Source organism: Mauremys mutica, chromosome 5 (genome assembly GCF_020497125.1).
Source record: "Mauremys mutica isolate MM-2020 ecotype Southern chromosome 5, ASM2049712v1, whole genome shotgun sequence".
Taxonomy (NCBI): domain Eukaryota; kingdom Metazoa; phylum Chordata; order Testudines; family Geoemydidae; genus Mauremys; species Mauremys mutica.
The window spans coordinates 1,970,878-2,115,056 of record NC_059076.1 but is presented as its reverse complement, the minus strand read 5'-3'; the positions used below and the strand labels follow the sequence as shown (position 1 = coordinate 2,115,056).

The window sequence follows — 144,179 nt, the reverse complement described above, 5'->3', positions numbered from 1 at the left end:
TAAGCTGCTCTTCACTGAGCACCTGAGGCTTCTCTTTTAATATTAGTTTTCCATAGAGGAGTTTACCTGTAAAAGTATCATTACTTTGTCAATTAGTCTCTTCAGCCTCCTATGCTCCTCTTCTCATGCACTCTGAGGAAGGTACTTCCAGTCCTTGTTCACAAGCCAGTGCAATTTCCCATAGGTGGATTCAAAGATCTCCAGGTGCTCCCTTATTGTTTCCTTCAGTAACAAAAGTTAAAAAGAAAAAATATTGTTATGCTGGAAGGTGTTAATGACTGCTGGTAAATAGGTCTTTGATCTATAGACATGCACAGGCCTGATTCAAGCTGGTTCGTGTGCTAAGTACCTTACTTTCAGAGTAAATGGAAGGCACAATAATGCCCCTCTATATAATAGGATAGCTCAAAACTATAGAAGACACCACCGAAGGCAATAGACCTCATGGCAAGGCCTAATCAAAAGCTAAGCTATGTGGTTTGAGGGGAAGAAGGATTGTTTGGCAAGCTCTGTGTGAGAGACAGGCAGAAAGTCAACAGAAAGCCAGGAAATGGGAGAAGCATTTGTGAGGGAGGTGTGGAAAGGCAGCAAAGTACAGAGCTCATTGGGGCACAGGACTGGCTGGAGAGAGGGGCTTGAGAATGAGCAAGAGAACAGCAGGATGTTGTTTGTTTCTACTGTGTTCAGGGAAATAAGATTGTGTCCATTCTTTGTAAATAAACAGGATTTCCCCAAAGAAACACCTGATTCATATAATCCATTTCTCCTCCAAATGGGAACAACCCAGTAAATCCTGAATACTGGCAAAGTGCTCAGAGGCACTGAACTGGGAAGAGGAGCCATACTCATTCTCTTTTTAACATGGGCATAGGTTGGGCAGCAGGATGCTGTGTTGTCCCCCCAAACTGCAAGCTTCAGGAAGGTGCAGAGTGGACTAGCAAGGCTGTGCTTTGCAGTGGGAGATCTGATAAGGCGATCATCTCCCCCACTGTGAAGTGCAGCCCCTGCCAGTGGCACTAGCCTCTTCACTGTGAGGCCCTGAGGTGGGCCTTAGCCCCCCACCTTGCCATGAGGCCAGGTCCTTCTCAGTGCTAAGAGCCATCCAGGGAACCCAAGCTGCAGAATGTTATCTGCTTTTCATTCATAGGGTTAGGTGTGGTGAGGGGCATATGCAGACATAGTTGATCACTGTAACTCAGCAAAGCTCACTGGGACATGTCTGGGAAAGTGTCTCCCAAGCACATGGTGGAGAATATAAAATAAGGAACATAAGTTGCACCATGTCTTGGCCTCTCTCCTCCCCTGCCTACACTGGAAGCAACAAGAATGCCAAGAAGAGGAAGATCATCTGAGGAGAATGGTCCAGGATTAAGCAGAAGCCTGTGCATTAAGAACTGTAATATCCAATGGGGTAAGCAAATTGCTGATCTAAATACTGCCTAGTGTAATAAGTTTAAGATTTAGATTATGCTCTTATCTTTTATTTTCTTTAGTAACTATTTCTGACCTTTTATGCCTACCACTTATAATAACTTAAAATCTATCCTTCTGTAGTTAATAAATATGTTTATTATGTTACCTAAACCAGTGTGTTTTACTTGAAGTGCTGGGGAAACCTCAGCTCAGGTACAAAAGCTGGTGATTGTCCTCTCCACAATGGCTTATAAACTTACACTGGTCAGGCTTCTGACCAGGGCAAGACAGTATAGCTCAGGGGTGCTAGGCTGGGGAGCTGGAAGGAACTGACTGGATCCTCCCTATTGTTAGTTCTGAGTGGCTTGCAGAAACCTTCATGTAACTCAACTGGGTGTGTCCCTGTCTGCAAATGGCTGTGTAAGTGCAGTACCTGCCAGAGGTTTGCAGCTTGCCACAGCATCACAGATAGAGGGCTCAGCAGTACCTCTGTTCCAGGCTGCACTCTGGGAAAACCTGTCACAGTGGTGGAGTGAGCAGGGTGAAAGGTACAGCTGCTTGTTCTGAGTGAGATTTGCACTTCATACAGTGGTGTAAAGATTTTAAGTGAGGTGGCTGAGAACAGTCAAAGAGAAGCAACGAAGAATCCTGTGGCACCTTATAGACTAACAGATGTTTTGCAGCATGAGCTTTCGTGGGTGAATACCCACTTCTTGAGATGCAAGTGGTTGCCACCACTTGCATCCGACGAAGTGGGTATTCACCCACGAAAGCTCATGCTGCAAAACATCTGTTAGTCTATAAGGTGCCACAGGATTCTTTGTTGCTTTTACAGATCCAGACTAACATGGCTACCCCTCTGATACTAGTCAAAGAGAAGGTTACCAGTTTGTAATTTTCTGTTTGCTTTTTCCGGGAAAGGGAAGTAGGGACAGAAAAGCAGCAAGATGAGTGAAAAAAGTGAAGCAATTGCAAAGTTGGAGCTGTTTAGATTCCAGGTAACATAAAAAGAGTAAGAGCACCAATGAATCTTGGAGCTAAAGCAGATGGAGGCTGCTAGAAAGGAGGCTGCATACAGAAGGGCTGTGGAAGTGCAGGCTGCAGAGAGGAAGGAGCACACAGATGAGCCTTAGAACTAAAGCAGATGGAGGCAGAAGCACAAGCTGAGGAAACTGAGGAAAGAGAGAGCAGAGACACCAATTGAACCTGGTAGAAAAGCAAAGCCAGAACCCCCCCCCCACACACAAACACCCCACTCATTTCCACCACTCTAAAAATCCACAATGGGGACCACCTATGTCCTGCATACAATGAAGCAGATGATATTACTAAATGTCTTACTACCTTTGAATGGCTGTATGCAATGCATGAAATCCCTGATGCCAAGAAAGTTCCTACCCTGATTGTGAAGTTAACTGATAAAGCTCAAAACGTATTCAATGAAATGTTGATTGGGGATGCTTTAGACAACTGTAAATTTAAAAATACTTTTTTGCAAAGGTTTCACATTACCCCAATACATATAGGGTGAAATTTAGAAATCTTGAGAGGTGCTGGTGTGAGTAATAATGAATAGATGTTTGACCTTGTTGCCCAAGAACAGTTCTCAAATATATGTAAAGACGATGTAAAGCAATGATTGTGGGATAAAAATGTGAAGACTGTGGAAGAGATGACTTCTCAGGCTGATGCCTTTGCAAAGACCTGGGTGTTTATTGTGAACAAACCACAAAAAGAGGGATTTAAACCTGCTGGGAAGCAGCGTTCCCATTTTACCCTTGGGAAGAAAGAGGGTGGCTGGGGGTCTGGGCATTCACTTCCCCAGAGCCATTCCTCTTATCCCCATCCCAAATACCCTGTGAAAACAGAAGAACCCAAAAGGTGCTATCACTGTAATTCCACTGATCACTGGAGGAATAAATGCCCTGTGCTAGGAAGAAGCAGACAGCCAGTAGCTTATATTAGTTCTACTGTCCTCAACACAGAAACCTCTCAGGCTATTGAGACTTCTTATATTGGTTTTGTGGGATTAGCCTCTGCAAAGCCAGATATGGGGCACATTAAGGGTTTCTGGATTAATGGCAGGGAATACCATGGGTGAGAAGATATAGGTGCCGATATTTCTGTGATCAAGCAAGTCTAATTCAGGAAGGTGACATAAATGCCAGGGCAGATGGCAAAGCTTTTATTAGCTGGAGATTACAGGATTCTTGTGTCTTTGGCAAAAGTGCACATAGAAACTGGGGGGTTAGAATGTTTATTGACGATTACACAATAATCGATAACCCCATTGGATGATAATGGCAATAGACGATAACCCCATTGACACATTAATTGGCAATGCTTTTTTCCATTTAGCTCAGGCTCCACAGCAAGGACTATTATGTTAGAACCCCAGAGGGAAAGGGTAAAGGCCCAGGAACTGCTGAAGGAATGGGAGAAAGTCTCCTTTATTCCCCTCTGGGAATCACCCCAGGCTGGTGAGACACACAAAACAGCTATGGAAGAGCTGCTGGGAGAAGGTGAATCTGAACATGAACAGACGCCTTTAGCCCAAAAAGCATAAATCATAACCATCTAGAGAAAAGGGGCTGGGTGTGAGGAACATAGGGTAACCCCAAGAAGGGAGCAGGATTTTTGCAGTTATACAGTCTTGGGGTTGGGAGACAGCTCCACAAAGGGCCAGTCAACATGCACCTTTATCTCGCCAGGCCCTAAGGTACCAAAGTCCCAGAAATATGATTAGATCAAGAATGTAGGCAGAAAGGAACACTGGAGGTAAAGGAAAGCCAGTCAGTGCCAGTGTAAAGGCTCAGGAGGGAGTTAAATGACACAATGGGTAATGAACAAACCAACCTCAAAACCAGACTGTCCAAACAGAAGGGATGGTATGAAAAAAATACTTGGAAACAGCTAACTGTGATAAAAATGGAATTAATGTTAAATCTTGTGATAAGGATTCTGTTACATATGTTGAACCTTATGATAAGATACATTATGCATGCTTTTTGGGAAAAGCCTTTGGACATGCTAGGAATGATAACTGGAAAAACCTGTAATGTTAAGAAACCTTATGATAACACCTGCTGCTCAGCGATTACCTGTAAACAGACTTAAAACCTGTCACAGCAGAGAAATCCTAATGAATGTGTTTTGCTATGTGAAAGGGGAAACTGAGGCACACTGCCTCATGGCTTTGATGGCTGAATGCCAAAATAACACTAACACACACTGCCTTTGAGTTAGTCAGTGACTAACCCTCTTGCAGTGAATTAAGGGTGTGTGTGTGACACACTGTACCTCATAATAGCACCCTGTAACCCCCATATTCATAATTCATATAGGGTTGTGATATTTCACACAAAGCATGCCATGTAATGTATCACAGGAAAGGTCATGATCTACTGAAGCCCATTGCTCTGTCTGTTGTAAGCCAGAGTTCTCTCTCTGCCCACCCCCAGCATGTTTCTGGCTCGCTCAGCCCCTGTCCCCAGCACCAGGGGCAGCTGCGGGCCACCCCCAACCCAGACCCTGCTGCCAGGTACAGGGACTGAGTAAAGTGGAGCCCTCCCCTACCCCTTCAGCATGCTCAACCCCTGTCCCTGGCTACCGTGCCTTGGAAGGGAGTGGGCAGTCGCTGTCTCTCAGCCAGCTCCCTAAGGCAGAAGTGACTCCATGTCACTCCTCACCCAGCTGCCAGGGAGAGTGGCCAAACATGATGGGGAGAAGTGCAGGGAGAGAAGGACAGAACTCCTATTCCCTCCCCACCCCTGGCAGGCCAATCGGGGAGGAGGGGACAGGGACTTGACCTCCAGCTCCCCCCCCACACACACATCACTTCTGGCCAGGGCCGGCTCCAGGTACCAGCTTATCAAGCAGGTGCTTGGAGCGGCAACTCCGGAGAGGGGTGGCACTTTCACGTTTTCGGCGGCAATTCGGTGGAGGGTCCCTCACTCCCGCTCAGAGCGAAGGACCTCCCGCTAAATTGCCGCAGATCGCGATCACGGCTTTTTTTTTTTTTTTGGCTGCTTGGGGCGGCAAAACCCCTGGAGCCGGCCCTGCTTCTGGCCCTCCCCCAATATTCCATGTGGCATCAGGAACAGTAAGGCCACCCACAGCTTCACATGCATTGACCACATGCATGAGAGCCACGGTTAGTGTATGTGTAGCCACAATGGACTGAAATGGACATGAATTTTCTTTCCCCTTAAGAATCATAGAACTTAAGATCAGAAGGGACCATTATGATCATCTAGTTTGACCTCCCGCAAAATGCAGGCCACAAAAAAAACCCTTGTTAAGTTCTGATCCATTAATGTATTTCAGAAGGTTTTATTGTCCTTGTTTTTTTTTATTCCATGCTGGATTTTTGCACTCCTTTTGGTACACAGTAAAAATCTGTTTTCTTTTTTTATTCATCTTGATTATTTGGCAATCTATGCTGCAGAATATCTAGTGGTACTGAAAACACCAACTTCTTGTCATTGTACAGGGTGACAGAACTTATAGGATCAGTGACAAACACAGTGTAATAATTATACATGTACAGCAAACAATGCAAAATTAATACTTGCATTAACAGAAAGTGTTGTATCCAAAAATGTGTAAGTATTACACAATTCATAATAGTCCCCAATACTTCAGAGCCAGATAGAGTTCAGTCCACCATACCACATTACTGTGGTTGACTGTTAAAGTGCTCTTTCAAGGCCTTCCTCACCTGCATAGATCCGCACTGAGCTCTTCTAATAGCCCTGGTGTATGGCTGTTCAAACTCTACAGACAGCTGTTCCACCTCTGCCCTCCACCCTGGTGGCAGCCTTTGCCTCACAGATATTACACAGCAGACAGCTATAACCACTGAGATATTTTTCTCACTGAAAAAAATCTTGTGAATAAACCATGGCAGTACCACTTCAAGCTACTGAAAGCACGTTCAACTGTCATTCTGCACCTGCTGAGCTGGTAAGTGAATCTCTCCTTGGTGTGGTTGAGGTGGCAGGTGCACGGCTTCGTGAGCCAGAGTAAGGCTGGATCCCCAAGATCTCTACTGGCATTTTAACATTGCCAATGGAAATCCCCAGGCAAGAAAGTAGGTCCCTGCTTGCAACTTTCTGCACAGTCCTGTGAGATGTGTGTCATGCACCGGGCCAGATTAACTTTTTGTGAAACTGGTGTTACCTATCAGCTCTGTGTTCTTAGGGAACCAGGGCACAGTATCCAGCCTGTCTGACTCACGAAAGACACCCTGTTCCCCGAAGCCTCTGCTTGAACCAAAATTGATCAAAAGACTTACAAAAAGCGATGAAAAGGTCGTGGGAGACACACCTAAGCCACTCCAGACAAGGGTGATAGGATTGAGGAAACTCTCCTAGCCTCATTTGCATCACAGATGGGACAGGGAGGCATCTCCATTAGCTTACTGAATGGAGAACAGAAATTCCAAGGCAAGAACCGCACTGAACTCTGGGACCAGAAGAGCAGGGAAGCACTGCATCCTGCAGGATCTCTGCTCCAGATGTTAAGGAACCCATGCCTGCACACACCCAGCTCAGTAATTATCAGACCAATTCTAATAATATATCCTCTGTTGGTATCCAAAATTCTAAAGCTGTCTAACTGCATTATGAGCTCCCTCCAAGGAACACCACCCATAGCCAGGAAAGATCAGTTCCTATTGTCTAACATGAACAAAACAACTTTGGGATACTCTCTTGAAGCATTAGTTTACCCATAAACAAACCTAGTGTTCTCCCTTGAACCACTGTATTTTCCCTACAAAAACTACTACTCACGCTCCAGTAAGTGTTCTGATGCCTGGATCCAAATCCTGCATCAGCTCCATGGGAACTTCATCTTTTTTCTGACTGAACGTGCTGGGGGCTCTGCCTGGCTCCAGCACTCCAGACCTATGTTTCTCTTTCTCTCTCTCTTCTTGGTATAGCCTTCTGACTCTGATTTGTGGGATCAGTTATAGTTTTCTAAATCTGACTTTTGAAATAAAATTTAAGTTAGATTTAATATTGTAACTGTTTTGTTAGTTTGACTACCCTTGTATTGTTATTACCTGGAAATAAATCACTTTCATGGTTAAGCTGGTTGCTTCCCCCACTTGCCCCTCATGTGTTTTTGGCTTCCCTGTTCACTCTGCAGCAATTCTCCTTGTACATAAGCTACAGATCCCTGCAGTGCCCAAAAATCCTGTGGGGTTTGCTCATCAAGTGGGTTACTACTAGTACAATTGTAACATGAAAGTGGGGACTGGGAAGTGTTGAACCTGGGGCATATGAAGGTGGCAGCTTTTGAAGTGCTGACTGACCCAGCACACTAAGTCCAACTGGACAGTGCTGATTAACCCAGTCCTCTTAGAAGTGCTGATTATAGGGTGGGAGGAACCCAGCCTTGGGGAACCCAGGTCCTTCAGGGTAGCTCCATTGGGAGGGGCTTGCAGAAGGGAGAAGTAGAGCTTCATATGAGAACACAAGTGACAGAAGCAGCCTATTGATAGAAGTACAGACTCCCTCTCCCAGCAGAAGAGTAACCCTAATAAATGAGTGTATCGCAAAGTAATGGGCAAATCTGGTAACACTGGCACCAAACATATTTGTGAGCCCCCATGTGGAACAATTGTAAAAGCCAGGACATCAACACAGGAGTTGTCTTTGACACAGCACAGGTTTTATTTACAATATTTATATTTACAAATTTAAGTTTCAGATGGAGGTGTCTGCCATTAGGGTACCAGCAATGGCAGCCCTAGGGCAAAAAGACACACAAATGCACATCATCAGCAATCCCTCATGGTTGAGGGGGATCTCTTTCACAGGTTTTATTTTTCATGGGTCCTTTTGTGAGTGAGGAATCCGATCCTTGAGCCACAGGCACACTAGCAGATGTTAGAGGTGGTGTTGGAGGACTGGGTTCAGCCACGATTGCTGCATGACCGTTGTCTCTTCTTTCTTTTCTGGCATTTTGCTTCAATCAAGGCAAAGTGATTTTCCTCAAAAGTGGACATTCCCTCTCTGACAAGTCTTGGCCAGTTATCCCTATCCGAGGCTGCTGTCTCCCAGTGTGTGGTGTCGATGCCACATCTCTTGATGTTTATCTTGAGGGTGTCTTAAAAGCGTTTCTTTTGGCTTCCCCGTTTCCTTTCTCCTTTGGTGAGTTGGGCGTACAACAGTTGTTGTGGTAAGCATATATCAGACATGCGCACACAGTGCCCACTCCACCTCAGCTGGTGCTGGATATTCAGGCCTTCAACTCTGACAATGTTGGCCTCTGTGAGGACACTGATGGTGCAATGGTCCTCCCACTTTATGATGAGGATCTTCAACTGGTGCTGGCGTTCCAGATTTTTCAGGTGTTTTCTGTAGGTCACCCAAGTCTCAAAGCTGTAGCGGAAAGTTGGGATTACCACCACTTTATAAACTAAAAGTCTAGTATGTGTTCTGATGTTGTGACTTTATCACCAGGTAAATATACCCAGTGGTCTGTGATGGGATGTTAGATGGGATGGGATCTGAGTTACTACAGAGAATTCTTTCCTGGGTGCTGGCTGGTGAGTCTTGCCCACATGCTCAGGGTTTAACTGATCGCCATATTTGGGGTCGGGAAGGAATTTTCCTCCAGGGCAGATTGGCAGAGGCCCTGGAGGTTTTTCGTCTTCCTCTGCAGCATGGGGCATGGGTCACTTGCTGGAGGATTATCTGCAGCTTGAGGTCTTCAAACCACAATTTGAGGACTTCAATAACTCAGACATAGGTTAGGGGTTTGTTACAGGAGTGGGTGGGCGAGATTCTGTGGTCTGCATTGTGCAGGAGGTCAGACTAGATAATCATAATAGTCCCTTCTGACCTTAAAGTCTATGAGCACCCAATCTGGGAAACTTTTGCCAACCCACCAACACTGAGGAGATCTGCAAAGTAATTAAACAAATGAAGAACAATAAAGCACCAGGTCCTGATGGAATACCAGCTGAAGTACTGAAAGTGGGGGGAGAGAAACACTAACAAGCTTCACTTGCTGTTCCTCAAAATCTGGCGCATCAAAGAAATCTCTGCTGATTTACATGATGCTAATGTCGTCACCATTTTCAAAAAGGGAGACAGGGCTGACTGTGGCAACTATTGACACATTGCCCTCCTCTCCATCACTGGGAAGATTCTTGCTAGAATCTTACTGAATCACCTGCTCCCTCTTGCAGAGGAAGCACTGCCAGAGTCACAGTGCAGCTTCAGACCATCACGAGGTACCGCTGACATGATTTCTGCAGCCAGCTAGATCCAGAAAAAATGTCAAGAACAAAATCAGGAGCTGTATATGGCCTTTATCCATTTGACCAAAGCCTTTAATTCTGTCAACTGTGAGGGTCTGTGGAAAATCATGTCAAAGTTTGCCTGCCCAAGCAAATGTCTCTCCATTGTAAGACTCCTCCATGACCAGATGACTGCCTTCATCCTGTGCAGTAGCTTTATCTTTGAGCCCTTCATCATCCGAACTGGTGTAAAACAAGGCTGTGTACTGGCACCCACCCTTTTCTCCATCTTCTTAACAGCTATGAAAACATTTATTCAAGACCGTCTACCACAGAGCATTCACATTCAATATTGGACTGATGGCAACCTCTTCAACCTTTCTCATCTCCATGCCAGAACTAAAGTAATATTGGCAACAATAACCCAACTCCAGTATGTAGATGATTGTGCTGTAGTTGCACACTCAAAGGAGGATCTTCAAACAGCCCTTAACTGCTTCTCTGAAGCTTACAAAAGTCTATGGTAAACTCTGAACATCTGCAAAACAAAAGTTGTCCACCAGCAAGTCCCCAGTCAGTTATCAGACCCAGTAAGGAAGATCTACGTTAACAAAGAAGAATTGGAAAATGTAGAGCACTTTGACTAGCTTGGCAGCCATATCTCACAGAAGGCAAACATAGACATTGAGATTCAGCACAGAATTCGCTGTGCCAGCCTAGCCTTTGGCAGACTGTCTCGTCAGGTGTTCAACAACACTGGTCTACAATTTTTGAGAAGTCGTCTGCTTCAGAGATAAAATGTTGTATTTATTATGTATTTTGATGTGCTGAATTCAAATATCACAATTAAAACAACTGATTGGCTACTGTTTCTAAGTTATTTAAGTTTTTACATTTTATGTCTATGTATATTGTGTAGATAGTAGAGTTTTACTCATAAATTGTAAACCTAGGTCTTTTCATGTGTTTATGGTTGCTTTACATGAGAATATTTCACCTGTCCTGTTTATGTAACACTTTAAAAATCAGCAAAAGGGTTATCTAACTAAAATGTATTATGAAACAAAAGGCAAAAAACTATTATGTACATAGTTTAGTCCTATTCAGTGTCTACTCGGCGCTTCTTGGCTTGTCTCTTGAATTCATTAAATGGAGCATCTCTTGTCACTGTCCAGCAATAGTCTGCAAGCATTGATGGGCTCCATTTGCCCTGATAGCGTTTCTCCATTGTTGCAATGTCCTGGTGAAATTGCTCGCCGTGCTCGTCGCTCACTGCTCCGCAGTTCAGTGAAAAAAAATCTAGATGAGTGTGCAAAAAATGTATCCTTAGTGACATGTTGCAACCAAGGCTTCTGTATGCCTTGAGGAGGTTTTCCACCAACAACCTGTAGTTGTCTGCCTTGTTATTTCCAAGAAAATTTATTGCCACTAACTGGAAGGCTTTCCATGCGGTCTTTTCCTTGCCACGCAGTGCATGGTCAAATGCATCATCTCGGAGAAGTTCACGAATCTGAGGACCAACAAAGGCACCTTCCTTTATCTTAGCTTCACTTAACCTTGGAAATTTTCCATGGAGGTACTTGAAAGCTGCTTGTGTTTTGTCAATGGCCTTGACAAAGTTCTTCATCAGAGCCAGCTTGATGTGTAAGGGTGGTAACAAAATCTTCCTTGATTCAACAAGTGGTGGATGCTGAACACTTTTCCTCCCGGGCTCCAATGACTGTCGGAGTGGCCAATCTTTCTTGATGTAGTGGGAATCTCTTGCACGACTATCCCATTCGCAGAGAAAACAGCAGTACTTTGTGTATCCAGTCTGCAGACCAAGCAAGAGAGCAACAACCTTCAAATTGCCACAAAGCTGCCACTGATGTTGGTCATAGTTTATGCACCTCAAAAGTTGTTTCATGTTGTCATAGGTTTCCTTCATATGGACTGCATGACCAACTGGAATTGATGGCAAAACATTTGCCATTGTGCAGTAAAACAGCTTTAAGACTTGTCTTCGATGAATCAATGAACAGTCTCCACTCATCTGGATCGTGAACGATGTTGAGGGCTGCCATCACACCATCGATGTTGTTGCAGGCTACAAGATCACCTTCCATGAAGAAGAATGGGACAAGATCCTTTTGACGGTCACGGAACATGGAAACCCGAACATCACCTGCCAGGAGATTCCACTGCTGTAGTCTGGAGCCCAACAGCTCTGCCTTACTCTTGGGTAGTTCCAAATCCCTGACAAGGTCATTCAGTTCACCTTGTGTTATGAGGTGTGGTTCAGAGGAGGAGGATGGGAGAAAATGTGGGTCATGTGACATTGATGGTTCAGGACCAGAAGTTTCATCCTCTTCCTCGTCTGACTCAAGTGAGAATGATTCTGGTGCATCAGGAACCGGCAGTCCTTCTCCGTGGGGTACTGGGCGTATAGCTGATGGAATGTTTGGATAATGCACAGTCCACTTTTTCTTCTTTGACACACCTTTCCCAACTGGAGGCACCATGCAGAAGTAACAATTGATGGTATGATCTGTTGGCTCTCTCCAAATCATTGGAACTGCAAAAGGCATAGATTTCCTTTTCCTGTTCAACCACTGGCGAAGATTTGTTGCACAAGTGTTGCAGCATATGTGTGGGGCCCACCTCTTGTCCTGATTTCCAATTTTGCAGCCAAAATAAAGGTGATAGGCTTTCTTAACCATAGTGGTTATACTGCGCTTTTGTGATGCAAAAATCACTTCACCACAAACATAGCAGAAGTTATCTGCACTGTTCACACAAGTACGAGGCATCTCTGCTCACTTTGGCTAAACAGAAATGTGTCCCTTTGCAAAATCAAACACTGACAAATAAGAGAGCACAACACTGTATGATTTCTAGAGCTAATATAGGGCAATTTGTTCAGCAGAGTGACGTAAGCTTCATTATGATTGTATCATCCATGACTTCTAGGAATAACATGATGCAATTCATATCATGTATGATGCAATACCAGCTTCAGATTGCATCATTCATTGTTTTGCCTAAAAAGCAAGTACTGTCCAAAGCCAGTCATAGATTTATTCATAGATCCAGTCAAAGATGTATTTTAGTCATTTCTGGTTTAAATTGAGATCCCTTCCCTTTATAACTCACTTATCCTCCGCTATTCCCAAGTCAAGGGTCGTATATACTGACCCAATAGCATACCTTGAAAACTAGAGCCAATCAACAATTTTAAGCATCATTTTCGTTCTCAGTGACCCAGAATTAGTAAAGTTGGACTACATTTATTTCAGAAGCATTTTGCCTGTAGAGCAGTGTAATCAAAGATCAATTGCCAAATTAATTGCCAAAACTAGGCTATCCCATCATACCATGCTGATGGATGGAGTCGATGGTGTCATCAGTCAGAGTCATTTCTCTATTTAGAAGCTTTTGGTAGTGTTTCTTCTAGCACTCTTTGATGGATTCATTATCTTTAAGAAGGGTACTACTATCTTCAGATCTCAGAGGTGTGAGGTCACATGAGCTTGGTCCATAAAGGGTCTTTGTCTCACAAAAAAAGCTCTGCATATCATGTCTGTCAGTGAATGTTTGGATTTCTTTTGCTTTGTCCTCCCACCATTTGTTTTGATTTCTTGGTGTGATGGGCCAGGGCACCTGGGATGTCATCTGAGGTGCTTAGACACCACGGAGCACCTCTGCCAGCCTGGGCCCCCTTTTATGTAGTCTTGCTGAGCCAGGATCTCCAGCCTCCTCTAGCAAAACCTACAGGCAAGGCCACACTCCACTGCAGATACAGACACTGAGATCAGAGCTGGGAGGACTCAGCTTAAGGGATTTACTCCAGCACCCAGATGTTCACCCCCCTTTGGGGTACAGAATCCAAGTTATATGAAGTTCATCGCCTTCCTCAATATGAAGAAAGGTATGCACAGCTTCTTGTCTGCCCCCCCCCCCACACACAGTTAAAAATTACATAACCTGGGTTATATTATAAATCAGAAATAATATTAACTAAGAAAAGGTGTATTTTAAGTGGCCAAAGAGGTAGCAAACAGAACAAAGCATACAATCTAAACTAGATTAATAATAGGAGATATACCTATCTCCTAGAACTGGAAGGGACCTTGAAAGGTCATCAAGCCCAGCCCTCTGCCTTCACCAGCAGGGCCAAGTACTAATTTTTGCCTCAGATCCCTAAGTGGCCCTCTCAAGGATTGAGCTCATAACCCTGGGTTTAGCAGGCCAATGCTCAAACCACTTAGCTATCCCTCCCCAACTACAAAACTGGTTTCAGACAATAAATTCTCACCCTAGATATTATTTCAGGTAAAGTCCTTCACAGCCCAGGTGTCTTTTGGCCTGGGTCCTGCAGTTCTTCCCTCCCCTTCAGTTACAGTCCTTTTGTTTCCAGGTGTTTTCAAGTATTTGTTTGGGGTGGGGAGACAAAGGAAAAGCAATCTGAAGACAACCATTGTTTTCCTTATCTACGTTATATAGAATTTCCATACGATGGGAAACCTTTGATTTCCCCACCCTGCTGTGGAACAGTTCATCAGACCAAGGAGTTGGTTACTATTAGGGGACCAGGTTACCTGACTCTGTCGTCCGTGAGTCAGTAGCAGTATGGAACGTCCACGGTCTATTCAAAATCCATTATCCTCACTGATGGGCCCCCAAGCCCTATCTGGCTTTTCCATTGTAGTCCCTGAATGTCAGCAGTCGGAGTGACCCAAAGCAGTAAATATGAAATACAGATACACAGGTCAATATTCCTAACTTCATCTACAAAAAATAATACATGCATACAATGATATCTTACATGACCCATCTTGCATAAAGCATGTCACAGTTATGATATATTCATATCATAAGCATATTTTCATAAAGCATATGGAATATTATGTCACACTCAGATCTTCCTATAAACTTCAGCTTTGAGCTGATGGAAAGAGCTCTTTTTCTGATTGGTTAGTGGTTGGTTTTGCCTGTTGCACAAAGCTTTTCTCTTCTGGTCCAAAAGGGCTGTAATCTCAATGTTGTTGTCAAACCAGTCCTGATGGTGATGGGTAGCAAGGCCAATAGATTCCTCACAAGCCTCATGGATGGTCTGTTTTAGGGCTTCCTAGTCTTCTTCAACACTTGTGTTATCATTTGCAGGGGTGCATAGGGTTAGGAAGTTTGGAGTGTTTGGAAGTGAGGAGTGTTTGGAAGTTCTCTTGGTGCAATGAGGATTGAAGTCTTTTGATGTTGTATTGCTCTCTGTGTGATTGGATTGCTTTCTATGTTTTGGTGCAATCGTGATGGACATGACTGACCTCACCAGGCAGTGGTCAGTCCAGCAATCATCAGCTCCTATCATGACCCAGGTGATTTGGACATTTCTTAGATCCTGTGTTCTGACAATGACATAGTCCTAGAAGGTACCACTGTTCTGAGCCAAGTTGTTTTGTACTTGGACCTCCTTGCCACCAGACACAGGTGCCTCTTCCATCAAGATTTGTGTGGCCACTGGTGCACAACAGCTCCCCACAATAAACTCCTCATGATGCACAGGCTTCTTTCATAGGAAGAACTTTCTCCCCACCCTTACCCATAAAGTTCTGCGGCAATAGGAGTGTGGCGATGGGGAGAGATGACGTGATCACCAGGAATCCCAAGCCACAGACCCTCATGCAGGTGTTGACTACAAGATGGTCATCATGTGCCCCTGGACTGGGATAGGGGACATTTTCAGCCGCAGGGGTCATGACTGAGCAGTCCTTTTTAGGGACCCCTCTGCTCACTCCATACAGGAAAAGGGGCTAGAAAAGGTGCCCCAAACATAGTCTATCCCACTATACCTGACTGGATAACCGCACCCATAGACTCATAGACTTTAACGTCAGAAGGGACCATTATGATCATCTAGTCTGACCTCCTGCACAATGCAGGCCACAGAATCTCACCTGTCCACTTCTATAACAAACCCCTAACCTATGTCTGAGTTATTGAAGTCCCCAAATTGCGGTTTGAAGACCTCAAGCTGCAGAGAATCCTCCAGCAAGTGACCCGTGCCCCATGCTGCAGAGGAAGGCGAAAAACCTCCAGGGCCTCTGCCAATCGGCCCTGGAGGAAAATTCTTTCCCGACTCCAAATATGGCGATCAGCTAAACCCTGAGCATGTGGGCAAGACTCACCAGCCAGAACCCAGGAAAGAATTCTCTGTAGTAACTCAGATCCCAACCCATCTAACATCCCATCACAGACTTACCTGCTCATAGTCAAAGATCAATTGACAAATTAATTGCCAAAATTAGGCTATCCCATCATACCATCCCCTCCATAAATTTATCAAGCTTAGTCTTAAAGCCAGATATGTCTTTTGCCCCCACTACTCTCCTTGGAAGGCCGTTCCAGAACTTCACTCCTCTGATGGTTAGAAACCTTCATCTAATTTCAAGTCTAAACTTCCTAGTGTCCAGTTTATATCCATTTGTTCTTGTGTCCACATTGGTACTAAGCTTAAATAATTCCTCTCCCTCTCTAATATTAATCCCTCTGATATATTTATAAAGAGCAATCATATCCCCCCTCAACCTTCTTTTGGTTAGGCTAAACAAGCCAAGCTCTTTCAATCTCCTACATAAGACAGGTTTTCCATTCCTCATATCATCCTAGTAGCCCGCCTCTGAACCTGTTCCAGAGGGATCACTCCCAGTGTGGTAAAAAACCAATAATGTTTCTAGATATTTGGAATGTCTGTACCCTACTAGACAAATTGAAAAGTGAAAGACCTGAATACAGAATTGTATTGTTGCCTGAGAACTCTCAAGGTACAACATGGACATCGCCGCTCTCAGCGAAACAAGACATACAGATGAAGGCCACTTGAGGGAAGAGGGTGGTGGTTACACTTTCTTCTGGAAAGGAAAATCAGCAAGCAACAGGCGAATACATGGTGTTGGCTTTGCAATCAAGAACCTTCTAGTCAACCACCTGGCTGAGCTCCCATCATCACCAACGAGCACCTTATGATCCTTCTACACCGACCTTGATAAAATTTTGTCATCTATTCCAAAACCAGATAAGATAAAGTGGACTTTAATGCAAGAGTTGGCCAAGATTTTAAAGTATGAAGTAGCACCATTGGAAAGGAAAGTGTGGGCAAGACCAATTCCAGTGGCATCCTTCTGCTCAGCAAATGTGTCCTCGTATTTACAAACATAATCTTCAGACGAAGCACATCAAATACATTAGAAAAGAAAAAAATACAAAATAAAACACCCTGGGTAGAAACAGGTAACAAAAGCCAAAGTGACTAAAACGCCAGCCATGTGCTTCTCTCACAAAAAGAGAACCTTTCCATTATCTCACCCTCAATTCTCATATGAACTACCAGGGATTGAATTAATTTTTGGTATGAAATTGGGGCAGATTTAAAACTGTTTCAAACATTTTGTAAATAAAAAAATATGAAAAACATTAATACATTTCTCCCCAGAAAGAGCCCCCCAGAACTGGAGCAGATCCACACCCATCCCCAGATCAAACTGGACCAGACCTGCATCCCGCCCTAGACCAACACTTCCCTCCCCAGTTGGACCAGATGTCCTTACAGCATGAATCAGATCATACTCTATGAATCGACCCCACTCGACCCGAACCTTCCCAGTGCCTACCAGAACAGGAGTTGTCCTGAAACTCTATTACTGAACTGCACCCGCCCTGCCCCCCGAATCCCCAGAACCACTGCTCTTGGGCACTTCACTCCAGAGCCACTCCCTGCTGGAGATCCACTAAAATGAACCAGGGTGGGTTTGACCAGATGCAGCTCCCCACCAGGCCCAGGGCACAGGTGGTCCAGTGAAGTTCAGGGGGGCAGAAGGTTCATGTCATCCCCAGAGGCTCTGGTGGTGGTATGGGCAGGGGATACTGGGGGAGATCCAGTTTCCCTCAAGGGCACTGGTGGGGGTCATGGGGCACTGAGGCACCAGATGCTCTGCAGGGCCTGAGCCAAGGGGGTTACCTGGGGTGCAATAAGCACCCACTGGTCAGGATGTGTATCTGCCGGGACCCACTGAGTCTTGCCCAGCATAGCCTAGGGCCCCCGAGCTCCCTGCTGCCAGGGTTGGCCTCTGCATTCAAATAACATGCCAGGCAGGTGTGCAGGGTGGGGGAGTTGCATGTGCAGTACCCTTCAATTAGCGCTGTCCCAGGCTGGGCAGGGGCCCAAGAGCATGGGGGTAGGCAAGTACTATGCCATCTGTGTGCGGTTACCACTCGGGATCCCAGACATCTGCACAGCAACCAGAAAACCTGGACTGAGGCTGACCAAGAACCCCACGAAGTGCTATGAGGTGCTGGGGGAGGCAGGACTGGACACATCCAATGAGCCTCATTAGCTATGACAGAAGGAGAGCCTCTACTGTCAATATAGCGCTGTCTAAACCAACACTTTTGCTGGTCAAACTTATGTCCATGTACATTGGCCAAACCGGACAGTTTCTACGTAAAAGAATAAATGGACACTGTGATACAGCATGGCCAGAGGGCAGCAGGAGAGTGTTAGCAGTGTGGAAGCCAGTAAATAATTAACAAGGTTTGAAGAGATCTTAATGAATGTTAGTTAGCAAGAGTCAGGCCATACTGTGACCCTTATGACGTGAGATTTGTAGAAGCAAGATAATGTAAGACAGAGTGAACTGTGTGAAAGTATTACATCCTTGCAATGTGCAGTCTTGCTTTTTCTAGTAAGATAGCAGAAAAGCTTATGTATAAACAAAATGTAGTTGTTGCTTTTTACTGTCTGTATTATTGCTAGAAATTGTCTGAAACAACGGTATAAAGGCTTGATGTAATTGTTTACCAGTTGAGAGACCTGTCCAGGACCCTGTGTCCTCTGGCACTCTCTCCCTCCATTGTAATTACTGGAGAAATAATAAAGTATTTAATTTTGCTGCACCCAAACAAAAAGCGAGAACTTAGTTTTTCTTCGACAATTTGGGGGCTCGTCCGGGATGGCAACGCCCACGGACCCACAGACAACTACTACGGATCATTCCCCTTCGAACCCCATGGCGCCACATGAGAGGTATGAGACCTTTTGAAATCTCTATTGGGGTATCAGAGGAGGACTTTCCGTGAGGACGTCTGTCTCTGTAGGGCTCACGCCATCTGAACTTATTGACTGTGCAGCAGGATCAGATGCAAAGTGGTATTGGGGAGAGGCCCCAATAAGGTTAGTTTATAGCAGTACTGGGAACTGCTGAGTTGGCCAAGGAAATGCATAAGGTAATGCATAAGGTAATGCATAGGTAAATGCATTAGAATGCACCGGTGCTGAGGGGTTTTTACCGCCTCGAGAGGGGTTGTCATACCGCCTCATGGTATTGGTCCAGACCAGGTAAAAATGCATCATGGTTTAAAAAAAAAAAAAAAAAAAAAAAAGAGATAAAAGGTTGAAAAAGGGTTAAAAAGAAAAAGAAAAAGGAAGAAAAAGAGGCCTTGGTGTGTGTGTGTGTACACCAGTGTGAGTGGCTGTTACCGGGCTAGCCCGGTAACTAGTGGATCTTTAGGAGATCCGACCCACGGTGGGCTGACTCAGCCTGGCATAGTCCGGCGAGGAAGCTGCCTGGGTCTAGGGGTGTGTGAACCCATCTTCCCTCCCCTTTCCCTTTAGCAACCACAAAATTAATTTTTTACTCTGGACAGGGCACCCTCTCTGTGTGTGTAAGTGGAAAATGGGTAAGGGACAGTCTAAATATTCCACCTTACCCCCTAAGGGTGCCCCAGCATATTACATGTACGTACATTATGGTCCTAAAACCTGCAGGTATTTAAATGATTGGAATCTGTACACGCGTGAAAATTCATTTAAACAATGCCCATTAGAAGGTACCTTCAATCTAGATAAGATCATATATCTCAGTGGAGATTTAATCACAAAAAGCCTTATTCCCTGCAAGGGGTGGAAGATTTGCTATAGATTAACTAGAGCACCTGAAGCCAATTAGAGCACCTGAAGCCAATTAGAGTACCAGCAGTGAGTCACATGATATAAACCCCTGCTTCAGGTCAGACAGTGTGGGTTGTTGGAGCAGGAAGGTTTGGTTGGAGCAGAGAACAGTTTGAAGGAATTGGAGCAGAGAACAGTTTGAAGAGAAGCAGAGGAAAGTTTGGAGGAGTGCTGCGGTGGGCTAAGAAGTCCAAGACCCTAGGTAAGGGGCACCTGGCTTGTGCAGAGGGAGGGCAGGAAGCCCCCCACAAGCTGAAGGGCAGGAGAGGGAAGTAGCCCAGAGGAAGGAACCGCCAGTTCAAGTGGTTCACCACTATCCTCAGGGCCCCTGGGCTGGGACCTGGAGTAGAGGGCAGGCCCAGGTCCCTCCCTCTCCACTCCCCTCCTCAAAGACACTAGTGGGGCAATTAATATTCCGGTTAAGGGGCAAGAAATGGTGCCTTGAACCCCCCCTAAAGAAGAGAAAGCGCGAGACCCATCATAATAGTGCCAGCAATTTGCCACACGTGGTGTCAGGGGTGGGATCTGCGCGCTGGGGACATAGACCAGAGTTAGGCAAAACCCTCCCATCCTTAAGATGGACGACGTGGTCAAGGCCCTTCTACAAGCCACTGCAGCCCAGCAGGAGGCTACCCGGGTCCAAGCAACCGCCCAACAGGAGGCGACTAGAATGCAGCAGGAAACCAATCATTTGTTGATGAGTTAGGCTGCTCAGGACCGAGCCCTGCTGAAAGACCTGGTGAACCAAATGAAGGCCCTTATGGAGCAGAATCGCAACTGGGAAGTGACCCGGACCATATGGGCTAGCCATTGCCTACAGAAAATGATACGGGAAGATGATGTGGAGGCATACCTCCTGGCTTTTGAAAGAGCAGCCCTGCGGGAGTCCTGGCCCCGAGATCAATGGTCTGGTATCCTTGCCCCATTCCTGTGTGGGGAAGCCCAGAAGGTCTACTACGATATGTCTGCAGAGGCCGCAGCAGATTATTCCCTGCTGAAGGCAGAGATCCTGGCCAGGTTCGGAGTAACGACGGCATTGCGAGCCCAGAGGTTCCATGAGTGGCGGTTTACAGAGGACAAGACACCCCGATCACAATTGTTTGACTTGATACACCTGACCCGGAAATGGCTGTGCCCTGAGACCCTTAGCTCTGAGAAGATGATGGAGGTAATGGTATTGGACTGATATATGAGGGGGCTACCACAAGGACTCAGGTCTTGGGTTGGCCAGAATGATCCCTCTACCTATGATGAGTTGGTCTCCCTCGTGGAAAGACAGCTGGCAGCCCGCGAACTGTTCCAGACCCCAGGCGGGGAGACACGGCAATCCAGGAAGCCAACCCCAAACCCAAGGCCCCGGGATGTCAAGCGCTATAGGAGAACTGTAACCGGGAGGAAAGACACCGAGGAATGGCTCGAGGCCAGGAAGGGACCTGGGGGTTTGGGAAAAGAGGTGGGGGGCTGGCCAAATAGCCCCAGGCAGAGGGTGACAACCGGAATAAGGGGGCAGTGTTATGAGTGTGGGGAATTGGGGCATATAGCAGCCCAATGCCCCAATACGGAAGAACCTATGCAGTGTAATCTGGGGGATTATGGGGAGCAATGTGGCCTAATCGGCATGGTAGGGGTCACAATGACCTCACATGGATATACCAGACCAGTAAAAATGAATGATATAAAGACCATAGCATTAATAGATTCCGGGAGTGCTGTCATGCTGGTCTCAGGGAAGTTGGTAAGAACAGACCAACTAACCCGGGCCAAAAATACAGGGGTAACGTGCGTACATGGCACCGTGAATTTTTACCCTACAATTCCGGTATGGATTGAGATCTAGGGGAATATTACCAGGGTTTTTTCAGGGGTGGTCCCCAAGCTCCCCTACCCTGTTTTAATTGGTAGAGACTTCCCCGGGTTTGAGAGCTTACTTACCCCAATAGAGCCAGGGGAGGGTAGCAACCCCCAGGCTGAGACGGAGGCAACTATAGATAGCCTCACCCCAATGTTTGCTGAATTTGCTCCAGAGTTATTCTCATCCCCTGGGAAACTCCGAAAATCTAGGCGAGAATGAAGGGCAGATAAAAGATTAGGAACCCGGATTCTAGCACAGAATAAAAAAACTTCCCTTGTGGGTAGGCGAACCCGCTCAGGAGACCAGGAGATAATTCAGGCCAAGGAAGACTCGGAGGCCATTCCTAGCCCAAGTGGGAGCACCCCAAGGGGAAGAGTAGAAATAGGCCCCCTAGAATTAGGTCAGTTTGGTACTGCACATGAGACTTTTGGGCAGGACCAGGCCGATGATCCATTATATGCTGTAGCAGGGTGGACCTCTGCTCCTGGTTTGAAGGGGTTTAAAAAGTGGCCTGGCAGGGCTTGAGAGCTGCTGCTCTCAAGGCTGGGCTGATTAGGGAAATGGCTGCAGCTGGGGGCCACACCCCAAACTGAGCCCAGGGCCTTATAAAAGGCCAGGGAAGCCAGAAGCACAGACAGTCTCTCTCTGCCTTCAGAGAGAGAAGGGCCTGGCTGCAGGGAACTGAGACAAGGTACCTAGGGTGAAGCAGGGCTGGGGAAAGGCTGAGGAGCTGGGGAAGCTCCAGCCTAGAAAACCCCAGGCTGCGGCCTAGCATAGGGCAAAAGGTACTGGGGGTTGCAGGGGGCAACCTAGGGGTAGGCCAAGGCAGCAGGTCCAAACCCCCCTTTGCCGATGATGAGTACTGGATACTGCAGTCTGCCCCAGCGAACGGGGGCTAGATAGAGACTGGGCAGTAGCCACTACTGAGGCGAAGTGGGGATAGTAGGGTGGGGGTTCCCCTGGGAAGGGGAAACCCAATTAAAGGTTAAAGGGGCACCGGGGTCCTGGGAGGGACACGGGGCCAGTAGCAAACACGTGGATCACCGGCCTGCAGAGGGCGCTCCTGGGCTGGAAAGAGCTAATTCCCCAGAGTCACCAGCTGGAGGCGCCGCAGGGGTGAGCCGACCCTGTTACACATGCAAACGAGAGGGAGGAGGTAGTGGAAGTAAATGGTGTGCCTGTGGAAGGAAAGATCAAAGGCCCAAGGCCACATTATGTGCTCAAACCCGATCTTTTGTACAGAATAGAGCAAATACGAGGGGAAGAAGTAGAGCAACTCTTAGTCCCACGGAAACACATAAGGGCAGTACTAGAGTTAGCTCACAGCCATCTATTTTGGGGACATCTAGGGGTAGACAAGACACTGGATGGAATCCTAAGGAGGTTTTATTGGCCAGGGATACGAGCAGAAGTCCAGCGTTATTGTGCCTCCTGCCCTGAATGCCAGTTGCATAGCCCCCGACCTCACTTGCGGGCCCCATTAGTACCTTTGCCTATTATTGACGTCCCTTTCGAGAGGATAGCCTTGGACATAGTGAGCCCATTAGAAAAATCGGCAAGGGGCCACCGAAACATACTAGTCATCCTTGACTATGCCACGCGATATCCAGAGGCCATTCCTTTAAGAAACCTCACATCCAAGGCAATAACAAAGGAACTATTACAGGTATTTGCCAGAGTGGGCATCCCTAAGGAGATCCTGACAGACCAAGGAACCCCGTTCATGTCAAAACTAATGAAGGACTTATGTGCCCTGCTCCACATCCAGGCCATACGGACCTCAGTCTACCATCCACAAACAGATAGATTGGTCGAGCGATTTAATCGTACCCTTAAAAGTGTGATCCGGAAGGTGGTAGCACAGGATGGAAAAGACTGGGATACCCTTCTACCATATCTAATGTTCGCTATATGGGAAGTCCCCCAGGCCTCCACGGGTTTTTATCCCTTTGAACTACTATATGGACGCCACCTACGCGGGATATTAGATATCGCCAAGGAAGATTGGGAGGAACAACCCAACCCAGGAAAGAATGTCATTGAGCACGTGACACAGATGAGAGAGCGAATAACTCGAATAACCCCGATAGTACGGGAACATTTAGAAAAAGCACAAGAGTCCCAGCAGACGTATTACAACCGTCGGGCGAAAGTACAGAGATTTCAGCCGGGAGAACGGGTGATGGTGTTAGTGCCAACAACAGAAAGCAAACTTCTAGCCAGATGGCACGGATCATATGAGATAGTGGAAACCATTGGGGAGGTGAACTATAAGGTTAGACAACCAGACCGCCGAAAGCCAGAGCAAATCTACCACATCAACTTACTGAAGCCCTGGCGTGATCGAGAGATGTGTCTGGTCATTCAAGGAGCTCCATCTCAGACAGACGACCCACAGGGGCAGGTAAATCTATCTCCTGAATTAACCCCAGAACAATGAACAGAGGTCATTGAAATGATCCACCGGAACCAGGATGTATTCTGTACACAACCAGGCCGAACGACACTAGTCCAACATCATATTGTCACCAGCCCCGGAGTAAGGGTGACGATAAGACCATACTGAATACCGGAAGCTAAAAGGGAAGAAATTAGGACGGAAGTGAAGAAGATGCTGGAACTCGGGGTCATTGAAGAATCCCACAGTCAGTGGTCCAGCCCGATCGTCCTAGTCCCCAAGCCTGATGGCACCCTGAGGTTTTGTAACGACTTCCGGAAATTGAATGAAGTATCCCACTTCGATGCCTACCCGATACCACGCTTTGACGAGCTAGTTGATCAGTTAGGCAAGGCCCGATACCTAACCACTCTGGATCTGACCAAAGGTTACTGGCAAATTCCCCTGGCCAAGGATGCCAAGGAAAAGACTGCCTTCTCTACACCCGATGGCCTTTTTCAATACACTGTCCTCCCTTTCGGACTCCATGGGGCCCCTGCAACATTCCAACGACTTATGGATAAGTTACTACGACCCCATGCCAAGTATGCCGCCGCCTATCTAGACGATATAGTCATCCATAGCCCTGACTGGGAAACGCACCTAGGAAAAGTAGAAGCTGTGCTGGACGCCCTGCGAAAGGCCGGTCTCATTGCTAACCCTCTCAAGTGCGTGATAGGACTAGCTGAGGCCAGATACCTCGGGCATGTAGTAGGGAGATGTTTGGTAAAACCCCAATGGAACGAAGTGGAGGCAATACAAGGTTGGCCTCGACCAATCCGCAAAAAGCAGGTCAAAGCATTTTTAGGGATAGTAGGGTACTACAGGAGATTCATCCCTCATTTTGCCACAAGAGCAGGGCCGTTGATGGATCTGATAAAAGCTCAGGGCCCTGAGATAGTTAAGTGGACTGATGCAACAGAAGAAGCATTTGCAGATTTACGGACAGCCCTATGCTGCCATCCAGTACTCATAGCCCCAGACTTCGAGAAGGAATTCATCCTACAAACAGACGCCTCAGAGGTGGGGCTTGGTGCTGTCCTTTCCCAGATGGTAGGGGAGGAGGAGCACCCCATCTTGTACCTCATGCGGAAGCTCCTCCCCAGGGAGCAAAAATACGCTGTTGTTGAAAAGGAATGTCTGGCGATAAAATGGGCTATGGAGACTCTCCGCTACTATCTCCTGGGGCGGCGATTTACCCTCGTGACAGACCACGCCCCGCTCCAATGGATGCACAGGAACAAGGAGAAGAACGCCAGAGTGATGAGGTGGTTCCTCTCTCTGCAGCCTTTCCATTTCCGGGTCCAGCATAGGGCTGGAAGCCAACATGGCAACGCTGATGGCCTATTGCGACGACACTGCCTCTCGTCCCAAGTAGCCCAACCCCTTGGTGTTGAGCGGGGGGGGGGGGATATGTGATACAGCATGGCCAGAGGGCAGCAGGAGAGTGTTAGCAGGGAGCCTTATTCCCTGCAAGGGGTAGAAGGTTTGCTATAGATTAACTAGAGCACCTGAAGCCAATTAGAGCACCTGAAGCCAATTAGAGTACCAGCAGTGAGTCACATGATATAAACCCCTGCTTCAGGTCAGACAGTGTGGGTTGTTGGAGCAGGAAGGTTTGGTTGGAGCAGAGAACAGTTTGAAGAGAAGCAGAGGAAAGTTTGGAGGAGTGCTGCGGTGGGCTAAGAAGTCCAAGACCCTAGATAAGGGGCACCTGGCTTGTGCAGAGGGAGGGCAGGAAGCCCCCCCCCCCCAAGCTGAAGGGCAGGAGAGGGAAGTAGCCCAGGGGAAGGAACCGCCAGTTCAAGTGGTTCACCACTATTCTCAGGGCCCCTGGGCTGGGACCTGGAGTAGAGGGCGGGTCTTTTCTCCTGGTCTCCCACTGCAAGGCACATGACCAAGGGAATGATCCCTAGCTGGGAGTCATAAGAATTCTAGTATCAGAGGGGTAGCTGTGTTAGTCTGGTTCTGTAGAAGCAGCAAAGAATCCTGTGGCACCTTATAGACTAACAGAAGTTTTGCAGCATGAGCTTTCGTGGGTGAATACCCACTTCTTCGGATGCAAGCACTTCGGATGTCCACTGCTTGCATCCGAAGAAGTGGGTATTCACCCACGAAATCTCATGCTGCAAAACTTCTGTTAGTCTATAAGGTGCCACAGGATTCTTTGCTGCTTCATAAGAATTCTAAATTATAACCCTGTCACTGACTGTGCTAACAACGGTTTATACTTACAATGCACTATGAAGACATTATTCATTTAACCTCACAACACACATGTGCCCAAGGTAAACCTTACTGCCTCCGATTTATAGACTGGGAAACAGCAAGTCAGTAGATGAGCCAGGATAGAATGTAGAAGTTCTGAATCATGCTCACGTTCTGAATCCATTTGGTCACATCACCTCTCTAGTAAATCACTTACCTCTTCTGTGCATGCACAAATTGCATATTTCAACATTTAAATGGTTAGGCAGCAAAATTACCATTTGTATGTGTGGATGCTTACTGTGCCCATGTATTCATGGTAATTTCATGTGAAAATGAAGCGATTCAATACTATGTGTGCTTGTGCACTCCGACCTCTGCCCTCCCTTTCCAGAAATGTGTCCCTTTATATTAGTAGGGAAAATACATTTTCCCCTAAAGTTTAATGAATAAAGAAAATGATTGTTGCCTACCCTGTACTCCTGGACAGCTTCCTCCATGGGAACTGCAGTGTGATGGCGGTGAGCCAAGGACTGTGTGCAGATCACACAGATTGGGGTTTGGTCATTTTGACAGTAGAGTTTCAGAGGCTCTTGGTGTTTCTCACACTTGGTTACTGCTCCAGATTCTTCTTCTCTTTGTAATCCTGATGACTGGTTTATTGATTCCACAATATTCTTCAGATCCCTGTTTGGCCTCAAGCTTCTCTTTTGGAATGTCTCTTTGCACAGGGGACAGACAATGCTGATCTCCTTTTCCTTGCAGTGCTTAGCGATACATTGTTTGCAGAAGCTGTGTCCACACTCAGCAGTCACAGGGTCTCGAAATAAATCCAAACAGATGGAACAAGTAACTTGATCTTTAATAGATTTTACAGGGTCTGCAGCTGCCATGGTTCTTTTTAAGAGAGGACAAAAAAGTTCCTTGTCACTTCCGATACCCACCAATGTGTTCATTTCACAGCAGAAAGGTGTCTTGCTCCTCATAAATCAGGCCAGTGCAAAGTTCCTTGCTGCATTTGTATTGGTCCCATTCCAAGGAGCAATTCCCTAGTGTGACAGATCCAAACCAGTGGGGTACCAGGAGTTTGGTAGAGGGCAAATATACTGGTCACTGGATGAGTAGTTTTCTGTTTCCTGAGTGACCAGAGCAGGTGCTGCACTAGAGTAATCAGGAACCTGCTAGAACCAATTAAGGCAGACAGGCTGATTAGAACATCTGCAGCCAATCAAGGCAGACTAATCAGGGCACCTGGGTTTAAAAAGGAGCTCACTCCAGTCAGGTGAGGGGGGAGCCAGAAGAGAGGAAGTGTGTGTGAGGAGCTGGGAGCAAGAGGCACAAGGAGCTGAGAGTGAGAGGGTGTAGCTGCTGGAGGACTAAGGAGTACAAGCGTTATCAGACACCAGGAGGAAGGTCCTGTGGGGAAGATCACTGAGGTGAGCAAATCTGCCAAACAAGCGCAGGACCCACCAAGGTAGAGGAGGAACTTTGTCACACTAGAAACTCCGCAAATACCTTTGTTCTCTCAGAAACATGGATAAGCTTATCCCCATATCACTGAGAGCACCTCCCCTCCAGGAAAGTCTGTGCTAGAGAAATGACCCATTTTTCACAATACTTGCCGACAACTATCCCTGAACTGGTGTTGAAAATGACCTGGGTACCTGTTTAGCTGAGGTACAAACCATTTTCAACAATGGTCCAGAAAGCGTGGTGATGTACATCCACACTAAACTACAGGCTCTGTTCTGAGGTCCAACACAGATGCGAAGCATTGTCAGAGCTGGTGTTTTTCTTCCCTGCAGAGCTTCAGCACACCCACAATAACCATCCAGAAGAGAATGAAAATGAAGCCGGGTGAAGTAAAAACCTCAAACACTGCAAACCCAGGGTCCAAAATGTCCCATCAGAGGCACATAGAGACACATTGTGTGTTCATGAACAATAACCTTTGTCAAGCTGGAGTTCATGTAGCTGCTGCAGAGCTGGGACTTTTGCCCCCTGTATGTGCATGGTTTGTGGGATTCAGTACTCAGACAAAACCACTGAAAGCAGGAAATGCTCACTACATGTTACTCCACAACTCGCCCCACTAAATGTTAGTGTGATGAGAAAAAACTAACCACAGACTCATGAAAATCAGGAAAGGCCCAGTGACAACTGCTGCTTCACTCCCAGCACAACCACATAACGTTAGTTCTTCCCCCTTTGCTTCCCCCCGACTCACAGGTGTGTCTCACTTCTTTGGTATCTTCCTTATCTGGAGTCGTCCCAGCTGCCGTGGTGTATCTTCTCAACCCTTTTATTTCCTCTCCCCTGAGAGACCTTCCCTGCCTTGGGAGCCTCACTAGAGCTGGCCATTTCATTTATTTATATGTTTATGTTTCCAACCAAAAAATGAACTTTTTGTTGAAATAGTGAAAAACAAAAATGTGTTCAGCAAGTGCTTTCTGTGTTCCAATGAGACACCAAATATTTCTGAGGAAAGCACTTGCTGTATAGTCTTCTTTTTGTTGAAAACCCAATTTTCCACTGGAAAAAAAAACATTATGGAAAGTTTTTGACCAGCCCTGGTTCTTCTTTCCTTCCCCTGGTTCCATTCAGTGGTGCTGGAATGGTGGGGGGGGGGGGGCTTAGCCCTCCCACTTTTCACCAGGATGGACCCCACCGTCTTCCCCTCCTCTTCCTCCTGAGGCTCCACTCCCTGGCCAAGCCCAGTGTGGAGCCCAGCTGGGGAGCCTGGGCAGTTGCGGGAGCTGTGTGGAGTGTGGGGGCTGAGACCAGCCCCTGGACTGTCTTCTGACCTGGCCCAGAGCATGTAGCAATGGAGGGTCCATGACTCCATGCCGGCTCCGGCCAGGAAAGAAGCCTCAGAGCCCGACCATGGTAATAGCTGCATGGGCAGCTCTGGGGAGCTACAGATCCTTCATCTGCCCTGGGCAGGGAACCCGGGGGGGGGCAGAGATATGGGCAGGGGGTTGCTTTCAGCTTTGCCCCACCCCAGGTGGGTGTGAGGGGGTGGCTCCCCAGCCTCGCTTCAGCTTCCAGCTTGACCATGGATGGGATCTCTTGGTGAAGAGGAGGGGTGGGGCCCCTGGTTCCCCCACTTTTGGGAAGGCTCCAACATCCTTGGTTCCATCCCCCATTTGAGACTTTCCTGCCATCCCTAGGCTCTGTCTGACTCTCAGTGCTCTCTTCCCCCTCTCAGAGTCCTCTGCTCCTTGTGATCTCAGCCTTTTCCTGACTCCTCCCAGGAGCCCCCTCGTGACTCTGCTTTCAGCCCTACAGCTTCCACTGGAGCTCTCAGGGCTACCGGGGCCCCTGCTGCAGTGTGGGGAGCCCAGACCCTGGGAACCAGACTAGGGACAATGGGGAACACTCAGCATTAATGATGGTGCTTTGAATACACAATAGTGCACACCCCCTCTGGAGTGTAAACCCAAAATTGTACTATCTTGCGCTGCACAGAAAACTGTACAGCATAAGATCATGAAATTTGCTCCCTCTCTCACTGTGGCAGAAGAGATGCACAGCCTTTTGCTCTCCAGTGATGAATTCCACAAACTGATTTAGAGAAAACAAAAACGAGTTTATTAACTACAAAAGATAGATTTTAAGTGATTAAAAGGGATAGGAAACAGATCAAAGCAAATTACCTAGCAAATAAAATGAAAATACAATATAAACCTAGATATTAAATAAACCAGTTACAAGCAGTAATTTCTCACTCTAAATGTTGTTTTGCTCTTGCTTGCAGCTTAAAACTCCAGACATTCCTTTCACAGGCTAGACACCTTTTCCAGCCTGGGCTCAGTCCTTCCCTCTACTGCTTTTGTTCTTGTTTCTTAGATGTTTACAGCAGTCATCCTGGGCAGGGATTCAGTGAAGAATGAGTGTTGACTATCTCACTTCCCTGTCTTAAATATGTTTTACATAGGGCGGGAACCCTTTGTTTTCCAGTGTGATTCCCCCACACCCTTTGTCGAAAAATACTCGCATTTCATCATGGAGTCCAGTACCAGATGACATGATCACATGACCCTGCAGTGTCAAAGGAGCCATGAGTCAAAGGTTGTTTCTAGCATCCCAGGAAGCTTCTCAGGAAGGTGGGAGATCAGCATCTACAAAGTCCTTTTGTTCTCTCTAATGGCCCATCCAAGCTGATTGCATTCTGTCTGGTGGGCATTCCCCAGGGGTAAACCCACTTGTAATTGTTACACAGTTAGTATTCCTAACTTCAGATACAGAAAAGATCCATGCATACAAATAGGATAATCATAGTCAGTAAATCAACCTTTCCAATGATACCTCACATGAGCTATCTTGCATAAAACACATCTTAGTTATGTTGTAATAGTATTTTGGCATAATATATGCCAAAGGTCCATCTAGCCCAGTATCCTATCTACTGACAGTGGCCAATGCCAGGTGCCCCTTAGGGAGTGAACCTAAGAGGTAATGATCAAGTGATCTCTCTGCTGCCATCCGTCTCCACCCTCTGACAAACAGAGGCTAGGGACACCATTCCTTACCCATCCTGGCTAATAGCCATTTATGGACTTAACCTCCATGAATTTATCTAGTTCTCTTTTAAATGCTGTCATAGTTCTAGCCTTCATAACCTCCTCAGGCAAGGAGTTCCACAAGTTGACTGTGCGCTGTGTGAAGAAGAACTTCCTTTTATTTGTTTTAAACCTGCTGCCCATTAATTTCATTTGGTGACCCCCTAGTTCTTGTATTATGGGAATAAGTAAATAACATTTCCTTATTCACTTTCTTCACATCACTCATGATTTTATATACCTCTATCATATTCCCCCTTAATCTCCTCTTTTCCAAGCTGAAAAGTCCTAGCCTCTTTAATTTCTCCTCATATGGGACCTGTTCCAAACCCCTAATCATTTTAATTGCCCTTTTCTGAACCTTGTCTAGTGCCAGTATATCTTTTTTGAGGTGAGGAGACCACATCTGTACGCAGTATTCAAGATATGGGCTTACCATCAATTTATATAAGGGCAATAATATATTCTCCATCTTATTCTCTATCCCCTTTTTAATGATTCCTAACATCCTGTTTGCTTCTTTGACTGCATCTGCACACTGCGTGGACATCTTCAGAGAACTATCCATGATGATTTTAAGATCTTTTTCCTGATTCGTTGTAGCTAAATTAGCCCCATCATATTGTATGTATAGTTGGGGTTATTTTTTCCAGTGTGCATTACTTTACATTTATCCACATTAAATTTCATTTGCCATTTTGTTGCCCAATCACTTAGTTTTGTGAGATCTTTTTGAAGTTCTTCACAGTCTGCTTTGGTCTTAACTATCTTGAATAGTTTAGTATCATCTGCAAACTTTGTCACCTCACTTTTTACCCCTTTCTCCACATCATTTAGGAATAAGTTGAATAGGGTTGGTCAGAGGACTGACCCTTGGGGAACATCACTAGTTACCCCTCTCCATTCTGAGAATTTACCATTAATTCCTACCCTTTGTTCCCTGTCTTTTAACCAGTTCTCAATCCATGAAAGGACCTTCCCTCTTATCCCATGACAACTTAATTTACGTAAGAGCCTTTGGTGAGGGACCTTGTCAAAGGCTTTCTGGATATCTATTTACACTATGTCCACTGGATCTCCGTTGTCCACATGTTTGTTGACCCCTTCAAAGAACTCTAATAGATTAGTAAGACACGATTTCCCTTTAGAGAAACCATGTTGACTTTTGCCCAACAATTTATATTCTTCTATGTGTCTGACAATTTTAGGCTACCGGATGGGACTGGGTGAAGGAAGTAATGAAGGTAGTGATGTCGACCCACAAATAGGCATTTGGCTTCACAGCTTAAATCCAGAGCTAATATAAGCCAGTGGAAGGGGAAAAGTTACTGTCACATCCATTTCTCTCCTCCCTCCTCCTCCAGCCCGAACAACTGTGAGTGAAATTAACAAGGATGCCAGAAATAGCGCCTAATCCCACAGGTTGAACAAGGGAGTGAACAGGTGAGTTTAAACTGTTCCTATGCAAGCAGCAGGCATCTTAGGGAGGCTTCTTCTTCATCCAGTCCCCCTGCTCCCTGCTACAAGCTAGAGGGGAGCTGCTGCAGCCCCTGCTGAGTGCAGAGGTCGGGGGAACGCAGAGCCAAGCCATGTCGGCAGCCTGGCTGGAGGAGGAGGGAGGACAAGGAGAAAAATATGACAGTGAGTTTTCACTTTTTCAGGCTTATTCCACTATGAAAGTTTTATTACAGACAGTACTGATAGTAGTAGTAGCTTTATTTTCTATAGCGAAGTCATCCAATGGGAGGTATGAAGTATGTAGAGAGGTGGGTTGCTTGCCTTTGGACTGTACCAGTAAGAAATGTAACTTATTTTCACCCTGGCCCCACCCCTTCTGCCTGAGGCCCCACCCCTTTCAGGGCGGGGGGCAGAGTGGGCCCCTGTACCAGTAAGAGCTGTATTTTACTTTCACCCCTGACTTTACCTCCTGGCCAATCCTTTGTCTCTCTCCTTCCCAAGAGGCTCTTGTTGCTGGGCACTGCATTTATCTCAGATTCTTTGCTCCAATCTCTCCCCTGCTGTCCAGCCCCAGGTATCATTGCCAGATGCTGCTCCCTGACTGTCCCACAACACAAAATGGAACCTATCCCTCCGTATTGTCCCACCTGCCAAATTCAAATAGCCATCCCCACCTCCCAGTTCCCCCTCCCCCATTGCCAAGTGCTCCTGACGGCTACATTCAAACACCCAAATCCAGCTCACCTCTTCCTGCCTCTTCCTATCCCCATTTCCAGCTGCCTCACTCATTTACCCCAAACTGCCAGATGCAAACTGCTCCCTCCCCACTGCCCTGACTCCTCAATGCAAATCACATGCTCCTCTGAGTATCAGAGGGGTAGCTGTGTTAGTCTGGATCTGAAAAAGCAGCAAAGAGTCCTGTGGCACCTTATAGACTAACAGAAGTTTTGGAGCATGATCTTTCGTGGGTGAATACCCACTTCTTCGGATGCATCATGCTCCAAAACTTCTGTTAGTCTATAAGGTGCCACAGGACTCTTTGATGCTCCTCTGAGAAACTCAGATTGCTCCTCCCAATTACTCCCTCCCCTTTTCGCAACTGTTCCAGGGTGTCAAAGGAAAAAGCAGCTCCCATTTACCCTCTTACATCCCTCAGTGCTTCCCAGCTGCTTACGCTCACATTCCCTCCTCCTGTCTCCTAGTATGGGGAAATCACACACCTTCTATTCTGTGACAGTATGAATACAGGGAAAATTATCACAGTTACGTATGTGCCATGGAGGGAAATGAATTATTTAATGTTGCAAAGGAGGGTGCAACTCAGCAGGATAAGACAGAATTAAATAGGGGAAAGTGAGAGTGACTATCAGGGAACATGGCCTGGCAGAGAGATCTAAGAGGCTGGGAAAGCATTTCTACAGGGGAAGGCAGGAAGCCCAGTCACAGTGCAGTCTCCTGTGGTTGAAGGGTGACAGCCACAACTGGTCAGTTTAGTCCATAGTCAAGGAGAGGCCCTGGATTCCCTCTTGGCCCGGGGAGGGGAAACATCCTGCACCAGGAAGTGGCCGGGCCGTGTTTGGGAGCAGGAGCCACATGGCAGCAGGGAGCTGGAGAGAAGCCCCAGGAGCTGTGGACAGAGCCATGTGTGGAACAGGCTGTGACTGCAGGACATCACAGCTGGGTGCAGGGCTGTGTGGGACTTGTGGGGGAACAGCACCAGCTGGGCAGGGAACCAAAGCAGAGGGTGCCAATGAGAGATACTGAGCCTGGCTTGGAAACCCACATGCTCCCTGTTTGCTGGAATACACTAAGGGTTTCCATACATCCCAGTTATACCGGACACAGCTTCTTTTTTGTCTGACAATCTCTGTCCAGGCAAATTTTTAAAATATCAACATGTCTTCAGTTTCCCCCCCTTGTGTGGGGCCTACAGCTGGATCCAGGCACTCCTGGGACTGACAGGCTGAGCTGCCCTGATGCAGGGCTGAGCAAATGGAGCTGCAGCCACCATTAATCAGCTCTCAACAGTCCCCCTCTTTAATTCTGCTATGGTGAGTAAGTCCTCAGCCCTATAAGGCAATGATACCTCATTAAGTGTTTGTTCCAGTGATGTAATTTACCATCCTTGCTAGGCAACAGCCTGAACTAAGTCCCTGATTCAAACATCCCTGAACTCTGATAATGGTTGAAACCTCTGTCCAGATACGGGTCCACATTTTGCAAATGGCTAGCAACAAGCAAGGGACCTCAGGAGATCATCTAATCCAACCCCCTGCTCAAAGCAGGACCAATCCCCCAATTTCTAAATGCCCTACTCAAGGATTGAGCTCACAACCATGGGTTTAACAGGCTAATGCTCAAACCGCTGAACTATCCCTCCCCCTACTTAAGACCATTGCTCCTTGTTCTGTCATCTGCTACCACTGAGAATAGTCTAGCTCCATCCTTTTCGGAATCCCCCTTCGGGTAGTTGAAGGCTGATATCAAATCGCCCATCACTCTTCTCTTCTGCAGACTAAACAATCCCAGTTCCCTCAGCTTCTCCTCATAAGTCATGTGCTCCAGCCCCCTAATCATTTGTGTTGCCCTCCGCTGGACTCTCTCCAATTTATCCACATCCTTCTTGTAGTGTGGGGCCCCAAACTGGACACAGTATTCCAAATGAGGCCTCACCAGTGCTGAGTAGAGGGGAATGATCACATCCCTCGATCTGCTGGAAATGCCCCTACTTATACAACCCAAAATGCCATTAGCCTTCTTGGCAACAAGGGCACACTGTTGACTCATACACCCTTTTCACCTCCACATTGGAGTAAGGCTAAGGTGGAGATAGTGTGATGAAGAGGGAGGGAAAGGGTTGCGGATCATAGTTGGAGGGGGCAGGGCAGGTGGAGCAAACAGCTAATGACATCACTGGTGTCTGAGCCCCGCTACAAAATTTGCTTCTGTGTTGTCTGCTCTCCTGGCTGGAGAGTTTCTCTGACTCAGGGGTTGGTTCCACCCTGGAATATTTCTCTTGCCTGGATGGCTTGGGGAGGAGTGTGCTGCCTGGGTTCTAGTGCCCCAGGGGAATCACCCTTGCACAGGGCACTGGTTTGTGGCCTAAAGGATGGTGCCAGTTAGGCTCCATGTTCCTACCCTGCATCCCTGCTCCAGTACCTGCTGAGGCTGCTTATGTGCCATATAAACTGTGAATTTTCTGGGTTTGGGGGATTGGCAACAGCCCTGTAATATTCTGTACCCTAAATTAGTGGTCTGTTCTCTCAACCTTAGCTCCCTTTTAATAGAGTTTGTCTGGGATTAGCACATGGGTGTGTGAATGCTTTCATTCCCATCCACAATTTATGAAAAAATAATATTGTACACCCCGGGTGGTATGTTAAATGGGTAAAATGTGACTTTCATGTAACTGATAGCTGGACTGGATTTTAAATAGTTTGTGACGCCACTGCTTTGAAATCATAAGGAAATAGCAGTGGTTAGGAGAACTTGCAGAACCAGGCAGATTGTTTGTCAAACATGGTGGCTCCTTTATTAGGAAAAAAAACAGAGGAGGGAAAAGGAATTGAATTAAGATAATGAGGTAAAACCATATGTAAGCAGAGTCAGAATGAGCTCTCCCCTGACATCTGGTGGTGAGCTGTGGGAAAAGGACTTCAGGGGCTGATCTCATTTGCATGGGCAAACCCACTCTGCCTAGAATGAAGGGACTGCTGCCCAAATGGTCACTTTGGCTGCTGTGGGATCCCCAGTCTCATTGTTATTGAGGCAGGAGTACTAAAGGGTTGTTATCCTAGGTATGTGAATCAAAGACAGTAGAATTGTACTTGGCAGTTTATGACTGAGGGGCTCACCCTCAACTTAGGATAATTCACTAGGCCAGGGAAATGGGTTCCAAAGGCCAGTAAATTGGAGAAGGGGGGGCGGGTGTTGCTTCTATCAGGATGCTTACTACATACTGCAGAGCTATAGTCACTGACACTAAGGCTAGTGGTTCTGAGTACACCAGCACTGAAGCTCCCTTACTAACAAGTAAAATCACTGAGAGCTGTGTTAAGTATAAAGCTCATAGGGAACAGGGGAGGTCCTGGATGACTGGAGAAAGTCACTACATTAGTCTATCTTTAAAAAAGGGAAGAAGGAGAAAGAAGGAGAATCTGAGGAACTACAGACCAGTCAGCCTCACCCCAGTCCCTGGAAAAATCATGGAGCAGATCCTCAAGGAATCAATTCTGAAGTACTTAAAGCAGAGAAAAGTGATCAGGAACAGTCAGCATGGATTCACCAAGGGCAGGTCATGCCTGACTAACCTAATTGCCTTCTATGAGGAGATAACTGGCTTTGTGGATGAGGAGAAAGCAGTGGACATGTTATTCCTTGATTTTAGCAAATATTTTGATATGGTCTCCCACAGTATTCTTGCTGGCAAGTTGAAATATGGGCTGGATGATTGGACTATAAGGTGGATAGAAAGCTGGCTAGATCGTTGGGCTCAATGGGTAGTGATCAATGGCTCCATATCTAGTTGGCAGCTGGTATCAAATTGAGTGCCCCAAAGGTCGGTCCTGGGGCCGGTTTTGTTCAATATCTTCATTAATGATCCGGAGGATGGCATGGATTGCACTCTCAGCAAGTTTGCAGATGACACTAAACTGGGAGGAGTGGCATATATGCTGAAGGGTAGAGATAGAATACAGAGGGACCTAGACAAATTAGAGAATTGGGACAAAAGAAATCTGATGAGGTTCAACAAGGACAAGTACAGAGTCCTGCACTTAGGATGGAAGAATCCCATGCACTGCTGCAGACTAGGGACCAAATGGCTAGGAAGCAGTTCTGCAGAAAAGGGCCTAGGGGTTACAGTGGACAAGAAGCTGGATATGAGTCAACAGTGTGCCCTTGTTGCCAAGAAGGCTAATAGCATTTTGGGCAATATAAGATGGGGCATTGTCAGCAGATTGAGGGACATGTTCATTCCCCTCTATTCAACATTGGTGAAGCCTCATCTGGAGACTGTGTCCAGTTTTGGGCCCCACACTACAAGAAGGATGTGGAAAAATTGGAAAGAGTCCAGCGGAGGGCAACAAAAATGATTAGGGGGCTGGAGCACATGACTTATGAGGAGAGGCTGTGGGAACTGAGATTGTTTAGCCTGCAGAAGAGAAGAATGGGGGGGATTTGATAGCTGCTTTCAACTACCTGAAAGGGGGTTCCAAAGAGGATGGATCTAGACTGTTCTCAGTGGTAGAAGATGACAGAACAAGGAGTAATGGTCTCAAGTTGCAGAGGGGGAGGTTTAGGTTGGATATTAGGAAAAAAAATTTCACTCGGAGGGTGGTGAAGCAGTGGAATGGGTTACCTAGGGAGGTGGTTACCTTAGAGGTTTTTAAGGTCAGGCTTGCCAAAGTCCTGGCTGGGATGATTTAGTTGAGAATTGATCCTGCTTTGAGCAGGGGGTTGGACTAGATGACCTCATGAGATCCCTTCCAACCCTGATAGTCTATGATTCTATGATAAGTAGGATGGAGGGCCTGAAGACATGTTGGTGAGAAGCTAGTGGAGAGGAGGGGCATGGATAGCAGTATGGCTGGTAGAGAGGTGCGGCTGGTGGTGAAGACTTCAGCAGAACCCAATGGAGAGGTGTGGCAATAGGCCATGGACCTTTGTAGCGGAGCTTGTAAAGTGCCCCCATACCTCCCACCCCCTTCCACCGTGGCTGGGAGATGAACTCTGCAGATGAACTTCTGAACTCTGGGGATGCACTAACCAAGGACAGAAACCATGGGTGGGGTGATGTTTGGGTTTCTGGACTCAAGAACCAAAGGGAAAGGACATGGTCCAATCTGTTATTAAAGATTTTTGCTACACTGAGACTCTGTGCTTGCGAGCATGGAAGTATCACCTCTTAGAGGTGTCTAGGGAGGTGGTATGTAATTGTCCCAGGTCACTGGGTGAGGGCTCAAGACAGTATTGCATTGTCTTATTGAAAGGGAACCCCTAGATACTGAACCCCGTCCTTGTTGCTGTCAACTCTGCCTGACAGAAGGGTTACAATATATAGTTACACTGTGGACATGACTGTCAACTTTTTGGTACCAATATCACCCCTCTTCTGAGGAGCAGAAGATTCCAGGGCTTTCCATGTTGGCTTCCATTGGAAGAGAAATCAGTGATTTGGAGTCTGGGTATTTTCTTAGGTTTAACTTTATACACACCAGTCGCTGAACAGAGGTCACAACCTGCTCCCAGGAAAACGCCTCTAAGAGCAATCTTAGCCTCCCAAAAAACTGATTAGAAGAGACAGGAAACATTCTTTCTGTTTGTAAGAGCTCCCCCACAATGCAACATTTCTTCAGAGATGAGGCATTTGCTCACATACAAAACCTAGAACACTGTGTATAACATCATCACCTGGTGACTCCCAGAGTAACAATCCAAGAAATGAAATAAATAACCCATGTTTTAAACAAGCTATATCATAAACCCAGACTGGAGCCTTATGTCCAGTTCCCTAAATGCTGCTGTTGTCGGTGATTCCTTGATTTGAGGATGATCTCTACTATGGATTTACATATGGGTTTGAGATGACTCAGGGATCCGATCCTGGAACCTACCTGCTGTAGGTACAGGCATTTCCTGGCAGGTCAGCTGCCTAAATACTGCAAGGTGGTGACAGCAGCGCTCAGGCACAGGGGTGTGGAAGGCTGTGAGCTTGTCAACAGCACAGGCACTACAATAACATGGCTACACTACTGTAGCACCATAGAGTAGATGCTCCCTACAGCAACAGAAGGGGGTTTCTGTCAATGTAGTTCATCCTCCTTGCTGAGCGATAGTTGCTAGGTCAATAGCTGTATTCTACTGTCAACACTGCTGCATCAACACCAGGGGTTAGGTCAGCTTAACTACAGCATTCAGGGATGTTAATTTTTCACACTGTGAAGCCTACCATAACTATGTTAACTCAACATTTAAGTGTAGACCTGGCTTCAGTTGTGCTGACATTAAGAATGACACTAAATGTAACCAAGGTTTCCTGGCTATCTCCATAAATCTAAAAATCTTTTCTGAAAACAGTAAGTAATAAGTTTGCATACACCCCTCTCTGCCCGTGTGAAAAGTAAAATATGAAGTTAAAGCTCAGATAACAACTGATGAGTTACATCCTGGAATAATAACTTCGTTTTTATGAATGATCAGTTGAAATGAGTATTTCTGTTCTAAAGTACTCTGTGGGTACAGTTAAATATTTATCTCTGGCAGGGCGACAACTTGAAATGGGATCCTATAGACCAGAAGTGGAAGAAAGGGATAACTCTCCCAGTAAATGTGGCAGTGAGAGAGATGAACAGATCCATGTTCTCAGCATTGTAAAATCTCACCTCTCCACTTGCATAGTCCAGATAAACTCCAATCTTCCTGGGTCCCTTTTCCAGAACCCATGATACCTTATGGGAGGCAAGAATCCAAAACCCAAAATGAGGTGCAAGGCTGATCATTCCCTTCCTCCTCACAGAGTCTCTGGCAACTCCAATAGCCCAGTATTTCCCAGGCCCCACCTCCACTTCCACCTCCCAGTAATGTCTGCCTGAGGTGAAACCCTCAGATCCTAGGGCAGAAACAGAAACATTAAATCTCTCAGGATTGTTGGGCAGATCCTGGCATGTGTCTCCATATCTCATGCTTTTCCGATCCTCAGACAGGACAAGTAGGGGATGGGCTGTGGCTGGATCCAGAGTCACATCCGCTGGGAGAGAAAGAAAAAACAATTTTTACAATCAGAGCTGGGAAAAGGCTTGCTCGTTTCAGCAACAGGAAATGTCCCAGTTTGAGAGTTGATCCATGAATTTCCCCCACCCAGAATTCACCAGAGCCTACATCAGAAAAACTATCATGGGATCCAATAAACAAGACTGAGTACTGCCCAGTTTCTAATCTATAATTAAAGTAACTCCTAGCAAAGCTATGTCAGTTAAACATTCCAGTAAGAAGCTCTAATAATATAATAAATTCCCTGTACCAAAGATCTTAATGGATCCCACTCATGGGGTTTATATGACATCTTAGTCCAAACCTCCTGTTTGAACATAGGGAGCAGTGTTGTGTTAATTCTAGTTAAAGAGACTATAGGTCTCATCCATAAGAACATAAGAACGTAAGAACGGCTGTACTGGGTCAGACCAAAGGTCCATCTAGCCCAGTATCCTGTCTACTGACAGTGGCCAATGCCAGGTGCCCCAGAGGGAGTGAACCTAACAGGCAATGATCAAATGATCTCTCTCCTGCCATCCATCTCCACCCTCTGACAAACAGAGGCTAGAGACACCATTTCTTGCCCATCCTGGCTAACAGCCATTAATGGACTTAACCTCCAATAATTTATCCAGTTCTCACAATCTCCTAAGGTAAGGAGTCCTAGCCTTCACAATCTCCTAAGGTAAGGAGTTCCACAAGTTGACTGTGCGCTGTCTGAAGAAGAACTTCCTTTTATTTGTTTTAAACCTGCCGCCCATTAATTTCATTTGGTGACCCCTAGTTCTTGCATTTTGGGAATAAGTAAATAACATTTCCTTATTCACTTTCTTCACATCACTCATGATTTTATATACCTCTATCATGTCCCCCCTTAGTTTCCTCTTTTCCAAGCTGAAAAGTCCTAGTCTCTTTAATCTCTCTTCATATGGGACCCATTCCAAACCCGTAATCATTTTAGTTGCCCTTCTCTGAACCTTTTCTAGTGCCAGTATATCTTTTTTGAGATGAGGAGACCACATCTGTATGCAGTATTCAAAATGAAGGCGTACCATCGATTTATATAAGGGCAATAATATATTCTCCATCTTATTCTCTATCCCCTTTTTAATGATTCCTAACATCCTGTTTGCTGTTTTGACCGCCTCTACACACTGTGTGGACATTTTCAGAGAACTATCCACGATGACTCCAAGATCTTTTTCCTGATTTGTTGTAGCTAAATTAGCCCCCATCAGATTGTATGTATAGTTGGGGTTATTTTTTCCAATATGCATTACTTTACATTTATCCACATTAAATTTCATTTGCCATTTTGTTGCCCAATCACTTAGTTTTGTGAGATCTTTTTGAAGTTCTTCACAGTCTGCTTTGACCTTAATTATCTTGAGCAGTTTAGTATCATCTGCAAACTTTGCCACCTCACTGTTTACCCCTTTCTCCACATCATTTATGAATAAGTTGAATAGGATTGGTCTTAGGACTGACCCTTGGGAAACACCACTAGTTGCCCCTCTCCAGTCTGAGAATTTACCATTTATTCCTACCCTTTGTTCCCTGTCTTTTAACCAGTTCTCAATCCATGAAAGGACCTTCCCTCTTATCCCATGACAACTTAATTTACGTAAGAGCCTTTGGTGAGGGACTTTGTCAAAGGCTTTCTGGAAATCTAAGTACACTATGTCCACTGGATCCCCGTTGTCCACATGTTTGTTGACCCCTTCAAAGAACTCTAATAGATTAGTAAGACACAATTTCCCTTTACAGAAACCATGTTGACTTTTGCCCAACCATTTATGTTCTTCTATGTGACTGACAATTTTAGGCTACTGGATGGGACTGAGTGAAGGAAGTAATGAAGGTAATGATGTCGGCCCAGCAACTGGGGAAATTGTTCCATGTAACAGAATAGAGCCCCTCTGACTTCCCAGAATTGTACATTATTAAAAAGGAGATACTGGTCATGGATGCTGGGGTTGTGTCAGTAGTGATTGGAACTGCACGGAATTTCAATACTTTAGCTTTTAAGACTGCATTGTTAGATGGTTTGAATTCAAGAATGAAGATAATTTTAGGATCCTTAGATCCAGCTAGGAGATATCCGGAGTTAAAACAGGAAATTCTTCAAGCAGGTGTAGCTTTTTGAGACACACAGGAACAAGCAGGGAAAGGAGAATGGGCCCCCAGATCTCCAAGATGCACTATGGCATATTAGAGGAAGAGGACGGGGAGGTGCAATGGGCAGCAGGGGTGCAAGAGGCAGAAATGGATATGGATCTAGGTATTAGATGCAGATTAGATGATATATGGCTGAAGTTGGAAAAGATACATTGAGAATGGAGGTTTTGAGGAAACTCCTGGTGGAAGGGAAACCAAGAGAGAAACAGATTGGGAAGCTCATAAATGAGTTACTGCAGAGAGGCAAGAGGAATTGACTGATGGGGCTCCTGTAACTCCAGTAATGGACCCTGAATCATCAGCACCACCCCAATAGGGGCACCTGCCTCCCTGGACTCAAACTGAGGTTGTGGTCCAACTACAGTATGACAAATGGGGGCATCCCATTGTTGGGACAATAATGGAAAGATTAAGGGAAAAACAAAGATGCCCCACTATGCTAATTGACACTGGAGCATCAGTATGTGTGCTCAGAGAGCGGTGGCTTCCTGGGAATGCTATGGAAACAGAAAATTCAACACAACAAATATCATATATAGGGAAGACAATGAAAACGTATATCACAAGACCAATCCTGACCCGCAAAGGGAATCAGGAGTCATGGTAAAATATTGTGTTCAGAAACAGGATCAAACTAGGAATGGGATTAAGGAGGGTGGAATATTAAGAATGTTTTACCTTAATGAGGGGAGAGTAATTGTGGATCTAGCCAATGGGTTTCTATGAGCAAATAGTGAAGAATCAGCAGAAACATCCACCCCTCCATTAATGCTGTACATAAGTGTGCAGCTGTAAAAGCCCCCGAAGGAGGGCAAGCAGAGGAAGGAGACCCATGGGTGGACAAGTTTCCTGGAGTATGAGCTAAAAATAAATTAGAGTGTGGGAAAACTGATGCTGAGGTTTTAATTTGAGGGCCTGACCCTCCTCCACAGCATCAACACAAGTATCCTCAGGAGGCAGAGGAAGGACTAAAATCTACCATTGAAAGTTTGTTAGTACAGGGTGTTATTGTGCAAATGGCTAGTACTAATAATGCCCCAATTTGGCCTGTACTGAAAGGGAAGACCTGGTGAATGACAGTGGATTTTAGAGCATTAAACACAGTAACCCCCATCACTGCTCTAGAAGTGACTAAGACAAATTAGAGGATTGGGCCAAAAGAAATATGATGAGGTTCAACAAGGACAAGTGCAGAGTCCTGCACTTAGGACGGAAGAATTCCATGCACTGCTACAGATTAGGGACCGAATGGCTGGGCAGCAGTTCTGCAGAAAAGGACCTAGGGGTTACGGTGAATGAAAAGCTGAATATGAGTCAACAGTGTGCCCTTGTTGCCAAGAAGGCTAATGGCATTTTGGGTTGTATAAGTAGGGGCATTTTCAGCAGATCGAGGGATGTGATCATTCCCCTCTACTCAGCACTGGTGAGGCCTCATTTGGAATACTGTGTCCAGTTTGGGGCCCCACACTACAAGAAGGATGTGGATAAATTGGAGAGAGTCCAGCGGAGGGCAACACAAATGATTAGGGGGCTGGAGCACATGACTTATGAGGAGAAGCTGAGGGAACTGGGATTGTTTAGTCTGCAGAAGAGAAGAATGAGGGGGGATTTGATAGCTGCTTTCAACTACCTGAAAAGGGATTCCAAAGAGGATGGATCTAGACTGTTCTCAGTGGTAGAAGATGACAGAACAAGGAGTAATGGTCTCAAGTTGCAGAGGGGGAGGTTTAGGTTGGACATTAGGAAAAACTTTTTCACTAGTAGGGTGGTGAAGCACTGGAATGGGTTACCTAGGGAGGTGGTGGAATCTCCTTCCTTCGAGGTTTTTAAGGTCAGGCTTGACAAAGCCCTGGCTGGGATGACTTATTTGGGTTTGGTCCTGCTTTGAGCAGGGGGTTGGACTAGATGATCTCCTGAGGTCCTTTCCAACCCTGAGATTCTATGATTCTATGATTTTAAGTACCAAGAAGTAGTTGCTGCAGTAGCAGCAGGGGCACAGTGGTTCTCAGTAGTAGATTTAGCAAATGCCTTCTCTTCCATTCCCTTGCGCCCTGAGTCTTGGTGCAAATTTAGGCTCACTTACAGGGGGACAACAGTTTTGTTTCACAAAACTCCCCCAGGGCTTTCATAATGCACCCACAATTTGTCCCTCCCAGGTGGTTAAGATGTGGGGAAAATTGACACCTGAAAGCCAAAAGAGAATAATTTTCTATGTAGATGATATATTGGTGCATAGAGACAATAGGGAGGAGGTTGGTAGGTTAACACAAAGCGAGGAGGAGAAGATAACCAGTGTAATAACCAGAGCGTGAAGACAGGTGACAAGCTCAGAGACATTGGATCTACAAGCCCTACAGGAAAGGGATGAAGAAATTGAGCAATTACTGAAGCAAGAAATAATTAGGAAAATGGCATGCACACAAAAACCCCGAAGGGGCAGTGTGGGTCACTAAGCATGACTCAGACCTTGGGGAACAGCCTAAAAGGTGGTTAGTGCCTAAAATGTCAGAATTGAATTGGTTCAATATGTGCATGAGCAAGGGCATTTTGGGGTGGACAATACTGTGTCAAAGATACCAGGTAGTGGTCCATCTTAAGGGAAGATGTACAGTGGTGGTGTAATTGTTTGCAGCGTACTATGGTCAATGCAGCGTACAATGGTCTCACAGGCACAAAAGGATCCCATTGCTCACCAAAGGATTGAGGATCCATGGGCCTGATTACAGATAGACTATTTTGGACCCCTACCAGTTATTCCAAGGAATAAGCATTGTTTGGTAAGCGTAGATTCCTTTACAAAATGGATAGAAACCATCCCAAACAGACTAACTCACAGCTTTGACTACAGCCCGGCAATTGTTTAATGTAGTGTTTAGCCAGTGGGGGCTGCCCAAGGAAATTGATTCAGACCAAGGCCCACACTTCACTGGGGAAACTATGCAGGAACTGTGTCAAATACTAGACATTAAGCAAAGCTTCCACATTGTGAGACACCGCAATCCTCAGGACAAGTGGAATGAACTAACTGTACTCTAAAGGATGCTATAAGAAAAATGGGAAAAGACTATGGGAAAGATTGGGATGAAAAATGGCCTATGATTCTAATGGCCTTAAGGTAAGTCCCAGCAAGTCACATTTATACTCCCTTTGTAGTAGTCCACAGAATCATAGAATATCAGGGTTGGAAGGGACCTCAGGAGGTATCTAGTCCAACCCCCTGCTCAAAGCAGGACCAATCCCCTACTAAATCATCCCAGCCAGGGCTTTGTCTCCTCTAAGGAAGGAGATTCCACCACCTCCCTAGGTAACCCATTCCAGTACTTCACCACTCTGAGTGAAAAAGTTTTTCCTAATATCCAACCTAAACCTCCCCCACTGCAACTTGAGACTATTACTCCTTGTTCTGTCATCTGCTACCACTGAGAACAGTCTAGATCCATCCTCTTTGGAACCCCCTTTCAGGTAGTTGAAAGCAGCTATCAAATCCCTCCTCACTCTTCTCTTCTGATGGGCAGGAACATGAGAACACCCCAACAATGGTGGCTAGATATAGATATTCCAGATAGGTGGCAACCCAAAGTGCTAAATGACCAGTGGATCCAGTCCCTTTTAGAGGCATTAACAGAAATCCACAAAAAAATAACAGAACAATTGGGTGTTATCATAAAAAAGATGGATAAAAGCCTGGGCTAGGTGAAGAAGCCTGTTGAATGGGAGGCTGGAGATCAGGTGCTGCATCAAAAATTTGCAGAACAAGACATCATTTGACCATGTCTCTCTCCACTGTGTAATAACAGAACAAATTTAGATTCAAATGAGAGTGAGGTGCAAGAAAAGGATGGGCATGTTAATGGGATTTTTGGGTTGCTGGACTTCTTTGCTAATGATTAATGTCTATGCATCCTGTTTGTGGTGTTTCCCCAAAGTAATGCCACATTGTTTCCCTTCTTCATTAAAAGTTTTTTTTTGCTACACTCAGACTCTGTGCTTGCAAGAGGAGAAGTATTGCCTTTGAGAGGCATCCACGGGGGTGGTGTGTAATTTTCTCAGGTCCCTGGGTGGGGGTTCTAGCTGGTTTTGCATTATGTTATTGAAAAGGAACCCCTAAATACTGAACCTGGCTCTTATTGCTCCCAACTCTGACAGGCAGAAGAGTTACATTTTTGGGGGCTCATCTGGGATCCTGGGTCAATACCCCTCGCAAGCACCTGTTGAGTGATTCACTACGTTGGGAAACAATTGTGTTTGTATAATGGTTAATATGTCAGGTTTGTTGGGCACTGGCTCAGCAGCCTCTAGCTCAGGGGCTGCGACCTGGGCCGATGATTGGGCAAAAGCACTGGGGCAAACACTGGAAAAGGTTATGCTGTCCCCAGGGGCGGCTCTAGGCATTTTGCCGCCCCAAGCACGGCAGGCAGGCTGCCTTTGGCAGCTTGCCAGCAGAGGGTCCGCCAAAGCCGTGCAACCAGCAGACCCTCCGCAGGCAAGCCACCGAAGGCACCCTGCCTGCCACCCTCCCGGTGATGGCATAGCACCCCCTGCGGCTTGCCGCCCCAAGCACGCGCTTGGTGTGCTGGGGCCTGGAGCTGCCCCTGTCTGTCCCATGCTACATGAAACTCTTGTCATAAGTTAAGGTCATTTGCTGGGGAAGAGGAGTTTCAACCCTGGTTAAAGCACACCACTGAAATGCTGCAGGAGTGGGCTGTACTGGATGCAGAAAAGCTAAAATGCCTAGTAGAGAGCCTTGGAGGCCCAGCATTAGACATGAGTCACACCCTGAAGCTCACTAGTCCTGGGGTCAGTGTGAAGGACTGCCTAGAGTCCCTTGCTCACAACTTTGGGAGCTTAGAGGGCCTTGAAGACAATTACTGTAAGATCCTTAATTCCCGACAGCAAAGGGATGAGAAGGTTTCAGCCTATATACAGAGGATGGAGAGACTGCTTCAGAGAGCTGTCATGAGGGGAGCAGTGACTGCTGAGCAGATGGACCAGACCAGACTGGCTCAAACTGTAATAGAAACTCAGTATCAGAACCCGATTCTACTTCATCTTCGGTTAAGAGAATGACAGGAATGTCCCCCAAGTTACTCCCAGCTGATAAAAGAAGTCAGAGAGGAGGAAGAAAGGGAAGTACAAACATTGGAGCCTGCCAGCACAACACCACTGTGAACAGCCAGTGGGGGGAGGGATAGCTCAGTGGCTTGAGTATTGGCCTGCTAAACCCAGAGTTGTGAGTTCAATCCTTAGGGATCCGGGGCAAAAATTGGTCCTGCTAGTGAAGGCAGGGGGCTGGACTCAATGACTTTTCAAGGTCCCTTCCACTTCTAGGAGATTGGTATATCTCCAATTATTACCTTTTTATTACAGATGATGAGCACCACAGAGGAACTTGCCCAACAAAAGCAGGTCCTGACAGAACGGAAAGCTGAGCTGCAAAGCACCATTGACTGAGCTAAGATTTCCAGGAATAAAGAGCCTCAGGCTGTGATGATGGAGAGGTCCACCTTTGGAGCCACCATCCTACCCAGGCGAAGGGGGAAAGGCCAATTCTTCTGCTACCGGTGTGGTCAGGATAGGCACAGCGCTGCCAAGTTCCGTAATGAAGAAAATCCCTCCTTAGTGTATGGAAAGCTGAGGATCATTGGGGAGGGTTTGGGGAACTGCCAGAGGGTCTGGGGATGGGGACCACCCAGGATTTGAGGATTCCCCCAGAAAACACTGTCCAGCTGGGGTCCCCACAGGACTGATAGGGCCTCGAGCAGAGGTCACGGCAAGGATTGAAGGGGCAGAGTGTAAAGCCGTGCTTGATGCTGGATCTCAAGTGACTATTATATTTCAGTCATTCTATCAACAGATGCTTAGGCACTTGCCTATACAGCCACTGACTGGCCTTGGTCTGTGTGGCCTCAGCATGGATGAATACCCCTACCAAGGGTATGTCATAGTGCACCTGGAATTCCCAGAGGAGGTGGCTGGGGTAAGGGAAGAGGTAGACACAGCTGCCTTAATATGCCCTGACCCTAAAGGGACCTCTGATGTGTCTGTGCTGATAGAGACCAACTCCAGTCTCTTCAAGGTGCTCGCGGATTACTGCAGACGACAGGCTGGGGACCAGTACCTGAATACCCTGATGATCTATACACTTTGTGCTGAAGCCTATAGGAAAACTGAGAGTGCTAAAAAGGAGACATCTGAGCTACCGATGGGGGCACTGAGGTTTGCAGGCACAACCCCCTTAGTAGTGTCTGCAAGGACAGAGCAAGAAGTGCTTGTCATGAGTACCTGGCTGCAAGGCAGTAAAGGGGCACTAGCAATGATAGAGCAGCCAGCTGAAGGAGAACTCTCGGAAGGAGTGCTGGTCCCCAGTGGGGTCATAACCCTACCTGCTGAATCCCAGGAAAAGGTGACTATACTGATTGCTAATGAAACTGTTAGAGATGGAAAGAAGGAGCAGGAAGAACCCAGAGGCTGATCTGAGTAAATAGACTCCTTTATTGCAGTACTTGTTCCCCTCAACCCAGTTGTCGAGTAAGCAATGGGTTTAACTACATTGCACACTTTCATCTAAGTTAATATGCAAATATACATATTTGCTATAACACCCCCAAAACCCTTATTTAGTAATATAAATGTCCATATAATTAATATTAATAACTATATACTGAATATAATTATACCCACCCCTGTTTACTCTTTACAGCATTATGCATATTGCTCAGACACTGTTCCAATACTTATAGTTACAATTCCCATAATCAGCAGCTTACAGGTGGGGAACCAAGACCACATGACCCTGAACACATTTGTGTAGCCCTCCGCAGTCCCTCCATGTGTGTGGGGGGGAGCCCAGGCCTCCACGGGGGGGAGGGCTGGCTTGGGGGGCAGGAGGAAACTGCCCCCCAGCACTCACCGTCGGCGCAGCTGGGGCCAGGTCGCTGCACTTCCTGCTGCTTGGTGAGTGCAGGCCCGGCCCTGCTGCAGTCCTCAGGGGAGTCGGGGCGAGGCTGGGGCAGAGCAGTGATGGGAAGGGGGCTTTGAGGAAGGGCTAGAGTAGGGGCCAGGCTGGTGTGGAGCAGGAGTGGGGGCGGGGCTGGGGCGGAGTAGAGGCAGGGGCCATGGGGAAGAGGCGGAGCAGGGGCTGGAGCAGCATGCAGCTGCGTAGGGCACCAGGAAATGTGGTGCCCCAAATTTCCTGTTGCCCTACGCAGCTGCATACTTAGCATATGTGTAGGGACGGCCCTGGTAACAGTTACCCAGGTTTTTACTTAACCCTTACATACCTCAACAGAAACAAGTCGTGATGTTGTTGTGAAGCAAGGGCAAAAAGAGAGAAGACCTCTTTGAGTCTGAATCAATTGTAAAACCAGTGTGAAAATCAAGTTCCAACAATAGACCCAGCAAAGTTTGACTTTGGAGATTCACCATTGTCTGAGGAGTGGAAAGATCACCTGAGGAGGAAACGTTGTGAAAGATCCAAGGTGTTCTCATTGCATGAGTGGGACATGGAATATGCAAAAGGGGTAGAGCAGAACATCAGACTACATGACTCTCGACCTTACAGGGAGAGCTCTATGAGGCTTGCTCTCTCTGAGATGGAAGATGTGCGACATCATCTTCAGGAGCTGGCTGCGAATGGCATCATTACAGAGTCCCGCAGCCCATACGCCTCACCCATTGTGGTGGTCTTAAAGGAATGGGAAAATCCAGATATGTGTCGACTACCGTACCCTAAACAGCCATACTGTGATTGACTAGTACACGATGTCTCAAATACAAGATGCTTTAGACTGTTTTCTGGAAGCCAGTGGTTCTCAGTATTGGATCTTTGAAGAGGATACTACCAGATCCATTTGGGAACCGAAGATAAGGAGAAGACAGCCTTCATCTGCCCATTAGAGTTTTATCAGTTCGAACACATGCCTCAAGGGATTTCTGGGGCATCTGCCACATTTCAACATCTTATGGAGAAAGTTGTGGGAGACACGAACTTATTGCAAGTCTTGATTTATTTAGATGACCTGACTGTATTTGGAAGGACCTTGGAGGAGCATGAAGAAAGATTTTTTAAAGTGCTTGACAGGTTGAAGGCCTATGGACTGAAGCTTCCCATCAATGAGTACCAGTTCTGCAGAACATCAGTGAAGTATGTGGGCCACATTCTGTCCCAAGAAGGTCTGAGTACTGATCTGGATAAAATAGAAGCACTCACTATATGGCCATGTCCAAGTAACTAAAGAGAACTCAAGACCTTTCTTGGATATAGTGGCTGCTATCGCAGGTTTGTGAAGAATTGTGCTACCATCGTAAAGCCTCTGAATGATCTTACCAGGGGATACCCATCCAGCAAGAACAAGTCTAAGACCAGGAGTAAGGGGAGATCTCCAAGGCCTTCTGAGCAGATACACTATGGCCCCTTAGAGCTCTTTGGACCACGGTGGGATGAGAGATGTGAAAGGGTTTTTCGAGACATAATTAACTGCCTAACTCACGCTCCAGTCTTAGTCTTTGCTGACCGAAGCAATCCATTTATCCTACGTACAGATGCCAGTCTGGAGAGTTAGGAGCGGTCCTATACCAGGAAGTGGAAGGCAAACATAAACCTGTGGCCTTTGCCAGCCAAAGGCTGTCTGACAGTGAAACTCGCTACTCCATCTAGAGCTTGTGGCCTCGAAATGGGCCATCACTGAGAAATTTCTAGACTACTTGTATGGTGCTCAGTTCCAGGTGTGGACAGACAACAATCTGCTGACTTACGTGTTGACAAGTGCTAAGCTGGATGCTATAGGGCAAAGATGGGTGGCTGCCTTGGCTAGCTACTAATTCAGCATTCAGTACCTGTAGAGGTGTGAACTCACCCCTATGGCATCTCCTGCTGGTGACTTCCGGGAATTAGCTCGTTCCAGCTCTGGAGCACCCTCTGCAGGCCGGTGATCCGCCTGTCCTCTGGCCCCTGTGTCCCTCCCTGGAGCCCGGTGCCCTTGTACCTGAGGTGCTGCCCCTGGCAATAACCCCTCAGTCTTAGGGTCTCCCCTCCCTGGGGAACCCACACCCACTGTCCCCACCTTGCCTCAGTTGTAGGCTACTGCCAGTCACCAATTAGCCCCCACTCCCTGGGACAAACTGCAGTATATCAGCCAGTCATCACTGACAAGGTTGAGTTTGGACCTGCTGACTTGGCCTACCCCTGGGCTGCCCTTCTGCTAGGCTGCAGCCTGGGGCTTTCCAGGCTGGAGCTCCCCAGCTCCTCTGCCTTTCTCCAGCCCTGCTCCACTCATGTACCCAGTCACTAGCTTCCTGCAACCAGGCCCTTCCCTCTCTGAATGCAGAGAGAGACTGTGTCTTTGCTCTTGGCTCCCAACCTTTATAGGGCTAGCTAGGCCCTGATTGGGGCATGGCCCAGCTGCGGCTGCTTCCCCAATCAGCCCAGGTCTTTCTTTCACAGCCTGACAGCTCTCTCCCAGGGCTGGTTCCAACCCTATCACGTCTGGAGCGGGTCACCACCCTGCTACACAACCAGTCAGAGAGAAGCAATGTAGATGCAGATGCGTTGTCATGGTGTCAACAATATTGCTGTGATTCCTACAGATGGAGTGAGAGCTATCTGTGATGGAAGGTATCAAGAGTCAGAGGCCCATGAGAGTCTTCATGATTGTGTTGCAGAAACTCTGGGTCTGCCCCCTGAGAGTGTGCCATCTGCCTCAGTGAATTATATTGTGTTGGACCAATCTCCGCTGCCCATGCTCAATGCTGCTGACTGGCAAAAAGCCCAACTGCAAGATACTGACATTTGTGACACACTACTTTCAATTATTCCATCTACCCCCGAGGGTAGACTACTATTGAGGGAATGGAGCAAACTAAAACTGATACAAGGAGTGCTGCACCAGATCACAGTAGATCCTTTACAGAATCAACAAATGCAACTAGTGCTACCAGAAGAGGAGTGAAGTTCTGGAACAGCCTTCCAAGGGGAGTAATGGGGGCAAAAGACCTATCTGGCTTCAAGACTAAGCTTGATAAGTTTATGGAGGGGATGGTATGATGGGATAGCCTAATTTTGGCAATTAATTTGGCAATTGATCTTTGATTATCAGCAGGTAAGTATGCCCAGTGGTCTGTGATGGGATGTTAGATGGGTTGGGATCTGAGTTACTACAGAGAATTCTTTCCTGGGTGCTGGCTGGTGAGTCTTGCCCACATGCTCAGGGTTTAACTGATCGCCGTATTTGGGATCAGGAAGGAATTTTCCGCCAGGGCAGATTATCAGAGGCCCTGAAGGTTTTTCGCCTTCCTCTCCAGTATGGGGCATGGGTCACTTGCTGAAGGATTCTGTGCAGCTTGAGGTCTTCAAACCACAATTTGAGGACTTCACTAACTCAGACATAGGTTAAGGGTTTGTTACAGGAGTGGGTGGGTGAGATTCTGTGGCCTGCATTGTGCAGGTCTGACTAGATGATCATAATGGTCCCTTCTGACCTTAAAGTCTATGAGTCTATGAGAAGAGTGCAGAGTCCTGGCCATGAGGCCTTAATGATGACTTTGGACATTTGGGAATGGAGAGAACCCTAGAACTTATCCGTAGTATATTGTACTGGACCCGGATGGCTGAGGATGCACGAGACATGCGCCCGGTGTGTTCAAAGGAAAACCCTTCCCACTAAAGCAGCATACCTGAAGAATATCACCAGCAGAAAACCTTTGGAGCTGGTATGCTTTGATTTCTTGCCGTTAGAAGAGGACAGGAGGAATATTTTAGTAGTGACTGCCACAGGCATATCCCACACGTGGCCATTGGGCCATGACTGTTGCTCGAGTGTTTTGGGAGAAATATTTTTCAGTGTATGGATTCCAGGCTTAGATACAAACTGACCAGGACAGGACTTTTAGACTCACCCCCTGAAGGAAGTGTTAAGGATGGTAGGAATTAAGAAATCCAGAACAACACCTTACCACCTTCAAGGTGACCCTCAGCCAGAGTGATTTAATCGGACTCTGTTGGATATGCTGGGGACTTTACATCCAGAGCAGAAAGCAACCTGGAGTCAGAATGTGTTACCTACCAGCTCTGTGTTCTTGGGGAACCAGGGCATAGTCTCCAGCCTGTCTGGCTCACCCCACCCCCAGCCTCTGCTTGAACCAAAACTGCTCAGAAGAAAGACATACAGAAAGCAATGAAAAGGTCATGGGAGACACACCTCCAGACACAGGTGATAGGATTGAGGAAACTCCACTAGTCTCATTTGCATCAAAGATGGGACAGGGATGCATCTCCATTAGCATACGGAACGGAGAACAGAAATTCCAAGGCAAGAACCACACTGAACTCTGGAACCCGAAAAGCAGGGAAGCATTGACTGATGGGAAATCTCTGCTCAGATGCTAAGGAACCCATGCCTGCACACACCCAGCTCAGTAATTATCAGACCAATTCTAATAATATATCCTCTGTTGGTATCCAAAATACTAAAGCTGCATAATTGCATTGTGAGCTCCCTCCAAGGAACACCAGCCATAGCCAGGAATGATCAGTTCCTATTGTCTAACATGAACAAAACAACTTTGGGATATTTGCAGTATGTTTCCTGACTAAGAGAAAAACTACTTGATGCCTATCACTGGGCTACAGATGCTGCCCACAAGAATTCAGATAGTAACAACCACTGATATGATGCAAGGGGACTTCAGAAAAAGCAGACTTTGACTCCCTCAGGGAACTGATGGGCAGGATCCCCTGAGAGAATAACATGAGGGGCAAAGGAGTCCAGGAGAGCTGGCTGTATTTTAAAGAATCCTTATTGAGGTTGCAGGAACAAACCATCCCAACGTGTAGAAAGAATAGCAAATATGGCAGGTAACCAGCTTGGCTTAACAGTAAAACCCTTGCTGATCTTAAACACAAAAAAGAAGTTTACAAGAAGTGGAAAATTGGACAAATGACCAGGGAGGAGTATGAAAATATTGCTCAGGCATGCAGGAGTGAAATCAGGAAGGCCAAATCACACTTGAAGTTGCAGCTAGTAAGGGATGTGAAGGGTAACAAGAAGGGTTTCTTCAGGTATGTTAGCAATAAGAAGAAAGTCAAGGAAAGTGTGGGCCCCTTACTGAATGAAGGAGGCAACCTCGTGACAGAGGATTTGGAAAAAGCTAATGTACTCAATGCTTTTTTTACCTCTGTTTTCATGAACAAGGTCAACTCCCAGACAGCTGCACTGGGCAGCACAGTATGGGGAGGAGGTGACCAGCCCTCTGTGGAGAAAGAAGTGGTTCAGCTGGACATGTACAAGTCCACGGGGCCGGCTGCACTGCATCCGAGGGTGCTAAAGGAATTGGCGGATGTGATTGCAGAGCCATTGGCCATTCTCTTTGAAAATTCATGGCGATCACAGTAGCATAGCTAATGGGGTGCAGGGGAAGCAGCTGCTTCCCCTTGGCACATTTTCAAAAAAGCCACGCCTTAGGAGGGGTTACCATGGCACCAGGGGCGGGGCCCGGCCCACGCTCCACTCTGAAGCTGGGCCTGCCCAGCTTCCCGCATATGCTGCCCCTGCCAATCAGCTGTGTCTCCCAGCAGGAGGGAGACAGCTGATCCCACGGAGGGGAGGGGAGGGGAAGAACTGAGCTCCAGCAAGCTGGGCCCCTGCAGGCAGGCTTTGCTGGCTTCCCCTAGTGTGCTGCATAAACCCTGCCCCCTCCCTGCCTTGCTGATTAGCTGTCTCCCAGCAGGAGGGAGACAGACAGCTATTCAGTGAGGGGAGGGGGAAAGAACTGAACTCCAGCAAGCTGGGCTCCTGGGGAGGAGGAGAGGCTGGGGCCTTTGGGAAGAAGGGGGTCAGTTGGGGTATGTCCCTATAGGGTCTGGGGCACCCACCCACCAGTCAACTGTTTATGGGGCCTGTGGGGGAGCACAAGCCATCAGCTGTTTGATGGGGGGTGGGGGCAGTAGGGTAGCTAGCTAGGGGAGTGCAAGTGCTCCTGTTTAGCTGGTGGCCAAAAACCAGCTAATCAGCAAGAGGAACTGCTCCTAGAGCAAGGGGCTGAGCTGAGACACCCCACCTCCTTCTCCTACCTGCTGCTCGTGGCACTGTGGCAGGTGTGCTTTCTCTGGCTCTGCAGCAGCAGCTGCTAACCTCTCACCCAACTAAAGGCAGCCAGTAGCAGCAGCTGGTAAGTGTATTTCAAAGGAGGTCTTTCCTGTGGTGAGGGTGGCTTGGAGGGGGACTAGAAACCCTTCAGGTGGCTGTGAGAGCCAGCACCTGGCTGCTGGTGGGATGGCCGTCTACATGGTGCGGGGCAAGGGGCTCAGCCAGAGGCATCTCCAAAAACATTCCCTGCACCTGGGCAGCAGGACCAGGACAGGCATTGGTAGGGGGGGAGGCGTATCTCCTGTGGGGCGTGGTGTCCCTGCTTGCCCTCCCTGTCCAGGCAGAAATACCTGCCTCTCAGAGACAGTGGCCATGTAGTGTGCTTGGTTTCCCCTCCCCGGCATCTGGGTGACTGCCTCTTAGCGGGTGAGGGGTGGAAGGGAAGAGGCAGTGGGGAAGGGATAGGGGTAGGGTGGGTAGGAGAGGAAAACTGAGACTATCAGGGGAAATCTTCATAGCAATACAATCTCTGCCTTGGGGGTGTGGATGGAATTGTCTCCAAGGGATGGCTGGAATGAACTATCTGCTGTTGTAGTATGTTTAGTTTAGTCCATGTGCTCTGGCAAACACAAGTCCAGGCACCATGTTAGGGGGCAGGGAGAAGTTGCCTGATTTTCCCTCTCCTATCAGGGGAAACCTGAATTGTCTCCTAAGGGAAGGGCTTGATCATGTTGGGAGGAGGGGGAGACATTGCTGAGTCCCAGGGTTGAGTAATTCTCTGATGGTGGTGGTCATTAAGTTACTAATGGTCATTCACTTGCTGCACTCAATAGCTGGTGATGGTTGTTTAATATCCACCCAGTCATTTGGTCAATGCCTTGTTTCTTGGGAGTTGCCTTCTGTAACTTCTCTAAGTTCATCCCACTCTCCTGTGAGAACAAATTCTGGTTTTAAGGACCTGGAGCCTGGATCCCATATTGCCTTGCACTGGGCTTGGGAATTAGTGCCCTGACGTACAACTCCTCCTATTGTGCGAGTGTAGATCCTGCTGTTAGTACAACTATTTGCAGGGTCCCTTGTGTTTAGCTGAAACTTTGGACTTAGTTTAGTGGGGATGCTCTCAGAGACTGAGAGCTAAACTGACACTACTACCCTGCTGTGTGGATCCCAGTGTGCTTGTACTGTGAATTTTTGGCATGCACTTGTAGCTATATTTATCTCATTGTGCTGATAGTGCTACTTCCTTGGTGTGATGATGACATTATGCTAAGATGAATTGTGAAAATAGTGTTCTGGTGTGATGGTGGTCACTCTGTGCTGTTCATGTGAATCTTTCATTTTTTAATGCTGGGTTGGTATAGCCCTGTTGTTCCCAGGAAATTAGAGCCACGAGGTGGGTGAGGTAATATCTTTTATTGGAGCAACTTTTATTGGTGAGAGAGAGAGAGACAAGCTTTGGAGGTTTCATGGAGTTCTTTCTTCTTCCTGAAGACGAGTTCTGTGAAAGCTCAAAAGCTTCTCTCTCTCTCTCTCTCTCACCAACAGAAGCTGGTCCAATAAAATATATTACCTCACCCACCTTGATATATATTAACTCCCCCCCAAATATTACCTCACCCAGCTTTCCAGAAGTGAGTTTTCATGATGACATGGGAAGTGCTCTGACTGGTCCTGACTTCTCTGTATCAGCCCCTCTAGCTCGCACTGCAGCCCAGTACCTGGGGGCTGGGTGCCTGCAGTGCTGAGACTCTGTGAGATCAGGGACTCGCAGACCCAGCTGGGAGGGGAAGGGCACCTCCTCCTTGGCCTCTTGCTCTTGCTGCCTCCTTTTCCCGAGTGCCTCATGATGCACGGAGCCAGCGTGGCTAGGTGTTGCATTGGAGAGTCTCCCAGTGCAGCCCCCCACCCCCTCTCCCTCATGTGAAACCCCAACAGACCCTGCCCACCTCTGTCCGATTGTCTCTCTTATGCGGGGGATGGTGCCACCCCCCCACCCCACGCTCCTGTGTGCTGCTTGCTTCCAGGAGCCACAGATTGCAGAGCAGCCCTCTCAGGAGAGATGAGAGAGGCTGTCCCACTGGGTGCATGCACAGCCTCTCGGAGCACTGCTTTGTCCCGTTATATCCAAATTCGTGTTATATCGGGTCACATTATATCGAGGTAGAGGTGTAATTTTGATATGTCGGGTAGCGCCTTTTTTATGTTAGCTCTCCCTGATGTTAGAACCTGGCTACGCCACTGGGTAATCAGGGGAGGTCCCGGATGACTGGAAAAAGGCTACTGTAGGGCTCATCTTTAAAAAAGGGAAGAAGGAGGATCTGGGGAACTACAGGCCAGTCAGTCTTACCTCAGTCCCTGGAAAAATCATGGAGCAGGTCCTCAAAGAATCAATTCTGAAGCACTTAGAGGAGAGGAAAGTGATGGAGAATGGTCAGCATGGATTCACCAAGGGCAAGTCATGCCTGACTAACCTAATTGCCTTCTATGAGGAGATAACTGGCTCTGTGGATGAGGGGAAAGCAGTGATTCCTTGACTTTAGCAAAGCCTTTGATAGTCTCCCACAGTATTCTTGCTGGCAAGCTAAAGATGTATGGGCTGGATGAATGGACTATAAGGTGGATAGAAAGCTGGCTAGATTGTCAGGCTCAACGGGTAGTGATCAATGGCTCCATGTCTAGCTGGCAGCTGGTATAAAGTGGAGTGCCCTAACGGTCAGTCCTGGGGCCGGTTTTGTTCAAAAATTTCATTAATGATCTGGAGGATGGCGTGGACTGCACTCTCAGCAAGTTTGCAGATAACACTAAACTGGGAGGAGTGGTAGATACGCTGGAGGGTAGGGATAGGATACAGAGGGACCTAGACAAATTAGAGGATTGGGCCAAAAGAAACCTGATGAGGTTCAAAAAGGACAAGTGCAGAGTCCTGCACTTAGGATGAAAGAATCCCATGCACTGTTACAGACTAGGGACCGAATGGCTAGGAAGCAGTTCTACAGTGGACAAGAAGCTGAATATGAGTCAGTGTGCCCTTGTTGCCAAGAAGGCTAACGGCATTTTGGGCTGTATAAGTAGGGGCATTGCCAGCAGATCGAGGGACATGATCATTCCCCTCTATTCAGCACTGGTGAGGCCTCATCTGGAGTACTGCGTCCAGTTTTGGGCCCCACACAACAAGAAGGATGTGGATAAATTGGAGAGAGTCCAGCGGAGGGCAACAAAAATGATTAGGGGGCTGGAGCACATGACTTATGAGGAGAGGCTGAGGGAACTGGGATTGTTTAGTCTGCAGAAGAGAAGAATGAGGGGGGATTTGATAGCTGCTTTCAACTACCTGAAAGGGGGTCCCAAAGAGGATGGACCTGGACTGTTCTCAGTGGCAGCAGATGACAGAACAAGGTGCAATGGTCTCAAATTGCAGTGGGGGAGGTTTAGGTTGGATATTAGGAAAAACTGTTTCACTCAGAGTGTGGTGGAATGGGTTACCTAGGGAGATGGGTTACCTAGGGAGATGGTGGAATCTCCTTCCTTAGAGATTTTTAAGGTCAGGCTTGACAAAGCCCTGGCTGGGATGATTTAGTTGGGGATTGGTCCTGCTTTGAGCAGGGGTTTGGACTAGATGACCTCCTGAAGTCCCTTCCAACCCTGATATTCTATGATTGTATGACAGAATTCTGCTGAGAAATGTTGTTGTTGCGGGCACGCACAAGATTGCTGACAGATAGAGGCAATGCCAGTTTACAAGATTAAATCTGAGACTGGGTCGGGGCAAATAAAGACAGTGCATAGAAACCTCCTACTGCCTGTCGGAGAATTGGTAAGTGCCCCTTATGGAATGGACCATGACGTGAGACCTGGGCGAGAATGTGGTGCTGGACCAAATCCACCACACAACACACACAGTGGGCTCTGTGAGGCTAATCCACCCTTATGTAGTACACTGGAGAGCGACTCTGAGGAGGAAGACACTCCCATGGAGTACCCAAGAATGGGGACAAGATTTTTGTCTTAATCAGCTGAACCAAGAGAGAGCTCCACTTTCTCAGCCCTAAACCCCATGGCAGAAGTATTTAGGCCTGTTGCTGGTGCACGTGTGCTGCCAATGGGACCACCTTGCGATGACACACTTAGGTTATTGGACAGTGGAGATATACAGGTGGAAGGTGTACTGGGTACCTTGGACCTTCCACTATTAGAATCAGAGCCGCCAGGAGCCGAGGGACACTCAAAGGAGCCCTCCTCATCTGTCGCTCAAGATGTCCCCCATGGCCCTGCAACACACATTCTCAATAGGCAGGACAGGGTTATAAGGCCAGTAAAATGGTTAACTTATGACACACCTGCGGTGACTAGTGAGGAACCAATACGTTTAGCACATAGGCTTGTAAAGGCCATAGCGGGCCTCTTAAGGCCCTTTGGAGGAAACCAGTGAGTTGGTGTATTAGGGACTGTATTTGTCGGGATGACAAATTCTTGGCTGTGGGGCGGATGTAAGCAGTCTGAATGAGTTCTGTTCTGACATCTAGTGGTGAGCTGTGGAAAAGGACTTCAGGGGCTGATCTCATTTGCATGGGCACACTCACCCTGCCTAGTGCTCAGCATGATGGGATTGTTGGCCTAAATGGTCACTTTTGGCTGCTGGGGATCTCCAGTCTCTTTGTTATTGGGGCAGGGGTAATAAAGGGTTGTCACCCTGGTTGTGTGAATGAAGAACAGCAGAACTGTACTTGGCATTTTCCAATTGAGGGACTTACCCTCAACTCAACAACACTCACTAGGCATGGGACATGGGTTCTAATGCCCAGTGAGTAGAGGAGCTGATGTTGCCACTTTGGGCTTGGAGCCTAGACATTGTTGAGCCTGCCTTTCTTCACTGTGTAATAACAGAGCTAGTTTAGACTCAGTTAAAAGTATTGTTACATGCTGCAGGGGTTTAAGTACAAGATCTGCTTTAGGATATTATCTCTGCATGAGCAGTGAGGCTTCCCACTAACAGCTGAAATCACTGGGAGCTGTGATAAGTGGGAGGCCTTGGTGTGGTAATTGGGCAGCAAGTCAGTGCCCCTTGAAGCAGAGTGTATAAGGTGTCTCCTTATTCTTCTGCCCGGGCTGGGAGGTGAACTCTATGGATTCTTGATCCAAGGAGACCCTCTGGAAGTGAGATGCAAGGAAAGGATGGGCATGTTAATGGAACTTCTTGGTTGCTGGATTTCTTTGCTCATGATTTATATCTATGCCTCCTGTTTGTGGTGGTTCCCCAAAGTAATGCTGTTGTTCACTTCTTCATTTAAAAGTTTTTTTTCTACACTCAGACTCTGTGCTTGCAAGAGGGGAAGTATTGCCTTTTAGAGGCGCCTGAGGTTGGGGTGGTATGTAATTGTGCCAGGTCACTGGGTGGGGGTCAAGACGGTTTTGATTTGTTATTGAAAAGGAACCCCTAGATACTGAACCCAGCCCTTGTTGCTGCCAACTTTGACAGGCAGAAGGGTTACAGAAGAAAACTTAGTTTGATGGCATTCTGTCTGGCAAGAACTCACTTATCAAAAGTTGGGATTGTGAAATCCTAATTTCTTTATTGTTCTGTCATTAAGGTCCCCACTTCCCCATTGTTTGTCTGTATGATGTCTGTCTGGTTCTTTGATTGTTTTGGTATTACATAATGAATTTTGGTAGGTGTAAATTCAGGTGCTGGGGTATGAATGGTTAGAGAATTTTGTTAGGAATGGTTAGTAAAAATTTTAGTAAAATAAGTGGTTAAGATATAGCTAAGAAGGACTCAAGTTTCACTATATAAACTTGTGTCCAAGCAGACCAGCAGAGAAGGACCAGAAGAAAAGACCTGGAAAAATGAAGAACTCACCTCCAAGACACAGCCTAAGATGAGAGCTGCTAAGAATCCTCTGCACAACTGTGACGTGCAGCAACCAGAACCCAGACAAGACTGAGCTTGCTTGGCCAAGGGGGAAAATTTGCCTGCCTGCTCAGGACTGGTGAGCATGGCAGTGTATGCTTAGCATGTGTATTCTTCTTGCTTGGTAATTATTAATAGAGTAAGGATACTATTGTGTAAGGCTCTTTCACTGGTAAAAGGTCCTGCAAATTCACAGAAAGTTATCCCCTGAGCCCTAGGAACTGGGTAGAGTTATGTAATAGATAATTTTGTGTGGGTAACAATGACCTGATCATTACTGGCCATCAAGAAAAGTTCTTGTGTTACTGGGAGTGGTGAACATTCTATGCTTAGCATGTGCATTCTGTTCTTAGTGATCATTAATAAACAGAGGATAAGTAGAATACTACTGTGTAAGGCTCTTTCACTGGTAAAAGACCCTGCAGAATGTAAGGTTTTGCCTGAGCCCACAGCCCAGGGTGAGGGTGGGTGAGTAAATTAACAGAGTTATGCCTGAGCTGTAGGAACTGGGTAAAGGTGGAAGCCCCTAAAGTGCGTGAGTACTGAGAAATTTTGTGTAGGTAACACTGGCCCTGGTGTGAGTGATACAAAATACCAATCCTAATCTAGGCTGTGGTGCTTTAAAGGAAAGTGGGACTGCAGGTAGCAAGGCAGAGAGATTGCAATCTTTCCTGTTCAGATGCTTACACCATGTCCATCCCTAGAATCTGAGCCCTTGGGGATGCCTGACACCCACCATCCCAGCTGGGAACAGGTGACTGACAGGCTGCCTGCTGGAGAGACAAGGGATCTCTCATACATAGGGAACCTTCTTGCCTAACTCAAATGTAGTCACAGAGTTTCAGGGCCTGCTTAGATACTCTCCCTGGGGTGACTGGGAAGTCCATGCTCTTTGAACCGCTTTCTCCACTCAAAACTTTGCCTTACCTCCAGATTCCCAGAGTGGGAGATACAGATGTCCCAGTAAAAAGCAAAGTGAAGGGATTAATTGGAGAAAAGAAGACGGAAGTTTGCCTGCTCTCTCGGTCTTCAGTTCCTGGGCAAACACAAGGGATTACCACTTCTCTTTCACTACTGGAGACCAGTGTGGGAACAGGGGGAGCTGGGCTGGTTCAGCTACACCAACCCTGCTACCAGTCAATCAGCCCTTATGGAATCTAGGAACTAAATTAATACAGTGATACATGCTGACAGGGGCAGGCTCCCCACAATTTACCTTCGCACCCCTGTAACTCAATCGGCAGGGCAGCATTCCATCCACGAAAGAGACGATTCCTTTTTTCTCCTGATTGCAGACTTCTCACAGCTGTCATACCCTGAAGCCTAAACACAATATTTACTGTCATCACTCACAGCCTTTTTTATTCAGGGACAGACAAAGTTACCAGGTGAGGGAGAAAAGGGGAGAAGGAACCGTTCAAACTACAGTCCCAGAGATTAAATGGAGACACAAGTGTTAGCAGGGAAACAAAACCCACCTATTCCTGCAGGGCTTTACATCCACCTACAAGGGAAATAGAAAGAGTAAAACATTTAGATGTCGCTGAGCAGCACGGTTCTACCTCATGATCTGGGGGATATTTTACCATCTGAGCAGCAGAACGTTCTTATCCAGCTTCCCCATTCTGGCCATCCCCAGACAATCTAACTGCGGGGGCAGGACAGGTCTTCCAGCACCACCACTGAGCTCTGCTGGGGGGGTCCCCTCTACCAGCACAAATCTCTGAGCAGAGGTGAATACCTGCAGTTCCACAGAGGGGAGATGGGCTGCTGAAGCCATGTGCTGGGTCTGGGTCAGGCTTAATGGAGCCTGTTCAGCTTTCCATCTCCCCCTGTCACACAGCTGCTCTGGCAGCTCTTTGTCACCTCAGCTAAGCTGCTGCTGCACTGACAGCAGGGCCTGTCTTGGGAACAATCAGATTTTAATGAGGTGTGGAAAACAACAAACTTCATTCCCCGCTTTTTTCCTGAGTACTTAGGTCAAGCTGAGTCACCGTGGAGAACCTGGCAGAAGTGAGTTTTTGGGAAGGACTCAACTATGCACATGGCAAAGGTCTGTGGATGAGCTTGGTGGGAGGGTTTGTGCACCAGGCACAGGGGACCATGTAGAGAAAGGCAGTGAGGTGTTCAGTGTGGAGGAGACTGGAGGTGGGGGATGACCATGGCTGTCAAGGGTGGATAAGTAGGGAGGGGCATGGCTATGCAGCTCTGTGAAGGCTTCAGTGAGAAGCTTGGATTGATGGGACAATGGGAAGGGAGCGGGTGGAGGGGGTCAAAGAGAGAAAAGGACATGACTGACGTGGGGAAATCCAATTTTGCTGTGCCATTTTGTATGGACTAGGAGTGGGAGGACGGTGCAGGAGGCGAGATGGGCTATATTAGGAGACTGACAGTGAGAAGGCCATGGGAATGGAGAAAGGAGGATGGATGTGGGTGTGGCTGAGAAGGAGGAAGTGGCAGGACATGGCTGTGGCCTGGGTGCAAGGGCAAGCATGAAGAGGAGCCAAACACACCCTTAGGCTGTGGATCTGAGTGATGGAGAATGGAGTTGCTGACAGTGATAGAGGAGGGGATGGGGGAGGGGAAGTAGTCTGATTTGGGCCATGTTTAGTTTAACAAGGGTATTGGCTGGGGATTTCCTCAGGCTTTTAAAAGGTGTGAAGTGCTGACAATGTACCCAGGGAGAGAGGGAGACAGGGAGCCGTGGTCAGCCCTTAAGCTCTCCAGGGCACTGGGAGCCAGGGAGAGACAGGGAGCAGGGAACCTTATGGAGTTAGGAGGCCACCTGGGCGCCCAGCTCCCCTGCTCCCTAGCTCCTCTCTTGGAGGCAGCTTCCCACTATCCCTGTCCTGTCCTGCTCTCTCAGGCCCTAGAGATGGGTTCCTGCTCCCCCTTCCAGAATACTGATGATCATACACCATGTGCCCCAGCTGGCGAGGTGAGCACAAACCCTTCCTATGGGGAAGCACAGCAGCATCTCCATTATACTGCCTGCAATGGGGCCCCCACCGAGAAAAGGCTGTGATTGAGGGGAGGGGGCTAGCGCCATAGGCTCAGAGCCATGGAACCACTGCAGTCAGTGTCTGTCTGTGTGTTGACCCTCAAAACCTGTACCACTGATGACACTCGGCACTTGAGAACGGTCCCCCTTACTCCACTGACTCCTGCCAATCAATGGAATTACAGCATGGAATCATCACCCTCTGGAGAGGGAGGGTGATGATTGGTTCAATGACCTCCAGTGTTACCATGACAATATCTATTGACATCACCCTGACTAGAATCACAATAATACAACAGTCAGTAGCTTAACGGCAAACTAATTTCTTGAAACTCTAACCCTATGCATGAATTTTCAGAGGGATTTAACTCTACATGAGTTGGAAGGGTCAGTCTTAGTGTATCAAGACTATTGAAGTAAAAAACAGTGACACAAGGACTATATAAATCTAAAATATTTATTTTGAAAAAGGGATAAGCCATTTCCCTGGGAAAAGAACCTTAAATTCATTTCTGCCCTGAAGAATAATTCTGTGAAATTTGGCAGCTAAATAAATGAATGAAGCCGTGAAAGAGATTTATTGCTGCTTTCAGTACAAATCTTAACTCAGCCGTAGAATGGAGTTATGTACCACAGCCTCTAATATACTGGCAAATTAATCCTAACATGGCAGAACTTTACCTGGGGCCAGCAGGGCCCTGAGCTGTCCTAAATCCTGTCCATCTTGCCAGACTGGTGCATTTAGACGTTCAACCTCCTTCCTCCAACCCCCGCTGTCCCTTGCAAATTGTGTTTCCTGGGATCTCTTATGTTTTATGCCCTTTGATCTGAGAGCTTGTGTTGTTTTAGCCCTTTGATGGATGAGGCTCAGGCAGCCTCAGGGATGTTGAATTGTGTTCAGAGCCCCGAGGAATTTTTTTCCATTTTTTCTCTATCCCCCACGCATCGGATGCTGGGCTGGCCGCTGAAATGCCTAGTAGGAAATGTTGGCCTCTCCCTCATTAGTCTGAGCAGAGACTCAAGGATGGGGCCATGAGACTAACTGACCTCCCTACAGTAGTTTGAAGAGTGACATTACATACTTGCTTGTGCATCTGTGAGGAAGGCGGAGACACTTTTTTTTTCTTAAGCCCAGGGGTTTCAGCCTCTGTGTGGACACATGTTGCAGCCTCTTTCTGTTCCTCAGACACTTGTCCTCTACTCTCTGCTTGGGACACGAATGATTGGGTTATTTATTCCTATTGCTCTAGCCTGCAGCATTGTCTCTTCTTGCTACCACCAGGTGTCAAAACCAACCACCCCCATGACAAGCTTCCTACAGCAGTCCTTCGTTTACAAAACTCCCCAGCCCACAACACATCTGTTCCAGGAAGAAGGACTGCTAAGCAGAGATGGGGGTCCACCTATCAAGGAAGAGGAAGAGCATATTTGGAAACAGACTGGCTAACCTACTGAGGAGGGCTTTAAACTAGGTTCAAAGGGGGCAGCAGACCAAAGCCCACAGGTAAGCCAAACACATGGAGACCTGGGAGAAGGGTCAGAAATTGGGGGGGGAGCATGGTCTGTAATAGCAGGGATCAACAAGGGACAAGCCAGAACTGTGAGGGGAATCAAATCATTATCTTAAATGTCTGTATACTAACGTGAGAAGTATGGGATATAAACCGGAAGAACTCATAATGCTGGCCAATGAACACAACTATGACATAGTTAGCATGGGTGGCAGGTTTGTAGAATCTTTGGTGGTCCCCAGTACCCGCCCCCCCAACTCTGCCCACCCCAAACTGTTCCCCCCCCCCCCAACCTGGTAAGGGGGCGGGGCTGTGAGCTCCATGCCCAGCAGAGGGAGCTCAGGCCCCACTGGAGCTTGTTGCCCCGCCCCCTTACCACATGGCTTTGAGCGGGGAGGAGCTCAGGCTGCGCCGGAGCCATACTGCACCACTGTTCAGGGATGCTCCTGGATGCAACGCGCTGACCCTCCAGGTGAGGGGGGAGCCGGGGGTAAGAGGCCAGGGCCGTGGGGGTTGGATAAGGGGCAGGGAGTCCTGTTGACAGTCAGGGGACAGGGAGGGGGCAGAGGTTGGGGGGTGGTCAGGGGACAGGGAATAGGGGGTTGGATCATGGGTGTTTCGGGGGTCTGTCAGGACTCAGCAGGGGGTGGGGTGGATAGGGGTCGGGACAGTCAGGGGACAGGGAGCAGGGGTGGGGTCCTGGGGTGGTGGTGGGAGGTCTCTGAGGGATGGTGAGGGGGCAAGGAGCAGGATGGGTCAGGGATTCTGAGAGGGGTGGGCAGTTGGGGGGCAGGAATTGGGTGGGAGCCGGATAGGGGGCAGGGCCATGCTGTTTGGGAGAGACAGCCTTCCCTACCCTAAAGCTCATTCAGCAGTTTGAGGCTTGCAGAAGAGCCAAGCTGTTAGCTTTACCATCCCTTTCACTTCTCAAATGTCAAATTATAGTCTATATTTAATTTCAGTGCCATAGGGGGATTCATGTTGGGGGAGGGCAGCTTCATGTAAAATTAGCCACTGGGGGAGGGATCACACGAGAAGAGCAATATCATACACCACCTACCTCCTTCCCAACCCTACCAAAGGAAACCCCCCTCCCCTGCATTCCCTGAGGCTTCAGAGGGGTTAATTCAGTGGTTCTCAAACTTTTGTCCTTGTGACCCCTTTCACATAGCAAACCTTTGAGTGCGACACCTCCCCCTTATAAATTGAAAACACTTTTTAATATATTTAACACTATTATAAATGCTGGAGGCAAAGCGGGGTTTGAGGTGGAGACTGAAAGCTCGCAACCCCCAGTAATAACCTTGCAACCCCCTGAGGGCTCCCGACCCCCAGTTTGAGAACCCCTGGGTTAATTTAATTTTAGCACCCTGTGTCCATTCACATGCATGTGCTATTTTGAGCATTTCAGTTTTCACAACATAGGCTCATCCCAGATTCTGGATCAAGCTCAAATGCTCAGTTTGTGGAGTATGTACATAGTCTATACTAAAGACAAACCCACAGTAACCATCTCCAGTTTCAAGTATCAGAGGGGTAGCCATGTTAGTCTGGATCTGTAAAAGTGGCAAAGAGTCCTGTGGCACCTTATAGACTAACAGACGTTTTGCAGCATGAGCTTTCGTGGGTGAATACCCACTTCTTCGGATGCACCCGAAGAAGTGGGTATTCACCCACGAAAGCTCATGCTGCAAAATGTCTGTTAGTCTATAAGGTGCCACAGGATTCTTTGCTGCTTCTACAGAACCAGACTAACACGGCCACCCCTCTGATACTTGCCTAGGAAGGAGTACTGTAGAAAAATCTAGGGGTCATTGTGGACCACAAGCTAAATATGAGTCAACAGTGTAACATTGTTGCAAAAAAAGCAAACGTCATTTTGGGATGTATAAGTATGAGTGTTGTAAGCAAGACACGAGAAGTAATTCTTCCGCTCTACTCCACACTGATTAGGCCTCAACTGAAGTATTGTGTCCAGTTCTGGGTGCCACATTTCAGGAAAGATATGGACAAATTGAAAAGAGTCCAGAGAAGAGCAACAAGGATGATTGGTGTCTGGAAAACATGACCTATGAGGGAAGATTGAAAGAATTGGATTTGTTTAATCTGGAAAAGAGAAGACAGAGGGGACATAACTGTTTTCAAGTACCTAAAAGGTTGTTACAAGGAGGAGGGAGAAAAATTGTTCGCCTTAGCCTCTGATGATAGGACAAGAAGCAATGGGCTTGAATTGCAGCAAGGGAGGTTTAGATTGTATTTTAGGAAGAACTTCCTAACTGTCAAGGTGGTTAGGCACTGGAATAAATTGCCAAGGGAAGTTGTGGAATCTCCATCATTAGAGCAGATTAAACAAACACCAATTGGGGATGTTATAGATGCCCTATCGAGGTCCCTTCCAGTCCTATGATTCTATCTTTCCCCAGCTTTCATACATTATTGTTCTACAGTCTGTAAGGACAACATTCTGAGTGGATCAGTGTTGGGGAGCCACCTTGAGACACACTGGAGTTAACTTCCTGAGGTGCTGAGCAGCCTCTAAACTATTACTGACACGGACACAGGAACACTAGGTGAGAAGAGAGTGGAAGAGTGGTTAACAAATCAGATATTCCCTGGGTTGGTTGTGACCTACAATCACACCTGTGGAAACACATGTCTCCAGAAGGCAGCCTGTCGGTCACAAGGACGCTCTCATATGTAGGAGACCTTCCTGCCTCCCCCTGATGTTGTCATTAAGCTTCAGGGCCTACTTAGAGGGTCTTCCCAGAGTAACAGGGAAGTCAGTGTCCTGCTGTCTGATCCACCCACCTCTGGGGACTCTGCTGTGAACTTTCTCCACTCAGAAACATTGCTTTTCATTAGGACACTGTGAGTGAGAGGTGCAGACAGCTGGGTGGGGTGTTCAGTGCCAGGGCTCCTCAGAGGGAAGGATCTTGAACTCTGTCCTCACTAGGCAGAAAAGTCAGAAATGGGGACATGGCCTTCAGCTCCTTTGCAGAGGTGGGGAATAGCATTTGCTCTCCATGACTGGCGAACAGTGTGGGCAAGGGGAGGTCTGGGCTGGCTCCCCTACACCAAACCTTCTATCAAATAGTCAGACCTTAATGAAGCCAAGCATTAAATTAATAGTGATACATTCTCACGGGGGTACTGTCTCTTATTCTTTACCTTCACTCCCCGATAGCTCAGGCTGCAGAGCCACATTCCCTCCAGGAGAGATGCTGTCCTTCTCGCTCCCTTTGTCCTTCCTTTTCCCACCAGATTCCATGGTTGTATTCAAAGTTGTCAGATCCTGAAGGCTGAACATATTTGTGGACATCACTCACTGCCTTTTTCGTTAAGGGACAAAGTTCCCAGGGGAGGGAAGGTGAGAAGGGACTTTTCAAACGACAGCCCCAGAGATTAAATGGGGACATGAGAATTACCAGGAGACAAACCCACCTTACACTGCGGGACGTTGTATCCATCTAGAAGGAAACAGAAAGACAACAACATTTAGCTTTCGCTCTGCAGAACGGTTCTACTTGCTGACCTGGGGACATTTCACCATCTGAGCAACAGAATGTATTCACCCAGCCTGTGCATTCCCATCTCACAAGGGAATCCCACCCTCCCATCAGAGGGGAGCTGGCAACAGGAGATAGGAGTTGAGGGATTTCTAGCCAAGCAGGGCTCAGTAAGGGGGCAGAGCCCAGATCTGGCCATCCCCAGACAATCAAACTGCGGGGGCAGGGCAGGGCAGGCCTTCCAGCACCACCACTGAGCTCTGCTGTCATTGGACAAAGAACAGGCACTTCTCTAGTCTGAGGGGAATGTCAAAGGTGGCTGCAAGTAATGGTAGTGAGACTTAAGTCACAGAAATCCATTACAATGGAGGTGATTAAGTAGCCTACCTGATAAGGGCCCCTATTAGCTCTTCATATACTGTTCGGCTAGGTCTACGCTGTGAGGTGGGGGGGAATCGACCTAAGATACGCAACTTCAGCTACGCAAATAGCATAGCTGAAGTGGGCGTATCTTAGGTCGATTTACCTGGCCGTGAGGACGGTGGCGAGTAGACTGCTGCCGCTCCCCCGTCGACTCCGATTCCACCTCTCGTCGCAGTGGAGTTCCGGAGTCGACGGCAGAGCGATCGGGGATCAATTTTTTTTCCAATAGATCGATCTGGCAGGTAGTGTAGACATACCCTTAGTTTTATTGCTGTTTGTTTCTGGTTCTGTTCTTGATGCGCTCTGAGATCTCAAAACAGAAATGGAGCAGTCTCTGTCTCAAGGAGCTCACAGTCTCAGGACAGACACACAGGGGAGCACGTAGAGTTTAGTGAGGTGTGGGAAACAACAAATGTATTTTTCCTTTTTCCTGAGTAAATTGGTTAATTTGAGTCACTGTAGAGAACCTGGCAGACGTGGGTCTTTGAGTAGGTCAAAGGCCTGTGGAAGACCTCTGGGAGGGTACATCTGGCACACAGGAGCCAGATGGAGGAACACATAGAGGTATTTGGAAAGTCAATCTTTGCTGCAGCATTTTGCATGGACTAACGAACGCGAGACAAGGGAGGAGGACAGTGCAGGAGGCGGGATGGGATATACGATGGGACTGGCAGTCAAAGTGCCGTGGGGATGGAGAAAGAAGGATGGACCCAGGTGTTAGAGGAAGATGTTGTTGCAGGACATGGCTGTGCCCTGGGTGAAGGGGCAAGTGTGGGGAGGAGCCAAACACACCTGAGCAAGAGGGAGAATGGGGTTGCTGACAGTGATAGTGGAGGGGTTGGGGAGAGGGGAAGGAATATGGTTTGGGACATGTTCAGTTTATGAGAGTTTTGCTGGGCATTTCCTTGGGCTTATAAAAGGCGTGAAGTGCTGACAACATGCCCAGGGAGAGAGAGAGGCAGGGAGCCAGGGGCAGCCCCTAAGCTCTGCAGGGAAGTTGGACCAGGTGAGCCAGGGAGAAGGGAACCCTGCAGAGATATGCACTACCCTGAGTTCCCAGCTCCCCCACTACCTAGCTACTCTCTAGGAGGTAGCTACCCACTATCCCTGCCTGCCCTGCTCTCCCAGGCCCTAGAGCTGGGTTCCTGCTCCCCCTCCCAAGGTGTTGAAGATCATACATCATGTGCCTCAACTGATGAGAGGGGCACAGACCCTGCCACTGGGGAGCACAGCAGCCTCTCCATTCTAATGCCTGTAGTGGGCACTCCGCTGAGAAAAGTCTGTGACTGGGGGAAAAGGAGCTTGTGCCTCAGACCTAGAGTCATGGAACTGGTCCACTAAGAGTCTGTGTGATGAGGCAGAGTGGCCCCGCACTGGTACAGCAGTGGTTAATCCTTCTCTCCTGGCAGAGGAAGCCACGCCCTGGAAGCTCTGCTGGGCATGCTCCAACTGGAGATCAGATATAAAAGCCTGCAGATCAGCTCAGTCTAGGCTGACCACTGGAGGAGAAGTACGCACGCTGCTAGCTCCTGCAGAAGGAGGGCCTGCGAGCCAGGAACCGGGAGGCAGCCAAGCCGAGGCACTACCTGAGGGTGTCACAGTGGAGGAACAGACCGGAGGACCCCCTGCCACAGAGGAACTAGTATTCATGGTAGGAAGTGACCCAGGGAAACTATAGAGATAAACGGAATTAAAGTTGTATTGGTGCTTGGTGTGTTTCGGGCGGATCCCCGCTGAGCGAGTGGCAAGGAAAGCTTGCTGCTGCCAGGGCCTAGGGTCGGGGCTCGGTGGACAGGGCGGGCCCGAGTCCCGCTACCCCTTCACCCCCAAACCGTGAGGGTTTATATGGACTCTGGCCACTTGGCCACACTCCCCTGCTCGAAAGGGGATTTATATGGACTCTGGCCGCTGGGCCATGCTATCCCACTCGTAAGGGAGGTTACATAGACTCCGACTGCTAGATTGCGCTACTGCACCAGGCAGGGGGACAGTAGAGAAGAAGGCCGAGAGGCAGTAACAGGCCACCCGCAGAGGAGCGGCCACAAGGACTGGAGAGTGGTGAGGTGCTGACACTCCATCCTACCCCTGCCACAAGGGGGTGCTGCGGTCCCAGGCCTGCCACAGTCTGTCTGTGCTGACCCTCAAAACATCTACCAGTGACCACTCTGGACACTTGTGTATGCTCCCCCTGACTCTACTGACTCATATGAACCAATGGCATTACAGCATGCAAATCAAGTGGAGTGGCAGGCTGATGACTGGTTCAATTACCTCCAGTGTCATAGTGACTACAGCTTTTGACACAGCCCTGACAAATTCATAATGAGGAAAAACAGAAGTCATTAGCAACTAAGCTTTATTACAAATTTCTTGAAACCTGTAGCCTCTGCATGAGTATTCAGGCAGATTTAACTCTACATGAGATTGACAAGTCAGTCTTCTGTTATCAGGATCATTCAATCCAAAAGAAATGAGACAAGAACTAATTTTTTTTAAATAATGTAATTAAACTATTTTTTGTGAAGAGGCATTTCCCCTAGGAAATGACCTAGAAAATTCAATTCTTTCCTGAAGAATAATTCTGTCCAGTTAGGTAGCTGAATGAATGAATGTAACTGTCAAAGGGAGGGATTTAGTTCCACTTTAAGTACAAATCTTCACTCAGCTGTAGCTATGGAGTTGTGCACCACAGCCCCTAGTATAGTGGAAAATGATTTTTAATGTGAGACAACTTTACTTGATATGGCAGGACCCTGAGCTGCCCTTGCCAGACTTCTGCCCCTTGAGCTCCGCCCTCCTTCCTTCCACACCTAGATGTCCCCCATAAATTGTATTTCTTGGGATTTCTCTTTACATGTTATGCCAACTGGTTTAAGAGCTTCAGCTCAGTTTAAGCTGCTTGTGTAGTCTCCCCCCTTTGACAGATGAGGCTCAGGTTGCTTTGGGGATGTTCAGTTGTTTACAGAGCCCCTGTATGGAATTGTCTTCCATTCTTTCTCTCTCTGCCCCACCCATTGGATGCTGGGCTGGCTGCTCAAATGCCTAGCAGTAAATGTTGGCCTCTACCCTGTGAATTTGAACAGAGATTCATGGAGGGTAATTGATATCCCCACAGTAATTTGAAGGGTCACATTACATACCTGCTTGTATTCTTCTATGGGAGAAAGAAAGTGACTGTCTCTGCGAACCATGTGTTTGTGAGTTGCAGCCTCTTTCCCTTTTGTAGACACTTCCCCTCCTTTCTCTGTAAGTGATACAAATATATGTGGTGTTCACAATACACCATGCGGCCTGGAGCATTCTCCCTCCCTCCTGCCATCCCACTTCTCAGGTGCAAAAGAGCTACCACTCTCACCCACAATGGGCAGGGGTGGATTGGGTTTCATGGGGCCCTGGGCCAGAACAAGTGGGAGCCCCTCCCCACCCCTTCTGCTTGCAGTACCCCCAGCACCCCTGCCAAGAAGTGGGGTCAGAGCACAGTGGCTTGCCCCGCTTTGCCCACCCTCCCAGCACTCCCGCCAGGACATGGGGACACCCATTTTTCCAGGGCCCCCAGCCACAGGCCCCATTGGCCCAGTGGCTAATCTGCCACTGATGATGGGCTTCCAGCAACCACCTCTTAGTTACAAACCTCCCCACCCCACAAAATCATCCCACGATAGTCAGCTACACCTTGAAATAGTAGGGAGGTTCTGCAGCACTGAGATGCTGGCTTCTGGGGTGGGTGAACTCTGGATAATACTAATTAAAAATGGCCTTCTCAAGGATATTTCACAGCCTGAAAGGGCAAAACTTTGGGAGCCTAATTTGAGAATTTTTCAGGTAATTTCCACTCCACTAGGGAGATCTGACAATCGAAAGAGAGGCTGAATGAGAATGGCACAGTGGCCAATGAAGCAGATGTTTCCTGGGGCTCCCTGAGACCCCCAATCCCCTCTATGGGAAAAGATGACTGACAGATTGAGAGAATCCTTGTCTCTCCATCAGGCAAATGTAGGGGACCTTCCTGCCTCCCCCTGATGTTGTCATTAAGCTTCAGGGCCTACTTAGAGGGTCTTCCCAGAGCAACAGGGAAGTCGATGTCCTGCTGTCTGATCCACCCGCCTCTGGGGACTCTGCTGTGAACTTTCTCCACTCAGAAACATTGCTTTTCATTAGGACACTGTGAGTGAGAGGTGCAGACAGCTGGGTGGGGTGTTCAGTGCCAGGGCTCCTCAGAGGGAAGGATCTTGAACTCTGTCCTCACTAGGCAGAAAAGTCAGAAATGGGGACATGGCCTTCAGCTCCTTTGCAGAGGTGGGGAATAGCATTTGCTCTCCATGATTGGCGAACAGTGTGGGTAAGGGGAGGTCTGGGCTGGCTCCCCTACACCAAACCTTCTATCAAATAGTCAGACCTTAATGAAGCCAAGCATTAAATTAATAGTGATACATTCTCACGGGGGTACTGTCTCTTATTCTTTACCTTCACTCCCTGATAGCTCAGGCTGCAGAGCCACATTCCCTCCAGGAGAGATGCTGTCCTTCTCGCTCCCTTTGTCCTTCCTTTTCCCACCAGATTCCATGGTTGTATTCAAAGTTGTCAGATCCTGAAGGCTGAACATATTTGTGGACATCACTCACTGCCTTTTTCGTTAAGGGACAAAGTTCCCAGGGGAGGGAAGGTGAGAAGGGACTTTTCAAACGACAGCCCCAGAGATTAAATGGGGACATGAGAATTACCGGTTGACAAACCCACCTTACACTGCGGGACATTATATCCATCTAGAAGGAAACAGAAAGACAACAACATTTAGCTTTCGCTCTGCAGAACGGTTCTACCTGCTGACCTGGAGACATTTCACCATCTGAGCAACAGAATGTATTCACCCAGCCTGTGCATTCCCATCTCACAAGGGAATCCCACCCTCCCATCAGAGGGGAGCTGGCAACAGGAGATAGGAGTTGAGTGGTTTCTAGCCAAGCAGGGCTCAGTAAGGGGGCAGAGCCCAGATCTGGCCATCCCCAGACAATCAAACTGCGGGGGCAGGGCAGGGCAGGCCTTCCAGCACCACCACAGAGCTCTTCTTGGGACTTCTCTTTACATGTTATGCCAACTGGTTTAAGAGCTTCAGCTCAGTTTAAGCTGCTTGTGTAGTCTCCCCCCTTTGACAGATGAGGCTCAGGTTGCTTTGGGGATGTTCAGTTGTTTACAGAGCCCCTGTATGGAATTGTCTTCCATTCTTTCTCTCTCTGCCCCACCCATTGGATGCTGGGCTGGCTGCTCAAATGCCTAGCAGTAAATGTTGGCCTCTACCCTGTGAATTTGAACAGAGATTCATGGAGGGTAATTGATATCCCCACAGTAATTTGAAGGGTCACATTACATACCTGCTTGTATTCTTCTATGGGAGAAAGAAAGTGACTGTCTCTGCGAACCATGTGTTTGTGAGTTGCAGCCTCTTTCCCTTTTGTAGACACTTCCCCTCCTTTCTCTGTAAGTGATACAAATATATGTGGTGTTCACAATACACCATGCGGCCTGGAGCATTCTCCCTCCCTCCTGCCATCCCACTTCTCAGGTGCAAAAGAGCTACCACTCTCACCCACAATGGGCAGGGGTGGATTGGGTTTCATGGGGCCCTGGGCCAGAACAAGTGGGAGCCCCTCCCCACCCCTTCTGCTTGCAGTACCCCCAGCACCCCTGCCAAGAAGTGGGGTCAGAGCACAGTGGCTTGCCCCGCTTTGCCCACCCTCCCAGCACTCCCGCCAGGACATGGGGACACCCATTTTTCCAGGGCCCCCAGCCACAGGCCCCATTGGCCCAGTGGCTAATCTGCCACTGATGATGGGCTTCCAGCAACCACCTCTTAGTTACAAACCTCCCCACTCCACAAAATCATCCCACGATAGTCAGCTACACCTTGAAATAGTAGGGAGGTTCTGCAGCACTGAGATGCTGGCTTCTGAACTCTGGATACTAATTAAAAATGACCTTCTCAAGGATATTTCACAGCCTGAAAGGGCAAAACTTTGGGAGCCTAATTTGAGAATTTTTCAGGTAATTTCCACTCCACTAGGGAGATCTGACACCTGAAAGAAAGGCTGAATGAGAATGGCACAGTGGCCAATGAAGCAGATGTTTCCTGGGGCTCCCTGAGACCCCCAATCCTCTCTATGGGAAAAGGTGACTGACAGATTGAGAGAATCCTTGTCTCTCCAACAGGCAAATGTAGGGAACCTTCTTGCGTAACCCAGAGGCGGTCACTGAGTTTCAGGGCCTGCTTAGAGGCTCTTCCCATAGTGACAGTGAAGTCAGTGTCCTGCTGTCCAACAGTGTCCTGCTGCTCTGAACTTTCTCTACTCAGAAACATTGTTTTTCATAAGGACACTCTGAGCAGGAGGTGCAGACCAGACAGCTTGGTAGGGTTTTCACTGCTGGGGCTACTCAAAGAGAAGGAGCCTACACTCTTACCACCAGAAGGAAGAGTTTGGAGTGGAGACATGGCCTTCAGCTCCTTGGCAGAGGCTGGGAAATATCACTTCTCTTCCATGAATGTTGACCGACAGGGGGCTCAGAGAGAGCTGGACTGGCTCAGTTACACAGACACTGCAGCCAGTGTCATTCATTAGGTCATGCCCTAATGAATTAAACTAAGTACAATGATAGTTTCTCACAGGGGCAGAGCCTCCTTTCTTTACCTTCACACCCCCGAAACTCAGGCTGCGCAGCCACCTTTGCTCCAGGAGAGATGCTGTACTTTCTTTTCCCTCCAGAGTCCAGTGACGGGTTTGGAGACATTGATTCTTTAAACCTAAACACAATATTTACTGTCATCTCGCTGCCTTCTTCACACAGCTCCTAAAAATCACCAAAGGGAATGAAAGGACCTTTGAACTCCTGGCCCAGTGATAATATTGGGTCATACAGAGTTAGCAAAGGAGGCAACTCCAAATGGCACAGGCAATTTCTAACACGTCTCTTATTTCTCTTCCTTTCTTTTCATTCTCCACCTTCCCCACTGAATTGAAATGACTCTGGTAAAAAAGTTAAATACCCCCATGTCAATGAGGAACATAAGATTTAGGAAGATCTAGCATCTGGGACTCTCCAACCCTGTTCACGGCTCTTCATATTGTGATGCATGAGGAGCATGGAGATTTCCCCAGAGCTCCCCAGCACATTGCAGTGCAATTCACAAACCCACCTGCCCCTGGGGGCCATCACATCCACCTGCATGGGAAACAGAAAAAACACAACATTTAGGTTCTATTCGATAAGAATGTTCTCCTCGATGACCTGGGGATTGAATCACTCTCTGAACTGCAGAAATTCTTCCTGGGTTTCATCCCTCATCCCCCCTCACAGCAAGAATGTCTGATCAGACATGAATGGGAAGGGAGTTGGTGAAGCTGGATGTTCCACTTACCACAGTCATTTAGAAATGTCATCTTGTCATTTCCCATTTATACCACTATTTGAGTGTGGACCAGAAAAGGTTATATTCCATTTGTTTCATGTTGCTTGAGCAGGGGGTTGGACTGGATGACCTCCTGAGGTCTCTTCCAACCCTGATATTATATGATTCTATGTCTCTGAAATGATTCTTCAGAGACAGATCATCCCACACCAAAAATCATGTTGAAGTATGTTTCAGTAACTAAAGGGCAAAATTCCTTACAAGAATGATGTAGTTCTTAAAGAAGTAGTTATAAAATGTTGAAATTTCAAGTAAAGTTTACATGGATTAGAATTATAGAAGAGTAGGACTGGAAGAGACCTTGAAAGGTTATTGAAGCCAGTCCCCTGCCTTCACAGCATGACCAAGTATTGTCACTGACAGATTTTTGTCACCCTGCCCTAGATGTCCTCCTCAAGGATGGAACTCTCAACCCTGGATTTAGCAGGCCACTGCTCAAACCACTGAGCTATCCCTCCTCCCCAAGGGCCTGATAATTTAGAAATTTCAGCCTTTGTATGGATGAAACAATGACCACCTCACCCATCCATAACTAATAATTGCATTTTATCAAAGACCTCACAAGCCAAAGGAGTGTACTCAGAACTGGGCAGTAGTTATACACACATGACAGATAAAATGTTGCTGTTGTGTGGCACAGGGCTCACGGAGGGCAGTCATTCCTCCTTTCTTCAGCACAGGCCCAGTACTGCCAGGTGTTCAGAGTGCTGAGCACAATGCAAGATCCCAAAGGCACATGAACTCCCTGAGCACGTGATAAGATCCCATGGGCAAGTATACTTCCCCTCCCCCACCCCCACCCCCACCCCCACCCCCACCAGCACAATTAGACACATAGCATCTACAGGTACAAACTTGCTGGTCCCAAACATAAAACCAGGCATTATTAGTGAGTCAGGATGAGGACTGGATTGTGAATAATGGAACTTGGAGCAGATAGAATACTTACTGAGTTTCTAGGGCTGCTTTATACAAAAATGGATTGAGATCTAAACTTCATAGATTCCAAGACCTGAAAGAGCCACATATTCACCTAGTCTGATCTCCTGTATAACACAGGCCAGAGATTTTCCCCAAATAATTCCTAGGGCAGATCTTTTAGGGGAAAAAAATCCAATCTTGATTTAAAAATGGCCAGTGAGGAAGAATCTACCATGATACTTGATAAGTTGTTTCAGTGGTTAATTACTTTTACTGTTAAAAATGTACACTTCATTTACACTGTGAATTTGTCTAGCTTCAATTTCCAACCATTGGGTTATGTTATATCTTTCTCTGCAAGATTGAAGATCCCATTATTAAATGTGTTCCCCAAGCAGGCACTTAAATATTAATCAGTTCACCCCTTAACATTCACTTTGTTAAGCTAAATAGATTGAGCAAATTGAGTCTATTACTGTAAAGCATGTGTTCTAATCCTTTAATAATTCTCATAGCTCTTCTCTGAACCTTCTCCAATTTATCAATATATTTCTTAAATTGTGATACCAGAACTAGAGATGACACAAAAATTAATGGAAAAGTAAGTAATGACTGGGCCAAGTCAGTTATACAGACTGATATAGATCACATGATAAGGTGGGCTGATATGAACACATTTGTTTTAATACAGCTAATTGCAAGATGAAGAAACAAAGAATGTAGGTCACATTTGCAGACAGGGGGACTGTATCCTAGAAAGCAGTGACTCTAAAAAGGACTAGAGTAGTGATAACAAACAACTGAATGTGAGCTCCTTGTGTAATGCTGTAGCTAAGACAATTGATGTGATCTTTGCATGTATGAGAGAGGGAATATTGAATAGGAGGACAGAAGTGGTTTTACCGCTAGATATGATATTGGTAAGACCATCATGGGATATTACATCCTGTTCTGCCTGCTGTAGTGAGGTGTATTTGTAATTTGATGGATCATTTCAGTGTTGATGTGTGTATAGGCTTGGAAGGATTAGATTTTTATTGATAAATGTTGGTAAATGTCAATTTCAATGTACACACACAAACTGACTAAGTTTGATAAATAATAATCAAAACATACAGATAGGCAAAATAAGAAAAATGCTGCTTGAGAATGTTAAGAGTTTAATTTAAGGATATTTACTTCGTATGTTTTGACTTAATCATTTTCTGAACCCTATTGCCTGCCTCCACCTCACCCCCATAATTTCATGCCACTCTGAAATTTTAAATAGATAGAAATTGAAGAAAAAATGCTTAAAACAAACATTGGTGTTATCCACTGAAATTATTTAAGAAATAAATCAAATTCTGCCAAGCCTAATTCTGTAAGTTGTAATGGTCTATTCTTGCTGCCGGGATTTGTAGTGGTGATCTACTTGACAGCCCAGTACAGCTTCTCCTATGGTATGAGTGTGCCCTGACCCTGCTGCACTCAGTACTATCCTGGAGTGTTATGATAGTAATTATTATGGCATTGCTCATAGAGGGCAGAGTTAAGGTTGTGGGGCAGGGCTCTTTATTTCCAGGGTATTAGAGGTTTAAGGGTGGATGCAGCAGACATTCTGGAAGGGCCCCAGGCAACATCAGGCAACTTAAACTCTGTGTAACATATTTTTGGCAAGGCATTTCCCTTGTTTTTTGAAGAAGTGGTGATAGTGAGATGGGCATAACTGGGGGATGGATGCAGGGGCTTTCTGGGCACACCTCTCCATCACTCAACTCCCACTACTTCCTTGTCATTCTATTCCCCTCTTAAGCTTGGAGATGCCATAGGGAGGTGGGGAGTTGGTGGGGCTGTGAGGAGTGCCTGTATCAGATAGAATGGAGATTGAGTGCTTACTCCAAATCAGAGCCTACTGTATGGGGAAGGGGCTCTGCACATCTTTCTGCAGCATGCAGTGATCAGAGAGTGAGAACTGCTCCATTTGTGAATAAACAAAATTCTTTTAGATGTCCGAAAGGCTTTTGAGAAGGACCCACACAAGCAGCCTCTAAAGAAGCTAAGTAGTCATGGGGTTTAGAGGCAAAGTAGGGAAATGTGGTATAGATTAAATTATTATAAGGTGGGTGCACAACTCTTTGAAAAACCATACTCAAAGAGCAATTATCAAGGGTTTGCTGTCCTTCAAGGAGTGAGTCCTGGATCCAATAGAATTCAAAATTTTCATTAATGACTTGGATAACTGAGTGGAGGATACACTGATAAAATTTGCAGATGACAAAAAAAAAACTAGATGGGGTTGCAGGCACTTTGGAAGACAGGAATAGAATTCAAAATGACCTGAAAGTGTATTGAATTGGTCTGAAATCAACAAGATGAAATTCAATAAAGACAAGTGCAAAGTATTGCATCTAGGAAAGAAAAATCAAATGCATAACTCCCGTGATAAAGTCAGGCTGCAAGAGGGTAGGGGAAGACAGGCCCAGAACTGAGGAGGGATGATTACAGGTCATTCAGGCTCAGCTGAGATGGAGTTACCTGAGGGCAATTAGGGTCAGCTGTCTCCAATTAAAGTCTGCCTGAGACCTTTTTAAACCCTCCCCTGTTGAAAGGAAAGAGAGGAGCGCCTATGTTTGCTATAAGGGAGGTCCCTAAGGTTTCAAGTGGGTTTTCCCCCATTTCAGTTGTTATATGGTTGCCACCCCCGTGGCATACTGGACATTGCCAAAGAGTGATTGGAAGAACAGCCAAACCAAGGAAGAAACACCATCATGCCTGTGTTGCAGATGAAAGACAGAATAGCCCAAGTCGCCCCCATGGTGTGAGAACAGATGGAGAGGGCACAAGAGGCCAAACACACCTATTACGACTGCTGAGCCACAATCCGAAAGTTCCAGGTGGGAGATTGGATAATGGTGTTGGTACCCATGGCGAAGAGCAAACTCCTGGCCAGGTGGCAGGGATCATATGAGATAATAGAAGCCATTGGGGAGGTCGACTATAAGGTCCGACAGACAGATTGCCGGAAACCAGAACAGATCAACCATGTCAACCTGTTGAAACCATGGCAAGACAGGGAAGCTCATGTGGTCACCCTAGTGTCGCCACCCCCTGAGATTAATTGGCAGGGCCAAGTGGGAATATCTTATGAATTGACCCCGGACCAACAAACAGAAGTGATTAACATGATTGAACTCCACCAGGATGTATTCTCAGAAAAGCCAGGCAGGACTACCAAAGTTCATCATCACATCCTCACAGATCCTGGAGTGAAGGTGAATGTTAAGCCATGTTAAGGTCCCAGAGGCAAAAAGAGAGGAGATCAAGACAGAAGTCAAGAAAATGCTGAAGTTAGGGGTCATTGAGGAGTCCCATAGTCAATGGTCAAGTCCAATTATCCTAGTACCCAAACCCGACGGCAGCATGAGGGTCTGTAACGACTTCTGAAAGTTAAACGAGGTGTCTCAGTTTGACACGTACCCCATACCATGGATAGACAAACTAATTGACTGATTGGGAAAAGCATGATTTTTGTCCACCCTCGGCCTGACCAAAGGATATTGGCAAATCCCTCTGGCCAAGGAGAACAAAGAGAAGACTTCCTTTTTGACTCCAGAAGGACTGTATCAGTACACTGTTCTCCCTTTTGGATTATGTGGGGCTCCTGCAACTCTCCAAAGGCTCATGGATAAGCTGTGACATCCGCACAGTGAGTACACGGCTGCCTATCTTGATGATGTCATTATACATATCCCAGACTGGGGAACGCACTTAGAGAAGGTGGAAGCAGTATTGGAGACCCTGAAGAAGGCAAGGTTTACTGCAAATCCCTCCAAATGTGCAATAAGGGCTAGCAGAAGCCAAATTCCTTGGGTATATCGTGGGGAGGGGTGTAGTGAAGCCCCAACTGAACAAGTTAGAGGCAATACAAAATTGGCTCAGGCCAGTTCGGAAGAAACAGGTCAGAGCATTCCTGGGGCTAGTTGGATACTATAGGCAGTTCATCCCCCACTTCTCTACCAGGGCATGCCCTTTAATAGACCTAACAAAAGCCCATGGCCCAGATATAGTAAGGTGGACCAGTGCAGCCGAAGAAGCTTTTGCAGGTCTGCGGACCACCCTCTGCACTGACCCAGTGCTGGTAGCCTCAGACTTTGAGAAGGAGTGTATCCTACAAACCAATGCCTCTGAGGTTGGGTTGGGAGTGGTTCTTTTGCAAATGGTTGGAGAAGAAGAACACCCAGTCCTGTTCCTCAGTAGGAAACTCCTGCCCAGAGAACAAAAATATGCTGTAGTAGAGAAGGAGTGCCTGGAGGTGAAGTGGGCCATGGAAAGCCTACACTACTACCTGCTCGGACAGAGGTTTACCCTAGTCACGGACCATGCCCCTCTGAAGTGGATGCACCAAAACAAAGAAAGAAAAGCAAGAGTAATAAGGTGATTCCTGTCTCTACAACCCTTCCACTTCAGAGTGCAACATAGGTCCGGGATCAAGCATGGCAAAGATGATTGCCTGTCAAGTGTGCACTGTTTGTCGACCCAAGTAGCTCAACCCTGTAGTGTTGAGTGGGGGTGGGGCGATAAAGTCAGGCCAGGTGGCTGCAAGAGTGTAGGGGAAGACAGGCCCAGAAGGTTAAATGGCTCTCCGCCCTATCAACTGAGGAGGGATGATTATGAGTCAATCAGGCTCAGCTGAGATGGAGTTACCTGAAAGCAATTAGGGTCAGCTGTCTCCAATTAAAGGCTGCCTGAGATCTTTTAAAACCCTCCCCTGTTGAGAGGAAAGAGAGGAGAGGGAGAAAGTCAGGCTGCTACTACTAGGCAGGTGGCAGCCAGGGAGCAGGCCTCTCCAAGAGGAGAGGCTGTGTTCCTTCCCATAGGGGGGGAAGAAACCAGCCCAAAAAGCCCGCTGAGGGAGAGACTGACTGCCCCTGTGCAGCCAAGATGAGTTGCTTTACCCCAGGCCCATCTTACCAAGGGACAAACTGCTGAGGCTGGTGAGACAGAGAAAGGTGCCTTGCCACACTACAAAAGAGGGAATTATGGGCTAGTCGGTAGTACTGCTGAAAAGGGTCTTTGGGTTACAACAGATCACAAATTGAATATGGGTCAATGATGTGTTTTAGTTGTGAAAAAGAGTAATATAATTCTGGGGTGTATTAACAGGAGTGTTGTATGTAAGACATGGGAGGTAATTGTCCAGCTCTGCTCTGCACTTGTGAGGCCTCAATAGGAGTGCTGTGTTCAGTTCTGGGTGCCACAGTTTAGGAAAGATGTGGACAAAATGAAGAGAGCAGAGCAATAAAAATGAGAAAAGGTTTAGAAAACCTGACCTAGAGGAAAGGTTACAGAAATGGGGCGTGTTTACTCTTGAGAAAGAAGACTGAGGGGGGCCTGATAACAGTCTTCAAATATGTTAAGAGCTGTCATAAAGAAGATGGCCATCCACTGTTCTCCATGTCCACTGAAGGTACGAGAAAAAATAATCAGCTTAATCTGCAGTGGGGGAGATTTAGGTTAAATTATTAGAGAAAACTTTTTTTTTAAACTATAAGAGTAATTAAGCTCTGGAACAGGCTTCCAAGGAGGTTTGAGGAATCATCATTGTTGTAGGTTTTTAAGAACAGGTTGGACAAACACCTGTGAGGGCTGGTCTAGGTTAACTCTTCCTGTATCTGCTCAGGGAACTGGACTTAATGACCTTGTAGTGGGGTGGTTACCCCGCTTCTGCCTGGAAGGGCTTAAGACAGCCCTGGGAGAGGGCCAGGGCTGGATTAACTTTTTGTGGAACCTACCTGGTTCTAGCCCGTTCTCTTTGTCTCTCTCTGCACTGAGCTGCCGCTCCTCCCACAGCAGCAGGACAGGTTCTCTTCCAGCCCTCTGGGTGGGTGTTGGGAGTGGGAGGAGCGGAGGCTAATGTGTTTACTCCTATAACTGTACATTTAGTTTCCAGTCAGCACTGCTAACTGGACACCCAGGTCCCGTTTTCTACTGGAGTTTCCAGTCTAAAACTGGTTACCTGGCAACAGGGCTGCCAGAAAAGCCTGAGCAGGGGAGAGGGGCCAGCACTCATTTTTAAAAGTAAGAAGGCTAAGTCTTAAGGGGAGGGGCAAGTGGTGGGTGGGCTAGGGAGTGGAGAGGAGCTAGTGGGCAGGGCCATGTCTGCTGTTCTATCCAGGTAGGTTGGAGACTGAGGGGATCAGCTGACACAGTATCCCGGGCCGGTGCAAGGATATTTTGCACCCTAGGCGAAACTTCCACCTTGCCCCCCCTTCCGGAGCATCGCTTATTATACATTTTCAAAAAAGGTGGCACGCGAGCTGATTTTTTAAACGGCAGCCTGCGGGTCCTGGCCACCGCTGAGCCTGCTGCTGGCCTGGGGTTCCATTCACTCAGCTGCCAGCCGGGGTCCCAGCCGGCGACTCCTCTCAGCCTCCTGCTGTTAACCCAGGCCGGCAGGAAGCTGAGCAGGGCCAGTGGCCGAGACACTGGCTGGCAAGGGGCTGGCAGCCAGAACCCCAGATTGTCAGCAGGCTGAGCAGGGCTGGCGGCCGGGACCGCAGACCGGCAGCTGCCTGAGCAGCTCAGGCTGCTGCTGGTCTGGGGTTCCGTCCGCTGGCTCCTGCCAGCCGGGGTCCCAGCTGCTGGCCCCGCTCAGCCTCCTGGTGACCTGGGTGAACGGAACTTCAGGCCAGCAGGAGGCTGAGCGGGCCTGGCGGCTGGGACCCCGGCTGGCAGGAGCTGGCCCACTGCTGCCCCTGCTCAGCCGCTGCCAGCTGAGTGAACAGAACCCCAGCTCGGCAGCATGCTCAGCGGCAGCTGGGACCCACAGCCTGCCATTTAAAAATATATATAAAAATATCAGCTTGTGTGCCACCTTTGGCATGCGTGCCATAGGTTGAGGACCCCTGTTCTAGTGTATGCTGTACTTTATGGTAATTTTCACTATACACAATTTTCCTCTTAAACGGTGACTTTAGAACCTAACCCCCGTGTAAGATGTGACTCCACTGTAGTGTAAAAAAAAATAAATGTGGGGCACCGCTTTTTGGTGCCCTAAGCGGTCGCCTAGTTTGCCTAGTGGTTACACTGGCCTGGACAGTGTCCCCAGCCCAGGTGACATGACAGCCAGTGGTGGATTGAGAGTTAGTGGGGGGCCCCCCAGCCCTGTGCTCAGTTTCATTTTTGAGGCTCCTCCTTGGGCCCCAGCCAAGAAAAAGAACATTCTCTCATCTCCCCCGCTCCCATTTTTCATTCTTTTTTTCTTCCTCCTCCTCCTATAAGCAATAGCAAGTAAATGAAAATAAAGTGAGGTCCCTTGATTGTGCTTGAGTCTAACTTATTTTTCCACAGACCACTTGAACATCACAGAGGGTCTCGACGGACCACTTAATGATCTTTCCAAATATTGTAAAAAAATGTTTGGGTGCAGGGTCTGGCCAGGAGCTAGGGTGAGGGAGGGCGCTCAGGGTTGGGGCAGGAGGTTGGGGGTAGGGATGTGGGGGGGGTGCAGGTTTCAGGGCAAGGGCTGAGGGGCGTGAGGGGGGGATGCAGGGATCAGGGCTGGGGAGGTGTAGGGGGTACAGGGGTCAGGGAAGGGGGCTGGGAGTGTGTGGGGGAGTGCAGGGCCAGGGGCTCGGGGGACTGCAGGGCTTAGGGTGGGCAGGGGGGTGGGCTGGGGTCGTGGGGTTGCTCACACAGGGAGCTGGAGGGGATATGCCCCAATTCCAGCCCCTTCCTCAAGGCCTCACCCAGCCTCGTCTTCTCCTCCTCCCCGGAATGGCGTGCTGCAGCTCGCTCCTCCTTGCCCCCACTCCTGCCTGCAAGGCTGATCCAGCTGACCAGTAGGGGCGCGGGGGGGAAACGTAGCACACTGGGGAAAGAAGCGGGGGAGAGGCATCATCCCCGCCTCTTCTTCTCCTCTTCCTCCCTGGAGCGGCATGCTGCGGCTCCCCCCTCTTGACAGCAAGGCTGATCGGCGGGGGGGATATAGCATGCTGGGGAAAGGGGCGGGGCAGGAGCCAGGCTGCCGGCAGAGGCTGCCACGGAACCCCAGCAGTGGCAGAGTCAAGGTCTGACCCCACAGGAGAGAGCGGGGGAGCGGAGGAGAGCACGCCGGGGCCCCTTTCGACCGTGGGCCCGGTGCCATGACTGGCACCATTATAAATCCGGTATTGGAGAGGGCTGTTGCAAGGGGAAGTGGCTACTAGGCTGATTGGGGAAGCAGCCGCAGCTGAGCCAGGCCCCAATCAGACCTCAGCTGGCCCTATATAGGAGGCTGGGAGCCAGGAGCTCAAGCAAACAGTCTCTCTGTTTGTAGAGGGAGAAGGGCCTGGCTGCAGGGAGCTAGAGACAGGGTACCTGAGTGGAGCAGGGCTGGGGAAAGACAGAGGAGCTGGGGAGCCCCAGCCTGGAAAGCCCCAGATAATGGGGCACCGGGTCCAGGAGGGACACGGGGGCCAAGCTACAAGCAGGACACTGACCTGCAGAGGGTGCTCCAGAGGCTGGAAAAGAGCTAATTCCCTGGACTACCAGCAGGAGGTGCTGCAGGGGTGAGTCCCATGCCTCTACAGACCTTTCCTTCCAGCCCCACATGTCTGTGACTGTGTGAAAGTACTGTCATGGATCAAAAAGTGGCTGAGACAGAAAACAGAGAGTAGGATAAATAGTTAATTTTCCTCATGGCTAAAAGTTAACAGCAGGAAGATCAGGAGCCCACACAAAGTCCCATACTATTTAACACAAGATAAAGTAAAGTGGGGTGAGCTGTGATGTAGCAACATGTGCAGATGGCACATAGTTCTTTAGTATACATGTGAGTCCCAGGATATTAGCAAGAAAAGGTGGGTGAGGTAATATCTTTTACTGGAACAACTTCTGTTGGTGAGAGAGTTCTTTAGGTGATCCAGGACCAGAAGGGACTATAAGGAGCTACAGCGAGATCTAAACAAGCCTGAGGAATGGACAACATGATGACAAATGAAATCCAATATCAGTAAACACAAAGCAATGCATTGGAGAGAAAAAATTGAAGTACTGTACTGGATCATCTTTTGGGGGTTCTAAATTAATTGTACCACTCAGGTAAGGGACCTGGTTGCCATAGTAAAGAGATGAATGAAAACCTCTGTCAAAACAGCTAGCAAGATGTTGGGACACAGAAGGAACAGGATGGAGAATAATATGGAAAATATTACAAAGCCTTTATACAAATCAATAGTGCAGCTTCATTTGGATACATCCCCATCTCAAAAAGAACAATTAAGAAATAGAGGGAGTCCAGGCAAAAGTGATAAGAATGGCCAAGGAGTGTTGACTTAATTAATCCAGCCTCTGCAAGAGTCAGTGAGAAAAGTTCTCCCACCAACATAGCACTGTCTACACCGACGCTTAGTCACTATAACTTGTGTCGCTCGGGGGGGGGGGGGGGTGGCTTATTTACACCCTTGAGCGACATAAGCTGTAGTGTAAACGTAGTCTACTAAAAGGAAATATTTGACCACACAACATGTGATTAAACTGTGGCACTTGTTACTACAGAAAATCAGTACAGCAAAGATCTGAGCAAGGGCTTAAGCCAATCTCTAAGTATTAGAGACCAACATGAGACCTAAAGTAGAAAGCAGAGCCACCTATTGTTCCACTACAGCATCTAGAGAACTCTTCTATAGTTACAATGATTTATAAATACATTTAGCAAAGTCAAACACTCCAACTCAGTAAGGTAGATAGTATAACACAGAAAGTACATCTGAACATCCATATGCTCACATCATCCCTTGCAGAACAACCTGAAATGTTAGCCATTATCCTCATCATCATCCTCACCTTCCTTCTCAACATCACCAATGGCCATCATTCTTGCAACTCCCAAGGGCTAAATCTCTCTCTCCTACCCCCACAGGCTGGGATACTACTTTTATAATCCGTTATGCTGATGCCACTATATCTAATGTTTATTCAGTAGGGGTTTCTCACTCTTTCCTTATTTGTATGTCCTTATTCCACAGGCCCTGCCCTCACTCCACCCTTTCCCCCAAGGTCCCACTCCCGCCCCACTTCTTCCCACCCACATTTTGCCCCTGCCCCACTTCTGCCTGCCCCTACTTCACCCCTTCCCCACCTCTTCCCACCTAGTACCACCCCCCCCAAAGCGACCCCCATCCCTGATCCTGTCCCTCACCCCGTGCCTCCTTCATGCGCAAAATCTTGGTGGGTGGGAGGCACTGGGAGGGAGGAAGAGGAGGAGCTGGCTGCAAGTGGGTGCTAAGCCCTGGAGCACCGACAGAGTCAGCGCCTATGCCTCATTCTACTAATGCTGAGGTGTCCTTCCCTTATAGGTGAGTGAAGCAAAGCAGTGAATATAATAAAGGCAAACTAGCCCTATGGGCTACAGTTACAGCAGCATTCCTGAAGAAACAATAGCTCACAGAGATATGAACTCTGTAAGCAGAAGTGAAGAGCTTTGTAGTGCAAACTTCTGAAATATGTCTAAACTGGTCGTTGGTACTGTTCATTAGCGGAGCTCAGGGGCAATCCAATGATATCCATGTGATGAAGGACAGAGCCTTATTCTTTCCATAACTTTTTGTTGAAAAGTTATGAGATACTGAACATGTTAAGAACATAAGAACGGCCGTACTGGGTCAGACCAAAGGTCCATCTAGCCCAGTATCTGTCTACCGACAGTGGCCAATGCCAGGTGCCCCAGAGGGAGTGAACCTAACAGGCAATGATCAAGTGATCTCTCTCCAGCCATCCTCTGACGAACATAGGCTAGGGACACCATTCTTTACCCATCCTGGCTAATAGCCATTTATGGACTTAGCCACCATGAATTTATCCAGTTCCCTTTTAAACGCTGTTATAGTCCTAGCCTTCACAACCTCCTCAGGTAAGGAGTTTCACAAGTTGACTGTGCGCTGCATGAAGAAGAACTTCCTTTTATTTGTTTTAAACCTGCTGCCTATTAATTTCATTTGGTGACCCCTAGTTCTTGTATTATGGGAATAAGTAAATAACTTTTCCTTATCCACTTTCTCAACATCACTCATGATTTTAAATACCTCTATCATATCCCCCCCTTATTCTCCTCTTTTCCAAGCTGAAGAGTCCTAGCCTCTTTAATCTTTCCTCGTATGGGACCCTCTCCAAACCCCTAATCATTTTAGTTGCTCTTTTCTGAACCTTTTCTAGTGCTAGAATATCTTTTTTGAGGTGAGGAGACCACATCGGTACACAGTATTCGAGATGTGGGCGTACCATGCATTTATATAAGGGCAATAATACATTCTCAGTCTTATTCTCTATCCCCTTTTTAATGATTCCTAACATCTTGTTTGCTTTTTTGACCGCCTCTGCACACTGCGTGGACATCTTGGAGTCATCATGAATAGTTCTCTGAAGATCTTTTTCCTGACTCGTTGTAGCTAAATTAGCCCCCATCATATTGTATGTACAGTTGGGGTTATTTTTTCCAATGTGCATTACTTTACATTTATCCACATTAAATTTCATTTGCCATTTTGTTGCCCAATCACTTAGTTTTGTGAGATCTTTTTGAAGTTCTTCACAGTCTGCTTTGGTCTTAACTATCTTGAGAAGTTTAGTATCATCTGCAAACTTGGCCACCTCACTGTTTACCCCTTTCTCCAGATCATTTATGAATAAGTTGAATAGGATTGGTCCTAGGACTGACCCTTGGGGAACACCACTAGTTACCCCTCTCCATTCTGAGAATTTACCATTAATTCCTACCCTTTGTTCCCTGTCTTTTAACCAGTTCTCAATCCATGAAAGGACCTTCCCTTTTATCCCATGACAGCTTAATTTACGTAAGAGCCTTTGGTGAGGGACCTTGTCAAAGGCTTTCTGGAAATCTAAGTACACTATGTCCACTGGATCTCCCTTGTCCACATGTTTGTTGACCCCTCCAGAGAACTCTAATAGATTAGTAAGACACGATTTCCCTTTACAGAAACCATGTTGACTATTGCTCAACAGTTTGTTTTTCTATGTGTCTGACAATTTTATTTTTAACTATTGTTTCGACTAATTTGCCCGGTACCGACATTAGACTTACCGGTCTGTAATTGCCAGGATCAATTCTAGAGCCCTTTTTAAATATTGGCATTACATTAGCTAACTTTGTGTCATTGGGTTCCAACGCCGATTTTAAAGGACAGGTTGCAAACCTTAGTTAATAGTTCCTCAACTTCACATTTGAGTTGTTTCAGAACTCTTGGGTGAATGCCATCAGGTCCCGGTGATTTGTTAATATTGAGTTTATCAATTAATTCCAAAACCTCCCCCAGTGACACTTCAATCTGCGACAGTTCCTCAGATTTGTCACCTACAAAAGCCAGCTCAGGTTTGGGAATCTCCCTAACATCCTCAGCCTTGAAGACTGAAGCAAAGAATCCATTTAGTTTCTCCACAATGACTTTATCGTCTTTAAGCGCTCCTTTTGTATCTCGATCATCAAGGGGCCCCACTGGTTGTTTAGCAGGCTTCCTGCTTCTGATGTTCTTAAAAAACATTTTGTTATTACCTTTGGAGTTTTTGGCTAGCAGTTCTTCAAACTCCTCTTTGGCTTTTCTTATTACACTCTTGCACTTAAGTTGGCAGTGTTTGTGCTCCTTTCTATTTGCCTCACTAGGATTTGACTTCCACTTTTTAAAGGAAGTCTTTTTATCTCTCACTGCTTCTTTTACATGTTAAGCCACGGTGGCTCTTTTTTTAGTTCTTTTACTGTTTTTCTTAATTTGGGATATACATTTTACGCAGACAATGTTTATGTTTTGACTCTTCAACCCAATTCAGAACAGACACAATGTTGAAATATCAGAATTTCCTGTGGGATGGAAATTGTGATTATTGCTCAGCTCTAGAAGTTTCCTTCTGTTTTTCTTTCTCTCTTTCACCTTGTTCATTGGGTACCAGGCTGGGAAATATGCCAAGAGAAAAATGATGGCTCTACCCACTGTTGCAAGCACCCCAGCCAGGCATGGATGATTGGCTCCTTGGAGCCAAATAACTACCCACAGAAGTGGGGCTATTTACATTTAAATTGTTATTTTGTACCTTGTGCTCAGCATCCTCTGTGGTGTTACTGATCATGTGAATTGTCGGATCTAGGGATGCATGGTCGAGTCCATATTTAGGAGTAAGAGCCTCTTCACAGAAAGAAATAACATGACTTGCCATCTCCTCTTGTTTCTCAGACACTTCCTCACTGACTTTTTCTCTCTCTGCAGGTAAATGAATTGTGGGTTATTTACACCATATTCCCTGCTGTGAAGAATTCCTGTCCCCTTTTGCTCATCCCCCTTCCCAGCTGACAAGTAGCAGGAGCTTCTCTGACTAGATTCCATCACCTGCAACGATAGTTACAAACCTTCCCACCCCACAGAACCACTCACCCTGAGAGCCAATTTTATCTTGACTTCTTCGTGTCTTCTGCAGAGCTAATTTACTGGTAATGGAGAGTGAGTGAAATCTGCTACAGACTTACTAAAGTGGGTCTTTCAAAATTATAATTTTGGGGAAATGACACCCCCAAATAAACCACATTTTGATGAGGTGCTCAGCACTCACAGCCCCTTTGACTTCAATGGGAAGTGTTCTACAAAACCACTGAAAATCAGGTCTTTGGTATCTCAACTGGCCACTCGGAATCAGGGGTATTTTTTAAAATAGAGATGTAATCTCCTTAAAGGCACAAAGGGAAGGAGCTAAAGACCACTCATTAGCTGCAAGCAAAACTCAGTAATGAATATATACATTTGGGATGACAAAAAAGTGTGAACATATGACCTGGATTTCACATCTGCAAATTTTGCTACCTCACTGTTTACCCCTTTTTCCAGATCATTTATGAATATGTTGTTGAATAGGACTGGTCCCAGAACAGGCCCCTGGGGGACACCAATATTTACCTCTCTCCATTCTGAAAAATGACCATTTATGCCTACCCTTTGTTTCCTATCTTTTAACCAGTTACTGATCCATGAAAGCACCTTCCCTCTTATCCCATGGCAGCTTACTTTGTGTAAGAGCCTTTGGTGAGGGACCCTGTCAAAGGCTTTCTGAAAATCTAAGTACTCTAGTAATGAATCCTTAATTAATATACAACTACTGAAGCAGCCTAGTTGCATTGTGAGCTCCCAGGAAAAAAACACCACCCGTAGCCAAGAGTAATCAGCGCCTATTGTCTAGTCAGAAGAAAACCCTTGAATCATCAGCTTACATATAAACAAATCTATTGTTCTCCTTTGAACAATTATATTTTCCCTACAAAAATCCCTACTCACCCTCTAATCAGGGTTCTGATGCTCAGATCTAAACTCTGCATCAGTTCCACTGGGACTCCATCTTCTCCTGACTGATCGTGCTGGGGACTCTGCTTGCCTCTTGCCCTCAGGACCCTCAGCTACCGCCATCATCTGGGAACCCCGACTAGTTCAAGCTTCAGGGAGCGGTGAGATCCCCTTCTCTTTCTCTCTCTCTCTGTTTTCCTCTCTACCTTAGGTATTGGCCTTTAATCATGTATGTTATGTTGGTTTAGCCCTCCTTGTGTATTTATCACTATTATTCAATAAATAACATTTATGGTTAAGCTGGTTGCTTCTCTCTCTCCTGCTGAACTTTACTCTTTTGTGTTTTAACTTCCCCCATTCACTCTACAGCAACGCTTCTTTCACCTGAGCTAAAGATCCCTGCAGCACCCAGAATACTGTGGGGTTTGCTCATCAAGTAGGTTACTGCCAGTACAATTGTGATGTGAGAGTGGGGATAGGGACATGCTAAATCTGGGATGCATAAGGGTAACAGCTTGAAAGTGCTGCTTGACTCAGTCCATCGAGCCCAGGGGCATGGAAGGAAAGACAGCTTGAAAGTGGTGCTTGTGAGTCCAAAGACATATAAGGGGTTAGCTTGACAGTGCTGATTGACCCAGTCCGCTCAGACTTGCTGTGTGTGTGTGTGTGTGTGTTCATCTGGTTTTGGGGCAGCAGAAACCCAGCCCTAGGGAACCTAGGTCCTGTAGGATAGTTTATTGGGAGAGGACTTGCAGAAGGGAGAAGTAGAGCTCCATATGAAAACACAAGTGATACAAGCAGTACAGCGATAGAAGTAAAGAACCCCCTTCTCCAGAAGAGTAACCCGAATAAATTAGCATACTCCAAAGTAATGGGCAAATCTGGCAACAAATTGGTGGAGAATGCGGGCAGCATGTGACCCTAATCACGTGGTAATTGTTGAGTAGTTGCTGTGGAGTGGGGAAACTGAGGCACAGACCTGAGAAAGCTTTCTTTTTGTTCCTTATTCAGACCAAGCTCCTTTAGCAAGGTCTCTCTCTCCAGGGCCGGCTCCAGGCACCAGTGCTCCAAGCGTGTGCTAGGGGTGGCATGCCGTGGGGGGCGCTCTGCCGGTTGCCAGGAGGGCGGCAGGCGGCTCTGGTGGACCTCCCGCAGGCGTGCCTGCGGCAGGTCCTCTGGTCCCGCGACTCCGGTGGAGCATCCGCAGGCACGCCTGTGGCAGGTCCACCGGAGCCGTGGGACCAGCGGACCCTCCGCAGGGACACCTGTGGGAGATCCACTAGAGCCAAGGGACCGGCAAGTGGCAGAGCACCCCCCAGGGCGTGCCGCCGTGCTTGGGGCGGCGAAATTATTAGAGCCGGCCCTGTCTCTCTCTCATAGACTATTTGGTAACCTTCTGTTAAGAATTGTGTTTAGAATACCTGTAAAACTGTGAAATAAAAAGTTGGTGCCTTCAAAGTAAAGGTGTTAGAAAGAGCTGTTGGTGGGAATCATTAGTGAAATAAGGAAATAGAGATGGCTGAAAAAGACCTTTTTGCTGCTCACTTGAGACAGGAGAAAACCAAAAGGTTACAGAAATGGGTAATAAAAAAGGGGAAATGCCCCTAGGAAAGGGGGTGTTTTAAGGGTGAGAATCCCCTGACTAAAGCCAGTCTGAGCTTTGAACAGTATTGCACAACCATTAAGCCACGTGGTAGTGCAAAGGATGCAGCTGCTGCATGGGCATTATTTTATGCATGTCTGGACATGGTTGAAACGGTAAAAAAAGGGCAAGAACTAGAGCTTGAGAAAAAGCAGTTACAACAGCATTTGAACAAATGTAAGACAGACAGGTGTGAATTGATAGCAGAAAAGCTCAGAATGGTGACTGTACTTAGGGTTATACAAGAGGAGAGAGACAAGGCAAGCAAAACTGCAGAAGAGTATAGAAAAGAGTTAACACACACAAAAGTTCTGTTAGAAGAAGCAAGAGCAGCAACTCACTTCTTGGCAGAAGAGAACAGGGCAGCAAAGGCAGCAGCAGACCATCAGGACTGTGAGGCAAAAATTAGTAAATTGCGTGCCCAACTTAGTGCCCATTAGGGGGTGGTAACAGCTGTAAGATTGAGAAAGAATTGTGATTTGGAGCCCCCTGGGAAAATAAAGATACCCCCTGATGCTGTCCCTCAAAACCCATTTAAACCCATTGGCCACACAGCCATAACGTTGCCCCTGTTTCCACAAGGGAGCTTAAACACATAGTTGCAGGAGCTGATCCTCCCACAACAAAGCTGGTCACGGATGTAGTAAGGTGGTCTCCTAGTCAAGCCAAGGCTATTGCTGAGAGACTGGGGCCACTGAACCGTGACACAGGTGTTGCATGGCTGGCCTGTGTGTGGCAAATATACCCCTCTGCTGATGGAATGGACTTAACGCAATTGGCTCAAGTTATTCTCCTCTTCTTTTGATGCAGATGCTGTAGACATAGGCATAGGTTCTTGGGAGCGGACTGCCCCTGGACCGCGGGAATGGATGATAAGTGCTCTTAAAATATTACTGCCTGCGTCTTCCCTTAAGAAACTGTCTATAATGGAAGAGCAGAAACCAGGAGAGGCCCCAGAAGCTTACCTAATTCGAAAGAAAATGCTGGCAGCTCTCTCTGATTCATTACCCCGGACAGAAGAGACTGGAAAGTGATAATCCCATTATCAGGGACCCGAATTAGTACAGACCACTTATGCAGGACTAAATTCTCAGACAAAATTGACCATGGGGACTCTGGATTTAGAACACCTAACCTGGAGTGAACTAGTGGCAAAAATCAAACAGGCAGGAGATTTGCTGCGAGAAACTGGTGTCTTGAAAAGACAAGTCAGCAAAAAGACTACCTCAGAGCCTGTGCAGGCTATCACATTTACAAATAATGGTCCTCACTCTGCTAGGCACCCTCCCGATCTTAATTCCCCTATCATCCACACCCCTGGGCAGCGCCGACCCAAGGAGACCCTTGGGAACATGATTTGGAAGGAGCTGGTGAATTTAGGGGAGGATATGGGAAAATATGATTGCCAGCCCCTCAGCATCCTGATTAATGCTTTGTCTCAAGTCATGCGGAGGACGGAGTTAATGCAGGGAGCTCCCACACAACCCACTCCCCCGGTTCAGAGTGCATCACCCACGCCCACTCTCTGTCAAAGCCAGATCCCTGCCCCCTCTTCTTAGTGGAGGGTTTGGGAGTCGGACGATCAGTAGGGGTGCCCAGTTCCCCATGGGCCTCCCCAGCTGATTGCAAGATGTCAGTGCGACATATGGAGGAGATCCACTGTGAGATATACAGTGGGGAACCCAGGGATGTTAGCCCAATTGCTAGCAGATAGGATCTCCGAAGGGAGACCCACCACTAAGCAGGTTCAGCTCAACAGGTATGAGGGAGTAACTGTCTCCCATGGTTTGTCTCTTGGGAGTGGCGATTTGCCTGTTAAAAAAGCCATCCCAATCTCCCAGTGTTTGTCTCTGAAAAGCCATGTGGTCTGTGACAAGGGGGAGGGAAGTTCAAACTGTCTAGTCAGAAAAGCAGTTTAACTGCTGGGGAAAAAATGTCTCCAGGGTGCTGTCTGTGGAACAGGAAGAAAACACCTCTGAGTTTATGTTGACTGAGGATTTGTCAGTTGTGCCAGATGTGGTTCTGGACTCAACTAAAACCCAGGAAGGAAGTGTTCCTAAGCCTGTGTCTGTTGGGGGGTAATGACTTGCCCATGGAGGGAGCTACCCCAATCTCCAAAAGTTTGTCTGGAAACACAGGGGAGAAAATTCCTAAACTTGTGAATGTTAGGAATGGCAGTTTATCTGTCGGGGGAGAGTTTGTCTCCAACCTTCTATCTAAGGAGCAGACAGAATGTGCCTCTCAGCTTATGCTGATTGAGGATATGTCAGTTGTCTCAGAAGTCATTCTGGACTCCACTGAAACCCGGAAAGATGCTCAGAAAGATGTTTCTGTAGAGCAACCGCTAGCTGAAAAGGGAAAGGACAAAATTTCTGGGAAAAATGAATTGTTGCCTAAAAGTGCTCCTGAAGGAGTAAAACCTCATGCTAGCTTTTGCAAGCAGTTTGCTGCAACTGAAGGGTGTGGAAGTGGGTTGATTGAGTTAGCTCAGAATGAATCATTGCCTGTAGCAAGCAACAGTGTAGGTGCTGAGGAATTTGGTTCAGTTTCTAGCTGCCAAAGTTTCTCAACTGTGTCTGAATCCGCTGTCTTTGTTTTAGAAAAATCCAGGGTGGAAGCCATCCCTACTAAAACCAACAATGCCTCGGTCACTGCTAAGCAGCTTTTTACACACACCTGGGATGTCTGCAGCTCTATTGTGAATCGGGCCAGCCCCAGTGTTTGTCAGATAAAAATCCTGAATGGGAAAAATGGGGAACCCTGGTGGAGATGTTTTCATTCTTCACAGCTCAAAGAATGGAAAGATAAACCACCTCACCCTCAAGACTGTCTTCTCCATCCTGTTGGCCACCCTTCTTGGCCAGCAAGAAGGAATGGCTTTGAGCCATTGGAAAATACGCATCAAGTGGGCTGGTCGGTTCCTACCTCAACGTTAAAACAGGAAAAAGCCAGAAAATTCCTTGACTTATGGCCACCCTCTCGTAGGTCCCCACTTCATGTTCACTCTGTAATATTGGTCCCAGATTCTCCCAGTATATACGGGGGGAGTGTGGGAATTTGTTCTGTCTAAACACAAAAGAACAGCTTACAAGAAGTGGAAGATTGGACAAATAACCAGGGAGGAGTATAAAAGTATTGTTCAGGCATGCAGGTGTGAAATCAGGTGTGAAATCAGGAAGGCCAAATCACACTTGGAGTTGCAGCTAGCCGGAGATGTTAGGAGTAACAAGAAGGGTTTCTTTAGGTATGTTAGCAACAGGAAGAAAGTCAAGGAAAGTGTGGGCCCCTTGCTGAATGAGGGAGGGAACCTAGTGACAGAGGATGTGGAGAAAGCTAGTGTACTCAATGCTTTTTTTGCCTCTGTCTTCACAGACAAGGTCAGCTCCCAGACAGCTGCACTCTGCAGCACGGTATGGGGAGGAGGTGACCAGCTCTCTGTGGAGAAAGAAGTAGTTCGGGGCTATTTAGGAAAGCTGGACGAGCACAAGTCCATGGGGCCGGATGCGCTGCATCCGAGGGTGCTAAAGGAGTTGGCCGATGAGATTGCAGAGCCATTGGCCATTATCTTTGAAAAATCATGGCGATCGGGGGAGGTCCCGGATGACTGGAAAAAAGCTAATGTAGTGCCCATCTTTAAAAAAGGGAAGAAGGAAGATCCAGGGAACTACAGGCCAGTCAGTCTCACCTCAGTCCCTGGAAAAATCATGGAACAGGTCCTCAAGGAATCAATCCTGAACCACTTAAAGGAGGGGAAAGTGATCAGGAACAGTCAGCATGGATTCACCAAGGGCAAGTCATGCCTGACTAACCTAATTGCCTTCTATGACGAGATAATCGGCTCTGTGGATGAGGGGAAAGCAGTGGATGTACTATTTCTGGATTTTAGCAAAGCTTTTGATACAGTCTCCCACAGTATTCTTGCCAGCAAGTTAAAGAAGTCTGGGCTGGATGAATGGACGGTAAGGTGGATAGAAAACTGGCTAGATGGTCGGGCTCAACGGGTAGTGACCAATGGTTCCATGTCTAGATGGCAGCCGGTATCAAGTGGAGTGCCCCAAGGGTCGGTGCTGGGGCCGGTTTTGTTCAATATCTTCATTAACGATCTGGAGGATGGTGTGGACTGCACCCTTAGCAAGTTTGCAGATGACACTAAACTGGGAGGAGTGGTTGATACGCTGGAGGGTAGGGATAGGATACAGAGGGACCTAGACAAATTAGAGGATTGGGCCAAAAGAAATATGATGAGGTTCAACAAGGACAAGTGCAGAGTCCTGCACTTAGGACGGAAGAATCCCATGCACTGCTACAGTCTAGGGACCGAATGGCTGGGTAGCAGTTCTGCAGAAAAAGACCTAGGGGTTACGGTGGACGAAAAGCTGAATATGAGTCAACAGTGTGCCCTTGTTACCAAGAAGGCTAATGGCATTTTGGGTTGTATAAGTAGGGGCATTTCCAGCAGATCAAGGGATGTGATCATCCCCCTCTACTCAGCACTGGTGAGGCCTCATTTGGAGTACTGTGTCCAGTTTTGGGCCCCACACTACAAGAAGGATGTGGATAAATTGGAGAGAGTCCAGCGGAGGGCAACAAAAATGATTAGGGGGCTGGAGCACATGACTTATGAGGAGAGGCTGAGGGAACTGGGATTGTTTAGTCTGCGGAAGAGAAGAATGAGGGGGGATTTGATAGCTGCTTTCAACTACCTGAAAGGGGGTTCCAAAGAGGATGGATCTAGACTGTTCTCAGTGGTAGAAGATGACAGAACAAGGAGTAATGGTCTCAAGTTGCAGAGGGGGAGGTTTAGGTTGGATATTAGGAAAAACTTTCACTAGTAGGGTGGTGAAGAACTGGAATGGGTTACCTAGGGAGGTAGTGGAATCTCCTTCCTTAGAGGCTTTTAAGGTCAGGCTTGACAAAGCCCTGGCTGGGATGATTTAGTTGGGTTTGGTCCTGCTTTGAGCAGGGGGTTGGACTAGATGACCTCCTGAGGTCCCTTCCAACCCTGAGATTCTATGGTTCTATGATTCTCTGCCCTCTCACAGGTCCCGAATACGAGCCATGACATCCCACCGGTGCATCAGCACCCTGCTGTTGATAGTGTCTGGAGTCTGATGCAGTCCAGGCTCTATGCTGTACCTGTGATCTCTCTGAGCCTCTGGAGGTGCTTGTCAACTGGAGCTCAGGAAGTCAAATTACTGTGTCACATGCATGGATTCTATGGGAATGGAAGCAACCCCCTTGCTCTGCAGCATCACTACTAGTTCTACGCTGTTGGCAACACCTCGGGTTGCTCCTGGGAAAGCATTGCCAATTGCACGCAGAGTGCCACCGGAGAGTCATTCAAAGTTTGTTATGAAACCAAGACCACCCCAGACTCCATCCCATTCTTCTATAAGCTCTTGTGGTCTCGAACGGGACATACACCATCAAACACACCCAGTGACAGCCTCCTGGGTAGCGGAAGGTGCAGGGTAGCCGTGGTTTCCTCCGCTGTTTGGGGAACAACCATGCCCCTATGAGTCATCATTGTCATTGGAACTCAGACACCTCCGTTACCCGGAGATGAACTGCAGCTGTCTCTGATCACGCCAGCAGGCAAAAATATCACACAGTTCCTCGTAAACTGGGAACCGCTGAACTGGACTTTAGCTGGACATGACTTGATTCAGCAAGGTCCACCAGACTGGGTAAGTTCCCTTAAAGGGCACACATTGTGACAAGCTCATGCCAAAAATTTGGTTTAAATTCTATGGGCATATTGCCATGGGGGAGAGGGGTTTCATGAGCCTGGTTTGTACAGAATGGAATTGGGCCAACAACAAAAAACAGTTTTAAACTTTGACCCTCTGATCACAAACCTTGCTCCCCTCTGACATTTAAAAGCCCAAATTTCAGGACCCCATGTGTTGAAATTGGATCAACAAGAACATTTGGTTCTGTAACCTCAGACTTCTCTGAAGGAGGTTCAAATCCACTTAGAGGGCATGAATATCTCTCACATTGCACCTGCATGTGCTCCCTTGATTGGAACTGGCCATAAGGGTTGAAATGAATGGGTAAAAATGTGGCAAGGTGCCAATCATGTAAATAGAATAAAAAGTGAATTAAATGATTAAATCGCACCTGTAGAAAACAGGAATCTCTTTAGTTAATGCCGCAAATATAGAAGTTCTGGCTAATAAACTGTCATATGCCACCAAGAATATAGGAAAAATGGGAACCTCATTAACAGCATCTTTAAAACAGTTAAGTAAAAAACAGCAGTTAATAAGTAAGGTATACCCTGGATGGGAAAGACTAATAAAAAAGAATAAAAAGTTAGTCTGGTGTACAGTCCCTCCAAAATAATATCTCATTGGCTTCAGTGTGTGAGCAAGCTCAGGCTCTCACCCAAAATGTAGTCATGGGAATGATTCGGCAAGCTGTCGCAGGACAAATTCCCATGCAGGCAATCAACTTAATTTGGCCCCAAGTAACAGAGGAAGAATTAGCCCTCCAGCCCTGGTGGAGGCTAGTTAATGCTTCATACAATCACCACCAGCAAAGCTTGCAGTTATTCCTGATAACTGTGACAGGCAAAAAAAATTAAAGTAATCCACCCAGTAGTCTCACTGAAATTGCAAATTAATAATAACTCAGTAATATACTCCAAAGATCCTACCACTTGGGCCTGGCAAAATAATAATGTGTCAAACACAGTAAATGTAAAAGGGTGTTAGAAAAAAAGAACGTTTGGGCTATAAGTGTGAAGATCAAGCATTGAAGGAACATGATAAATGCTTCTTCCCACAACCTTGGAATAAGTCTCAATGTTCCTTCAATATTGTCAAGGAAGAGGAGTCTATTATTGTCTATGTTGGTAAAGTGTGTGTGTGTAAGGACAAGATGTAATATTGTAGTGATTAATGGACATTGGATCCAACCCATGGTGCTTTATGTTAATCACTGTTTCTGTAATGTAACCACCATTGTTAGTTATGATATTAAGCTTACTGTGCCTATATGGACTGTACAACATGTAAATGCCTATCCTGAGCTCTACAAGGAGGTTTCCTCTATTTCACTGGGAATGGGTCTCATTCCCAATAACAGACTATTAATTCATCCCTCTTTACAAGCTGAGCTGCAGAAGCTCAGAACTTTGGGAAAGAATGGCAAACTCAAGATTTAACACCACAACCAGGAAATCTCTAGGCTGGCAGCCACAGTTAAAAACACAGGCCATCACGCCTTGTGGGAGACTTTGCTTGGGTGGAGCCCCAGTGCAACAGGTCTTTTGAATATCCTGCTTCACCCCATTGTGGTGATCATTGTTAGAATATAGATATTCAGGCCTGTCTGCAAAGGCCTATACTTTAAGAATGTAGGTGTATTCTTATCACTTAGCTAGTTATAGAGGTATAAAAGAAAGAATCAAAGATCACTGTCTGTGGAATGGCCTTCTCTTACTGTGACAGGCTAAGGCCTTCAGCTAAAATGTAGTTAGGCAGCCATACGCTGGGAAGTGTATGGTCACATCCTCACATTCCAAACTAGTCACAGTGAAATAAGTTGCTATTGGGCTGTTAGGAATACAATCCTGCCCTGATATTTCCATCACCTCCAGAGAAAGAGAAGAACCTAGAAGATGTAAAAAGAAACCTGGTTTTATAGCATCCTGTCTGGCAAGAACTCACTTATCAATAGACACAGCTGAAAAACCCTTATGTCTGTATAGGTGTAGTTGTGAAATCCTCACGTCTGTATTGTTTTGTATGTTTATTTGCATGGTCTCTGTCTGGTTCTGTAATTGTTTCTGTCTGCTGTATAATTAATTTTGTTGGGTGTAAACCAATGAAGGTGGTGGAATATAATTGGTTAAATAAACACATTACAATGTTAGGATTGGTTAGTTAAATTTCAGTAAAATGATTGGTTAAGGAATAGCTAAACAAAACTCAGGTTTTACTATATAGTCTGCAGTCAATGAGGAAGCAGGGGGGAATGGGAACAGGGACTGGGGATGGGGGAATTAAAATCATGTTTTGCTAAAGGGGGAAATGGGAACAGGAACAGGGACACAGGCAAGGCTCTGTGGTGTCAGAGCTTGGAAGGGGACACTAAGGAAGGAAACTGGAATCATGCTTGCTGGAAGTTCACCCCAATAAACACCGAATTGTTTGCGCCTTTGGACTTCAGGTATTGTTGCTCTCTGTTCATGCGAGAAGGACCAGGGAAGAGAGATGGTGAAGGAATATGCCCCCCAACAATCATTGGTTTCCAAATTATACTAGCGATTGGTCTGGTTCATTGGATACAATGACAGATGCGGCAGCTGCAACGGATGGAAGATCAGACCCGGTACCATGGAGGAAGGAGGTGATGGGGATACTCATTCAGTGCAAGCACCCCACCAATGGGGGGGACTTGATATCAGACACCTCTGTGTCCTTGGGGAACCAGGGGGCAGTATCCAGCCTGATTCATGAAAGACACCTCCCCCTGCCCCAGCCTCTGCTTAAACCAAAACCCATCAGAGGAAAAAAAATTGCAGAGAGCAGTGAAGGGTGTTGGGAGACACACTAGACCCCTCCTGACAAGGGTGATAAGATTAAGACATCTCCATTAGCATACAGAATGGAGAGCAGAGACAACTCCTGCCTCATCTGCATGAAAGATGGAACAGAAAGAAATCTCAATTTACATACAGAATGGAAAACAAAGAACCACACTGAATTCTGGGACCAGAAAAAGCCGGGAAGCACTGCATCATGGGAATCTCTGCTCTAGATGCTAATGAACATATGTCTGCACACACCCAGCTCAGCAATTATCAGACCAATTCTAGTAATGAATCCTTAATTGATATCCAAAATACTGAAGCAGCCTAGTTGCATTGTGAGCTCCCTGGAAAAAAACACCACCCATAGACAAGAGTAATCAGCTCCTATTGTCTAGTCTAAAGAAAACCCTTGAGTCATCAGCTTACCTATAAACAAATTGATTGTTCTCCCTTGAACAGTTGAATTTTCTCTACAAAAATCCCTACTCACCCTCTAGTCAGGGTTCTGATGCTTAGATCCAAACTAGGCATCAGTTCCACTGGGAATCCATATGCTCCTGGCTGATGGTGCTGTGGATTCTGCTTGTCTCCAGCCCTCAGAACCCTCAGCTACCACTATCCCCTGGGACCCCAGACCAGTTCAAGCTTCAGGGAGCGGTGAGATCCCCTTCTCTTTCTCTGTTTTCCTCTCTACCTTAGGTATTAGCCTTTAATAGTGTATGTTATGATGGTTTAGCCCTCCTTGTGTAGTTATCACTATTATTCAATACATAACTTGTATGGTTAACTTGGTTGCTTCTCTCTCTTGCTGAACTTTACTCTTTTGTGTTTTTAGCTTCACCCATTCACTCTGCAGCAACGTTTCTTTTACCTAAGCTAAAGATCCCTGCAGCACCCAGAATACTGTGGGGTTTGCTCATCAAGTAGGTTCCTGCCAGTACAATTGTGATGTGAGAGTGGGGACAGGGACGTGCTGAATCTGGGACGCATAAGTGTGACAGCTTGAAAGTGCTGCTTGACTCAGTCCATGGAGCCCAGGGGCATATAATGGGGGGCAGCTTGAAAGTGCTGCTTCATCCAGCCCAGTGAGTCCAGAAACATAAGGGGTCAGCTTGACAGTGCTCATTGACCCAGTCCACTCAGACTTGCTCTGTTAATGTATGTGTCGGTGGGTGTTCATCCAGTTCTGGGGCTGGAGGAACCCAGCCCTAGGGAACCTAGGTCCTGCAGGATAGCTCCATTGGGAGGGGACTTGCAGAAGGGAGAAGTAGAGCTCCATATAAAAACACAAGTGACACAAGCAGCCCATTGATAGAAGTACAGAATCCCCTTCCCCCAAAAAGCAACCCAAATAAATGAGCATACCCAAAGTAATGGGCAAAGCTGGTAACAATTTTGCTGAATATTCCTGATGTCTGTGCTAACAAGCTGTGTTCCTGTTGACTAATAAACCTTCTGTTTTACATGCTGGCTGAGTCACTGACTGTGGAGATGGGGTGCAGGGCCCCTTCGGGGAGGTGGTGGTGGTGGTGTAAGGTGTCCCCATCCAGGTTGGCTCACTGCAAGAAGCTCACAATGTGAACAGGGGACTAAACACTCCGAGGTCAGACCTGGAAAGCACTGAAGCCGAGGAGGCTTCTTACCCTGGTGAGAGAGGAGGGGAGACTGACTGCACTAAAGTCCTGACTGATTTCAGAGCAGTTTCAAAGCACTGAGCCTGTGACATCCTTATTCACAAGCACTGGACCCATTCTGTTACCTTTGTGTCCCTGTAACTCTGTCTCCACAGCAATTTCCCTTCCAGGGGAGAAGCTTGTCACTTCAGGTTCAGGTGGCTGTGTCTGAGAAGCACGATCTTCAAACCTGAACACAGTAATAACTCTCATTATCCATTTACTTCATTAACCATTAACTGGGGATTACAATGGATGAGAAGCTGTATATGAGTTAACAGTGTGCCCTTGGGTGATGTTATATGATTATAATATAACATCTTGTTGAAGTGTGACACACGGCCAGAAAAGGGTAAAGCAAAATTCCAACGAACTAACCCAGGACCTGTAGAGGCATGTTAGAAGAGTTTGTAAATGGTAAGGAGGACCATTCAAGGATAGTTAGGATACAACTTTGAAGTGTAAATCTGTATTGTTAGAAATTAGGAGGTAACACTAATTAGATATGTTTACTTATATCTTATAGATGCTAACTATGTAAACAGGCAATTCCATCCTGTCTATTGCCATAGCTATTGCTGCAGAGATCAAAAGGGAAGGCTAATGTTTAGATGAACCTTGAAGTAGTTGCATTGTTTATATGTCTCTTTAAATTTTGTGCTGAACTGTGTATGAACTGTTTAATGGATAAATTACGTCCGCATAGTTAATTGCCAGTGATGTTTGGGAAACAAGGATTCACATTAAAAGAATATTGTTCACACAGGACCGAATGGTCAAGAGGGTTCTGGAAATGTATAAAAGCCTTGGGACCTGATCCTTTTTTATCTCTGATCTGCTTACTTATGTAGGGCAAGACTAAGCCATAAGGACTGAGATCCGAGTCATTGGCTGAATATGGACATTGGACTATAACCTATGGACTATTTCTAGAAGAACTCTTTGCAACTACAAGCTCACCATCTCTGCTATGTATCTGAACCTCAAGAATTTAACTCACATCTGTATGTAAATTGATCTCTCAACCAACACTTTTCTTTTTTAATAAATTTTAGTTTATTTAATAAGAATTGGCTATAAGCGTATATTTTGGGTAAGATCTAAATTATATGTTGACCTGGGTGCATGGGATCAGAAGAACCCTTCCTTTTATATGATGGAATAAAATTTTCAGGAATCTTCATCATATTTTGACATGGGTACTTGGATGGAGCCCTGAGGCTGGGCACTTTAAGGGAACTGCGTTGTTTGGACTTCCGAGTAACCAGTGAAGTAATTCAGAAGCTGTTTTGTGCTGGCTTGGTAAATCTAGATATTGGAATATCAACCAGCTTTTGGGGTTTGTCTGCCCCATTTTGTTTGCAGTTCACCCTAATTGAGTGACCTCAGCTGCCTCCCACTGGGACAACTGCTACGCCTTGTTGCCAAGAAGGCTAACAGCATATTGGGCGCATTAGTAGGAGTATTGCCAGCAGATCAAGGGAAGTGATTATCCCCTCTATTCAGCACTGATGAGGCCACATCAGGAGTCTTGCATCCAGTTTTGCCCACCCCCCCCCTCCCCATAGAAAGGATGTGGGCAAATTGGAGAGAGTCCAGTGGAAGGCAATTAAAATGGTTAGGGGGCTGGGGCACATGACTTACAAGGAGAGGCTGAGGGAACTGGGTTTAGTCAGTCTGCAGAAGAGAAGAGTGAGGGGGGGATTTGATATCAGCCTTCAACTACCTGAAGGGGGGGGTTCTAAAGAGGATGGAGTTCGGCTGTTCTCAGTGGTGGCAAATGATAGAACAAGGAGCAATGGTCTCAAGTTGCAGTGAGGGAGATCAAGGTTGGATATTAGGAAACATTATTTCCCTGGGAGGGTGGTGAAGCACTGGAATGGGTTACCTGAGGGGCTGGTGGAATCTCCATCCTTAGAGAGTTTTAAGGCCCTGTCATAACTATAAAGGGAAGGGTAATAACCCTCCTGTATACAACACTATAAAATCCCTCCTGGCCAGAGGCACCAAAATCCTTTTACCTGTAAAGGGTTAAAAAGCTCAGGTAACTTGGCTGGCACCTGACCCAAATGACCAATAAGGGGACAAGAGACTTTCAGATCTTGGGTGGGGGAGGCTTTTGTTTGTGCTCTTTGTTTTGGTGGGTGTTCGCTCTTGGGACTAAGAGGGACCAGACATCAATCCAGGCTCTCCAAGTCTTTCTGAACAAGTCTCTCATATTTCAAACTTGTAAGTAGCAGCCAGGCAAGGCGTGTTAGTTTTATCTTTGTTTTCTTAACTTGTGAATTTTCCCTTTGTTAGAGGGAGGTTTCATCTCTGTTTTGTTGTAACTTTGAACTAAGGCTAGAGGGGGTTCTTCTGGGCTCTTTGAATCTGATTACCCTGTAAAGTTATTTCCATCCTGATTTTACAGAGATTATTTTTACCTTTTCCTTTTAATAAAAATCCTTCTTTTAAGAACCTGACTGATTTTTCCATTGTCTAAAGACCCAAGGGTTTGGGTCTTTGATCACTTTGTAACCAATTGGTGAGGATATTATTCTCAAGACTCCCCAGGAAAGGGGGTGTAAGGGCTTGGGGGATATTTTGGGGGAAGAGGAACTCCAAGTGGTCCTTTCCCTGTTTCTTGTTAAATAACTCGGTGGTGGCAGCATACCAGGTTTTAACCTAAACTGGTAGAAATAAGATTAGGGGGCTTTCATGCAGGTCCCCACATCTGTACCCTAGAGTTCAGAGTGGGGAAGGAACCCTGGCAGGCCTGGCTTGACAAAGCCCTGGCTGGGATTATTTAGTTGGGGTTAGTCCTGCTTTGAGCAGGGGGTTGGACTAGATGACCTCTTGAGGTCCCTTCCAACCCTGATATTCTATGATTCTTAGATTCCTAATCCACTAATTTGGTGTACTGGAGGGAGAGGGTTAAGGAAGAGGAGAGAAGATGTTAATCATTTGTACAATAGCTGAAACATGAGGACATAGGATTTTGCAGGAAGTATGTGGCCAAATCACAGAAAAATTCTAAAATCTCATCATTTTCTTTCCTTTCCATGATGTATACATCTTTCTGCTGAAATTAAACTACTGCAATAAAAAGCAAAACTACTCCAGAATCATATTACATAGGAATAGAGGGAAATTTGAAATCCAACATCTAGTGCTGACCCACATTGTCAAGCTCTCTTTACACTGGTGTGTGCAGGGAGTAGGGACATTTCTCCAGAGATTCCTACCACATCCCAGTGACTTTCATACACTCACCTTTGCTTGCTGCTCTTTACTTCCACCTAGAAGAAAAGAGAAAAACCAACAACATTCAGATTCAGTTCTGTAATATGGTGTATATCTGATATTTTACTATTTTAGTTGTAGAAATTTTCTAAAAGCCCCTCTGGTTTATTCTAATTATAAGAATTTTGTTCTACATTTAGGAGGGTATTTGGAAAAGTTATGCTGTATGCACATAGACACAGCCTTGCTGGGGTTGTAAGCATTGCTGGCAGCACTGGTTATCTGCTGAACGTGTGTGGGAAGGGGTCTCTGCATCCTTTCCCCATGCTGCCATTTGGCCTTTAATAGACAGGTTGTCCAAAGAGCTCAACACCAGCAACTCCCATTTGTTCTCAGTGTGCAACAGAGGGGCTATAAGGAGTCTCCATTGTTCTTAACTGGAGGTGCTCAGTGTGAGCTTTTTTCAAAATCTGGCCCCAAAGAACACCCTAAGGACTGCACTTCCAGCTGGATGTTTACTCCTCCATATGGCCCAATCTCTAAAGGCAGAGGTCTATTTGCAAGTGCTATAAAGGTGTGTGCTCCTGCAAGATATTCCAGAGGAGAAACACACACGCTGTGAACTCTCTGCTGGAAAGTTTTTGTTCTTTCTTGCTTTGTTGTTCTTGTGATGGTGCACCCCATAAGACTCTATGGAAATGTGCTTATGAATGTATATATGACATAACTGGAATACTTTTTATGCTACATATGCCATGTAACATATCTACTGAATCTATTCCTCCTGTTTGTATGCATGTATCATTTTTGTAGTTGAAGTTATGAATATTGGCTGTGTACTTGCTTGATTTCTAATTAGCCTTAGTAAAAGTATTTGGTCAGCTTCTTGAGAAAGGAATGTGCAAGTTAAGTGCCCAATCAAGAAGCACTTAAGACAATAGAGCTTGGGAGGCTCCAATCCATGTAAGAAGTCTACCTGAGGATGTTCGAGGTAGCATGTGAACCATGGCTGCTACCTGTGAGTTCTGAGTCATGCATGGACATGTGACTTGCCCATATGACTCCAAATCTCCATTTTGTAACTGGATTCTATGGAGGAGGAAGGGGTGTCCACTCACAAGAGAAAGTCTATTTAAACCCCTGGAAGACCCCTCCATTTTGGCTTTCAATGGCTCAAGAGATAGCCCCTCCACCCCCAAGGATACCTGAAAGAAACTGGAACAAAGAACAGTAACTACAGGGGGTGTGAGTGGTTGCTGGACCCAGACTAGGGAGAGACTAGTCTGTAAAAGGAAGCTCACTGGAACACCACAGAGGGTGGGGTTTTATCTGTATTCAGTTTTATTACTGTATTAGAGATAGATTTGCATGTTTTATTTTATTTTACTTGGTAATTCACTTTGTTCTGTCTGTTATTACTTGGAACCACTAAATCCTATTTTCTGTATTTAATAAAATCACTTTTTACTTATTAATTAACCCAGAGTATGTATTAATACCTGGGCCGGAGGGCAAACAGCTGTGCATCTCTCTCTATCAGTGTTATAGAGGGTGAACAATCTATGAGTTTTCCCTGTATAAGCTTTATACAGGGCAAAATGGATTTATTTGGGGTTTGAACCCCACTGGTATCTCTTTCTTTTGAATGTTGGAAAGCTGATACTTTGGTTCTTTTGACTGCTTTAGCTGCTAAGGGTCACAAGGCATCCCGAGAAAAACTCCAGCTGTGTCAACCAGGGTTCATTATCTTGGTCATGATATTTGCCCTGGCACACGTCATTTATCAGATTCTCGTATTTCAGCTGTTCTAAATATGCCTAAACCCGGTACTATTTCTCAAATGCACTCTTTCCTTGGGAGTTGGGCATCTGAGTGTTAAAGACAGGAACACTTCTTAAGCTGCTTCCAAGTAAGCCTATAGCTTGTAGGGGACATAGTTCAGACCTGGGTCTGGGTTTGCAGCAGGCTAGCTGGTCTGGATCGAACCAGGCAGGACTATGGAGTCCCAAGCTGCCAGGGCAGGAAAGCAGAGGCAGAAGTAGGCTTGGCACATCAGTTGGCAACCCCAAGGGTGTTTCTGTGATCCAACCTGTCAGTTCTTTTAAGGGAAAATTGTCATTCAGACTGATATTATTGATGTTTGTGTAGGCAGAAACATAACTCAGACCTGGTCTACACTACAAAGTTAGGCCAACACTTAGTTTTCTCTCATCAGTGTAGGTGCACCATTATGTTAACATAAATAAAGCCAGCTTCCCAAGAAGTGATAAGCTGTGGTCAATGTATGAAGACTGACATATAATGCATGTAGACCAGTGATACTCAATAGACTGCCGGTGAGTCAAATATGGTCTGCCAAGGCTCTCTGTGTGGCTCACCAGCCAGTGCTTAATTTATGCTGGGGCTTGGTACTTCATAGCCCTGCACCGCTGGGCTTGCTGCATCAGTTACCCGTACCCTTTCTGCTCTGGGACCACAGCCACTTCACCCACAGGCTCCAGTGCCCCCATCTCACCTGTGCCTCTGCACAAGGCCAGCAGCATACTGAGGCTGCCCTATGCCCAGAGGGCGCAGCTGCAGGTATATCAGCACAAGCTGAGCTCCTGCATCCTGGTCAGTGAGTCGTTCGGGGCTGGGAATGCTACCACCCAGCAGCGCTTCCACCAACATCCCCTTGGCTTCCTATGGGGCTCCCATGAGGAGGCTGCTGCCCCCTGGGAGGCCCAAGAGGGGCAGAGACTCCCCAGTGCAAGCAGCAAGGAGAGAGGTGAGGCATCAGGGACTGGAAAGTGACTGTGCAGCTGAGACACAGGGCAGGGGGAGCTGAGCACTGGGGCAGGAGGGTGGCTCCAGAAGGTGGCCCCAGTGTCACAGGGAGGACCCTGCCAGGGGAGGTGGAGCAGGCCCACAGAGCAATCGGAGTAGGGCTAACAAGATGCACAAGTGGGGAGGTGGCTCAGCACTCTGACGAGGGGGTGCTGACCCTGCCATGTGCCTGCGATCCTGGCTGCCACAGCCCCCAGCAGCAGCCATGCTTGGCAGAAATTACTGCCCAAATGCCCAAACCCCCTGAGGGATCCACACTCAGAGGAAGTGAGATATGGGTCTGATCCTGGACCCACTTGTTCAAGAGGTGAGGTGCTCTTCCTTCCAGGGGATTCCAGATGGGCAGGTGCCCTGATTTGGGCTGAGAGTGGAGTGATCTGGAATCAGGTGATGGGGACTGCAGCCTCTTTGTATGGGAGCAATGAATTGGGCAGAGTGGAAAATTAACACACCCCCCACGGCACTTCAGCATAGCACCTCCCCACAAACCTGCCCTCAGCATTCCTCATGGCAAGCACGGCTACCCCTGCCACTCCACACCAGGGGAAAGCCTACAGAACTACAGCTTCATCCACACTGACCTGTAAGAGCCTTGGTTGATGTATATGTAGCTACAATGGTTTCTCTGGTTTATTTATTAAGCTCCTGTGAGGGCTTACAACCCTCGTTGCAAGGTAGCATGGCCTAGCGGCCAGAGTTTGTAGAATTGCCCCTGGTTACAGGCAGCACAGCCTAATGGCTAGAGTCCATAGAGTCACCCCTGGTTATGGGGTAGCATGGCCTAATGGCCAGAGTCTATAGAGTTGCCCCTGCTTACAGGGCAGCATGGCCTAGTGGCCGGAGTCCATAGGATTGCCCCTGGTTACAGCACTGTAGGGCCTTGAAACTGGCTGAGCGGGAAGATCCTACCAAAACACGCTGAGGCTTACCGGGAGCAAGGTACTAGTCTGTCACCCCCCTGAGTAGCCTTCCTACCGTCTTAAGAGTTGGAATCTCCCACAAATCTCCAGACTCTCCACAGGTCTCTGGGTCCATCGCCTCCTCGGGCTCCTCCCACAGCAGGGCTTCGTGCCAGCCAGGAGACGCTTCAGCTCCCCGCAACTTCAAGGGTAGTGGCTGGCCCTCCACAGGCACTTCCCATATAGATCCTTCCCCTGCAGCCACCAGCCCAGACTGAGCTGAGTTCCCTCCTTTTATACTCCCAGAGCACTTGGAGCATGCCCAGTATGAATGGGGCGGGACTTCCTCCGTCAGAGCTACTAGTCTGACACCACTGGGGCTAGTGCGGGGCAGGGCTGCCCCATCACAGGTTCCCTAATTTCTTTAAGTTAAAATGTATTTACTGTTAAATTCTTCAGACTGTGTGTTGTGAGCTGTTTCTGCAAGTGTTTACTAGTTTGCAACACCTGCTGGCAGGGAATGTGGTGCTCCTGTGCACTCACAACCCAGTGGATCAGTGCCAAACACTGCAGTTATCATAAATGTACAGCAAGCGTCCCAACATTAATTGCAACACTGGCAATGATATGTGCACAGACGTGCAGCAAGCACCATACAGTTCCTAACAGGTCCCCAAACTGCAGTGCCAGATTGAGCACAGCCCACCACAGCACATTAGAGTGGCTCACTGTTACAGTGCCCTTTCAAAGCCTCTCCAAGCCATATAGAGCCTCACTGATTTCATCTGCTAGCCTTTGTGTCTGGCTGTTCAAACTCAGCAGACAGCCACTCCACCTCCACTCCTGTGGCAAGTTTCCCCCCTTCGCTTCACAGTTATTATGCAGGACACAACGGGCAGCTATAACCATTGGGACATTTTTCACACTGAGATCCAGTCTCATGTGTAAACAATGCCAGAGCCCTTTCAATCTGCCAAAGCACATTTAACATTCTGCACCTGCTGAGCCTATAGTTGAATCTCTGCTTAGTGCTTTCAAGGTGTCTGGATTCATGAGCTAGGGATAGGCTGGGATCCCAGGATCGCTACTGGCATGTCACCATCACCAATGGAGATCTGCTGGTCTCTAAAGAAGGTCCCTGCTTGTAGGTTTCTGCTTTTAAAGATGAGAGTGTCATTCATCTTCCCTGATCAGCCAAAACTGGTGTCAGTGATACATCCCTGGTGTGGAAGTAGAGAAAGAATTGATGGGTATTTGAAGGGGATGTTTCAAACAGTTCCCTTATGTGAACAAGAATCAGGCTAGCTGTAACCCTAATAACGCAAGATTTGTAGAAGCGAGGATTGTGTGAGGCGAGTGGGAAAGAACTGTATGAGAAGTTGTTGTGACCTTGTGTTAGATAATTATGGAATGTAGACTAGAGTCTAAATAGAGGTGAGAAAAATAAGATATCAAGATGACCTATGTATAAACAAAATGCAGCTGCTGCACATTATTGTATGTAACAAAAGGTATACATGCTTGCTGGAATTGTTTACCTGTGAGAGAACTGTTTAGCTCTCTTCCTCCATGCAATTGCTAGAGGAAATAAAGTATCTGATTTGCTGCAGCCAACCTGAGAGTGAGAACTCTGTTTTTCTCCGACAATTGTGGGGGCTTGTCTGAGATGGTATCACCTGCGGAGAGAACGGCAACTGCTGTGGATCATTCCCCTTCAAACCCCAAGGCGCCACAATAGAGGTAAGAGACCTTTTTAAATCTCTATTGGGGTATTGGAGGAGAACTGTCCGTGGGGCGCTCTGTCTCTGTTGGGCTTACGCCATCTGAACTTGTTGACTGTGCAGCAAGATCAGATGCAGAGCGGTGCTGGGGAACTGTTTTGCAGCCCTCAACAAGGTTAGTTTGATGTGGTGCTGGGGACTTAGTTTTGCCATCCCCAACAAGGTTAATTCATAAGGGAAATGCATTAGGTTAATGCACCAGTGCTGAGGGGTTGTTACTGCCTCACATAAGGGAAAGTGTATTGCGTCTGGACATAAGGTAAAAATGCATTGTGGTAAGAAGAAATAGAGGCCTTGGGGGTGTGTGTGTGTGTGTGCGTGTACACCAGTGTGAATGAGAGAAGAGGCTCAGAGCCCTCTGAGAAGCCGTAGGCTCGTGACCGGAGATACTCTAATGCAAGCCCTGTGACTCCACCTAGTGGACCTGTAAAAGGTCCTGACTAAGGTGGCTCTCTCTGCCTGGCATCATCTAGTGAGGGACCTGTCTGGGTCTAGGTTTGTGTGACCCCGTCTTCCCTCCCCTTTCTCTCTCCATGTGAGCCACTGACTGGTCTGACCATCTCACTGGAAGCAATGAGAGTAAGCGGCGCTGTCTCTCTGAGACTAGCTGACGATCTTTGCTGAAGGGAGATGTAGGACAGTCGTGGACATCCTCGTTAATCTTTCCTGTGTGAGTGACCCGAGCGGAAGGTAGTGTGATACCCTTAGTTTATGAGCCGCTAGCGGACAGGGCATCCTCCCTGTGTGTGTGTGGAAAATGGGTGGGGGACAGTCTAAACATTCCCTCTCACCCCCTAAGGGTACCCCAGCATATTACATGTACATATATTATGGTCCTAAAACCTGCAGATATTTAGAAAATTGGAATCTTTACACTTGTGAAAATCCATCTAAACAATGCCCAGGAGAAGGTACCTTCAATTTAGATAAACTTACATAGCTCAGAGGAACCCTTACATCACCAAAAGCCCCTGACACACAGTGGAAGCAATTTGTTCATTGGTGGAAGGAGGTGACAAAGAGACTCCATGAGTCTCGAGTGTGGAGCTTAAAGGACTCCCAGGAAAAATTAAAAACTCAAGTACAGGATTTGAAAATTAGATGTAAGGCATCCACATGTCTCCCCCACTCAAGCAATTCCTTCTGTGCCTCTCTATCCCCAGTTAGTCAAGATTGAGAGCGAGGAAGAAGCCGCTGAGGACGTTGTGGATTTTTTCAGCAATGCGCCACGGCCGCAGCCTTTGCCTCCCCCTCCTCCCCTTTAGCAGGCTGTGCCTGCTAATGAGCTCCACCCAGCAGCATTAGTTTCACCGCAGCATGTATCAACTGCACAAGTAGTTCTTTCTTCTCCTGGGAGAGAATCCTCCTCTTCACCATAAAGGAGTGATTCTGATCCTTCCAGTAGCTCACCCAACTCTGTTCCTTCTGATGTAGTTGTCCGCTATCATACTAGAAGCCAGGTACCAATGCTCCAGGCTCCTTTGAGAGAATTGCCTGGGGCTGCAGGGGAGTTGGTTACAGTGCATGCCCCTTGAACACCAGGGGATCTTAGAAACCTGGTAAAAGAATTTCCTAAAGTTAGGGAGGAGCCACAAAAAATTAGAGAAGAGCTCCGGACAGTGATTCAGTGTTATAATCCATTTTGGGCAGATATTAATCAACTCTTGCGAGTGGTTATGCCAGCCGAAGTTTGACAACGGCTTACCAGACAGGCTGATTGGCCCGGTGCCGACCCTGGAATTGAGCATGAGTCGAGACAGGCTAGGGACTGTCTCTTAAACTCCATTACGGAGGTTTGCCCTAAGAAAATGGATTGGACAAAGATTACCAGCTGTAAACAGAACAAAGGAGAGTCACCTGCTGATTATCTGAATAGATTGACTAAGATCTTTGAACAACATTCGGGAATCGCTCAGCCAGCTGAAAATGCCAGAGAGGCAGTAGGGGCTGCTTTCGTTCAGGGACTCTTACCAAAGGTTCAGGACCAGTTAAGAACTATCTGCGTTGGCTGGCAAACTAAACCCCTTTATGAATTGGTGACAATTACCAATCATTGTACAGCTTGCATAGAGCAGAAGAAGGAGAGTACTGAAACAAAACTCTTGGCCTTTGAGTTACAAACTTATAAAAATTAAGGCCATGGGGGAATGAGAGAAGGACAAGGATGAGGGCAAGGAAGAGGGAGAGGTCCCTCATATCCTGCCCCAACGGGGAACACTGCATGCCACTTTTGTGGCCAGGAGGGACACTGGAGAAATGAATGCCCAAACCGACCATCTCAGAACCCTCCTTCTCTTTTCCCAAACCCTGAAGCACCTGCTTTTTCCCCACAAAATACCTCTTACTAGGAAAGCCTGAGGGAATGTAACTGCATCATGAATCCTTTAATTCCCATTAACCAAGAAGGTCCATATGTAAATTGTGAAATTGCAGGACAATCTGTTGCTTGTCTTATGGATACTGGAGCTAGTAGATCTGCTCTAAGATCCTTAGAGTTTCCCTTTGTTCCTTTGTCATCCTCATCTATTAATGCCTTGGCATTTCAAACCAACCAGTTTCACATCCTGTCACAAAACCCCTTTCTGTTTCACTGGGGCCCCTTTCTGACCAATACCAGTTCTTACTCAGCCCCTCCTCTCCTGTGAATTTGCTGGGAAGGGATCTTTTGTGCAAATTAGGCGGTACTATCTACTGCACACCAGATGGCATATTCTTACAAGTTCCTGATGAGAATACCAATCTAGTGTTGGCTACTCTCCATACAGCAGAGCCAGTCAAATTACAGGCAGCTCTCAGCCCTGACCTTCTGCATTTGTTATCACAATTTCCCCCTCATCTCTGGTCTTGGCATGGAAATGAAGTGGGCCAGATTTGGACAGCTGAACCAGTTAAGATTTTTGTTAATCCTTCTAAAGCTTTTCCAAGGGTTCCACAATACCCACTGCATCCTGAAGCAGAGGAAGGAATAGCCCCAGTAATGGATTCTTTATTACAGCAGGGTATAATTGTTTCCACTACCAGTTCTTGTAATACTCCTATTTTTCCTGTAAAGAAACCAGGGAAAAATACTTATCACTTTGTTCAAGATCTTCGTGCCGTTAATGCTGTTGTTTTGCTCTCTTTCCCTGTGGTTTCAAATCCAGCTACGATTCTTTCTTGTATTCCCCTCTTAGCCACTCATTTTACTGTTGTGGACCATTGTTCAGCTTTCTTTTCCATCCCCATTCACCCTGACAGCCAATATTTGTTTGCCTTCACCTATAAAAGATGTCAGTACACCTGGACCAATTTACCCCAGGGGAATACCGAGTCCCCATCCATGTTTTCCCAGATCTTAAAAAAAAGATCTGGATGATGTGGATTTTGCAGGTAAATCAATGCTTATACCATATGTAGATGATCTTTTGCTGGTATCTCTTTCTTTTGAATGTTGGAAAGCTGATACTTTGGTTCTTTTGACTGCTTTAGCTGCTAAGGGTCACAAGGTATCCCAAGAAAAACTCCAGCTGTGTCAACCAGGGTTCATTATCTTGGTCATGATATTTGTCCTGGCACACGTCATTTATCAGATTCTCGTATTTCAGCTATTCTAAATATGCCTAAGCCCGGTACTATTTCTCAAATGCACTCTTTCCTTGGCATGACTGGGTACTGCAACCAGTGGATTTTAGGTTATGCAACAGTGATTAAGCCCTTACAGGATCTGACTAAGTCAGGTACCCCTGAGCCACTTCTTTGGTCTCCAGAGGATGAATGAGCTTTCGTTGCTATCAAGCAGGGTCTGTCCAGTGCACCTGATTATGCTAAACCATTCATTCTTTTCTGTCATGAGCGTAATGGGTTTGCTTTGGCTTTATAAACGCAAAAGCACGGAGATAATCACCATCCCATTGCTTATTACAGTACTGCCCTAGACGCTGTGGCAGCTGGATTTCCCCCTTGCCTTCATGCTGTGGCTGCAATAGCCCTTGCTGTTCAAGCATCCGAATCTACAGTCTTAGGATCTTCCTTGACTGTTGCTGTCCCTCACGCTGTGGCTGCACTCTTGTTAAAATCTAAGACACAGAATTTATCCACTTCTCGTCTCACCAAATATGAGCTTGTATTATTGTTGTTGTCTCATTACTTTGGCTCACTGCCTTGTTCTAAATCCTGCCTCCTTGTTGCCTGGGCCAGAGGATGGAGAACCACATGACTGTGTGTCTGTGACATCTGTCCTCACCTGTCCAAGAGATGATTTGTTAGATGTGCCTTTGCAAAATCCTAATCTCATTTATTTTGTGGCTGGTTCGTGCTTGCGAGATTCTAAGGGTAAATTGGTTACTGGTTATGCTGTGTGCTCTGCATATGCTGTCACTGAAAGTGCTTTTCTTCCTTCTGTGTTTTCCTTCCAAGTGGCCGAACTTGTGGCTTTAACCCGAGCTTGCGTCCTAGCTCAGGACCAGGCAGTTACTATCTATACAGACTCTCGTTATGCTTTTGGAGTGGTGCATGGTTATGGTTTGCTTTGAAAATACAGAGGTTTCCTTACAACCATGGGTTCTCCTATTACGAATAGTCTGTATGTATCTGCTCTTTTGGATGCTCTTTTATTGCCCAAAGCTGTTGCTGTTGTTAAATGTGCAGCTCACCAGACCCCTCATGATGAAGTTACCCGTGGAAATGCTTTGGCAGATTCTGCAGCCAAAGCAGCGGCCCTTTCTGCACCTCAGGCTGAATATACTTGTGTCCTAATAGAGCAGCCTTTGCTAGCTTCCCTTGAGGATCTGGCCAAGATCCAGGAGGTGGCACCGGAAGCTGAGAAATGTTCTTGGAGTGCTGCTGGATGTATTCTACATACTGATCATCTTTGGTGTTTTCCAATTGGTTACCTGGTCGCACCGAAGATGCTAATGCCCTATCTTGCTCGTGTCTACCACGGAATGGCACACATAAGCAAAGGGGAGATGGTTGCTGTCGTTAAACGAGACTGGTGTGCTCCGGATTTCTCTTCTGTAGTTCAGCACTACTGGCAACACTGTGTGATTTGTCAACAATACAACATTGGTAAAGCTGTTAAAGTTAAGCAGGCAGCCCATCCTCCTCCTTGGGGACCTTTTGTAAATATTCAGATTGATTTTATTCAAATGTCTAAATGTTGTGGTTATGAATATGTGTTAGTTCTAGTTGATGTATTTACCAATTGGGTTGAAGCTTTTCCTTGCAGGAAAGCAGATGCCAGGACCATTGTGAAACTTCTGCTTAAAGATTTTATACCACAATTTGGCATCCCTGTGAGTATCAACAGTGATCGTGGAACTCATTGTATTGGACAGATTGTAAAAGAGTTATGTGCAGCTTTGCAGATCCAGCACAACCTTCACTACCCCCACCACCCACAGTCTGCTGGGACAGTTGACATCAGAATGGGATTCTGAAAAATAAGCTGGCCAAGATTTGTGCTGAAACAAACTTAAAGTGGCCAGATGCCCTCTCATTGGCACTGATGAGTATGAGGGCCACTCCCAACGAAAGACTGGACTCAGCCCTCATGAGATTTTGACAGGGCACCCAATGCGACTACCAGCTGCGCCCCCACTGCCCCTAGCCCAGATGGACGTTCATTTAATGGATGACACAATGCTTAATTATTGTCAGGCACTAATGAAATGTGTTAAGTCTTTCTATACACAGGTGAAAGGTGTTAAGTCTTTCTATACACAGGTGAAAGAAACCCTACCCAAGGATCCTGAGCGTCCCTGCCACTCGCTGGAACCAAGAGACTGGGTCTACATAAAGGTCCATCAGAGAAAGACTGCCCTGGCTCCACACTGGATAGGCCCTTTCCAAGTCCTGTTAACCACCAACACCGCTGTGAAGTGCCAAGGACTACCTGCCTGGACCCATGCTTCTCACTGCAAAAAGACCCCTCCGCCTGGAGATGACTCTCCGACTGATGATCAGCCTATTTCTCCTTCTAGCTCAGCTGTCTGGACAGCAGGGAAAAAGGACAAGGTGAAGTGCTAGTAACCTACCCCTTGTCCACTGACAGACCTACTGTGCCTTTGGATTTTTCTAAAGGAATTACACCATTACAGAGTGATGTGCTAGTAATCTATTCCCTGTAGTAGAAGAGAAGGAACACTCACTCCGCTGAAACCACCAAAGTCCTAGGATTCCTGACTACAAAAGATATTAAGAACTGGCCCTGGTGGAAGAGATGGTATTATACACTGACAAGGAGGAAGTTGTGGACTGACTGTTTGGGACTGTGGTACTACTTGGTATTTGGGGTTTCTCCTGGGAGCTGCAGAATGCACTGTTGGACAAGTACCTTGGAGATGTAATGCCCTCCCTAATTGGCTTCCAGATGATGAATACCAAAAATGCCTTGCTGCTATGAACATTACCCCCACCAGCCCCTTGACCCTTGCCACCACCACTGTAATTTACCCAGATAAGGACAATACTGGATAAATAAAGGGAACTGGATAAATTCATGGTGGCTAAGTCCATAAATGGCTATTAGCCAGGATGGGTAAGAATGGTGTCCCTAGCCTCTATTCGTCAGAGGATGGAGATGGATGGCAGGAGGAAGATCACTTGATCATTGCCTGTTAGGTTCACTCCCTCTGGAGCACCTGGCATTGGCCACTGTCGGTAGACAGATACTGGGCTAGATGGACCTTTGGTCTGACCCGGTACGGCCATTCTTATGTTCTTATGTAATACTGTATATTCTAATGAAACCCATTGGCCAAGGCCTTCACATCTTAGTGATTTATTGAAATTTTGTACAAAAAGATTATTTTTTAAGGTTCAGAATGGTTCGTATGAGCGAACAATTGAGTGGAAAACAAATGGGTCGATGGAGATAGAAATATATGATATCACTACAAATGAACCCCAAGAATCTGTAATTGAAATTGATGGGTTCTATAGCTAAGTAATGGCTAAGTAATGGCTGTTCCTGGAGTTTGCAATGTGTTAGACGAAAGAGGCCCTTATTGTTATTTGGTCACCCAACTAGTGAATAATCAAATAAACACCCAAAGTGTTTGTTCTGCCACTGGAAATTTTACCTGTATAGAAATTATTCCAGTAACTAATAATGTAACCTGCATCTCATTGCAGTATACCCCCTCTTATGCCATTAATGCCAATGCATCTCGGAAGTATATAAAGGTGTACAACCAACAGATGTGTTATAGTACTACACCAAAGAGAGATGCATTAGGATATCAATGGACTGTGATTAATACTACACTAGGCACTGTCAAATTTACATTGTCCTTGTCCAGTTTCCAGATCACCTCTAAATATGCAAACTGCTCAAAGGGGGCTGCCATTAGATTAGCACAGCAGAGGTCCTGGGTTATTTCCTCTAGAAAGAAGAGGGACTTGGCCAGATCCCTATGGGATGGTGCCAATAGTCCAACAGCAATTCGGATTATTTTTAAAGGCCAAGAACATGATGAAAGATTAGGACCATTGGAAAAAGCCACAGGCCTTATTTCTGGGGCACAGCTAACCCAAGTACAGGCTGGAGTTAGTGAGTTACATATTATTTCCGGCCTTAGTTCAATGACCCAGAAGTTGTTGAGAGAGATGGTATTGAATATCACTGAAGCTGGGAAGGCATTGCAGTGAGATTTGGCATGTTCAGAAATTCAAGATTTCCTGAATGACCAACTAATGGCCATTCGGAGTGATCTTGAGCACCAGGCGTGGCCCACTGCCCTTACAGATACTTCAGGAGTACCATCTGATCTGTGGCCATGGAGACATACTTGGAGGTTTTCTGGGTGGAAGTGCGGATGTTCACAGTGCTCCTTCCAAGCATATGGGCCGATAGGAGGGGTAGGATCCCACATACTGAATCCTGCCAGATCCATGGAGAGGATGCATGTGGGATTGGGTAATTCACCAAGACATTTGGGAAATTAGACCACCTAGTGAGCCTAACAGATTTCTAGTCAGTGTTTCTGGAATAACACCTGACATTTGGATGGGGATAGGGAGTCAATGGACATTTTGGCCATTAGAACCCCCCACAGCTTCAGTGTATATGTAAACTGAAGCCAGGAGAAGTTGTCACTGTTCATGACAACATTTTGCTGGGAGGGTAGGGACAAGGTACTACCCTGACAGAACACCTACTTTTTCAAGCCAATGATAGTTGTGTGCATGTTGAAGCCACCATGTTGTGAGATATACATTTTAATCTCACTACTGCTGCAGGCAATCATATTATTTACTGACCTGTGGATAGAATTTTACAAGTAGCCCTTAGGTTTCAGATACCCTTTAATTGGACTAGTTTAGTATCTGATTGGTTTCAAAATTTGCTTTCACTGTTACCAGAGGTTCAAAGACTCTCTGAATTACAAGGGCAAATTCACATGCTTCAAAATATATATCAAGTTGAAAAGTATGCCTTTCATACAGCTTACAGAGTGTCCACTTTATGTACTAAGTATGATGTATTGTGTTTTGTGACTAAAACTGTACAAAAACCCCATCATATTATTACCATAGGAATGTTACTGCTTTTATTGTTGTTTAGTTTCAGATTATGTTATTGTTGTTGTAAAGGACATAATAATAGTAACACCTTTCATGTCCATGCTAATCATGCATTGTCATTGTATCCAATCAAAACCCCTAGGGTTGAAGTATTTGATGTAGAATCCGAAATCCAAGGCTTGATGCAAATGGAAGTTTAAGAATGTTAGTTGTGCTAGAAGCACAAAAGGGGTGTGTGTGGAAGTAGAGAAATAATTAACGGATTTGAAGGGGATGTTCCCCTTATGTGAGCAAGAGTCAGGCTAGCTGTAACCCTAATAACACAAGATTTGTAGAAGTGAGGATTGTGTGAGGCGAGTGGGAAAGAACTGTATGAGAAGTTGTTGTGACCTTGTGTTAGATAAGTATGGAATGTAGACTAGAGTCTAAATAGAGGTGAGAAAAATAAGATATCAAGATGACCTGTGTATAAACAATATGCAGCTGTTGCTCATTATTGTATGTAACAAAAGGTATAAATGCTTGCTGTAATTGTTTACCTAGAGAAAGACCTGTTTAGCTCACTCCCTCCACACAATTGCTAGAGGAAATAAAGTATCTGATTGTCTGCACCCAACCTCAGAGTGAGAACTCTGTTTTTCTCCAACACTGGTGATCCACCAGTGCTTGCATGACCATGAAAAAGTAACCCTCTCTGTTGATGTACTCTGTGGCAAGAAGCTCTGGGGCAAAAATAAGGATATGTGTGCCAGCTATTGCTCCACAACAGTTCAGGAACCTCACAGCTGCAAATCCATCCACTATGTCCTGCACACTGCCGAAAGTCACAGTCCTGTGTATCAGGAGATGATTAATGGCCCTGCATACTTCTATGACAAAAGCCCTGTTACAGGGCAAGTAAACCCCATCCCCCTTTGGGGTGGGGAAGGGTTGTTGTAGCCTCACAATTATGTGTACCTGACTACCCTTGCCCTCAGGGCAGTAAATCTTAGCAGCCCAAGTCTATAAAGTCGCCTTTCCTTGTAGGGCTAGGAAGCCAGGTGGCTGAGCTCAATATTGTCGCCCTTTCCTTCAGGACAGTATGGCCTAGTGGTTTGAGGTCATATGGCCACCCTCCCTTCAGGGTAGCATGGCCTAACAGCCAGAGTCAACATGACTGCCCTTCCCTCAGGGCAATGTGGCCTAATGGCCAGCATCAATATGGCTGCCCTGTTCTACATGGCAGTGTGTTGTAATGGCTGCAGTCAATATGACTACCCACTCCCTTGGGCTATGTGGCCTAGTGGCCAGTCAGGGGAGTGGGCCATCACTTGGGGTGGCTAGTAGCTGGGGTAGGGAACCCAGGTCCAACCTCCTCCATCACATCTCTGCCCAGGACCCTGTCAGTGGTGAGTGCCTTTGACACTGTGTCAGTAGGGATCTGTCCGCAACACACTGACATCACTTGGGACAGTGGCTAGTCCACTCAGGCTACTTCCTACCCTATCTCTCGATGCAGTGGTCCAAGAGCCCTAGAAGTCTCCAAGTTCCTTGGTGTCAGGGGCTCCTAGTGGCTCCAACCTTTTCTGGGTGTGTGCAGCTGCCTGGATCTCTGCCTGTCTCTTGGCGTCTCTGGCTCCCACAGGCTGGGGCTTCAGCGGTTCACGGGCTGGAGTCTGCAATGTGTGTCCTCCCTCCTCGGCAGTTATCCCAGCCTAAGCTTAGCTGCTCACTTTTATACTATTGGTCCAGCTGGAGCATAAGAACATAAGAACATAAGAAAGGCCGTACCGGGTCAGACCAAAGGTCCATCTAGCCCAGTATCTGTCTACTGACAGTGGCCAATGCCCGGTGCCCCAGAGGGAGGGAACCTAACAGGCAATGATCAAGTGATCTCTCTCCTGCCATCCATCTCCATCCTCTGACTAACAGAGGCTAGGGACACCATTCTTACCCATCCTGGCTAATAGCCATTTATGGACTTAGCCACCATGAATTTATCCAGTCCCCTTTTAAACATTGTTATAGTCCTAGCCTTCACAACCTCCTCAGGTAAGGAGTTCCACAAGTTGACTGTGCGCTGCGTGAAGAAGAACTTCCTTTTATTTGTTTTAAACCTGCTGCCTATTAATTTCATTTGGTGACCCCTAGTTCTTGTATTATGGGAATAAGTAAATAACTTTTCCTTATCCACTTTCTCAACATCACTCATGATTTTATATACCTCTATCATATCCCCCCTTAGTCTTCTCTTTTCCAAACTGAAGAGTCCTAGCCTCTTTAATCTTTCCTCATATGGGACCCTCTCTAAACCCCTAATCATTTTAGTTGCTCTTTTCTGAACCTTTTCTAGTGCTAGAATATCTTTTTTGAGGTGAGGAGACCACATCTGTACACAGTATTCGAGATGTGGGCGTACCATGGATTTATATAAGGGCAATAATATAGTCTCAGTCTTATTCTCTATCCCCTTTTTAATGATTCCTAACATCCTGTTTGCTTTTTTGACCGCCTCTGCACACTGCGTGGACATCTTGGAGTCATCATGAATAGTTCTCTGAAGATCTTTTTCCTGACTCGTTGTAGCTAAATTAGCCCCCATCATATTGTATGTACAGTTGGGGTTATTTTTTCCAATGTGCATTACTTTACATTTATCCACATTAAATTTCATTTGCCATTTTGTTGCCCAATCACTTAGTTTTGTGAGATCTTTTTGAAGTTCTTCACAGTCTGCTTTGGTCTTAACTATCTTGAGAAGTTTAGTATCATCTGCAAACTTGGCCACCTCACTGTTTACCCCTTTCTCCAGATCATTTATGAATAAGTTGAATAGGATTGGTCCTAGGACTGACCCTTGGGGAACACCACTAGTTACCCCTCTCCATTCTGAGAATTTACCATTAATTCCTACCCTTTGTTCCCTGTCTTTTAACCAGTTCTCAATCCATGAAAGGACCTTCCCTTTTATCCCATGACAGCTTAATTTACGTAAGAGCCTTTGGTGAGGGACCTTGTCAAAGGCTTTCTGGAAATCTAAGTACACTATGTCCACCGGATCCCCCTTGTCCACCCAGGAAGGGTGAGGGGACGTGGCTTACTCTGCCCAGAATATGGGCTTAACCCCTTCCTCTCCAGTGTGGAGCAAGTACACTCTGTCACAGGCCCCGACAGTGACTTATCACACTCAGAAACGACTTCCAAATGACTGGTACCAATACAATGCAAATTTCCATGGTGTGATCACTACTCACTTCTCCACTGTCAGTGCAACTCACAGTTTGGTGTCCTGCATTTGATGGCTGGGGCAAGCTTGGCACACAGATCCAGGGACATGCTCTAATGCATCTGAAAGTTCTGCAGCCACTGCTCATCATCCCAAATCTGTATTATTATGCAATTCCACTAGTCAATGCTCATTTCTTGGGCACAGAAGTGGGGCTCCTCCATCTGCAGCTGCTCTGTGAATACTACCAACAACCATGAATTTGTTCATACAATGTCCCACAGAAATCTGTTCTCCAAGAAATCGAGGGGATAGTGTGATGAGACTGTCTACAATGGTACATGGACCATCTGTGATTGCTAGTAGCAAATATCTCCAGTGGCTGGTGACGGGACACGAGATAGTGAGGGCTCTGAGTTACTACAGAGGCTTTTTTCCAGGAGCCTGTGTGGTAAGTCCAGCTGAAATGCTCAGGGTTTAACTGATAGCTATATCTGGGCTCAGGAAGGAATTTTCCCTTGGGTCAGATTGGCAGAGACTCTGGGGTGGTTTAGCCTTCAACTGCAGCGTGTGGCATGAGTCACTTGCGGGTTTAAACTAGAGTAAATAATGAATTCTCTGTCATTTTAAATCATTATTTGAGGACTTCAGAAACTCAGCCAAGATACTGAAGTGGGTAAGTGTGACAGAATGTAGCCCTGTGCTCACAACTTACACAGTATTGTAATAATCTGTGTATAAAGTGTGCCTTGTGATCTATCACTTGAAAACCCATAAAGCCTTATTGAGGGTGCAGGGACAAACAATGTGCAGAAAGAATAGCAGATATGTCAGGTGACCAGTTTGGCTTAAGAGTGAAATCTTCGGTGAGCTTAAACTCAAAAGGAAGCTTACAAGAAATGGAAACTTGGGCAGATGACTAGGGAGGAGTATAAAAATATTGCTTGAGCATGCAAGGGTGTAACCATAAAGGCCAAATCACACTTGGAGTTGCAGCTAGCAAGAGATGTGAAGAGTAACAAGAAGGGTTTCTGCAGGTCTGTTAGCAACAAGAAGAAGGACAGGGAAAGTGTGGGCCCCTTACTGAATGGGGGAGACAATCTAGTGACTGAGGATGTGGAAAAAGCTAATGTACTCAATGCTTTTTCTGCCTTGGTCTTCACAGACAAGGTCAGCTCCCAGACTGCTGCACTGGGCAGCACAGCATGGGGAGAAGAAGGTGAGTAGCCCTCAGTGAAGAAGGAACAGGTTAAGGACTATTTAGAAAAGCTGGACATGCACACGTCCATGGGCCGGATCTAATAGGTAAAAGGGTAGTGAGGGAGTTGGCTGATGTGATTCCAGAGTCATTAGCCATTATCTTTGAAAACTCATGGTGATCAGAGGAGGTCCTGGACAAATGGAAAAAGGCAAATATAGTGCCCATCTTTAAAAAAGGGAAGAAGGAGAATACAGGGAACTACAGACCAGTCAGTCTCACTTAAGTCCCTAGAAAAATCATGGAGCAGATCCTCAAGAAATCCATTTTAAAGCACTTGGAGGAGAGGAAGGTAGTCAGGAACAGTCAACAAGGATTCACTGAGGGCAAATTATGCCTGCCCAACCTGATTGCCTTCTATGATGAGATAACTGGCTCTGTGAATATGGGGAAAGTGGTGGACATGATATTACCTTGACTTTAGCAAAGCTTTTGAAACGGTCTCCCACAGTATTCTTGCTAGCAAGTTAAAGAAGTATGGACTGGATAATGGACTATAAGCTGGATAGAAAGCTGGCTAGATTGTCGGGCTCAATGGGTAGTCATAAATGGCTTGATGTCTAGTTGGCAGCCACTATCAAGTGGAGTGCCCCAGTGGGTCGGTCCTGGGGCCGGTTTTGTTCAACACAGAAACATAGAATCATAGAATATCAGGGTTGGAAGGGACCTCAGGAGGTCATCTAGTCCAACCCCCTGCTCAAAGCAGGACCAATCCCCAACTAAATCATCCCAGACAGGGCTTTGTCAAACCTGACCTTAAACACCTCTAAGGAAGGAGATTCCACCACCTCCCTAGGTAACCCATTCCAGTTCTTCACCACCATACTAGTGAAAAAGTTTTTCCTAATATCCAACCTAAACCTCCCCCTCTGCAACTTGAGACCATTACTCCTTGTTCTGTCATCTGCTACCACTGAGAACAGTCTAGATCCATCCTCTTTGGAACCCCCTCTCAGGTAGTTGAAAGCAGCTATCAAATCCCCCCTCACTCTTCTCTTCTGCAGACTAAACAATCCCATTTCCCTCAGCTTCTCCTCATAAGTCATGTGCTCCAGCCCCCTAATCATTTTTGTTGCCCTCCGGTGGACTCTTTCCAATTTATCCACAGTTCTCAGTGGTAGCAGATGACAGAACAAGGAGTAATGGTCTCAAGTTGCAGTGGGGGAGGTCTAGGTTGGATATTAGGAAACACTATTTCACTAGTAGGGTGGTGAAGCACTGGAATGGGTTACCTAGGGAGGTGGTGGAATCTCCTTCCTTAGAGTTCTTTAAGGTCAGGCTTGACAAAGCCCTGGCTGGGATGATTTAGTTGGTGTTGGTCCTGCTTTGAGCAGGGGGTTGGACTAGATGACCTCCTGAGGTCTCTTCCAACCCTAATAGTCTATTATTCTATTATTCTAATTTGTTGATCATTACGGTCCCAGTAAAATATGTGTGGCAACATTATATGTAAAGTTTTAAGATTCCAATGCATGGTGTTAACACATGTTCCAAACTGAGATTGGCAAACAGGTCTGTCTCAAACAAAGGAATGTGTGCTCTGCTTAATTTTGTACCTCTGAGGCTTAGTCTGTTGGTTTGTATAAAATGTCTTTTTGATAAATTTAAGTATGTAATAGGCTTATAAATTTATAGATTTGCAATAGCTGAAATGCAAGATACCTCCAGGTCAGACATCCAGGTCAGACATCCTGTGACGCTGAAGGCAACCTTTGGGACCCTTACTCAGAAAAGTAATAATAAGACAAAATACCTACGCAGATGTCTGGAGACCTTTAACTGAACCAATAACAGTAAAGGGTGGAAATAGGGATTTTTGCCCACAAATCTAACAAGTACACCACAAATACGTACATAACTGTCCTTCATACGCACACACATGTTAGCCTATAAGGCAGGTGTACCCTAACATTTCCGTGGGGGGAAAACAAAATGTGGGCATAGGAGAAAAAATTTCCGAATAATGCTCTATAAAAGGTAAAACAAATCACCATTAGGCAGGCGATACACCCATCTATCTGTTCCTGTTTACTCCATCACCTCCACCCTATCTTCGCATCGATGCTACCCATCTACAAAGGCTATTAACTATTAATAGGCCGTGGTATTATTTCTTTTCAAAAGCTGTAAGTATAAAGAAATCTAATTTCTGTTTCTGCTTTACCTTTTAAAGCACCTAGTTTATGTAGGGTTAAAGCCAACCCATACTATTAACTTCCTCTATTAGAAGTGTGAACAACACCCAAAGTGCTACCACACAGAGTGAGTTTATCATAAATATATCTCTTAAAGAACTGTGATATTTTGTAACTTTGTAATCTCAAACTGTTTTAACATTTTTACATTTACTTATTGTTTCATTAATTTTAATAAAAGGTCTTTATGACTATTTCTGTCTCAGTGTAAGTTCCTGTCATATACCCCGGAGCTCCTTTTATAAACTCTGTGAAGCCTAATTCAGGACGAACTTTATCTTCTGATCATACACATTGGTGAGCCATACCCATATTATTAATATATATTAATTATTATTAATATTACTAATTAATTAGAAAATTAATTAATCACATAAAATAAATTAAGTGAATAAATTCCACCGACCCTACTAACCCACCCCAAATCAGGCTACAATTTGCATTTAAGCAGCAAACAGTCATCAAGCAGGATGGGGAGATAAAGGATCCTCAAACAGATGAGGCAAAAGCAGAGGAAGCATCCTTCTCCATAGATATTGTTTCTTCTGAATATGAGCTGTACTGGCTTCTCAAAGGAGGTACAGGATTATAAAAATAACAGGGAGACACCCCAGGATACCCACTGCATTCACAGCATCTGAAGGACAAAGGAAATGACGATGGACAAGGGGATGGGTCCTGACTTAAGACATTTGGTCACTAAGACTTCTGAGAGCACATGGTGAGAAAACTTTGATTGGAATATAACATAATGTGTTAAGTTAGGTTAGGTACCAGTTGTGTTTTATCTTTATTTTTCTTTTCAGCATTTCTGACTTTTATGCCTCATTACTTATACTCACTTAAAATCTCTATTTGTAGTTAATACATTTGTTTTACTAGAGATTACTAGATATTTTTAACAATCAATCTAATTGTTTTACTAGAAATCTAATCTAGTATGTTTAAATTGAAGTGTCTGAAGGACTACTTGAAATAATAAACTGGCATATTAAAGAAATAAAGGAATTAATATAATTTGTATTGTCCAGGAGAGTACTGAGAAATACAGGGCATATGTTTCAGGGAGGGAAATCTGGGACTGCAAGTATGTTGGGGTTGCCCTGCAATATGACCAAGGCTGGTAAGAGCCAAGGTGTAGCTGGCTGCAGCACACTCAGCCATGGCTAGCAGTGACTTCCACATGGGAGGCTGTTTGTGAGCAGTGCAGGCTGAAGGCTACAGCAGCAAAGCAGTATACAGGGCATCCCAGGTTAGAGGGCTGGGGTGACACAGTTATTCATTAATCTCGATTGTCCCCTGGGTAGGTCACAGTGGGTAAGTTTCTGTGGCCTGTGATGTGGAGGGGATCACACTAACTAGATGATCACAGTGGTGAATTCTAGCCTTAAAAGTCTATGAATCATGTTCCCTGCTGTTCCTCTTGCAGCTCTGCAAATACCCAAAGATCATTTGTCCTTGTTAGGATATAGATATTCAGGCCTGTCTGCAAAGGCCTATACTTTAAGAATTTAGGTGTATTCTTATCACTTAGCTAGTTATAGAGGTATAAAAGAAAGAATAAAAATCACTGTCTGTCTGTGTAATGGCCTTCTCTTACTGTGACAGTCTGAGGCCCTGTTCTTAGGCTAAGATCTTTGGCTAAGCAGCAGAGGCCAGCCATAAGCTGCGAAGTGTAGGGTCACATCCTCACATTCCAAACTAGTCACATTGAAATAAGGTGCTATTGGGCTGTTAGAAATAAAATCCTGCCCTGATGTTTTTATCACCTCCAGAGAAAGGGAAGAGCCTAGAAGATGTAAAAGGAAACTTAGTTTGATAGCATCCTGTCTGGCAAGAACTCACTTATTAATAGCTGGGATGTAAAATCCTCATTTTTGTATTGTTCTATCACTGTAGTCCCCATTTCCCTATTGTTTGTCTGTATAATCTCTATCTGGTTCTGTGATTGTTTCTGTCGCTGTATAATTAATTTTTCTGGATGTAAATTAATTTTGGTGGTGGGATATAATTGGTTAGATAATCATGTTACAATATGTTAGGATTGGTTAGTTAGATTTCAGTAAAATGATTGGTGAAGGTATAGCTTAGCAGAACTCAAGTTTACTATATAATCTGCAGTCAATCAGGAAGTAAGGTGGGGAATGGGAACAGGGAATGGGGGTGGGAAATTGAAATCATGTTTGCTAAAGGGGGGAATGGGAACAGAAACAGGAACAGGGACACAGGCAAGGCTCTGTGGTGTCAGAGCTGGGAAGGGGGGCACTAAGGAAGGAAACTGGAATCATGCTTGCTGGAAGTTCATCCCAATAAACATAGAATTATTTGCACCTTCGGACTTTGGGTATTGTTGCTCTCTGTTCATGCGAGAAGGACCAGGGAAGTAAGTGGGTGAAGGAATAAGCCCTCTAACAGTCCTGTACTTGCAGCTCTTGACAGTCATGCAGAGCTGTGCAAATTCCATGCTTCTGTCAAAGATGGCAGACACTGGCAATGCTCAAGCCAATTTGTGGAGTAATTGAAAACAGGAATAAAACTTATGGGATAGAGATGATATTATGGGATCAAGAACATTGCATAACGGGAAGTTGACCCCCTGATCCCAGTCACCCCTGCACAATTCTTTTATGTCCCACCATACATTACCAAAACTCCTAAAAACTAGTGTGCATGATAAGGTAATAATTGGAGATATACCAATCTCCTAGAACTGGAAGGGACCTTGAAAGATCATCAAGTCCAGCCCCCTGCCTTCACTAGCAGGACCAATTTTTGCCCCAGATCCCTAAGTGGCTCCCTTGAAGATTGAACTCACAACCCTGGGTTTAGCAGGCCAATGCTCAAACCACTGAGCTATCCCTCCCCCTTTGATGGTGGTAAGTTACTCACTAGGATACCAATCCATGGTGCATCAGACTGCATTGACAAGTATTTCTGGTAAGTTCAAGCAGCTCTGACACAAGGAGTCAAGTACAGAAATGCACAAATTATGTAGCCAACATAACTTGCAGCTACGCCTCAATGAGTACCTGAGACGTCTCCTTTAATAGCAGTTTTCCTAAGAGGAGCTTACCTTGAAAAGTGTTGCTACTTTCTCAATTAGTGTCTTCAGACGCTGATGCTCCTCCTTTTGTGCACGCTGAGGAAAGTGTTTCCAGACCTGGTTCACAAACAGGTGCAGTTTCTCAAAGTTGGACTCAATTGCCCTCAGCTGTTCTGTTATTGTTTCCTTCAGTAACAAAAGTTAAAAATAAAAATGCATTGTTATCTTCAAAGGTCTTAATGGCTACCATCAAGTGGGTCTTTGATCTATGGATATTCACTTCCCTGATTAAAGCTGATTTGTGTGCTTCTTCTAGCTAAACTGAATGAGCAATAAAGCCTTTATATAGTGAGACAGCTGGAAACAATAGAAGCCATTGCCCAAGACAGTGGTCTTCATGGCTAGACCTGATCAGAAGCTAAGGCGTGGTCTACACTTAAAAATACACACCCCTGAGAGATATATCTACTCCCTACATTTCTCCCTAGTGTAGATAATGGTAGGTCAGTGGACGAATTCATCCATTGATCTAGCTACTGCATCTCGGGGAGGTGGATTAACTATGGCAACAGGAGAATCCCTCCTGTTGCCATAGTGAGTGTCTACATTGAAGCACCGCAGATATATTGCTGTAGCTTTATAAGTGTAGACATAGCCCAAGCCATGTGGCCTATTGGTTCCCTTATTGCAAAGACAGGGACAAAGGGATTGTTAGGGAAGATCTGTGTGGGAAAGAAGCAGAGATCCTACCAGTTTTTTTCACTTTCCTCTGCAGCGTGGGGAACAGGTCACTAACTGTTTGAATTAGAGGAAATTATGGATTCTCTGTAAATTGAAGTGTTTAAATCAAAATCTGAGGAATTTAATGGGCCTATTGTAGAAGAAGGTGGATGAGGTTCTGTGACCTGCAGTATTTAGGAGGTCAGACTAAATGATTATGATAGTCCCTTCTGGCCTCAAAGTCTATCAGAAAGCCAAGAGAAGCTGTTGTGAGGGTGGCCTTGAAAGGGAGCAGAAGGACAGAGCTCACTGGGACACAGGATTGGCTGGAGAGGGGGGCTTGGAAACAGTGAGCAAGAGAACTGCAGGATGTTGTTTGTTCCTGTTGTGTTCAGGGGAACAGGACTCTGTGTCCATTCTCTGTAAATATACAGGATTGCACCAAAGAAACACCTGATTCGTATCCTTCAATTCTCCTCCCATTGAAAACAACCGACTATTGGCAAACTGCTTGAGCCCAAGATGGGGTTTCCTTCGTATTTCCCATTTCTGTTCTGAAGCAGAAAGTATTACACTTGTGTAACTATGGGACCTTTCCTTTATCTCCTATAATAAAATCCTACAAACACAAACATTGTTAGTCAACATGGCCTAAGGACTAAATCTACTTCCTTGTCCATAAAATCAAGGAATGGACAAGGAAGACGATACTCTCCTCCATACCCCCTCTTGCACACTTATCACATTGGCAGCTTTTGGGGTGTGTGGTTCAGACCTTGGTCTGTGTTTGCAGCAGGCTAGCATGTCTGGCTCAACAAGACAGGGCACTGAAGTCCCAAGCTGGGAGGGAAAATGGGCTCAGAGGTAGTCTCAGCACATCAGGTGGCAGTCCCAAGGGAGTTTCTATGACCCAACCCATCACAAAAAGAATAGCTTGTGTTATAAAAGACTTGCTCCCTATTACATTGTAAACAAACTAAATTAATCTATGTATTAAATTTAGGTAACTGAAAACAAGAGAAATGTTAAACAAACAAATAAGCAATTGTATTATGTTAACCAACTTAAGCTGTTTAAATTCGTTAACATCAGGAGATATCAGGTGATCAGAAGCACTGAGCAGTGTGAAAAGCAATTCTGAGGCAATGACATTCCAGCCATCAGCACTTAACAACAGTTTAACCTGCCCCCTTAAGCATACAGGAGAAGGTTTCAGGGAGTTCAGAAGATAGGGGACATGACTTATGCTGAGTTTTCAACTTAAATTGGTTAACATCAGAAGATATCAGATGATATCAGTGCACAGTGAAGAAACCCCTGAGCATCAAGAAAGAAAAATGAAGTGCTTTATTAATAATATACTGGTCAATTCCACTTCAGTCTTCTATATATAGATAATTAAGTGTGCAATCAGCTTGAAACCACTTGCTGGGGTAGGTCTAACTATGGTTTAGAAATGTGTATTATTCAGCAAAGTAAGTTCATGTGCCTGTGGCTTTAAATCTTTATCACTGAAATATGCATGAATTTGACTACTGTGTAAAAGCAACTGTATTATTGCTGTATATTTCTCTGTAAAATGATATACTATAATTTTATCAGAAATATGCACAACACTCAAAGTCTTGGCAAAAGACTATTCCATAGTCTAGTATCTCTCAAAATATCAGACTCCAAAATCTAGATGGAATTATAGTTACATATCAAGATTATCTGAATCTGGAGAAAAGGAAAATTTGGAAAAGGAATAATATGATTGATAGATAGATAGATAGATAGATGATAAAACTTAACTATTTTGACCACCAAGCAGTGGAAACTGTCTCTGTAATTTATGGTATGAAGGGTCTGACTGCTAAATAGTTTAACGAAATGCTAGTAAAAATAACAAACTAATTGCAGCAAACAATACAAAGGCAAGGAAAAAACAAACTGGTAAAGAAATGTTGAATGTTGTTGCATATAAACAAGTCTGGGGGTTTTCTAAGGCAAAACAATTATAGTTAATAAACCCAAAATGATTGGTGGATGTGTATGTAAATAGAACCCAGATGTAAAGCCAGAAGAGACACTGACAACCATACTGGGTAGCACAGGAGTTCAGGTCTCCCAATGAAATTGTGCAAACAACAAGAATTAAACTGTAAAATTAACTTGCTAACTGATGGATTAGGTCAAGCCCCATATGCCACTACAGAATCTTAACTCTGACCACAGTGGCCAAGTTTTTTGCTGTTCTATGTGTGACATTTTATGTGAATTATTTAATATCCTAATTTGCAAATCTATAAAATTTGCATATGAACATAAATTTCTGTTCTGTGGTTATCACACTCTGGTGGGAGTAGTGGCTTGGTAGGACATAGAGTTGCAGAAGACCTGGTATCTCTGGCTGGGGAAGGTGGGTGCATGCTGCATTGGGAGGCAGAGCCCCTCACAGTCTGACTCTCCTGATGCCTCTGGTTGCTCTTTCTGCTTTTCCTACCAATTGCTCCTCTGAGCTACCTTTTCCCTGGCTAGATCCAGCAGGTAGAGCGGTGGCAGGGAGCAAAGCTCAGGCTTAGGTCTAATATAGCAAACAGAAGCTGCTTGCACCAGGCCTCCACTGAAACCCTGAGGTTGACCACACAAACCACACTAAACCTGAAAATGTTACCACCCCTTCACTCTGGCCCCGAGCAGTCCTTCTATACCATTGCCTTCACTAACCTCTCGATATGCCCTGGTGACCACAGCTACATCTGACATCAGACTGCAGACAATTCTGAAGGAAAGAAGACCCCAGTGCACCTCCATGGACACAACCTACAGAGCTCAGGGCTGAAATGGGGCATAGTTGATCCTTCAAGATATACATGCACCTCTTGCCATATCAGAGTTACAGCTCTGCTGAGCTGCTCCAATTAATCCTCTCACTGCTCAGTACAGCTGCATCTAACAGTAATTCAGGTGCAGTGCATGCAGACACATGGTGGAATTCAAATCCACAGAACATAACACAACCAATGGCACAGTCTCTGACTATTTCTTCATGTCTGCTTTTTATGTCTATTGCTTGCAAACTGCAGAGTAAATGTGTTGGGGTGGTGTGTACCTAGATTTGTATTTTCTAATTTTAAGTTTGTTTTACCGTAATTCTTTATTTCTTGGTTTTCAGAGGTTTAAGTTTAGCCCCTCTCTATATTCTAGAAGAGGATGGAATACCACCAGGCAACCATAACTCTATATTAACTACTTTTTTGGGCAGTTCATATATATATAATTATGTTACATTATTAAAAAAACATTTTTTTTCTTATTTTAGGGAGAAGAATAAGTTTCAAGTCCTTATTGTTTCAAAGATCGTACTCTGACTGTATCCCAAACCAGGGTAGGCTGACAGACTGAAACAATCACACCCAGAGACAAATGCTGATCCCAACCCTTCTGGGGGTGTTGAAAGGTCCCTGATGCAGTGGAGCTGCCGTAGTTCAGCTGCCCAGGGGAGGCAGTTCTCCATACGGCATTTGGAGATGAAGTAGGGCCAATGTAGACAGGTGCCCAGCAGATCCATGACTAGGTAACCTGAAATCCCTGCATAGGTGTTCCAGCTGCTACCAAAGTCACTAGAAACACAATAAAGCTGTTCTGTGCCAAGCCACTGGTTAGTGGGGTTGGAGGGCAAGGAGTCCTTTGCTCCCGCACATCCTCCTGTGAACAAACCCCATAGACTAGTTCCTTAGGGAGGTGTGAACTATTTCCATTCATTTGATTGAGAGGTTAATGCTGAAACATAACAATTAAAGTCACTGATAACTATTCCAGTGTTGATCATTTCAGTTGACACATCCAGCTGCTCTGCTATTGTGGGCAGGGACACTTACAGCAGGTTCGGGCCCCAGTGAAAAAAAATTTTCAGGCCCCCCCAGCAAGGGCGAGCCGGCTAAACAGGGCCGACGAGGTGGGAGGGGAAGCCAGGGAAGCCGGGCCCCAGGACTCCTTCCGGACCGCCAGGCCCCGGTAATTTATACCTGCTTCCCTCCCCTCTTGTCGACCCTGATTGTGGACAAAGCTTGAGTAGAATAACCACCGCTCCTCTCTGCTTCCTTCAGCCCCATCTTATCCCAGTGCCTGGGAGCATTTATAAAACTGTTCAAAGCACTTTTTACTCCAGTTGGTTTTTAAGATAAGGAAGTTTATGCACATCTAGAAATGGATTGTGGTGCATGTAGTAGGAAAGAGTGTCACTGCTTTTGAGCAATGGCCGACAGGGAAGACGTGCTGAGTGTGGATATTTAAATGCATAGTGAAGCACTGAGTGAACTGGGCTGTTTTAAATCAGCTGTCTTTCTCCTGCCCTTTCCCTAATGCACACTTAATAATAATCAATGATAATCAAACTGAGGGTCAGGAGCATCCTAAATTCGAGTCCTATTACTGACTGTCCTAGCAGCAGTTTACACTGACAACACACTTTACTTTACAGACATTATTGAGTTCAATCTCACAACACACATATGCCAGAGATAAATCTCACTGCCTCATCAGGGAAACAGAAGCTCAGTGCAAGTGCCCAAAGCCTGAACAGTGTCAGTACACAACACAGGATTCTGAATCAAAGTCACTTGCTTAGTCCATTAGGTCACATTGCCTCGCTGATAAAACATTTCTGTGCATGAAGCTAAATCACCATTTGTGCAGACCAGTCATGGTAAATGCATATAAAATTGAAGGCAAGTGACAGTACAAGCATTTGTGTGTATGGTCCTTGTGTCACCCCTTTCTGAACGGTGGCTCTTTAGGTTAGTAGGAAAACATGTTTGCATAGAATTATCAGAACGTAAGAACAGCCAGACTGGGTCAGACCAAAAGTCCATCTATCCCAGTATCCTGTCTTCTGACAGTGGCCAGGGCCAGGTGTTTCAGATAGAATTAAAAGAGCAAAAAAATGTTGAGTGATCCACCCTCAGTCATCCAGTCCCAGCCTCTAGCAGTCAGAGGCTTAGGGGCACCCAGAGCATGTGGTTGCGTTCTTGATCAGCTTGGCTCATAGCGATTGATAGACCTGTCCTCCATGAACGTATCTAGTTCTTTTATGAATACCATTATACTTTTGGCCTTCACAACATCCCCTGGCAACAAGTTCCACAGGTTGACTATATATTGTGTTAAGAAATATTTCCTTGTGTTTGTTTTAAACCGGTTGCCTATTATTTTCATTGGGTGGCCCCTGGTTCTTTTGTTATGTAAAGCTGTAAATAGAATTTCCTTCTTCACTTGCTCCATACCATTCATGATTTTATAGACCTTTATCATATCCTCTTTTAGGTGTCTCTTTTCCGAGGTGAACAGTCATTTTAATCTCTTCTCATATGGAAGTTGCTCCATACCTCTAATAATTTTTGTTGCTCTTTTCAGTACCTTTTCCAGTTCTAATATATCTTTTTTGAGATGGAATGACCAGAATGCCACAATATGTGTAGGCACAACACAGATTTATATGGTGGCATTATGATATTTTCAGTTTTATTATCTTTCCCTTTCCTAATGATTCCTAACACTCTGTTAGCCTTTTTTTTAAAACTGCAGCTGTACATTGAGCAGATGTTTTCAGAGAACTATCCAAAATGACTCCAAGATCTCTTTCCTGAGTGGTAACAGCTAATTTAGACCCCATCACTTTGTATATACAGTTAGGATTCATTTTTCCATTGTGCATTATTTTGCACTTATCAATACTGAATTTCATCTGCCATTTTGCTGCCAAGTCACCCAGTTTTATGAGATACCTTTGTGAATCTTTGCAATCATCTTTGGACTTAACTATCGAACAATTTTGTATCACTCACAAACTTTACCACCTCACTGTTTACCCCATTTTATAGATCATTTATGGGCCCAGTTCAGAACTTTGGGGGACGTAGACATATAGAGCTGGAAAGGACCATCTAATCCATCCACTGTGCTGAGACAGAGCCAAGTAAATCTTTATAATCCCTGATCGGTGTTTGCCTAACTTGTTCTTAAAACTTCCAATGATAAGGATTCCACAATCTCCCCTGGAAACCTGCTGCAGAATGTAACTACCCTCACAGTTAGAGTGTTTTTCCTAGTATCTAACCTAAGTCTCTTTTGCTGCAGATTAAGCCCATTGCTTCTTTTCCTACCTTCAGTGTACATGGAGAAAAATGGATCCCCGTTCTCTTTATAACAGCCCTTAACATATCTGAAGACTGTTATCAGGTCCCCACACTCCTTGATCTTCTTTTGTGAAGACTAAAATGCCCATTTTTTTACCTTTCCTCATATGTCAGGTTTTCTAAATCTTTTCTCATTTTTAATGCTCTGCTCCAGACTCTCTCCAATTTGTCCACCTCTTTCCTAGAGTGAGACACCCAAAACTCCAGCTGGGGCCTCACCAGTGCAAGTAGAGTGGGACAATTACCTCCTGTGTCTTATATATTCCCCAGCTGCATCACATTGTTGATTCATATTCAATTTGTTATCCACTGTAACCCCCAGATCCTTTCAGCCATACTACCACTTAGCCAGTTTATAAAGAGGAAGTTGAGATCAAATGAATAACTAAAGGATAAAAATCCTTATAAGACTGTTTAGGCTAGTAAAAAACAGCCTTTATAAAACCAAGAGATTCAAAGTTAAGGTTAAACTTACTGTATAAGAAACCCAGACATTCAAAACTCTGCAAATCCATGGTTCAGGCACCCAAACAACCGTAACTCTGCTCCACTGAGGCCCCAGCACCTCTTTCTCCCTCTTTCTGGGTGCAGTATTGATAGTGTGCACCACAGGGCACTGCATGTATAAGTCACCTTTCTGGTACTAAATGTACTGCTAACCTTAGTCCTGTTCATGCAAGTGCCCCAATGCCATGATCTGGGCCAAGAGACACATGAGCTCTGTCCTGTGACGCCAGGAGAACTAGCCGATACATTGAATCATTTGCTGGGCACCCTAAATCAACAGATAAAGCAGGAAAAGTGGGGGATTCAGAGGAGGGCAATGAAAATACACAGAGTTAAGAGACAGAGATTGGTTTGGCCTTAATTCCCTGCTGCTCTGAGTTTGTGTCATGGACATTTTGATGTAAATTGAATGTGAAGACCTCTGGCCTTCTTTGTTCTCAGGTGTCTGGTTTAACAGAGACAAGCATGAAAATGGAAGAAAACAGATCTCCAAAACTGAAAGTAAGCCAAGCCACCAATGAAGATTATGAGAGAACAGGCTATGATTGAGGACACCTGATCCCAACCTCCTCCCAGTGTGATAAAGGCCGAACGGCCATCTTCACCAATGCAGTCTCCATGGATCTCTGCTTCAATAGGATCAATTGGTACAAGCTAGAATGAAATCTCAACAGCTTTTGGTTGTGCATTTCATTTGTCCTTCCTAAGTGTAGTACTTTGCATTTATCTTTATTGAATTTCATCTTGTTGATGTCAGACCAATTCTCTATTTTTTTCAAGGTTCTTTTGAATTCTAATCCTGTCCTTCCAAAGTGCTTCCAGGCCCTCCCAGCTTGGTGTCACCTTCAACTTTTATAAGCACTCTCCACTCCATTATCCAAGTCATTAATGAAAATATTGAATAGTGCCAGACCCAGGACTGGAACCCACCAAATACAGCCTTCCATTTTGACAACAGCCAGTTGATAACCATTCTTTGAGTATGGTCTTTCAGCCGATGGTGCACTTACCATATTGTAATTTCATCTAGGTTGCATTTCCCTAATTTGCTTATGAGGTTGTCATGTGGGACTGTCTCAAAAGTGCTACTAAAATTAAAATATATCATATCTACTGCTTCCCCCATCTAAAGAGACTATGGCTACGTCTTCACTACCCACCGTATCGGCGGGTAGCAATCGATTTCTCGGGGATTGATATATCGCGTCTCATCTAGACCCGAACGGCGGTAGCGGAGTCGACATGGGGAGCCGCGGACGTTGATCCCGCGCTGTGAGGACGGTAGGTAATTCGATCTAAGATACTTCGACTTCAACTACATTATTCATGTAGCTGAAGTTGCATATCTTAGATCGATTTCCCCCCGTAGTGTAGACCAGCCATAACAAAGAGGGAAATCAGGTTTGTTTGCGTTTATTTTTTTGATAAATCCATGTTGGCCATTCCTTGTAACCCTATTATCCTCTTGGTGTTTACTAATTACTTATTGAATAATTTGTTCTAGTATCTTTCCAGTTCAGCTGACTGGTCTATAACTCTTTGGGACCTCTTTGTTCCCCTTTTTAAATATAGCTATTCTGGTTGCCCTTCTCCAGTCCTCTGGGACCTCACCTGTCCTCTGTTTGTTCTCAAAGATAATTACTAATAGTTCTGAGATTTCTTCAACTAGTTCCTTAAGTACCCCAGAGTGAATTTCATCAGGCTGTGATCACTTGACTACATCTAATTTATCTAAATATTCTTTAATCTGTTCTTTTCTTATTTTGGATTGTATTCCTTCCCCCTTTTTCTTAATATTAATTGTGTTGAATATCTGGTCATCATTAACCTTTTTAGTGGAGACTGAAACAAAATAGGTATTAAACACCTCAGCCTTCTTAATTCCATCTATTAGCACTCCTTCCACAGTAAGTAGAGGACCTACACTTTCCTTTGTCTCTCTCTTACTCCTAATGTATGTTAAAAACCTATTCTTATTACCATTTATGTCCCTTGCCAGGTGTAACTTATTTTGTGCATTAGCCGTTCTGGATGTGTTTTCCTTCTACATTTTTTTGGTACTCCTTAGCAATAAATCCATGTTTCCACTTTTTATAGAATTTCTTTTTGATTTTCATTAAAGAGCTCCTGATGGAGCCATATTGGCCTCTTCCTATTATTCCTGTCATTCCTTTGTTCCAGGTTAGTTTGCAGCTGTCCCTTTAATATTGTCTCCTTGAGAAACTGCCAGCTGTCCTGAATGCCTTTTGCATTAGATTTTTTTCCTATGGGACCTAATCTACCAGTTCTCGGATTCTGTTAAAGTCTGCTTTTTTAAGGCCATTAACTTTATTCTGTAAAAGCAGCAAAGAATCCTGTGGCACCTTATAGACTAACCGATGAAAGCTCATGCTCCAAAACGTCTGTTAGTCTACAAGGTGCCACAGGATTCTTTGCTGTTTTTACAGATCCAGACTAACACGGCTACCCCTCTGATTCTTAACTTTATTCTGTTACTCTCACTCCTTCTTTTCTGTGGAATCATGAAATCTATTATTTTATGATCACATTCACTCCCATTGCCTTCCACCTTCAGATTAAATACCAACTCCTCCCTGTTGCTCAGAATCAAGTCTAAAATTGCTGCCCCTCTATGTACTTCCTCCACTTTTGGAATATATAAATATATCCCCAGTACATTCCAAGAGCTTATAGAAAACACAAAATTTCTGGTATTATTTTTTCAACAGATGTCTAGGTAGTTCAAGTTATCTACATTTTGAGTTTGGTATATTTCTGTTACTTGTTCTAGAAATGCCTCACCCACCTCATCTTCCTGGTTGGGTGATACACAGTAGATCCCCTACCATGATGTCACTCCTATTTTTTACCCCTTTAATCTTTATCCAGAGACTTCTAACTGGTCTGCCTCTCACCTCCTTCTGGTCACCTAAGAATAAGTGAATATATAATACAACACCTAATCAATGTTTACCTTGCCTGTCCTTCCTGAACAAGCTATACTCCTCTGTACAAATACTCCCTTCAAGTTTTAATTCACCAAGATAAATAACATTGCCTACCCTGTGCTCCTGGACAGCCTCCTCCATAGGAACCACCATGTGAGCTCGGTGAGCCATGGATCTTTCACACACCACGCAGATGGGAATCTGATCCTCTTTGCAGTAGAATTTCAAAGGCTCTAGGTGTTTCTTGCACATATTTCCTCCTACACGTTTTTCCACTGTTTGTGAACTTAAAATTCCCACAATATTCTTCAGCTCCCTGTTTGGCCTTAAGTTTGTCTTTTGGATCATCTTTCTGCACTGCGGACAGACAATGTTAATTTCCTTTTCCTTGCAGTGCTGAGTGATACATTGTTTGCAGAAGCTGTGTCCACACTGAGTAGTCACAGGCTCTCGAAATAAATCCAAACAGATGGAACAAGTAACTTCATCTTCAATGTTTATTACAGAATCTGCGGCTGCCATGGTTCTTTTTATGAGAGAAGAAACAAGTTCCTTGTCACTTCATATACTCCACAGTGTGTTACTCTTACAGCAGAAAAGTGTCTTGCTCCTCAGAAATCAGGTGAGTCCAAAGGTTCTGGCTGCATTTGTATTGGTCTAGTTGCATGGAGCTACTCCCTAGAGACTCAACAAATACCTTTGTTCTCTGAGGAACACTGATAAGCTTATTCTTATATCACTGAGATCTCCTCCCTGCAGGGAAAATAGGAGGGACACAGTGCTTGGAAAATGACCAATTTTTTACAATAGTTGTCACAGAAAATTCATCTCATCCCTGAACTGGTGTGTAAAACGGCCTGGCTGCCCATTAGATGAGGTAGAAATCATTTCCAGTAACACTCCAGAGAGGGTCCACTTGACAAGGGCACTGATTCAAGGTCAAATAGGGCTGCCAAGTTTCTCCAGAAATTGCTCTACAGTGGTCCAGCAGGTGGGGGCTAGTTAGTGTGAGCATCTGCAGTGCATGCAGGGCTATACCCAGATCCCCAGATAACTAAGCTGAAGGGGGAGAAGGTCTGTAAAGTTGGGCAAAGGCAAAAAAACTCTCTCACACCAAACCCAGTGTCCTAAATGCCCCCAGCAGATGTACATGGAAATACACAGGATGTTCACTGATGGAAATCTCTGTCAGGCTGGAGTTCGGGTAACTGCAGCACAGCAGGAGCTTCTGCTCCCTGCATCTGTGGGGAAAATGGGATTCAGCACCTCAGATACATCCATCAGAAAGCAGGAAATTATCAGTTACATGTGTCTCCACATCTTCCTGAAATAAATGTTAGTGTGATGACCAAAAAGAAACCACACACTTCTGAACACCAGGAAATGCAGTTACAGGTACTGTTTCACACCCAGCACAACCACCACCGTTTAACTTTTACCTAAGGACAGCCCTCCTCTGAGAGCAATCCCAGGGAAGGTGCAGAGCCCGGCGTCGAAGTGACGAATATGTCACTTCTGGGACGAATCTGTCACTTTGGGGCCCGACCGCACGAGCCAATCACAGCTGCCCATGTCCCCGCCCCCAAATGTTTGCTCAAAAACTGCTGAAAAAAATCAGCATAAAACTAAAGTTAGCTTATATCCAAAATATTTCAGGATTTTGGTGTTCTGATGAAAAATGTAGCAGTAGTTTGAGGAAACTTTTCATGAACATTTTCATTGTGTGGAAAACACGATTTCCCATTGTGAAAATGTTCAATGGAAAATTTGGGATAGTAGGGGCTCAGAGTTACGAATCCCAGCATTATGGACTGACTGGTCAAACACACACCACATCTGGAACCAGAAGTATACAATCAGGCAGCAACAGAGACAAAAAAATAAGCAAATACAGCACGGTACTGGGTTACATGTAAACTACTAAAAAAAGAGGGGGAAGTTTATAAAAAGATTTGAGGAGGTAGGGAAACTGTTTCTGTGCTTGTTTCATTTAAATTAATGTAAGCAAAGTCAGGACGAGCTCTATCCTGACATCTGGTGGTGAACTGTGGCGAGTTGTGGAAAAGAACTTCTTGTTTGCATAGACACACCCACCCCGCCTCGCCTGAGTCCACGGCAGCTCAAATGGTCACTTTGACAGCTGTGGGATCCCCAGTTTCTCTGTTATTGGGGCAGGAAGAATAAAGTGTTGTTACCCTGATTATGTGAATCAAGGGCAGTAGAACTGTACTTGGCATTTTATGATGGAGGGACTCGCCATCAACTAAGTAGCACTCGCTAGACAAGGGACATGGGTTCCAAAACCGAGTGAATTGAGAGAGGCTGGGTGATGGGTATTTGTACCTGGTGGTATGGGCCTCCTTTTGATGGGCCAAAACATCAACTGTATCACCTTCTTCCTCCCTCCACTGTGGAATATCAGAGCTAATCTTAATTCTGTTAGGAGTCTAGTTACAGGCTGCTGAGCTGAGTTCACCTTGGGCTAATAGTGCTCCAGCACTGGGGCTCTCCCTACTATAAGCTGAATTCACTAAGTGCTGTGTTAAGTAGTGTGAGGAGGTTGAAGATATATGGCTGAGCAGCTGGTGGAGTGGTGCAGTTGGTGGGACAGCTGGAGTAGCTCATGGGATGGCTGATGGAGTGGAGTGACTCACAGTGAAGGTTACAGCAAAACCCCATGGAGAGGAAGGGCAGTTGGCCTTGGACCATGTAAGGTGCCCCTTAACACCCCTGGGGAGGGGCATTTCCACCCAGGCTGGGAGGTAAAATTCTGCAGATAAACTTTTGAACTCTGGGGCTACACCGACTAGGAACAGAGACTTTGGCTTGT

At 46.2% G+C, this 144,179-nt stretch overlaps 2 protein-coding genes across 3 annotated transcripts; both read right to left on the bottom strand.

Moving 5' to 3' along the window:
- Positions 1-39,227: 39,227 nt before the first annotated feature.
- Positions 39,228-74,105, bottom strand: LOC123370684 (tripartite motif-containing protein 15-like). Of its 2 annotated transcripts, none has more exons than XM_045017391.1 (8): positions 73,989-74,105; positions 72,665-72,768; positions 69,037-69,062; positions 68,764-68,894; positions 65,167-65,291; positions 62,562-62,587; positions 62,300-62,406; positions 39,228-39,910 (listed from the first exon to the last, which is right to left on the bottom strand). In XM_045017391.1, exons 1-8 carry the CDS (start codon positions 74,086-74,088, stop codon positions 39,414-39,416), a joined length of 1,116 nt encoding a protein of 371 aa, XP_044873326.1. In that variant the 5' UTR covers positions 74,089-74,105; the 3' UTR covers positions 39,228-39,413. The 2 variants fall into 2 exon arrangements, with proteins under 2 accessions (XP_044873326.1, XP_044873328.1); XM_045017393.1 differs by having other exon boundaries at positions 65,167-65,288.
- A 235-nt stretch (positions 74,106-74,340) lies between these two features.
- On the bottom strand, positions 74,341-141,601 carry LOC123371174 (E3 ubiquitin-protein ligase TRIM17-like). Its single transcript, XM_045018473.1, has 9 exons — positions 141,464-141,601; positions 131,026-131,181; positions 107,314-107,339; positions 104,145-104,248; positions 90,967-91,133; positions 76,711-76,736; positions 76,205-76,317; positions 74,894-74,997; positions 74,341-74,370 (listed from the first exon to the last, which is right to left on the bottom strand). The coding sequence occupies exons 1-9, from the start codon at positions 141,599-141,601 to the stop codon at positions 74,341-74,343; spliced, it is 864 nt and encodes a 287-aa protein (XP_044874408.1).
- Positions 141,602-144,179: the final 2,578 nt, after the last annotated feature.

What these genes read in the sequence shown, in the direction of transcription:
- LOC123370684 (XM_045017391.1), bottom strand. Translation starts at nt 74,088, where the DNA reads ATGGAATCTGGTGGGAAAAGGAAGGACAAAGGGAGCGAGAAGGACAGC. An exon ending in TGAGCTATCAGGGAGTGAAG is followed by an intron (nt 72,769 to 73,988) that starts GTAAAGAATAAG and finishes TATCACTTACAG; the next exon opens with AGAAAGGAGGGGAAGTGTCT. An exon ending in ACAACGTCCCGCAGTGTAAG is followed by an intron (nt 68,895 to 69,036) that starts GTGGGTTTGTCT and finishes AAATATGTTCAG; the next exon opens with CCTTCAGGATCTGACAACTT.
- LOC123371174 (XM_045018473.1), bottom strand. Translation starts at nt 141,601, where the DNA reads ATGTGCAAGAAACACCTAGAGCCTTTGAAATTCTACTGCAAAGAGGAT. An exon ending in AAGTAGCAACACTTTTCAAG is followed by an intron (nt 107,340 to 131,025) that starts GTAAGCTCCTCT and finishes CTTTTCTTCTAG; the next exon opens with GTGGAAGTAAAGAGCAGCAA. An exon ending in GTGATGGCCCCCAGGGGCAG is followed by an intron (nt 76,318 to 76,710) that starts GTGGGTTTGTGA and finishes TATTGTGTTTAG; the next exon opens with GTTTAAAGAATCAATGTCTC.